This window comes from Lycorma delicatula, chromosome 1 (assembly GCF_047948215.1).
Source record: "Lycorma delicatula isolate Av1 chromosome 1, ASM4794821v1, whole genome shotgun sequence".
Classification (NCBI taxonomy): Eukaryota; Metazoa; Arthropoda; class Insecta; order Hemiptera; family Fulgoridae; genus Lycorma; species Lycorma delicatula.
In genome coordinates, this window is record NC_134455.1 from 386,831,370 (window position 1) to 386,958,838 (window position 127,469).

Here is a 127,469-nt window from a genome sequence, read left to right on the forward strand (position 1 = left end):
CCCAGTTTTTAACTATGATCAAATCAACGCTATCAAATTTAATCCAGGTGATAAGCTGGAATATGAAGAATGGTGTGTTCCTTTTCGGAGAAAAGTGTCATCAACTATACAGTGAATGTAGAGCTACTTCTTTCGTTAGATAATTTCAATTAATTAAATTTTGAGCAAATTTTGGCTTTGTACGGAATATTATGATTTTTCAACCTGCTGTGCATATTTTCATTTTTAGCAGATGATGTCGGGTCCTGCCTTCTTCAATATTGTAGTATGAGGGATTATCTACTAGAAAATCTTTTCTGAAAAATTCGGCACTAACTTCTCTCCGATCCATTTCGAATAATTCTGGAAATTTATTTCCTTATTGTAATCACCCATGTAAATTTCATTTCGGTATAACAATGGCGATAGTATTATATCGGTGATAATGTTATTCTTATTACACGTTTTTGAAGAAGGTACAATATTGCTGGAATATTTATATTCCAGGCCATTTATCTCTCAAACTATGGGAAAGAGCATAAAAATGAATTTACACTATCGCTGATGGTTAGCCGTATGACTTTCAAAAAAGGTCCCAGGTCAAATGTGTGAACACATATTTCAATGCAAAAGTTTCTGCTCTTTTCATTGGTGGGGGTCAAAAATAAGTAATTTCAAAAATTTTTAAAACACGATTTTTTTTTAAAAAAATCGTGTTAACTTTGAAATAAGGTCAAGTTCAAATCCAAGGTTGACATGAGGTGTCCCTCTCCAATCTGAGTAACTTTTGATTAGGTAATTTTTTTTTATTGTGTGTAGTTTACAAGAAAATCGCCTGGGGTGATTAAAATTAAACACTATATTATATATCAGGTTTCTCGAACAGTAAATAACATTTCGATTTCATTTTTTTCCACTTATAACCAATTGATAGTAATACTTTTCGTAAACTAAACCTATTTCTATGAAATACCCCTCTTTTTTTAACTTTAAAATTTTCTTAAAAGTGGAAAATGCTATTCTGTTACATAAAAATTTAGCACTATCTGTCCAGTAGTGTGACCTTATCTAACCATCAAGGATGTTATATTTTTTGGCATTTTAAATTTTTTATGCGGTGTAGACTGGAATAAAATGTTCAGCATTTAAAAAAAAATAAGTTTCAAATACAGAGATAGAAGAACAATTGCAAACATGTACAGGAACCAAACAGCAACAGTAATAATTGAAGAACATAAGAAAGAAGCCGTAATAAGAAAGGGAGTCTGACAAGGATGTTCCTTATCCCCGTTACTTATTATTAATCTTTACATGGAACTAGCAGTTAATGATGTTAAAGAACAATTTAGATATGGAGTAACAGTACAAGGTGAAAAGATAAAGATACTACGATTTGCTGATTATATAGTAATTCTAGCCGAGAGTAAAAAGGATTTAGAAGAAACAATGAACGGCATAGATGAAGTCCTACGCAAGAACTATCGCATGAAAATAAACAAGTGCAAAACAAAAGTAATGAAATGTAGTAGAAATAACAAAGATGGACCACTGAATGTGAAATTAGGAGGAGAAATGATTATGGAGGTAGAAGAATTTTGTTATTTGGGAAGTAGAATTACTAAAGATGGACGAAGCAGGAGCGACATAAAATGCCAAATAGCACAAGCGAAACGAGTCTTCAGTCAGAAATATAATTTGTTTACATCAAAAATTAATTTAAATGTCAGAAAAAGATTTTTGAAAGTATATGTTTGGGGTGTCGCTTTATATGGAAGTGAAACTTGGACAATCGGAGTATCTGAGAAGAAAAGATTAGAAGCTTTTGAAATGCGGTGGTATATGAGAATGTTAAAAATCAGATGGATGGATAAAGTGACAAATGAACAGGTATTGCAGTAAATAGATGAAGAAAGAAGCATTTGGAAAAATATAGTTAAAAGAAGAGACAGACTTATAGGCCACATACTAAGGCATCCTGGAATAGTCGCTTTAATATTGGAAGGACAGGTAGAAGGAAAAAATTGTGTAGGCAGGCCACGTTTGGAATATGTAAAACAAATTGTTAGGGATGTAGGATGTAGGGGGTATACCGAAATAAAACGACTAGCACTAGATAGGGAATCTTGGAGAGCTGCATCAAACCAGTCAAATAACTGAAGACAAAAAAAAAAACGTGGTGTAGTAGAAGGTGTTCAGACTAAATTTTCTTCTTCCTATTTAACATGTTTTAATGAACTTATATATATCTTAGTAGTGTTGGATACACGTCCAAGAATTTTTTTGGGTTTATTCAGTAATGTCCAGAAACATGCTTCTGCGTATAATTGATAATAATTTTCTAATGATTTCTTTATTTTGCGAATTAAGTGGTTTATTTTTATCTGTTTAGATATTATATTTTGCTGTTTAATTATTTTATCTTATTGAAAAGGGAATTGTTAGTCAATTAAAGATTTTAAAGAATTTTCAACTTATACATAAATTAGTTTACCTGAAACACACCTAAATTTTAAATTGAATTGCATGATAAAATTACTAATACACTAAAAAAAAAATTAAATAAGAAAAAATAAAAAATTTGAAAACATTAGTGAAACTAAAATAATATGATAAAGTTTTAGAAGAAATACTTACCAACAATAGTAGCCTCAAACAAACGAAAAACATGAATTAATCTAAAACTGAAAATAGACTTATTGGCAATCTTTCAACATGACTTGTAATATCATTTATATTCCTTCTTGTAGACCTAAATAATCATTCATTGTATTACGTGACTGAATTTGTGCTATTGTAAGTAAAGATTATGATATATTAATAATTGACCCTTCCTGTAAGTTATACACTCACTATCAGATGGATAAAAGTTATTATTTCAATGTTTACTAAGTTATGTGGTTTTTTTTGCACTTTAAAATCATTGATGTTAAACTGTGTCTTGTTGTGTTTCTGAAAGTACAAAATAATTAGATAAAATAAACAAATAATAACATAGAATAATGCTCTTCAACAATGAAATTAAACTATGTTTCATAACTGGATGGTGTAAGAAAATTTCTAACATTTAGTTGGATCCTATTCTGTGAATCAAAGTAAATTGACTATACAGAATGGGTGAGGGACTATGAGCAAAGTTTTTCCTCTTCAGTTTTGCAGGGGTCACCAGCCAGTAGACAAACTCTATTTTTGAAACAAAATATAAGGTTTTATTCTTCAATGGGGTTGGTGACCCAGATGAAAACATCACTAAACATTATTAAACTGTAAAGAGTGTAAATATTACAATTTTAGATTCTTACAGTAAAGATGTAGATTTATTATTTTTTTAAATTTATCATATTACATACATTTAAATATCTTTAAACATCTGGCAAATTAAGACACAATAAAATGTAGATGCTTTTAGATATTTAACTGACAATAACAAAAAATAAAATGATAAAAAAGCAATACTACATGCAATACAAAAAAAGTGTATTGTTATACTACAATAAATAAATTTTGAACACTTTAGACAGAGTAAACGCCTAGCTGGATCTATGGTGTCTGGATGGAGAGTAGCCTAATTCCTGGATATCATGAGAAACTGGAGGAAAATTCAAATCTGAGAAATACAGAAGTTCTGTTTAAATGGTTACGAAATAATCTATCATAAGGTGCTTTAGGTCTTTCCATCATTAGAAAAATCATTGAATTTTGAATTACACCTGGTTTCGTATATGTGGATGAACTTGTAGCCTCTTCTTAATTCATGATAGTTCAACATTAATGTTTATTGATAAATAATGTTTATTATATATGAGCTAGCATTTTTGTTGCCAATGATGTAGTGTTTGTGAATCCTGATAGTATATGTGCATCAAGATGCAAAGTATTAAATACTCTTATAACTGTTTGCGGAACTATTATTTTATTTGTTTGAAAAAATTAGTTATTACGTCTTGTTAAACATGTGAAAAAATTATTTGTGGAACTCAGTGGAACATAATTTGTTAGTCACAGTTTATAAGTTTCATGAAAAATTTTATTCACTCTGGGCAAATTTCAGTCAGAAGATATTAATTATCTACATCAAGAAAGCGAGATATAGGACTATGAAAGCTGTGTTAATGAAGGAAGGAATAGAGTTTTACTAAAAAATGTGCAGTTGAAGGTTCAATAATTCTTAAAGATATAGTTGTACTATTAACGAGATTAGTAAACGAAACAGAAAGATGGAAAGAAACTTATCGAAATCATAAAAGCTCACCTTGTTAAACTGGGCTGTTAAATAGGGAACTGGATGATCAAGAAGTTAAGTTACAGAATTCCTTAAGTAAAATAGAAATTCTAAAAAGTGAAGAATATATGTAAAAGTGAAAAATTTAAACCTGAAACATACAAAAGTGACCAAATTTAAACCTAAAACACACAAAAGTGAATAAAGTAAAACATACAAAATCACAGAGTGATTTTGGAGGTTAAAGAGAAAAAAGAGAGCCATTTAACTTGTAATGTTGTAAATTATTAGTGTTATTATTTTGAAGGCCGTTATTATTATCGTTTAGGCCATTTATTCCAACATCAACTACTTAAAGTTTATTATTGGAGGTAATTCTGAAAATAATACGAAATAAAAAAGTTACTACTGGGTATTTTACCTTGTTTTATTACCCAGCGATTTTTCATTTTTTACAAACTTGAATGCAAAACATTTATCGAGAAAGTTTTTTCCATCGTTTTTCATGTAAAATGTTACATTAAAAATATGTATCACATGTCCAGCTATCAGTTTAAAAAAAGTTTGTTTCAATTTGGTGATTCAAGACAAATACTTCAAAAACTGTAAAAAAATAATTGTAACTCTGCTGGTCTACACTTACTTCTACCTTCTAGTACCCCTCAGTTTTGAAAAATGAAGCCGTTTCCATATTTATTTTCATTTCGTATGTGATTCCTAATATACCAACCACCTTCCAGTATGTTCATTATAGCAAAGTATATATACTAATATTAGGTACAGCTATTAACTTAATTTTTCTAGTTTTTTAAGTGTTCATTAGGACTGTTACAGATAAATCAAAATTTAAGTAGATATTACCTCTTTCAGACATATTAATTCTGCGGCAGTCTTATTTTTAGAACTGCAATAAGTCTACTTTTAACTTTTTTGTGAGAAAAAATGTTAAACATTCAACAATTTGAGAAAATCATTAAATTAAAATGGATTAAATTGTTGAAAATTGGCCAGAGGCATCAAAACCCCAGATCATCATTTATGATAAATAAATAATTAAATGATGTTAATGTAGAGTGTACATAAGTCATTCTTAACTAGTACTCCAACTTTGCCTGCAATCTATATGGTAAGAAAAAACTAATAAAAAGGGTGTTGAATTAAAAAAAAAGCATATATAAAATTTAAAAAAATTAATTTGTTTTCATGTACATTTAAAACCAGCAAGAAGCATGAATCTTAAGATATGATTATTTAACATGTAATGAATAATACATGTGTTATTGAAAACTAACAATGACTAGTGAAAGATCTGAAGAGATGATCTATATTAATTGATTTATGGAGTTTTTGCCTCATTTTCATGGCTATTTCATCAATCAGAATAAATATCAAGTTTAATTCCATTACATATATAACTTCAACATAAAATACTATATAAATGTAAATGTAATCTCTACAGATAAACAACTATTATGAAGACAAAATATAATTAAATTATTAAAACAAATACTTCATATTAAAAAGAAAAACACAATAAATATCAAACTTTTTGGTGAAGTGCTACTTAATCTAAATTTAACATGGTGGGATGGGTGCAAAAAAGAAATAATAAAAAAGAATATAATTATATTTTACAAAAATAACATACAATATGAAAAAAAATTAGTAATAGAATCTGTCATCTTTTCTGCAATCGTACTCTTCACTACCGTTTATTAATTTTCTTATGAAGAATGGTTTTCACATTCTTTATTAGAATAATGCCATTATATTAATCTTCACCATCACATTCTTCATCATCAGTGCAGTCATATTCTTCACTGCCATTATATTCATCTTCATCATCATATTCTTCATCATCTTTGCAATTGTATTCTTCATTGTTGTTATATTCATCTTCACCATCACATTCTTCATCATTATCGTATGAATTCATCCATATCTGCATAAAAAAGTTAAATAATCAGAAGGCAAAATTAAAATATACAGTAGATCTAGCAGATGTGAGGTTTTTGCATTTACAAACACGCATCAATCTACAAACATGCATTTACTTGTCAAGTTATGTTTATATTCAATATTTTATAATATGTCACAAGTAATGCTTAATAAAAACATTGATTTAATTGTAGCTTTGGTGAGAATTAATTAATTAGTACTGGATATGAAAAATAATCACTACTGAATTACTGATTATTGTTTGTCAGAGCAAACAGTTTAACTGGTATGTTTTGGCAGAAACAATTAAAACTTAATCAAGTCATACTGATGAATACTAAAGCACACAAACATGTCCACCATATCAAATTTTTCAGGAAATGTGAAAAACTAATTTTCTATAAACAGTGGTCATATTAATACTAGCAATTTTTTTTAATGAAAAATAAATAAATAAAGCATCTCATATATATATATATTTCAAATCATAAATTATTTATTAATTATACATTTTACTATAAAATACGGAAATGTTTGGTTTTGCTCAATAAGAATGGGCATATCAATTTTGGCTTGGGTGGTTTTGGGATTTGTTTGACATCGATTGAACATGTAAGATAATACTGAAACTTGTTTTATTTTATTTAATCAAATGTTTTTAAGTATGATTATAAGATAAACAAAGTAGTATTAATGATTAACTGATACGTTTATACATTTCATTAAAAATTATATCCAGTCATCTTTCAAACAGTCACAAAGCTGCTGTTCTTAGTTGTTGTCATCAGATTTTGTTCTTCCATCAATTATATTACCATACCACAACCGCTGATCTTCATTTCTCCAACACTCACCAAACAAATCTGTCAGAAGAATATTAGCATCCTTCTTTGCTACTTTTATGCCATGATGCTATGTTGATGCCTATACAATAAATTGTATATGTTGTAAATAAAAAATGGAACATTTTGCTGGAGTCCAACCACACTTCAATCAATTCATTTAGATCATTTCAGTCAACTGCTCATTTACATCTTGAAATTTGAAACACAGAAATGATTGAACCACAACTGAAGCTTTATTTCCAGTTTTAACTTTCTTAATGTGAATCTTTTTAAGGTACTAATATTATTAAGATTTTTGAAAATACTAGATAATAATTTTGTATTTAATAAATCCCAATCAATCCATTCCCAAATTTTGTTATATTTCCAAATACACTGTAAAAGTTGAGTTGGAGTATTCATAGGGTGTAGACCTACTGTTATTTTGCATTGTGATTTTTGCTACTTAGTTCGGTTATTTGGTGTTTTTTGTTTGGTTTATTGGTTGGTGAATTGTGAACATGCCTGTAAACTTTTGTGAATTTTGAACATGGATTAATACTGCTTTTTTTATTTTTTCTACGGGTCTATATTTCCCATAAGAAATACATTGAAGTTGGTTCTACATAACCTGTTACTTGGTGAATATTATTCTTAATCGATTGGCAAGTTGCTGCAGGAAGAATAAGTCATCATTCTTCTGGTAAACAAGGACTTTGAAAATTTTCCTGAGCTGCTACGTACAGAATTTTTTCGAAGTCCCAAAGTGTTACTAATTTGGGCGGGGAACTTCTTTTACTTATCTACTTATGTAGGTAAGTAGGTAAGTTGGGGGTATGGGTAACTCCTTACCCATATCCCCAATCACAAATCCCTCTTGGATTTACGCGACCCACACCCGACCGCATATTTTACCCCTCACAAATTTTGACCCCGAGGTCGGATTTGTAGGAATACATTCTACCTCCGCCAAACCCCCCCCCTTACACCGTTACACCCGGACCCACCAAAAAATATCGAGTGGGGACTCAAATTCTCAAGAATTTCGCCTTCTTTATCTGGTGAACTCCACTTCCTAGGACGGCTGAGCCTCTTTAGGAAATGGAATTTGAGGCTTCCTTTAGAAGATCTAAGAAGACTGCAAGATCACCCGTCATTACCCCGTCAACTATTGCCGCTGATCTGTCTAAGACTGGTGTGCTAGATTAGGGGCTCTAGGAGAAACGTAAAAAACGAAAAGAGTGCCTAGTAATGATTCGGGCGAAGAGATTGCATCGGAGATTGAAACATTAATTGAGTAGATAAAGGGACTTCAATATCTGTGAAAAAGTCATCCCACGACTAAGAAGACTATTACTCTGTCGGTGAACAAAATCCTTAACCTTGCTGGGATGTTAAGGAAGTTATTCAGGATTTGGAGGTCAAGAAAAATACGTCTGACAAATATACGCAAACAGTGAGAACTGATCTGGATACATTGCAGAGCATGTTAACATCTGGGATCACTGAGGAGTTTAAACAAGTGCTAACTGGGAGATAAAGCCTATGAAAGGGCGTCGGAGGAGAAGTGGCTACCTGGCGAGGAGGATCCTTAACCCAAGATATATATCTTGGGCCTTACTGGAGATAAACGGACCCCCTTTGCAACTCATGTTTGTGGGGTCTGCCCTGGGGCGAGGCTGAAGCTCAACAGGAGTACTTTAGCCCCTGGTTCTGTCATTCGCAGCGTGGGTTTTGTAGAGATACTAGGTGAATAACTCACAGTGGCTGGCGATACTTTTGTTTTGGCAGTGATCGATGAAGGAGAAGACGTTGACAGTCTTCTACTGGGTCTTAATAAGAAGTTAGTTAGTTTGAGGGAATCATGCTAGGTTAGATGTGAAGATGTCCGTTTGAGGCCTACATGAAGGCGAAATATGATGTGCATTTTACTGATACAAATGCCTGCCGAGACATTTACATCGGTGGCATCCCGACCGAAGCCTGGCTGATGACTGTGAGATGTAATCAGTTAGAGGGTCTAAAGACGACCTTCGGTAAAACCCATCAGGGCTCGGAATGGAGGGGGTGGTGTGGCGACCGGTAACGTCACAAAGTGGGCGTCTTCTCCCTACGGGGTTGGGATAAGGAGAATCGTTCGTTGGTTTTCTCTACAACTAAAGGGAAACTAGGGGCAATCGTTAAGAAGACATTGGAGTAATAGGCCAGACGACGGTTGATTGATTGCACGCTGTACCTCACCGGAGAACCGGATGAGTCTGATAGACGTCATCAACCTAGAGCTACCACTGAGGTTGTACGACGGAAAGGAACGACTTATTATATTACGCATGGTTAAAACTTCTGTTGGGGATGCTATGTTTAAGAGTATATTCTCAGTACGCCAAGGATAGGGTAAATATATTGAAGTCCGGCGGGTTGAAGGACACAAGGCGACTGCCAGCCTTAAGGAAAAGATTGCTGCTCAGACTCCTTATGTCAAGTTCATTGATAAAGGACTCTCAACCGGGAAGGCGATAGTACATGTAAAAGATTTGGACGCTGAGGCCACCGAAGAGGAAGTACTGCTGGCCGTGAATAAGAAATTGGGTGGTGACTACTGCGTGGGTTGCTTTACTGAGACTGCATTTGGCAGGACGCAGCATGCGACAGTGATATTGTCGCCTGCTGGCAGCCAAATTGACTGCCGGTTGCTGTATCTTGGTGGGCTGGCAGTTCTGCCGAGTTGATTTGTGGAAGCCTGCTACCCATTGCTAAGTTCCTGACAGTAGTAATAAATGCAATAATTGCGGTGGACAGGGTCCTCAAAGAGCGAACTGATCTGTGCCATCCAGATGTGTTGTATGTGGTGTGGTCGGTCATTGGATTGGGATTAATACAAATGAAAATAATGCTAATTAATGCCAACAGGAGTACCATAGTTCACGATCTTATTTGGAGGTCATCGCTAGACCAAGATGTTAATTTCCTTACCGTGGCTAAACCCGATCTGAGAAGAGTGGTTGCGTTACAGTGGATAGTGGGCATAGATGCGGATGCAGCGATTCTCAATGTGTCGTGCAGATATGCGATATCCCGTATTATTTAGACGTAATGGTAGAACTGGCTGACTTTAGCGTAGTCTCAGGCTACATCTCCCCGAATTCTGAAAATGAGAGGTTTCAGCAATTTATTGATGACTTGGAGGTATGTATACGCAGTTCTAGAAAGCCTGTGGTACTTACTGGAGATTTAAACTCCGAATGTCGAGAGTTAGGCGGTATGAGATCTACTCCGCGAGGCTACATACTTGCTGCTATGTTTAATGCTGCCAGCCTTGAGACGCATAATACTGGATCCTCGCCCACCTTCATTGGCAGGGGGCGAGGTCTCGTCCCCTGCCAATGAATTCGGTTGTCCTCTGATAGGATTGCCCTTTGGATCAAGGACTGGTGGATTTGTGAGGAAGAGTGGGCGAGTGACCATTTGGTTATTATGTCCACGGTGGAGTGTGGAAGGTCGGGAATCCCTGTTCGTAGACAAAGGTAGCGGCCAACAGAACTTCGGGCCAAACGTATTGTGGACAGGGTGGCTTATCGATGGGACTCTGCTCGGGCGATCACAACTGAAGGGCTTATGGAGGTGTTGTGTGATAAGCGCAGTCGAGGCGGACGACCGGAGGGGCCAGCAAAGAGGAGTCCACTGGTGGACTGATGTGATTGCTACGAGGAGAGCAGCTGCAATTGCTGCAAGAAGGAAACTCCAGAGAGCAACGAGGAGAGCTTCTAATGATGTAGACGAGTTACTTGTTACGTACCGACAGGCAAGAAAGTCCCTTTGTGCGGCTATTAAGGAGGCCAAGGCGAAAGCCTGGGCGGTAGCAGATCTGGACGTTAATCCTTGGGGGGTGCATATAAAATTGAACAAGTTTGGTCACCCATCTCCCTCCTATCACGAGAGACAACATTTCGGGTGGTCAAGGAGCTATTCCCTGTAACTGAAGCTCCGTGGAATGATAGCCCCGGAGCACGAGCAAAGATTCTCCATTGAGGAGCTGAGACTGGCGGCCAAGTGAGTTAGTGCAGATAAGAGTCCGGGGATGGACGAGGTCCCTGGATCTCTCGTTAAATTAGTGGTGACAAGACATCTTTGGGTCGTACTGGACGCCTATAATACAGCTTTGGAGAGCTGTCTCTTTCCTTCCTGTTGGAGGGAAGCGCGGTTGATCCTGGTGCCATAGAAGGGTGACAACATGCTTTGGAGAGTTATCTAATATCGTCCGATATGCTTGCTCAGCACCCTGGGAAAGCTGTTGGAGAGACTTATCACTGACAGGCTCTGGTGAGAGATGGAAGCAAAGGGTGGGCTTTCCCCTGATCTGTATGACTTTGTTGGGGGAAGTCCGCAATTGAAGCGTTGAAACGCATAACTGGATCAACTAGAGATCGTAGTAGTGGCACCGGGCGTCGACGGAGGATCCCGTTAGTGGTCTTAGACGTCAGCAACGCCTTTGGTAGTATCCAATGGCCGACGATTATTGATGTACTGAGAGAGAGGAATGTAAGTGGGCATCTTCTTGGCATAATTAACAGCTACCTACATTGAAGGCTTAAAACCTCCACAGAAGATGGTGAGTTGGTTTTTGACGTGTTTAGGAGGGGTTCCGCAGGGTTCGGTTCTCGGCCCACTTCTGTACGACCTCGCTTTTGAGATCTAAGTTTGATGGGGACGTTGAACTTGTTGCATATGCAGATGATTTGGCCCTCCTCGTGGCTGGAAATACTGAAGCAGAAGTTAAGGAAGTAGCCAATAATGCGGTTCGACAAATAAGATGTTGGCTTGAGGCGAGAGGTCTATAGTTGGCGCCTAATAGAAGCTCCGTAGTAGCGCTGGTGGAAGAAGAAGACTGCGAGAAATGCAAATTAATGTTGCTCGGACCAGTATTCCCACGTCGGGATGTGTTAAGCACCTCGTCGTGTGGTTGGAGAGGAGCTGAAGCTAAATCGTCCACCTTCAGCAGACCTTGGCACGTGCTGAGATAGTTGTTGATAATCTCAGTAAGATTATGCGTAACCACAGAGGTCCTCGTGCTTCTAGACGAAGTATAATACTGACGATGGCTTCTTCAATCATATTATATGCCGTCTCTGCGTGGGTAGAGGATCTTGAAAAGAGAAGGAATGTAGATAAAATATCCTCTCTTCAGAGATGTGCTGCGTTGAACATTGCGGCCGCATACCGCACGGTTTCGCGAAATGCTATTGAGGTCATCTCCGGGATTCCACCAGTACAGCTGCGTGCATTGATGCTCCGGCGGATTTATCTTGGTATGACTAAGACCGAAGCTAAGGACTTACTTCTGGCCGAGTGGCAAGAGGCCTGGAACACCTCACCTACTGGTGGATGGACACGTAAATTAATTCCGAGAATAGATGTATGGGTGCAGAGAGGACTGGTTGAGGTAGATTTCTATATCACGCAGCTCCTTTCTGGACACGGTGAGTTTGAAGCCTACCTGCATCGATTTGGCAGGAGAGCGTCTCCTCTGGCAGGTACTGTGATGTTGAAGATACCGTTGAGCACATCATCTACCAATGCCAGCAGTGGGATGTGGTCAGACAAGATGTCAGGTTAAGTTGGGTTTCTCCGGAAGAAACAGTTCCATACACGTTTATAGGAATAACGGAATGGGACAAGGTAGTACACGTAGCAATAAGTATCCTGAAAACTAAAGCGAGAGAAGCTAGAGAATTGGATAGAGCCTTATTTAGAACCCAGATCAGTAAGAGGACTGAATATCACCCAGCAAGGAATCAGAGTTACGTATAAAGGACTTGAGACTCAGGCGAAGAAAATGACCTGAATGTAAAGGGGCGAAGAACAGCCCCCTGTGGAGTCGACGTACATCTGCACTTGTGCCGATGGGCGACGGTGATAAAGCACGGGGACTCTGGACCCCTAGACCTAAAGGCATCTCCTGGGGCCCCGCAATGCTTAACTGCAGGACCGGCCCCGGAAGGGGAGAAACGGTGAGATAGGAGTTTTAGTCGGTAGGATGCTTGTACACATAGGCTCTTAATAACATCTAGCCGAACCCGTGCGAGTCCGACATTCATGTGGGGGTGCGTAATGGCATTTCTCGGACTCATCTATAAAAAAAAGACTGTAAAAGCTGTAGCACTCCCCTGGTGTAATGATTGTCGGTTTGTTTCTTAATCTTTTTTTCAACCCTCCCAAATGCTTTACCACCCAGTTCCTCTGTCCATACATAAAAGAAAGGTTCTCCTTTTAAGTCTGCTTTACATCAATTTTAAAATCCAGTCTGTCTCGCATAATATGCTTGTAGAATAGGAGATTTGGGCAAAGGCTGCAATTACTGCATATCAAAACGAAGCAACTGCAACATGAGATAAGTTTTGCTTCTTCATTTCCAATTTTTACTTGCTGAATAAATCATGTGCACAAATTGCATATGTCAGATGCGGATTTCTACACCCTACCTTGAATTCATTACAGAAATGTTTTTGAAAGACAGACCTAGAAGACTTTAATTGAATGTCAACTGTATCATTATGTACTTTCCATAATTTAGTAATTGTCATTTCACTATTTAAATACACGCAAATAATTAATTTTCTTCTGTTATACTGTTTTTCAGAGCCTTTACAGTTACCAATGAATTTTCTCATCAATTCCATTTCTTTGACCTGACCGATTTGGACTCTGTCCCCTCCTCTACGTTCCTTCCTTATTCCTTTTCTATATTTTACTAACATCTATTATTAAAATGGCATGTTTTAATCAAAGTTAAATGCAGAAAATATATTTTACATACAGTAATGAATTCACCAGATTTTGATGGAAATGAATGAATAACATGGAAAGCCTATAGTTTTTACGTAATCATTTGTACATGGTCTATGCCACTTGATATTTATTATCAATATCCAGCTTGCAATTTTGTTATCTTGAAGAATTTTATTTGGATACTTATATATTTCTTACAAATAATACATAAATAGGTCTTAATTTAAAACAAGAAAACTGTTAGTTTTATGTTTACTTGAATTGAAGAGTTTAAAACCAATAAATGCATTATACCTTTTTCATATATATTTTTTTTCGTTTATAGATTTACTTTTGTTTCATGTCTTTTGAGTGCCTCTTAAAATATGTTTAACAAAATCACTTTCTTCCATCATAGAGACAATTTTTTTTTTTTTGTCTTCAGTCATTTGACTGGTTTGATGCAGCTCTCCAAGAATCCCTATCTAGTGCTAGTCGTTTTATTTCGGTATACCCCCTACATCCTACATCCCTAACAATTTGTTTTACATATTCCAAACGTGGCCTGCCTACACAATTTTTTCCTTCTACCTGTCCTTCCAATATTAAAGCGACTATTCCAGGATGCCTTAGTATGTGGCCTATAAATCTGTCTCTTCTATTAACTATATTTTTCCAAATGCTTCTTTCTTCATCTATTTACCGCAGTACCTGTTCATTTGTCACTTTATCCATCCATCTGATTTTTAACATTCTCCTATAGCACCGCATTTCAAAAGCTTCTAATCTTTTCTTCTCAGATACTCCGATTGTCCAAGTTTCACTTCTATATAAAGCGACACCCCAAATATATACTTTCAAAAATCTTTTTCTGACATTTAAATTAATTTTTGATGTAAACAAATTATATTTCTGATTGAAGACTCGTTTCACTTGTGGTATTCGGCATTTAATATCGCTCCTGCTTCATCCATCTTTAGTAATTCTACTTCCCAAATTACAAAATTCTTCTACCTCCATAATCATTTCTCCTCCTAATTTCACATTCAGTGGTCCATCTTTGTTATTTCTACTACATTTCATTACTTTTGTTTGTACTTGTTTATTTTCATGCAATAGTTCTTGCGTAGGACTTCATCTATGCCGGTCATTGTTTCTTCTAAATCCTTTTTACTCTCGACTAGAATTACTATATCATCAGCAAATCGTAGCATCTTTATCTTTTCACCTTGTACTGTTACTCCGAATCTAAATTGTTCTTTAACATCATTAACTGCTAGTTCCATGTAAAGATTAAAAATTAACGGAGATAGGGAACATCCTTGTCAGACTCCCTTTCTTATTACGGCTTCTTTCTTATGTTCGTCAATTATTACTGTTGCTGTTTGGTTCCTGTACATGTTAGCAATTGTTCTTCTATCTCTGTATTTGAACCCTCATTTTTTTAAAATGCTGAACATTTTATTCCAGTCTACGTTATCGAATGCCTTTCTAGGTCTATAAACGCCAAGTATGTCGGTTTGTTTTTCTTTAATCTTCCTTCTACTATTAATCTGAGGCCTAAAATTGCTTCCCTTGTCCCTATACTTTTCCTGAAACCAAATTGGTCTTCTCCTAACACTTCTTCCACTCTCCTCTCAATTCTTCTGTATAGAATTCTAGTTAAGATTTTAATGCACGACTAGTTAAACTAATTGTTCTGTATTCTTCACATTTATCTGCCCCTGCTTTCTTTGGTATCATGACTATAACACTTTTTTTGAAGTCTGACGGAAATTCCCCTTTTTCATAAATATTACACACCAGACAAATTTAAAAACTTAAAACAATGCCACAAACAGTTTAATAATTAAAGAGAATGATTACCAGACACGTTTTGGTTCGGTCAGGTGACCTCATATTTGCTTCCTATTGGTTGTTTGGAGATGCTAGCTTTTTGCTTGGACTTACGTGATGGACAGGTTGGAGTTTAATTGAACAATCAAATTTCTTATTACAATATACAAGGAATTATTGAGGGATGCATTGTAAGGGAAATAATATTAAACTAAATAATATTAAAATTAAGTCTCTTTCACAAAATAGTATTAAAGTATCATAATTTACTTAAGTATTCGTAAAATAGTATTAAAGTATAAAATATTAAAATTTAATTTCCTTTATATTGGTTTTTCTTTGTAGTTTGCCATTTATTACGTTATTTTTAAATGATCTAAGTAATCCTTAGAACAAATATTACATATAATTGCATAAATTATTAAATTTATTGCTAACAGCCTAAGCGATTAACAGAAGTTTCTGCAACATTAGGATTAGAAATTGTAGTCATTGCAGCTCCAATAACGTAGTATCCGGAGACTGTAGTTGTAGATCTCTCGAATCAGAAAATAAAGTATATAGCAAGTGTGAATATAAAATAGCTTCAATTTGTGTGAATATGGTAGATAATTCCTCAAAATTAAAAACAGTTTGTCCTACAACACGATGGTGATATTTAACACTCTACTTAGTTTTCACATTAACCAGTGACGTGTGGGGATAAAGGAGGGAAAAATGACCAATCTATTCCTTGCGAAGTAGTGAAGGTCTGAATATTGTGTTGTAATTTCCTTGAATTAAATTTAAAAATAATTCATGTAAAATATTATTGGTCGCCTTAAAATTTGTTCCAAATAATCGGAAAACATTTGTTTTGCAATACTCGTAGGTGAAATAAATCGGGTCAGTGCGGCGATGAAAGTGTCCGCAGTTAAATCCAAAACTAATTCTAAATGTATATCCTTAGTTGAAAGGCATATAAATAAACATATACAAGACTTTTATGTTGTTATTGATCTCTGCCCGCCTTGACAAATCACCAATGGGCCAACATAGTCGACAGCGCATAAACAGAATGGTTTAGAAACAGTTCGAACAGCTGGTAATTTACCAAGTTGTTGGTTTAACCTTTTGGCACTAAAAAGAAAACATTTTAAACACCGCTAAGTAATGGATCGTACAATATTCTCCAATATCTTTCACGCTAAGAATTTGTGAACTAATTGAATACCTACATGTAGGTGACGTGAATGTTCGCTTCCGGTTATTAATTTCGTTAGGTTTACGCTTGGATGTAGGAGATAACTTAATGTTTGTTGTTTATGATATCTAGGAGTTTTAAAGGCGACCAGATACACGAAGCATGTCAGAAGAGTCTATAAATGGATTGAAAGAGAATAATTTACTTTTTTTATTTCTTTTGATGATCATTTTGTATGTCATTGATTTCTAACCTAAAATATTTCAATTGTGAAAGTCGTATGAAAACATTAAATGTAACATTTATCTTTTTAGAAGTTAGTGCCAATTATTCTTTCACAGGAGAGTTAGTTTTAACATTATGAATAAATCTTAATTCAATAACTAAAGGTACGGTTTAATTTAGAGGGTGACGAAAAGTTTCCGTTAATGCCTTTAGACAACGAACTATTAAACAAGAATTGATAATTTTTTTTTGTTTTTCAAAATCCTAATTATTTAGTAGAATAAATTTCATTATTCAAGAAGTTATTGTTAGTACAGTATTGTTTGTTAAAGTATTGCATGTTGACATACAGGTCCGTGCCAGGTTCGAATTAATTTAGAGAATGACGAAAAATGTTTCTCCTTTTCCAGGGTGTAGTTGAACTCATCTAAGACCTTGAACTGGTCCGCGTCAACCATAATTCGGACCACCTCAATCGCAAGACCGTCAGGCCCAGGAATTTTCCCGGTCTTCATCTTCTGGGTAGCGGCAAGCAGTTCCTACAAGGAGAACTGAGGGTTGTTGTCAGCGATAACTCCTCTCTTCTAGTGACTGAGGCTGCGAAATAGGATGGAGGCCAGTCTGCAAGGATGGGAGCTCTCCATCTGCTTTAGTTTGATTAGTTTAGGCCAGATGACGTTAGAAGAACCCACTGGGTTAGTCTAAAGGTTAACTGGTCATCGCAAATCAACTGATTTTGAAGTCGAGAGTTCTAAGGTTCAAATCGTAGTAAAGGCAGTTAAATAGTAAGATGATCCATAAATAGTAATAATGTTAACAGACTTGAACTTAAAAAAGTATATAGATCTCTCCGTTATGATAACTGTAACGGATTTGAATACTAGATCGTAGATACCGATGTTATTTGGTGGGTGGGTTTCAATTAACCACACCTTTCAGGAACGGTTGACCTGAGACTGTACAAGACTACACTTTATTTACATTCATAAATATCACCCTCCTTCATCCTCTGTACGGTGGTTCAGGAGGATAAACCGAAAAAGAAAAGAAAGATGTGGTTAGATTAGACCACTCTGAGTTAGCCCCAGACGCGGATGTATGTGTTCGTCGGTACTTATGGGCTTGTCTGTGTTGCCGAACCCTTTCTGACAGGCGATCCTGCGATTCCCACCGAAGACTGTGTTGTGCTTATGGAGGGTCCTTGCTTCGCTTGTTGTTGAGGGGAAGGGGTTTTAGTCGGTGAGAGCCCGACATTACCATCTGTTACGGTGGATGGTGTCTGTTAGAGATTTTCTCTCCACCGACGTAAAAAATATCTTTAGATAATGTAAAAATATTCAACTCTACTTTACTAGTAATGTAATTTTTACAGTTTTCAAAATTACAGTCTAATGGTAGAATAAATTCATTACACAAGAAGTTATTGTTATTACTACAAAGTGTTGTTTGTTGACATAACCAAGCAGGTCCGTGCTACTGTAAATTAAGTTTTTGCAGCCTTTCACGAAAACAACCTCGAGAGAGAATATCAGCAGGATTGCGTCAAAGAATTAATGTGATGCCATCTGACATTACAATTAAACGGTTTTATTTCTGAAAATCGATTGGCAATATATACTTTCCAACTTTAGGATACATCCTGAATCCAATGAAAAGCTATCATAGAATCTATGTAAAAATGGATTTCATATTTGAGTATTTAAGGATGTAATTACTTGATTAGAAAAACGGGTTATTAACAAACAAACGCATAATTCGAATCTTGAGAGTGAATTTTGTTCGGGTAGTGATACAATTTATTTTGAATATAGAAGGTTGGATGAAATTTCTTCTATAGAATAAGTAATTTTGACATAACCCTTTAGTGATGCGTCAGCAAAGTCATCTATTTGAAAAGAAGTGATAATTTTCTTAATTGCTCTATAAATAGTAATGATGTTAACAGAACTGAACGTAAGAGAGTATATAGATCTCTCTGCTATGATAATAAACTATCAGATAAGATGCCATCGCAGTGATATTTAACTGGCTGATTGTGAATTTGAAAAACGTAAAGATATTCAACTCTCGTTTACTACTACATTATCTAAAGACATTGCTGAAGACTATTCGTCATTCTCTAAATTAATTAGAAACTTTACTTATTGTTTTAAGATTTATTCTTAATGTTAAAAGCTCCTCTCTAAAAAGAAAGTTGGCACATTAACTACTAAGTTATTAAATGAGCAACTTAATATTTTCCAGAACAGAGCCTTAATTGTATGCACTGGTGTTTTTAAAACAACCTCCTACGAGGCTACTATCGTATTGGGAAAGGCTCTCCCCATCGATTAAGTGGTGAAATTTCGGACAGCCATGTGGAAATTGCGAAGAGGTTGGGATGCGGTTTCGAGCCGGGCCAGTACCGGAGCGGAAGATTGATCACAATGCACCGGATCTAAATTTCATTAGTTGCCCATCTCCCGCCTGCGGAAGAGGCTATGGAGCCTCGCGATGTATGCATGGCAGCTGGAATGGCACACCACGACTAAGGGAAGATCCTTGTATAAATCTATTCAGGATCTGGGGAAATAGTATGTCTTGAGCTCGTTTTTAAGGGCAAAGGGTGCCCAGGCGTTCACCAATCATGTTAATTTGAACCAATATCTGTTTCGGTTCCGCCTGGTAGCTGATGAGCTGTGTGTCTGCGGGGAGATCCAGTCAAATGTACACCTGATATTTCACTGCCCTGCTCATTGGGGACCAGAGACCGTACCATTCTGGAACTTAGAGGTCAAGGGGAAAATTGGCTACTCACAAGTGGCGAGTCAATGCGGCGTTAGTCGCATTGTCGGACCGTGCGGGAGTCCTTAATGTGGTTGCTTTTTTTCAATCGACATCAGTAGTTTACCTAAGGGAAAAGACTCCTACCGCACTGCTGTGGAATGATAATCTAAAGATATATATGGCTGACCACCAGCCAATTAAGGTTCCAAGCGCTTTAGTATTGTGGATAGGTACTTGCTGGCATTCAGCGACCTATCCGTGGTAGCGAATTGCTGTCTCAACGAAATAAATTTTAATTTATGGATGTCATATATATTTTTATTAGTTGACAGGGTGCTCCTACCCATTTTAGAAAAATATATGAAAAGGGAGCGGTTGAGACACGTAAGCCGGTGGTGTATGGCACTGCGCTTAGTCCGCTCACGCTATTAGGTAAGCTCTAGAAGTTTTTAAGGATACTGGTTGCTAACCTGTTCGAGGCTCAGTAGCCGTTTCTGGCACTGATATTTGGTCGTATGCTTTAGGACGACCGAATGACGTGGTGGCAGGGGAACTGCCAAAAAACTATCCAAGCTGGAAGTATCCCGACACCAGTAAAACATGGAGCGTACTCTTCGTGCCTTACACGACGGTGAATTGCTCGTCAGAAAACTGAGGAATCCAGAAAACACCCAAAGAAACCGAGCCAACTACGATCACAGTTATTCATTCCCTACGAGAATGAATAACATCAACCCCATGGAAGCCGATCACCCTATCCCTGACCGTGTACGGCTCCTGGACCAAGAGGACCTAGAGGTTATACTCCTCAAGACCCTCATGGCTTCATTGGTGGCCGCCCGGGAATGATGCAGATTTAACTGCCCCAGGCGCAAGCGTTCAACAAGGTGATGACCGTCCTCGAAAGCTTCCCTCAATTCAGGCGTCGCCATACGCCGTATTATTTACGATCTTCGCCAGGGCTATGTCATGCAACCTGGATTGCTTGCCCCCGACCCAGTGTCCGACATCAAAACCTTTCATCGAAGCACAAGGAGTGCACTGCAGGCGCGGTCTTACTTGGGAAATTAACTGCTTTGTGCCCAGCAAGGGCGCAATCACCACACATCTCTGAGTGCGCTCTGTAGTGGAGAGAGGTGAGACCAAAGCCTTGACACTTAAAGCACCGGGGTACTTCTGAATGGTCAATCACCTTACATCCTCCTCAGGAACAACCGATCATCGGCCACAAAGACCTACCGGATGTTGGGCAAGGTCACCTTGTGGCTCTTTGAGGCCTCTTTCCGCCTCAACCGCCGGACCATCCTGGTCCTCTCGAGGAATTCTTTAATAGTCATATCCAACGCTGGATTTTGACTGTGTACAGCCTTGAGGATTTTGGACTTCTCTGCCCTCTTGCCTTTGGCAAATTGTACACCAGTACTTGTGGTCTCCGCTCGGCCAGCAACTAAGCCTTCAGCCCGTTATTTTTCAGAACATCGGCCTCCAGCAGCCACTTCGCCTGCTGTTCATTAACGACCTCCAGGTCCATTCCATGGTTCCTTGTTTTCGTAACCCGGAAGATTTGGAATATTTCTCTTCGCGGGTCCAGGAGCTCTTTCAGGGGTCAGCTCCATCATCCCAGACCAAGCCCCCGGACTATGCGTTACTGGAACCACGTTAACTGTGGCCCGCTTAATTTTGGTAGCCTGCGCCTGGACTGGCGGCGGGGAACTAACCCGCTTAGGACCAGGTGCGGCTGTTATCGCAGCGAAGGAGTTAGGCTTTTTTTTACCTTCTCACTACACTAATGAAGTGCCCTCCCCGTTCCCGGTTTGAAGTCCTTGATTCCTTCCACCACCTTGTCCACCTTGCCCGGCAGCCAATCAACGACTGAGTCTAAGGCACGGTTAGCGCCTTACCCTCACAGACCCTCACAGTTTAATGTCAGCTCAGCAACCATCGAGCTACACAGACAGATACGAGTAGACAAGCTGTTAAAACTCGACCGAAATAGAGATTTTTTTTGAGGAGATTTTGCCTCTAAACTGTTGGATCCGGAGTTCACCTTCACAGACTTCCCCCCGGAGACCTCCCGCTCAGGGCAGATCACCTCACCGCTGTCATCAGCCACCCTCGACTTCGCAAGGGTACGTTCTTCCGACTTCCTCGCCACCGTGTTCTCCTCACGCAGTTCCAGCTACCGCCTTCACTGCACAACTCGAAACAGAGGCTACCGCAGGTTTTACGTGCCACCTGATCGCGAGGGGGTAGGGGTTCCCCTCGCGCAGTACACCCAGCCGGAGACCACGGCCTCGGCGGCGACCTGCCGATCGACCTTCGCGGTGCGAAGTAGTTAACATCCACCCCGAGACCTTCCAAATCATCCAGGCTATACCCCCTCGGATTGCTGCTCCATGCCGCTAAAAGAAGAAAAACTACACCAGTTGCAACTCCAAGCGCAACCTTTGCAGCTTGTAAGATCCTACCACCTAACACAAGACCAGGCGAGCGTCCGCAAATGTAATCTGAGCAAGTATCTCTGTTCTTACACAACCCCCCTCAAACTGTAAAAGCTAAAACGCTCCTAATATATGACCACCGGCGAGGTCGGAGCGAAATCACTTCCCGAACCTGCCAGAGGACCTGAAATTTCCTTGTCTTCACGAACACGAAGATAAGGACACCGACACACAAAGGAAACGTCCTTATTTAGCTGACGGTTTCCTGCAACACACTACGCTGCTGTTTCGTGTACACTCCGCAGCAACGCAGGTTTACTAACTGCCACCGATCGTTGTACAGCTCCGACAACGTGTATGTAGACCACTGTTCTTGCAGAAATCGCATCGGTTTTGCAAAGCAAGTTTACAATACGGGGCCAGTGACCGAATCGATTCTCATAGGGAGGGAGAAGAGATTCTCATAGGGAGCGATTCTAAGGGTGTCTGTAACAACCAGGCATCTGTTAGGCATGAGTCACAATTCATTTGCGGGTTCTCCAATCTTAGAATCATCTGACAACAAGTCGTCAAGCAGTCTACGTAAGATTTCAGTTATATCTGATACCACACCATGCCAGGTTGAGAGAGCATTCAGTAGAATGGCCTTTTTCCGTTTGTGTTCCAAAATCCTATACACTACATCCCATGGATCTTTGTTCCTTTGCTTCGATACAAAAGAACATCAAGAGTACCTCTTAGCCATCCTAACCAAGTGAAAGTAGTAAACCCTACGCTCGCTATAACTAATCATCAGTACTGCCCATCATTCGGAATCCCCCTCTCCTCTCTGAGTGGCCCTTTGCAAACGACAGACAGCCTGCTTCAATATTGAAATTTCTCTGTTATACCGTGTTGTAACGTTTTCTGACCAAGATACTGGGAAATCAAACTCTCAGAGGCTTCAATAAAGGTCGCAGACAACCTCTCCCCGAGGGCCTCCAACTGTACAACATCCAGATTCCTTTCCAAGGTGCAGAGCCTGGCCAAAAGCGAATCCACAAACTTTTTCCAGTTTGTATGCCTGTGCAGTAAATAACCCTGTTGAACTGGATGATTACATCGGTAAAATCACTCAAGCTTCAAAGAACCTCAAAAACAATTAATCAATGATCACTTGAGAAATCGTCAACCACCTCCCAGCCACAATCATTGGCAGGAAGAAACCTGCTAATGGTGACTCGATGTTAGTTCTGCCAAAGAACTGACAACCATTCACCATACCAGCATTTGTGAACAGCCCTCCTGACAAAATGCAAAATATACTGGGCAATGAAGTCTTCAATCAACTCACCACCATCATCAGTGAGACTGCTATGCCCCAAACAGGACTTAGTATTCATATCTGCACCAATAATGATCAGACTTGAACCAGAGAATCTCAGGACTTGTCCCAGAGCTCAAGATGACGATTAGCAGGGTCTCTATACTGAAAATATGAACTTGCAACATACAAATGCAAGGCCTGAACATCCATCAGAACAACCACATGATGATTATCTGACTGCTGTTTCATAAAGGCACAATCAAGCTCTCGTCTACACAGAACAGTGGACATGCTATCAGAACTAAAAACCTATGTGGCTATCAGAGATAAAACCTCTTCCTCTTCTTTTGTTAGTGCTACGAGACTTGGTTACAATAAAAAGGAAATGTGTGAGGCCATAGTGATGTCTGATTTTTTTGCTGTTTTGTATAATTACTCTATAATCTTTAAAATAAAATCTTGCACTTCATTCAATTTACCGCTGATTTCTACTTTTATTTACCCTGTTCCTCATTAAACAGTTTCTTCCATGTTACTCATATTCCGACTTATATAAAATAAATGGTATAATAATGTAATAAGATTTATAATATAATACGTTCTTTGTGTTCACACACACACACACACACACACACACACACACACACACACACACACACACACACACACACACACACACACACACACACAGACAGACAGACACACACACACACACACACACACAGAGAGAGAGAGAGAGAGAGAGAGAGAGAGAGAGAGAGAGAGAGAGAGAGAGCAATTATATACAGTTCATAACCATTCACACTGTTATAAAATACAGTAATGAAATCTACATACCTCAATTCTAGGGAGATACTTATCCTTCAGATAACTAATATTATCTTGACTTAATAGTTCTTTCCTTGCTATTTTAAATATTTTACAATAACCTATAGGAGGGAACTCAACTCCACATTCTGGAAAGCAAATAAAAGAATTAGAAAAAAGTAGCACTAAAGTAATATCAGGGTATTAAGATATACAGAATTTTCAAAATATAATATGACTGAATCATTGAAAACACTTAAAACTTATTATATGTTATCCAATATGTTTAATATCATGTTTAACAAGTTTACCTAGAAAAGAAGGAATTTTGTCTCTGGAAAAGAATTCAAACAGGTAGATCATTCCATATATCTTGGTAAATTGATGAAGGTGATACAATCAAAGAAGCTAAATTACAGGTTAATCTTGGTGGCAGGTATTCAGAAGAGTTAACATCAATTTCAAGAACAAACTACCCATTTGCCTTAAAAAGAAAGTTTTCGATCAATACATCCTGCCAGTTCTTATCTATTGAACTGAAACTTAGACATTAACCAAACTGTCATTGCAGAAGCTTCAGATAGCACAAAGAAATATGGAATGACGGATGCTTTGAATTACCAGGTAGGATAGACAAACCTGTGAATGGATCAGAGAAGAGAGGAAAGTGCATGATATCATCACGAGAGTCAAAGAATTAAAATGGTGGTGCACAGGCCATGTAGGAAGAGGACTGTCATCTCTCATGTATGAGAGATGGACTAAATTGGCACTTCAGTGGATACTACAGGATGTTAAACACTCACAAAAATGACCAAAGGCTCATTGGATTTATATTATAAAGTAGATTGCACGATCACACAAGACCAAATCAGTAGGAAACTTGCAGAAGGGGTCTTCATCCTGCACTGGATCAACAAAGACTGAAATGATGTAATATCCATCATATTAAACATTTTTCAAATTGTAAATGTAATGTAATTGCAAATGTGATGTAAATAATTTTACATCTGATTAAACATTCATTTACATGTGGTAAAACGTACACTTTGTTATATAATCACCAGTATTTTGACTTTGGCTGACATCAGAAAGGGCAAGTGCTATAGAGTAATAGAGTACAGTTACATTAGATTAATAAATAACCTTAATTCCACTCTCAATTGATTGCAATGTAAATATTTTTTTTTAGGTTTTACAACAGAATAAAACCACTAAGAAGTTGATTTCACTTTTCTTCATTACTGTTTCATTCTCAGTGGCATTATTTAAATCAAAATATTAAATTTTCTGAAATTAAAATCTCATAGTATTGATTTTTTTTACATTTAAATAATTTTCATTAAAGATTAGATTATTTCACTATGAATAACACAATGACTTATAATATCAACTTAGCTAACTAAAGTTATTACAAACTAAGAATATTTGAACTACATGAGGCACCACACTGCTTCATCTCCTTTTTGTAAAGTTAATATAATTTATTTATAAATAATAATAGACTAAGCATTGATATTTGAGGTAACCAAAATTTAAATCTGGTAACAATTGATTTAAATTAGCTATGTTTTAGCAAGTTAGTGTAGCAAGGTCACAAGGTCAACTGAAATAATTTTAAGTAATTTATTGAAAATGTTTTATATGTAAAATAATTTGCTTTAGTTTGTCATTTTGGAAATCTTTGATTTAAATTTAAATGTTTAATTTAACATTTAGATTTAAATTAGGTTCACCAGGTTTTAGAATTCCTTCTTTATAGAAATAAAATTTTATTAAATTCTATTCATTTTCGTTAATACTGTAATTCAAAATTTTATTTCAAAGATATATATCCAAATTTATACAGTCAAACACTTTATCTAACCCTAAAAGCATATTAACCAGAATCTTGATTTTTCCAGTCCATTTATTCGTTGATTTATTATACTGTTGATGAACTTTGCTGCTGCTGATAATATTAACCTTTTTTTATTGGCTATAACAAATTAACAATTTGATTTTGAATAATTCTTCAGAAGTTTTGAAATGATCGATAGCAAGAATAGATGAAGGCCTATGATTATGAATACCAGGTTTATATTTTACTTATTAAGCAATTTTCAGCTGGGGAAAATAGTTTGAAATTTAGTCTGACTCTGAACAAAAGTTTAAAATGGAATGTACACATTATCTTTTACTAAAATGAATTTTATGCCAACAAAACATATTGCATTTAAGAACTTTAGCACTTGAACAATAGATATTATTTCCTATTACCACACAAGAGAATATGTAAAGTATCTAGGTATTATGCATAAATTGAAGAACAGTTTATTGTAATTAATACACTTTCATATTCAGTATTCAGTATTTATTTTAGAATATCACCAAACCAAAATGTTAGATTACAGAAGAAATTCATTAAAAACATAAGAATATAAAAACAGGACACTTTATATAAAATGGCTAATAAGTAGTTTGTACCTTGAACAAGAAATGAAAGTTTGAGTAGGAAATGGCTTAACAGAGAAAGGCAACATTGGAAGAGGTGTTAGACAGGGATGCTGTCTTTTCAGGATGCCCTCTTAAAACATTTACCTTGAGGAGATCATAGAAAATTGTATGATAGAAAAGGGAGGTGTATTATTTGTTGGAAAGAGAGTAGAGTGCATCAGATTTACTGTTGACAAGGTATTCCTAACAGAAAATATCAAGTCACTTACAGAAATGCTGATGAACTTTGATAGAGTATGTAAGGACTTTGGCAGAAAAATCAATAATAAGAAAACTAATGTATGATGGTTGACAAGGATATGAAAAATGGTATAATTAACCTATAAAGGAAAATAAATTGAAGATGTGGAGTCCTTTAAATATCTTGCAAGCATTATCTGTGATGGTATGAAATGCACAAATGAAATAAAAGCTACAACTGCAATGGCAAAAGAAGGTTTTATAGAAAGAGAAGCTTGTTATATAGTAAGCTTGAAATGACTTGCCAAATGTTTTGTATGGATTATAGTATTATATGAGGCGAAGACATGGACTTTACACAAGAACAATGAGAAAAGATTGGAAGCTTTTGAAATGTGGAGGAGGATGGAAATTGAATAGACAGAATTAGTAATAATGAGGTGTTACTAATAAACAACACAAAAAAACACTTAAAAGAGAGAGTGGAAGAGAGAGAGAGAGAGATAGAGTGGGGGAGAATAGATTACTACTGCAGACTTTGAGGGATAGAAAAAAAAACAGGGTTGAACATGTGTTACCAAAGGACTTTTTGTTAAAAGTTGCCTTAGAAGATACAGTGAATGGTAAGCGAGGGAGAGAAAGGTGAAGATGGAAAGTGCTTGATAATATTAAGGTAGAAAGAAGTTATGTTCATATAAAAAGGTTAGCTGGAAATAGAAAGGAATGGAAGCCAATGATATGCTAGGACCTGCTAAATACCATAGCACTGATACTAGTACTGTACATACACTTTTAAAGAACTATTAACAATTGTAACTTCATTATTTTGAAGCAATAAAACTACTATTAAACTATTAAAATATCTAAATATAGTTAACAGGAAATTTAATTAATAATAGGAGACCTTGTAACTGGCGCTTTAATGTCCTGAATAAAAATTTTCTCTTGCGTTTCCTTTTCAGATTTTCCCCTGAACTTTCATTGACATACAACAAGAGATTTTATCTCTAAATAAGTTTTTACAACGAATACACATTCTTCAACAGTTTACTGCATTTTAACAAACAACAACACATGATTATGCAAATTTGTTCAAAAGCCAATGGTCAATAGAGACTGGTAATACTCAAATGTGCAGGCAGCAAACAGTCCTCACCACTTCACCTTCAATCATACCAATATCTTCCACATTATTTTACGTATCTGACACCAAGATATGCATTTTAACAAAAATATGCATTTAGTGTAAACTACTGAGTAGGCCTCTTTTAAGTTGAACACTCTGTATAACAGGATAGGATATACTCTATGGACAGGATATACCACTCTGTATAACAGTATATGAATAGTCAGTCATAGCCTCCATATTTATAGTCACGGAGCTTGCATGTCTGTTGATCCTGAAAGCTATGCTAGTAGTGGTGTCATTCATGACGTGGTTTCCCAATCAGACCGGTTCTAAGGTTCAGAGGCAGATTAAGAGGAAGTTTTACTAAAACATTATACAAATACTACAAGATACAAGTATACGAGAACAAGTACTAAAACATTATTTTTAATGTTAAAGCTTCAGAGTAGTGTATGTGGCCATTTTAAGGTTGACTGATGTGTACGTGAAAAAGAATACCACCACCGTATGTATTTTCAAGATTTAGAATTGTGGTGCAGTCTTCTGTTAAATGTTCCAGAGATGAAGTTGTTTTCAATTAAATTTTTGGAGGAACCGGTGTGAGAAGTTCTGGTAAATACCTGTTAAAAAGGAGTCATCAAAAAATTAAAAGAAAGCATGAAGAGGTTCATGAAATGTAAGGACACATATGTAAGCAGGCTAGTTTGAAGTTTAAAAAGAGGATGAAAATAAACAGAATGAATGTAATTAAAGTAACTGAAATCAGATGGGAGGAAATAATTGAATATAATAGTAATGATTTACAATTACTATTCAAGAAACACATTAACATTCATTATGATTAATATGAAAGAAATTGAAAAATATGTATTAACAATGATTTTTTAAAGAAGGATAATTAATGTCAGGGTAGAAATATTCCAAAGGATCTTTTTTAGTGTATGTGTACATGCTGACTAACGAGTATTATGATAATGTAGTTGTAGTATGAACAAATAGAGAAGTTTATGGAGGAGAAAATTAGGAATAACTACTTTATAGTTATGTATTAAGACGTAATGCTGTGGTAACAGCATTACGGGGAATAAAGAAAGATCAAGAAGTGGGAATGATAGTAAATGAAAGGCAATAAAATAAAAGTTATTCAGTTTTATGAGAAGAGTAATGTGTTCATTACAAATACTTCATTAAAATAACCATAAGAGAAAACTTTGCACATGAAAATCACCAGGAAACGAAAACATATTGAATTGACTTTTTACTTGTAATTACTGAACAATAATTCAGAAATACAAAAAAAAAAAAATTAATTGCATCTGTAAGCAAAAACATTGAAAAAATGGGAAAAGATAGATCAACATAAAGATAGATGGGGATAATTATATAAGGCAGCATGCAAATGAATTTTGGGTGATTTCTGGATGATGCTATAAAAACAGCAAAAGAGCTGTAGAATAAATAATTGGGTCCGTTAAGAAAAGAAGAGTAATAAAGTCATAGGTTATTAGAGATCAGGGAAATTGAAGTCAGAATGTAATATAAGAATAGAAAAGAAAATATAAAATATAAGATTAAAAAAAAAAAACTTAAAGATTGTAAGTAAGAGGCTACAAGAAAATTGACTCATGAATTCAGAAGAATAAAAAAAAAACAAAGGTGAACTGGCTTGCCGACAAATGTTCAAATATAGAAGATATCAACAGGAAAAAATTATATACTGTATAAAGAAATGAAACAGTTGTTCACTGCAACTACCATTACCCATGTAAAGGTAAATGGTAATAGAGTACAAGCGCCAAAGAAATTACCAGTAGAGAGAGCAAAGTATTATATGAGGTGAAAGAGTTTAAAAATAAATTGAAGTGTGTGTAGGAAATAAAACAATCCAACATACAGTCCAATGATGTTTCCATAGATGTAAAAATAAAATGGATGAGAATAAAGTAGAAAGTAGACAAAAAACCAATGTTATATAATCAATAAAGTATATGAAAAAGAGCAGGAAACAGAAGAAATAAATCTCATAATATTAAAAAAGATTATAAAAGATGGTAAAATTGTGTAATGTGATTTAGAGCAGCAGTGTATGGCCATAAGACATTTACAGAACAATCATATTCCATTCTCCAACAAGCATGAATAACTACTACACAACATAAAGAACAATTAGGATTATACATTTAGCAAAAATTCTTTTGATATTTCTGAACAGTAAACTGCGAAAAATGGAGGAAATTGTTACACATAAATAATATGGATTTAGAATTGTGTAGTATGTAGAAATAAATAAATGAAAAAAGAGTTAAAATAAAAAGTAACTGTATGTTTTATAAATATGGAAGAAGTATCCTCTTGTCAAAAAAATAAATAAATGGAAATATTAAAAACCAAAAGTTAAATTTGAAAGACAGAAGATAAATTTAAGAACTGTATCTGTATTAGGAAACAGTTTAGAAAAGAGAATTATGAAAACAAAGTTAGGAAACAAAATGGGAAGTCAACTTGAAAAAAAAAATATATTTTATGGTGTGTTTGGAATATCTTTCTTATGTATGTGGACATGGGCTCAGAAAAAAAGAAGACTAGAGGGAATTTGAAATGTAGCATTGAGGAAATAGGAGAAAATTAATTGTAAAAATAAAATGAAAGTTAAAAAGTAATGAGAAATGTGAACTAGAATAGAAGCCTAATCTGGGAAACTAGAATTATAATCATAATCATAATTTGGAAACTAGAATTAATAGAATATATAACAATAATAAAGGCCAGAAAACAATAAAATGATAGAAAACTCTAAAAAGAAATGAGAGCTGTCAAGATGTCAAAAGCTTAGCTGGCAAAAGAAAAGATTGGAGAAAGATATGATGCAAGGGATGTGTTTCTTATAGTGCTAAGATAAAGTATTTTTTAACTGTTTAACTGAGAACTGTTTGTAATTCCTCAAATAACTTTTGCTTCAGTTTAATATCTACCAGTAAGTTTAGGATTAGATTTAAACTTTTGAATCACACCCTACACTCAATATTAAATCATCAGAGGATGATATTAAAATATTATGAAGCTTACTAGTAATGTATATTTTTTATAAGTTGTTCTAGGATTATACAGCTAGGAGTAAACACACATTCAAATCATTATCAGCCCAAATGTATAATTTATAATATGGTATCTGAGAAACATTTAGATAGCTTAGCTAGAAACTTTTACAAAACCACAAGTACTCATCCAACATGACTGCTGGAAGTAAGTCTTTAAAGTTAATTTTTAAATCTACAAAAAAAAATTATACAGTTTTTTTATCTTAAATAAAAGTAATTTATAATTTTTTCTCTCAAATGTAGCTATCTTAATTAATGATTAATAAAATTCTAAGTGCTATTGTTTTCTGTGTTCCTTCTTTTTTCTTGAGTTCTGTTAATTATGGTGATATTCAGTGTTTAAAAGGGATCATAAAAAGCTGTAAAAATATGAAAAAAAATAGTATAATATACTTACTTATTTAGCTGCTACAGCTAGTCTGCAAAATTAATTGGCATATACTGCAACTTCATCTGCAAGAGTTTTGTATGTTCTGCACCAAGAATAAATAAAGGTTTTAGTTTTAATGGAAAAAGCTTTGATTAATACTGAATAGTGATGTTTAGTATAGACTTATGTTTAGACTTATAGCAAATAAATGTGTGCCCCATTCATCTATTTTTTGATAATATTTCTTAATTATTTGAAATTGTCTCTTGGTTTAGTACGAACGTACATACGATACCCAAATATTCAATGTACTTTAAAGGTAATGTATTTTATCAGCCAGTACAAGAATTAGTGCACTAACATTAGTTAAGGCCACTGGCATAACATAGTAATAAATATTGAATATACAGTTTTACAGTGTAGACAAAAACTTCTATTTATATAATACTGTTCTTCGTTAAATTTCATAACTTACCTTTTAAATTGAGATTTTTATCCTGTTGTAAAAAAGATTTTATTTTTAAAAGAAAGTCAACCTTACATATGGTGCCACCCAGTTTCTGAAACAGTATTTGAAATTTTTACAATTAATTCTTCATTCATTTGTTATCAATAAATAATAAATGTTTACTGATGGCCAATGTTAAGGTCTATAGATGCAATTAATTTATATAATCATAAATAAACAGAAAAGAGAAAGGAAAATTAAAAACAATTAAAAAATAGTAAGAGGTAAGGAAAGGAAAAGAGGAAGAGGATTATCTTGTTTTTGAAACTAAATTATAAGTTTCTGAGCGATTCCTAACATGATTTTACAGAAAGATGTAAAACATATGTTTATGCATCAACTATTTGATTCAAAATACTAAGTAGGCACAGTCACTTATCAGTAATTTAAATAAAATGATTAATGATAAATACACTAGAATTTATGTGGAGGTCGAATGGACAAGATGTTTTAAATCTTGTATAAAAACATAATACACCTGTTTTTACTAATTTTTATATACTTAACAGGTTTCAGATGATATGACTGATTATCGTGCTATACTCTATTTTGTTCTCAACTGGAGAACAATAAACTTACCATCAAATCCAGGTTGTTAAAAACTGACAGCCTCTAATAACAAAATGAAGAGATTTGTTGGCTGAATTCAGCATTCCATTTGTGTCCATTACACCTAAGGATTCAACTGAAATACTACAATTTTGGTTTCATGCACTTTTTCAATAATTGGTTTATAGAAGGATCATTTTTTTTTCAAAGTCAACTTTCTGACAGAAATAGTAAATTTAAATTTCTTCATATTTAAGTTTATTGAGATTAATCCAGACAAAAGTTATCAAGAATTGGTTTCATAATAGAATTAGATTACATCAGAGCTTCTAAGGTTGTTGATATGCAGAAGGAAAAAGAAGGGACCTGAATTACTGTTATAGAACTCCTCGCTACTTAGAAACAATCTTTATTATTATTTATATGCAATGTACTCTTAAAAGATCAAGCAAGTTCTAAAAAAGTCAATAGTGTAAATTATTTAACAATATTTTGAAATTCTTATCAAACACTTTTTTACTTCCTTGTGCAAAGTAAAGGCAGAATTGTTATTGTGAAAATTTTCGGTTTTCAGATTGTAACAAAAATATTCATTTTGACCATCCCTGAATCCATTTTGACTATTTTGGCATGATGTCTGTATGTACGTATGTATGTATCTTGCATAATTCAAAAACGATTAGCCATTGGATGTTGAAATTTTGGATTTAAAACTATTCTAACATCTAGTTGTGCACCTCCCCTTTTGATTGCAATCGACTGAACCAAAAGTGTCCAAAATCCCTGAAAAATTGGATTTTTTCTTAACTGCAGTAATAAGCCCTCATTGAGAGCTTTTCAACAATATGTCATATGTTGTACTTATTTTCATTTGTTTCAGAGTTATAGCCAAATGAAATTTTAATTAATGAAATATTTGGATCATACAAGGGAAGGCACATCGGTTCGAATCAGACTTCACTTCCGTTTCGTTTTTATTTAACTGCTTCTATTTAATTAATTTTTTTAACTTTGTTTTTAATTTAAATATATTGATTTATTAATAATTATTAACCCGTAATTGTAAAAAAATTTAAAAAATAAAATTTAAAAATATATGAAAAAATCAGGAGTTATTAGTAAAATAAAATTTTATGTACTTTTAAAAATGTGTATGTGTAATTTAATAGGCATTATTACATATGTGTATATGTAATAGATTTGGTGAAACATCTGATTATTTAATTGAAAATTATACTTTAGAATTGTATTATTTTTGGATTTTCTAGTTTAATTTCTGCTTAATTTTATTTTATTATTCTGGAATTTCTGTTTAATTTTATCTACATTAAAGTTAATTACAGAGTGACTGAAAAATAGACCATCACAAGAACAACATATACAGTGAGCCATACATGACTGATCTTAAATAAATTGCATAGAATTCTTATCTTTTAGTTCATTACTCCTCTGATATTGCCAGACAGTATTCTCCCTAAGTCGGAGTTGATCATCATTTCATTTATTTGTTTTTTGTTACGAATCATTTAATCGCTGTTTGGTTTGATATAATTCTTCTGATCTTCATTTGTGTACACGTTCTCTAGTTTTCAAAATTTCTCTCTCTTTATAGTCATCTTCTTCTCTTAATTTTTTTATTCTTTCTTTGGTGTTCACATTTTCTTCTTCGTTATATCTATCATCTTTTCTTAATCTTTTTATTCCCTTCCCTTGTTCTTAACATTTTCTTTCTCTTCATATTCATCTTCTTGTTGTTTTTTTGAGATATATTTCTTCATGTTATTTTTTTTTTCCTGTATGATTGTTTTTTTTTCACTTTTGATTATTTACCAAATAATCCAATTATAAAAACTGAATATTTTACGCTGTAAGATCAAAATTAATATTTGTAACCAGTATATAGGAGTTCACTAAATGGAATAGTTTAATTATTTATTAACTTTTATTTATACAATATTCCAGAAACCTGAAACTTTTGTTAGTCATTAACTCATGAAGATACGAATAATACTGATCTGGTATTACGAGTAATAAAGGGACTTTTACTCTGTCCTAATATTTCATGTAAGATTGTTGAATTAATAATTGTTTAATTATTTGATGTTAAAAACCAATATTTTAGCGATTGTGTAACTGTAAACTTTAAAGAATTGGATGGTCGTATCTCACTTTCAAATGAAATAAGTTTAAATGAAGTGCAGCAAAAAATGCGTATGTGTAATTTAATAGGAGTACAATGACGTCATGTGGTGTCCACATCAGATTTTTAAAATAAAGAAAAATAGTATCCATTAGGAAAGAGATTAATCTAAAAGAATTAGTAATGTACTAGATGGAATCAGTAGAAGGGAGTGAAGCCAGATTTGAAATATAAAATGTTATCAGAGAAAAACCTATGCCAGTCATCAGGTACATAAGGCTGTAAAGCATAAATATTTGTTATGTTGTAGGTTCAAAGACATGCCACAAATTTGACAAGAGCCCTATAATATACTTATTGTAGGAATATTATTCATGCCTATTATATATAATTATAATGTACCAAAATTAGTGGTCTATTACATAATTTAAAACAAGACTTGAAATATGATATAAGTACAACTTTTCCTTCTTTTCACTTTATTAGCAAACAATTTACCTTGAGAGACTGAAAATGTATTAGAGTGATCTACAGAGAATTTCTGAACATATTTTCAAAGTGTATTCAGGGATAAAATCCAGTTCATAAGAACTTGTAGGTTCTTACAGCCTGCTAATAGTACTTCACGCCTCATTAACATTAATATACTATAAATATTAAATACATCAATCTCTTTAATAAATTTTGCTCATCATTAATTTTTGAGTTACTGGTATCTACAACTGGTTAGAGATAAGTCAACACGCAAATGTAGGGAAAATACTCTGCAAATGTCTGTGACACATTATTTAAAATACTTAATTTCATCTGATTCATAGTCAACATGCACATATCTTCTCATACTATTACTAATTTTTATAATTCCAAAAGTTGTTTATATTAATCCTAACATTTTTAAACCATTCATAAAACCTTTGTATACATTATTGATATCACAGCTTACCTTTGCCCATATTCTCTGAGTTTGTTAATATTTAATATTGAACATTTTCTTTTATGAGCAAGCTTATTTGTTAGTGTTATGTTTTGTTCAATGATTCTATTAAACAAATTTAAAAAATAGACTTAAAATAGAAAATAAGATTACGTTCAAAACCCGTTCATAAAAATCCTTTTGCTTAAAATGTAAACATAGATGACCAACGTTTTTCTGTTAGATAGTTTTTCTGATGACCATTCTAATTTTTTCAATCGGAATTGAAAATTATTATTATTTAATAATCAGATTATCATCAGAACATTTTTAATTTCTTCATACGTTGGGAATGAGCGCAAAATAATCTTTTATATGAGCAATAACAAATGGCATTTGATAGTTAAAAAAAAGCTAAAAACAGCAACTTTTCCATCTTAGTGAGAATAATATTTAAAATATAGAGGGATTTATATATTCTTATCCTCTTATCCTATTTTACCCTCTTATCCATTTTAGTAGAAATATTTTACTAAACGGTGTAAAGTTAATTTACCTTAAAGTTCATAGAAAAAAAGATACGAATAATGAAATCGGTCTAATATACAAAATGATTCACGAAGAATGTAACAAACTTTCATGAATGTTCTTTGATGAATATAAAGAATACGAGGGTTATTTTTTTTCAAGGTCCGATCGGTCGCGAAATAAAAAACCGCGCAAAAATCGGATGAACCCGTAAAAGTGTTGGGGAAAGCAGGCAACACAGCTGCTGGTTCGTATGAAATCCATTATAACTTGATCAAGCACAGCTGAACACCACTGCAAAACGCAGATTACTAGAACTGTATAATCAAATATGGCGCGATGGAATGTACCCGTAGCAGCGGAAAAAAGCCCATTTTCCAGTACCGAAGAAAAATAAAAATTTAACAGATCCCAATAGCTACCCTCCTATTTCTTTGACGTGCGCTATGGGAAAAATACTTGAAAAAATGATTAATAATCGACTCGTTTGGCTTTTAGAAAAAGAAAACTTGATATCACCATATCAAGTAGATTTTCGATAATACCATTCCACCACTGAACAAATGATCAACTTAGAGAACATTATATACAACAGCTTTATTAAAAGGAAACATTAAGCTGAAGGCTTTCGATATGAGCTGGCGACATGGAATAATGCTCCAGATACATGAACGGGGCATTCGTGGCAATCTGCCAATTTTATTCAGCAACTATGTGAATGACCATACTTTCCAAGTACACGTCAACAATGAATATTCTTCTGAAAGAATCTTGGAAACTGGCATACCACAAGGTTCGCCGTTGAACGTTACGATCGCCATTAATAAATTGATATAGCCATTCCAGTAGAAATCAGCAAAAGGGTCTATGTTGATGCTTTGGCAATTGTCTATACCAGCAACAAGACTGCTATGGAGAAATACAAATTACAACGAGCTATTAGCGCTCTAAATGAAGTTGCAATGAAGTTGGAATAATGGATTCCAATTTTTACCAGAAAAAACGTGCTGTGTACACTTCTGTAGGAAGAGAATTCCTTATCAAAGTCCTACATTGACAATTGGCGATAATTTAATACAATATAAGGATAACGTGAGATTTTTAGGACTAGTATTGGATAAATCCCTTACGTGGGGATTACACATACAGGACTTGAGTGTTAGATGCAAAAAAGCCCTAAACATTATAAAATGTTTATCGAAGATTAATTGGGGCTCAGAAAAAGAGATGTTATTGAGACTGCATAAGGCATTGGTTCGATCAAAACTAGACTACCGATGTATTGTATATTCATCCGCTAGGAAGTCGCATTTAAGAAAGTTAGACGTAATACATAATAGCGGAATAAGATATGCGACAGGCGCTTTCCGCACAAGTCCGGCGACTAGTCTATGTCTGAAGCCGAAATACTGCCACTACATTATAGAAGAGAGATCCTTTTGTTAAGATATGCAGCAAACGTATGGGCTTTTCCTGCCCATATAAATCACAAACACTTTACGAATCATTCTATGGCTGCATTATACGAACTTCGTGCTACCTATTCCAGACCAGCCGGAATTAGGTACCACGAATTAAGAAGAAAATACGAAATTGGTATTCCTGAGACACTAGCAATTTCCACAAGAGAAATACTGCCAAGGCTTTTGCCAGCGGTAAATACAAGACTGGATCTCTCTCAGGAAGAAATAAAAAAGAAGCCGGCAGTGATCATCCAACAAGAATTTTTAGCCACTGATATGAAGAACATATCAGAATTTATACTGATGGTTATAAAACCGAACATGGTGTTGGATGCTCCATATATGTAAATGGAGAGGCCCACTATTGGAAACTACCAGATATGGCCAGTGTTTATACGGCAGAACTTACTGCCATTCAGCAAGCTCTTCGCTACACAGAACACTATTGCGAAGAGAGAGTGCTAATATGTTCCGATTCTCTAAGTGCACTTGTTGCAATTCGGAACAAGAACATTAAGGATGTCCTAATTGCAAACATCCTGTCCATTTTGTACGTTCTAAATCAATGAGAACAGCAATGTGTATTTGTATGGACTCCAGGACATGCTGGTATTGCAGGTAATGAAAAAGCAGACGAAGCTGTCAGAAAGGCAACAGTCTGCGATGTTTTGGATGCAATTCCTGTAAGGGTGGCAGATGTTAAAAATTGTCTAACTAACATAATAAGAAACAAGTGGAATACTGATTGGAGGAATTTAAATACAAAATTAAACTCGACCAAAACTTCTCCGTATAAATGGAAAAGCGACGTGAAGTTGACTCGCCGAGATCAAGTGGCTGTGACTAGACTTAGAATCGGTCACACGCGAATAACAAATTCATATTTGTTAACCGGCGAAGAGAGACCAATGTGCGGTGTTTGTAATAAAACCCTTACAATTAAGCATCTAATGGAAGAGTATACCATATGTGAGTATCTCAGAAAGAAGTTCCGGCTAAGAAATGATATTGCTGCTGATCTGGATAATGGAAATGAAGAAAAGATAGTTGCTTATTTACACGCCAGTGGACTTCTTAGAAGTCTGTAAAACTGAAAAATTTAAAGCTGTGTCAAACAAACACTAAGAGGTAGTTTTATATATATAAGGGAGTCTCGAAGCGTGGCACGTATAGTGACGGGAGGTAGCCATCTTGTCTAGGCCACCCTGGCTCGCCTGCATGCAAGAGCAGTGAGTCGGGGTGTGTCCAATGATGGCATGGGGGACCCTCAGGACTGAGGGCGCAAGGCTATGGATAAGCGCAATGCATGCCTGTAGCCAAGTAGGTCAGGACCGGGAAGGGTAGCCTCCCCACCGAGGGGCTTTTTGCCCATCCTGAACAGGTGGTCAGATTGCTCTTATGACGCTGGGAGGACCCCGATGGGTTACGTTTTACGGGACTGTTTATAGGGGGGAGTCAACTGCCACGGCAACCTGAGGCGACTGATATGCTGTTTAAAGACGGCGCCCGGAGGGTGCTTAAATAAATAAATAAACGAGCAGGTAGAAGGAGATAATGGTATTTTAAAGACTTTTATTTTCTATTTATGTTATTTTTGATTTTTCTCAAATTTTTAGATTGGGGCCACTATAAGTGTTGTTCTGTTTATTGTTGTTAGATTAATGTTTTTTTTGTGTACTTTGTCCTTTTAAATAAAAATGTAAGGGCCCTTTACACCCTTACATATGATGACCGTGATGGTGATACTAACCTCTTTTTAAGAATGTGACGTGGACTAATGAAATTAGCAGTCGATGCCCGTAAAAACAAGGAAAAAAATAATACCCTTTTTTTTATTTTTTTTTGTTTCTTTTTTTTTCTTCCCTACTCTCCCCGACCGTATATCCAATTAAGTATACTCAGTCGGGGAGAGTGGTCCTTTTACTCTCAAAGGAGGCGTTCCCCACCCGCCGGCTATACGTCCGGCACGGCAGGTTGGCCTCCCCGGTCTCGGATCTTTTGTTTTACATTGCCTGCCTCTAATCCCCCGCTTTAGAGCCAAGGTCCGGCTATGCCGTCCCCCAGCGCCTCAGCAGGGAACCGAGACTCGGTCTTTACGCCTTTGGCCTCTAATCGACAGCGCCGACCCCACAAAGAGCCTAGGCTCCCGCAGGGACGACCCCGCCGACCGGGACTTGGTCTTTTATTTTAACCCAAACTCAAACTCCCCTGGAGTTCACCCCCTTCTCAGGTACCCGCACACCAAGGCGTACAGGCCCTCCATGGAGTGACTGTCCGCCCTACCCTACTGTTTATACTCCCATTCTTCTGTCTTCATCCTCTTTGGCCCGCAGGACCTCCCCGGCGAACCTGCGGAACCATTCCCAGTTCTCATTGTTGTACCCCAACCGGTTTATGAGATTTTCTGGTGTAAGACCATTAATTACTATTTGACCTCTGTTAACGGCCCATCTTGGACATATGAACAACGTATGTTCGGCATCGTCGTTCTCTGGACAATAGATGCACTGCGGGGTGGCTCTCTTCCCGATCCTATACAGATACTGACCGAAAGAGCCGTGCCCCGTCAGTAATTGTGTCACGTAAAAATTGACATCTCCGAGTCTATTGTTATTCCAGGTTTTAATATTAGGGATTAGGCATCTGGTCCATTCTCCCACTCTGGACCCTGTCCACTCTTCTTGCCATTCTTGTTCTATAATCCCTTCCATCTCTTCTTTCGACATACCGCTGTGTCTGAGGGTTCTGGCTTTTATCTGAAGGTCTATGGGTAGGACCCCGGTCAGTACGCACAGCGCGTAATACGATACCGTACAGTAACTAGCAGCTACACGCAGCAATGCCAGTCTATGGACACTTCTCAACTTCTTTTTATTTCGCTGTATGTTCATTGCCGCCCCCCATATGGGAGCCGCATACAGTACCGTCGAAGTGATAGCCGCGGTTATCAATCTTCGAATAACCATTTTAGGTGTGCCGTGGTTTTGAAATAATCCTCTTAATCCCTTTACAGTAGGAGTAACTCTCCCACAAATCATATCAATATGCTTGCTGAACCTTAAACTTTTGTCCAAAAGTACCCCCAAGTATTTTGTTCCTTTTACTTCATCGATTCTCTGTCCTCTGATATTTAGATTCACACTGGTGAGCCAGCTTCCCCAAATCCGAAACGTTTACGTTGCTCGGATGAAGTCGATCCCCTACGAGATCGGCAGGATAATACACCAAATACTTACAACCTGTCAGTCGCTCAGACCTGTGCCCCCTGGCACAATGTTATTGAGCGACTTGCCGGCGGAGTTCCCCGACCATTTCTTATCTCAGAAGTCGTACCCATACAAGGAGATGTTGCTTGTGAACGAGTTCTTTCTGGCCATTAATGGTCTTCTACCCGAGAGGACCAGGCAACAGGATTTATTAGGAGCTATTTCTAATTTGTTATCCTCCATCCATTCATCTATTTTTCTAAGCGCTTGGTTTGCCTTGTTCTCCAGTTCATTAATATCTCGGTCTTCTACTAATATTGCGATATCATCCGCGTATCCTACTATCGATACCCCTTCGGGGTAGTTCAGCCTGAAGATTTTATCATAGAAAACATTCCATAAGGTTGGGCCAAGGACAGATCCTGCGGCACCCCTCCGAATACCTGAAATATGGCTTTCCTTTCTAGGGTTTTGACCTCTATGAACCTATTTTGCAGATATTGATCTATCTGATTTACTAAGTATTTACTTATTTGCATGGCTTGAACCGCCTCAATGATGGCTGTCCAGGGGACCGTACCAAATGCGTTTCTAACATCAAGCATTATGATCATGGGGATATTTTTAGTCCTCCATGTACCGCTTCTGCAATTTAATGCCCAGTTTTTTACCTTCTCGACTCCGGTCACCGTGGACCGTCCCTTTCTAAATCCGTATTGTTCCGGATGTAGACATTGTTTTTCCTCTATTTCCTCTCTAAGTCTATTTTCTAACAACCTTTCAACTACTTTTCCCATATTATTTATGAGCGTAATCGGTCCATATGCTGTGTTCTCTTGAATTTGTCCTGCCTTTGGGAGGAAGACTGTTCTTGCTTCCTTCCAGCATTCAGGGAAGCTTCTATTTTGTAGGCCGTAGCTGGCTACATCGACTATTTCCCAAGGTACGATCCTAGCTATTATCTTAATGATGGCCGCTGGGATGCCATCTGGGCCGGGGCTTTTCTTATTTTTTAATTTATTTATAGCTTCCATGACCTCTTTTTGTGTAAATCTTCCTCCCTGGCATTCTATCCCTCTCTATTATATTGCTCCTCCGTTCTGGGGAATAACTTTCTGATCTGCAACGCAGCCGTTTCTTCATTCAGTGTCGGAGCTTGTCTCCCAAGCCGCTTGGTTACTATTTTGAAAGCCCTTCCCCAAGCGGCTACGGCTACGGCTAAGGAAAAAAATAATACCCTGGATAAATATAACCCCACGTCCGTGCAAGAACATCTACGCACACGTCCGGGGCGTGCAACGATATGGTACTTCAGTACTTTCACTTACGTCGGCCAACGGGGCAATGGTTTGCTCAGGAGCTCCCTGTGGAGTACGGGATTGGCGGTCCCGAGCTATCTGAGTTGGTTGAGGTTTTGCTTCTCGGATTCGCTCTTACTAGCGGGGGCGGCAGGCATGATCCTAATCTGATTTGCCAACGCTGGGTACAGTGCAGACGGGGAGTGCACATCCATGTTCTCGGTTATGATACAGTGCTGAGGGTGAGCTGCTGCGAGCTTGCTTTGCTGAAGTCTTGCGCTGTTCGGTATGAATCAGTCGCTTCGGCCCTTGGCAGGGATTGTTCCATGAGTAAGGGTATCGGACCCCTTACTGCTACGTGCTAGCCCTAGGATGTCGGTATCGTGGGTCAGGCAGTACCTGACCCACGCAGCAGACTGGGGGAACCCAGGCCAGGATCTATGATCCGGAGCAAGCCCAACCACCTCTCTGCTCGCACCTTGTGAAATGTCGACTGGCGAAAATATAGACTATGAATTTTTCAACATCCGTGGCAGAGGGTCCATGCAAAAACTCTCGTCCTGGAGAGCGTCTTGTCTTCGCAGGCGAGGAGAAAGAAGAGTGAAGAATTTAGTGATAAAGAAGAGGTTATAAATCTGGAAACGAAGAAGGAACTCGTAAGATTAGACCGAAGAGTAGTGGTTCACTACCAAAGTATTTATTTATAAAGAAGAAAGACGGCGATTTTTCGAAAACTAGTCCTTTCGTGATAGCTCGTGCCATCACGGAAGCTGCTGGAAGACCGGTTAAAGAGACAACGAAAACTGCAGTGGGACTTTTTGTGGAAACTGTCAATGACGTTTAATCGTTGCGATTATTGAAAGCCAAGAAGATCGGAATCATGGACATTGAGCTATCTCTCCATAATACTTTGAACACCTCAAAGAGACATTATCGTGTGAAGGGATTTTTTAAATTACAGAGAAGAGGAGATTGTAGATGATCTTCAGGAACAAGGTGTTGCGTGCCGTCGCTTAAACATGCGTCGCAACGGAGAACTTCAACCCTTTGCGTCACACGCGTTAACTTTCAGTAAACCGTAGTGTCCGGAAAAGAAAAGCTAGGTTTCACAGGTTGGATGTGCGTCCGTTTATCCCAACACCTTTGCGATTCACTGGTTATCAGAGATTCGGACACACGGCAGCTCGTTGCACCAGTAAGAAGATATGTGTATGTGGTAAACCATTACATCCAAATGATCCGTACAGGGATCCTCCTGTCTCTGTCAACTGTCACGGACACCATTCTGCAAGGTCTAGGAATTGTCCTATTTATAAACAGCAAGTAGCTGTCCTAAAGATCAAGACAACACAGAAAGTCAGCTACTTTGACACAAGGAAAATTGTGCTTGGCAGAACGCCAAAGATAGCTTCATAAGCATAAGTTGCTGCCGCTCCTGTAGCTCCTACATTTTCTTTAAAATCACAAGATGTGTTCTCAGAATTGGCACCAGCTTTGGCTAAGATGGTCGAATGTATCATCGAGGATAGAATGAAGAGTCGACCGTCAAGAGGGAATAGTCCAAAGTCGTCGCAGAAGAGAGCAAGTTTCCGTTGAAAAGAGCTCCGTAAAGCCTAAATTTGGGCCTACAATTTGCACATATGTTAAACCAAAAGAAGCAGCAACTGAGAGAAAAACTGAGCCAACTACATCTAAAATAAAAGTGCAGAAAGAAGAAATCCCCATCGGGGGATTTGCGAAACCAAAAGTATTGATATTGGGAAAGGAAGATTTTAAACAACCAACAACGGAGCCTCCGAAAGCACGGAGGCCTTTAGCAAAGAGTGCGAGAACTTCGGACGCCCCATATGATCTAGTGGTGAATACATCCAGTCTCGACTGTGAGTATTTCTGACCGCGCCAACGGAGCCGGTGTCATCCGATGCCGGCAACAGAAGATCCTCCGTGACTTACGGCGGAGGATCTGAAGACTCTATCTCCAAGGCCTCAGATACCTTGGATTTCAACATCTTGGCATTTAGGAAGATGGAAAATAGAACCAAAAGGAGGGTGGCCGAAAGGGAAACCAAGGTGATAGATTTGAAGAAGAGATAGATCGTACGTTTCCGTGAAGAATTTTATAATAAAAATTATTTTTTTAAATTTTTTTCATTAACATGATAATTCTGATATGCGTTTTTGATGTTTTATTATAAGTTTTCTGTGTTAAATGGCAAGAGCCCTTTACACCCTTGTCATTTAATGTTTCAGATATTTTTCAATGTATATTTTAATTTTATCAAAGTGAAGTTTTGTTTGATAGTTTTAACCAAATTTCGTAAGAAATGGCTAGAAAGATTTTACAATAACAAGGGCCTTTTGTTATTTTGTGTGTTTGGGAATTTCAATAACTATTGACAAGTCTATCTTTAAATGCTCTTTTTGAGAAGACTAGACTTTGAATATGTCACTTGTGTTCTTTTTAGGGAGGGAAAAGATTTTTTTTTTTTTTTTTTGTTTGTTTTAGACGTGGAAGGTGATAATGACCATAGCAGTCAATGGCTCTAAAACATAAAAAAAATCAATGAAATATGAACTACTATGTATAATTTAAATATAAATGCATACCGGTTAACAATATAATACTAGTAATAGTTGCTATAGTAAATATAAAACATACATTTTTACGAATTAGTAAATTTAACATAAAATAAGTGAACTAAAATTTAGAAGCATGAAAAAATAATTATGATTGATGAAAAGTAATTTAATGGATTTCAACATCATTTAGAACTCTAAAATGTAAACTTATGATACACTATGCCGCAGTTGTTACTTCAGGATAAAGTAATTAATAATAATAATAATAATAATAATACAAAAGTGCGCACGTGCGGGGGTGTGTGTGTTGAATTGTGAATACTAACCGAAAGCCATAATGAAAAGGCATTTCCAGTTCGTGAAAAAGAAATGTTCCATTTCTGGTTAGCAAAATTAAATTCTGGGGAATCAATTCGATTACAGGTTTCCATTGTTAAAATATTTGGTATAATCCATACAAAAATAACTGCAAAAGAAAAGAACACATGGAATACATTATTTTAAGTCGAGTTTTATATTTATAAATTAAAATTAAATCCTACGTATAATGAAGTAGAAATAAGTCCACTAAATTAAATAAAAATTATTTAACTGTTACAGAAATATCGCATGAAAACACATCGGCAGAGTTATACCTCCAGTCTAAATTAAAACCAGTTTTACACTTAATCTGAAGTACCTATAAAAATTTTTTTTTTTTACCTAAATAAATAAATATGTTGTATATACTAAATGTGCTGTTATTTTTAAAGCAGCCGAAGAAAATATACTTATTACAAAATCATATCAATTACATAACACACAACACACCCACAGCAGGCACAAAATATCAGTTATCGATATTTACAATTCAGAGAAGTTTTATAGCGGATTTTATTGAATGCCGCTATACGACTACATTTTTTTTTAAATATGAAAACGATGATGTTATGTGCTTTCAGTATTTTTTATTTTTGAAAAAATATGTTTGCATTGTAGAAAATAGATAAAGACTTTCAAAAGTTTTTTATTTTAAAGAATGAAATCTTAAAATTAAGACGGTTTATAGAAAACCCATTTTGCATGGTAATTACTAGATAAGAAATTCTTGATATATTTAATTTGCAAATTAAATTTAAAGAAATACATACAAATTTGATGCCAAATGATCAATTTTTTTATAACATCAAATGAGGATGCAGATCTAAAATAGTTTTTTTTTTTTTTTGTCTTCAGTCATTTGACTGGTTTGATGCAGCTCTCCAAGATTCCCTTTCTAGTGCTGGTCGTTTTATTTCAGTATACCCTCTACATCCTACATCCCTAACAATTTGTTTTACATATTCCAAACGTGGACTGCCTACACAATTTTTTCATAGTATTTTATTAAAATAATAACTTACAGGTAAATAGAAAGAAAGAAAGGATAGATAGGAGAGGCACAAAAAACATAACAAACATGAAAAATGGTAAAATATAAAATAATAGGAAAATCCCACTAAATGAGACGCGAAATTATTGTAAATTTAAATAAAATAATAATAATATTTTTTTTTGCGGAGGGAGGTGGAAATGCATTTACGCACGGAGTGTCGGGCTCCCGCTGATGGTATTATCCAATCACTATCAGCGGACTACCGACTAAACCCCCCCCCCCCCCTTTCACCAGGACTCGACCCGGAACCGTTAACACATTACTTCCGGTCGAGTCCTCCTATACTAGTCTGATTAGGTGCTACCTAATTTTCAGGACTATCCAGGTCAACATTTTGGCCCTGAGAATGTTGCCGACGAATCGGGCTACACTTTCCCAGCCGCTCAGGTCACGGAACATCATCGCAACCACGTTGTTGGGACTCAGTGCTCCGAGATCCGCTTCTAGTGTCCCTCGATCTGCCGCCCACTGAGCACATTTGAAAAAAGTGAGCTCAGCGTCGTCCCGTACACCGGGGCAATACACGCAGTCGGAGGACGGCGCTTTCCCTATGACATGGAGGTAAGCGCGGAAGTACCCGTGACCCGTTAAAAATTCTCCATGCCGTCGCTCCGTCCACGGTCTGACCAGAGTGATAAGCCTTACGGTCCATCGTTCTCTGGTCTCGTGGTCCCAGGTCTCTTACCATGCGAGGAACGTGCGAGTGCGTTCCTCGCTGGCAATGGTCACCCGGTCTTCGCCTGCCCGTCGCCTGCTGTAGATCACCTGGCGCTCCCTTGCTAAAGTAGCAATGGGTATGACCCCGGCGACCACAAGTACTGCAGGCTCGGAAACCGTCCGATACGCGGAAGCGACTCGCAAGGCTGCGGTACGTTGCACCTGCGCGAGCCGCTTCCGGTTTCTTGCAACTCTTAATGCGTGAGCTCACACTTCCGAACGGTAAAACAGGCTGGAATGCACCGTGGACATCAGTAATCGCCATCTGCTGACCTTCGGTCCGCCGAAATTCGCCCTAAGCCTGCAGAGAGCAGTTACGGCTCTCGCAGCTTTGTCGGCGGCTCTACGAAGCTGCTTAGCAATGCTGAGTTTCCAGTCGATCATCATACCGAGGTACTTTGCGGCCGACTTGGTCTCGACAACCTCTACGCCGACCCGCAGGGAGAGAAGGGTGTTGATACGCTTCTTCGTGAGAACTACGATCTCCGTTTTGCTGAGGGCTAGAGACAATCCATAGTCGTCCAGCCAGGCACCGACTCTGTGCATGGCTCGACTGAGCCTCGGTTGGGCGCGTTCCACGTTGCGATCTGCGACAAGTAGCGCAACTTCGTCAGCGTACCCGACCAAGACAGATTCTTCAGACATCTCCAGCCTAAGCAAGCCATCGTAGATGGCGTTCCAAAGGTCGAGGCCAAACATCGACCCCTGCGTCGCCTCTGACGTGATCGTTGTCCTACGCCAGCCTGAAGCGGTCTCGTAAATTAGACCGCGGTTCCTCAGGTATGCGTACACCATTCTGAGGAGGTATTGAGGCACATGAAACTAATGCTACAGGGCCCGAATCATATCGCTCCACCGTGCGGAGTTGGAAGCATTTTTAACGTCCAACGTAACGAGAAGGACCACACGTCGCGAAAAATGATTGTGGTCCTCTGCTCGCTGCACTGCCTCAAAAACGTCCTAGACCTAGACGCAAACTGAATTGCGTCTAGGGTCGACCGAACCTGCCGGAAACCGTACTGGTTAGGTGACAGGGCACCTGCCTGATTCATCGCCGCAGCCAGTCTTTTCTTTAATAGCTTCTCCAATACCTTTCCAGCTGTGTCAAGCATACACAATGGGCGGTAGGATGACGGCAACTCTGGGTTTTCTTTTCCCTTGGGAATTAGTGCAAGTTGCGCGGTCTTCCCCCTGGCGCTAAAAGACCCAGCCTTCAGATATGCATTATACATGTCCAGTAGAAGACGGGGCCTGAATAATAATAATAAAAATAATGTGTGTCTGCAAGAAACACATTTCTGCCAAAATGAAAATTTTTAAGAGGATATTTTTAAGAGGTTATGATGGATTTCGGCGAGATCAACCACTAAATATGAGTTAGAGGTGGAGTAGCCATATTAACGACTAGAGCTACCGCCGAAGCTGTTGATCTAAATACAAACCTACAAGCTACAAGAATCAAACCTACAAAATACAAGAATGAAGCGTCCACTTCAAGTCACTGTCTGCAGCATATACTTGCCGAATTTTTATTGGAATGAGGATGACATATCACGATTAATTTCTAAGCTACCCCCACCTGTTTTACTGGTGGGTGATTTTAATACTCATAATACTCTTTGGGGATCGGATAGAGTAGATCCCCGTGGAAGGGAAATGGAAAGGTTCCTGATGAATTCTGAACTTATTCTTTTAAACGTTGGGTCAGGAACTTTTTTCGATGCCAGAGGTGGATCGACATCCTTTATAGATCTTACACTCATAAGCGGATCGATAGCACCGAGGTACACCTTCCATATTTTAGACGATTTACGTGGAAGCGATCATTTCCCGGTGCAAATTGTAACTGATGTTACAAGAAAAACATAGCCCATCTCTAAAATATGGTTGTTTGATAAGGCAGATTGGACGAGTTTCACAGCTAGGACGATACGATACTCCCCGAAACAACTGGAGTTATCAGAGACGATGTCGACGCTATAACAAATGCGATACTTGACTCGGCATCGAGATATATTCCCAAAATTTCTGGGAAACTTACTAAGCGACCCGTTCCATGGTGGAACGATGAAATAAGTGAAGCTATAAAAAGAAATAAAAGAGCGTATAACGCATTTAAAAAACGTCCTACGATAGATAATCTTATTGCCTTTAAAAAATACAGGGCGTATGCAAAAAGACTTGATAGATTCAAAAAAACGATCCTGTGTCATTCATTGACAGAACTACTACTACATCAGATGTTTGGAGGAAAGTGAAGGCGATTTGTGGGTGTAACAACTTAGCTCCCATAACTAGCCTTCAAGATGAAGATGAAATTAAGGACACTCCAAACGAAATCGCAGATTTATTATCCAATCACTTCGAGAAGGCCAGCAAAACGGCTAACTACGATGAAGATTTTCGGACGAAAAAAGGAGAACTTAAAGGTCTACTAAATTTCAGAACTTAGTATAATTACTCATATAATGTACCCTTTAAAATGGAAGAATTCGTGAAAGCGTTGGAGAAAACAGGCAACACAGCTGCTGGTTCGTATGAAATCCATTATAACATGATCAAGCAGCTGAACACCACTGCAAAACACAGATTACTAGAACTGTATAATCAAATATGGTGGGATGGAATGTACCCGTAGCAGCGGAAAAAAGCCCATTTTCTAGTACCGAATAAAAATAAAAATTTAACAGATCCCAATAGCTACCGTCCTCTTTCTTTGACGTGCGCTATGGGAAAAATACTTGAAAAAATGATTAATAATCGACTAGTTTGGCTTTTAGAAAAAGAAAACTTGATATCACCATATCAAGCAGATTTTCGACAATACCATTCCACCACTGATCAAATGATCCAAACTATATGCCATTAAATCCAGCCAACAGGACTAACAACGCAGAACACAAGAAAGAGAGCGATGCAGATAAAATTCTAGATTGGGGAAGGAAAGAGCTGCATGGGAGATATATGCATCGTCTAGACCAGGAAGGAGTCGACAAAGCAACATCAAATAATTGGTTTCTGCAAGGAAAGTTACATTCCGAGACGGAAGGGTTTATATGTAGCATACAGGATGAAGTAGTAGCAACAAGAAATTTTAAGAAATTTATTCTTAAAGAAAATATCAACAACAAATGTAGGCTATGTATGCAATACAATGAAACAATACGCCATATAATCACTGGCTGTCCGAATCTAGCTCCGACGAAGTACAGCAGGAGGCACAACAACGTGGCGAAAATTGTACACATAGAACTCTGCAACAGATACAAGTTAGAGTTTCAAAATAAGCCTTACTATACTTATGAGGCAGCCTCCTTTTTGGATAACAACAAGGCAACAATTTTCTGGAACCAAGGAATTGTAACAGAAAAACCTATCAACTGTGATAAGCCAGATATAGTAGTAGTTAACTCACCGGCTTGGTCTATTGGTAAACGCGTCTTCCCAAATCAGCTGATTTGAAAGTCGAGAGTTCCAGCGTTCAAGTCCTAGTAAAGTCAGTCATTTTTACATGGATTTGAGTACTAGATGGTGGACACCGGTGTTCTTTGGTGGTTGGGTTTCAATTGACCACACATCTCAGGAATGATCGAACTGAGACTGTACACTCATACATATCATCCTCATTCATCCTCTAAAGTATTATCTGAAAGGTAATTACCGGAGGCTAAACAGGATAAAGAAAGATATAGTAGTAGTTGACGAAATGGAAAAAGTAACTTACATAATAGACGTAGTCATCCCATCAAATAACAACATCAACATTAAACACAATGAGAAGCTGCAGAAATATACAGATCTTGCTCTTAAAATTAAAGAAATTTGGAATCAAAAAGAAGTCTGTATAATCCCAATAATTATATCTGCGGAGGGAATAATATCATCTACTTTGCACTACAGTCTTGAAAAACTGGATCCAGTGGAAGACCCATGCGTTAACGCAAAGGAGCGTGATAATTGACACCTGCCATGTTGCCTGGAAGGCACTTAATCAACAATAGCAAGCCTTATCTCGTTGTTATAAATTACGGTGTTTAGGGAATGTCACTGGCAAAAGGCTGTGAAAGTGTGGAATAATAATAATAATAATCTTTTGTGATGATAGTATTTTAAAAGTATTGAAATCTTTAATGAATTTCAAAATGGCCTAATTAAATGAATGATATCAATCACAAATTAAAATTATCATATTCATCTACTTGTATAAAATAAGATGTACTCATTTTCTTACGGTGTAAACCATCCATGTCTTCACTGCTTCCGGAGATTGTGCTTTGTAAAGATTGCATCTTCTTGGATTCTGTTTGAGATTTACTGTTACGAGATTCTGTTGAAGAGCAGAATCCTTCAGGAAGTGGCTTAGAACCAGGACGTATAATGTTTAACAGAATATTTAATTGTTCTTCTGAAGAGAGTAATAAAGAGTGTGCTGGCCCACTTTCGAACTCACTGACTGTCATCGAAAGAAATCTAATATTATTTTTTATGCTCTTCAGTTTCTTAGCGTACGTTAAAACTGAAATACCTTAAAAAAAGAGAGACAAAAAATTATAAAAAATATTGCAATCCTGACCTTTTCATTTTTTTAAAGTTATTGTCAGTAAATTCTAAATTCACTTGTAATTAGACGATTAATTTATTATTAAAATATATTTTCAAATTTACTTACTATATTTTCCACCGGGTCCATCTCCACACCTTTAATTATTCATGGTAAGGCTACTAAAGCAACGTCGGTTTAGATTAAATTTTAATTCCAGCCATTATTAAAAAAAAAATCTTTCCACTGATACAGTTTAACCAGACAAGTTTTATACTAACCAGTAGTATGTAGTATATCCCACTAACATGAAATGGTTAACCTTATCTGTTCAGTTAAAAATGGTATCTCAGACTTACTTTAAACTCGTCATTAGCTAAGCTGTATTTACATTTAACACATTTTGTTGAAATTTCACTTTTTCTTTAGGAATAATATTGTTTATGAAGTTTACTTAATATTAAATTATGAAATTTGTTAATGTTGTAAAAACTGGGATAGATAGCGATATAATTTTTGCTCTTAAATTTTTCAGTACTTGGTCATCTAAAAGAATTGTTTAAGATTATACCATGTTTTAGGTTAATGTTTTTCAGTCCATAATTCTGTTTGATACAAAACGCTATTTAAAGTTCTTTTTCGATTGTAGTTCTCTAGAAAATACCGGGTTCATTGATTCATATTTCCGACAAAGGTTGACAGTCATTGTTTTATATGTTTAGCCGGTTAGAGGAACGTATGAATGAATATGTGTAACTTACATTTTTATTAATAACTATGTAAAAGTTTATATAACTTCCTACTCTGAGAAGCAAATACATAATTTAAGATTTAATAACCGATACTTATCGTTAGACGAATTACTTATTTTATTTAAATTTGAAACGTTTATGAAATAGTTAGTTGAAAATAAAATGACTACTTTTAGGAACTTTTGTCAGATTATAATTCTACTGATAATGTTTTTATAAACTACTTGTTACAAATATTTTACGTTGTATGAAAATTATAATATCATAGAATAATGACAACAGAGAAACAGCATATCGGTGGACTGCCGGGAATGGTCAACCGCGACAGATGAGAAAGGTTAGCGTAAACCATAATATCATGGCTCTGAAAAGAACTTTTGTCTGTGACCTCCCAAAAAGGTTAACTGGTTGAGCGAAGAGACTAAAACTCGGGAGTCATTTTTAAAATATTTTACTGTTGCGGTCAGAATCAGGAACTGAAAGGGGTTCAATCCTTATGTGCATCCAGAAAGAAATATTTTGGTCGGCCGCGGATCGATAGAGTCGGAAACCTGACCAGGACGGTCTGCTATGGTGAAGGGGCAGAGTTCCTCTGGGTTGAGCGTCTTGTCTTTCTTATTTTTCTTGCTATGTCATGTGGCTCGTCGATGGTGCTCTGGAAGGCCGTTCAAGCTCACTGTTCCAAATCTTCTGGATTACATGTTACGAAACTCCTGATCGTCTGAGTAGGTACTGCGGTATTAGTCATAATAACGACCATTTTGACAGGTTATCTTGGCTCACAATACAGGATTTAGCTCACATCATTGGTCAAAATAAAAGAAACTTGTTATTTTTGTTTAGTCAAGGTGGTAGTGCCGAGATTTCATTGAGTTAGCAGTCATAAGAAGATTTTAATTCTTATTGTAACAACAAAACACCAACGATAATAATAGATACACGTTTTTTACGATGTGAATAAACTACCAAACTTCCGTAAGTAAAAGACCCTTACTAAATATTAATGTGATTCCTCTATCCGAACTTGAGATAAATTTTTATAAAAAAATAACAAAATGGCAGAGAGTGGGAGAACGAAGGAGAAATTGCCATTTTTCATAAGGATATTTTTTGTTTAGTTTTACAAGTAAAATCCGAAAAAGAATCGCCAGCCCACCATTTTAGACTTTGTATATAGTTTGTGATAAAACGATTTTAAGTAGTTTTTTTTTTTGCAAAATGGATTATATTCATAATGTTTAATCATTATATTGGTCATGATCCTTTAACTATTTTTTTAAATTTTCAATTACATCATTGAGCGGCTTACTTCGTAATTTTGATTGTAATTAAATAAACTATGAAACCTATATTATCTTATTTTGTATCTTTCTGTTCGTCGCATAGAAAATCTCTACGGAAAGAAAATAATTTTTATTTAAATTTCTTCTGAATAGCTAAAATTCTCAAGGTTTCCAGGATTCTTGATTGGCCAAGTAGCTAGGTTTAAAAATGGTAACTGAAAATTACCTACGTAGTAAATTTTATCTTGTGAAATATTTTTAAAACAAAATTATATAAATGATTTCAATAATACTTTGTTTGGAATAACTACTTAATCCGACCTTTATTCTACGCCAATCAGAGCTCTATGACTATGACTCTCTCACCACAAATTTTAATTATAATCTTTAATTTTCCAGCACAATATATATCATTAAGCATGTAAACTTTGTTAAGAAATGTAATTGCTGAAGTCAGTCAACTGTCTAGAGAAATTAATGTATTCTGCACTACAAAACAAACTGCAGTACCTAAAACTCCATAAATAATTCTAAAACTTCAGTTACTACAGAGTGATCGTGACACAAACAAAACACTTAAATTTTTCTTACTAGCTCCCCGTCACAGCTTCGTCTGTGCTATATGGTTACTTGCGTTTCCCAAAGCGGTCAATTCTTTCATTTTATCCTCTTTAGTCAAGTAAGTGGAGATAGGTGCAGCCCGTCACACATACAGTTACGGTGGCAGTGGCTATGTTGGTTTTGCCGTAGCGTCGTTTATCTTCGCACCCCTAGAAAAAAATCGGAAATAAAAAAAGAACCAAAAACGGTTCTTCAATATTTATCTGAAGAGTATTTGCAAGCTCAGATCTACTGAATATCTAGTTTACTGTAGCCGGGATTGGGAAAATTTACAATCTTTGTTCAAAATTTTTTTTACCTTTCTTCCTCCTTTTCAAGGTCGAATTTCAAAAATCTAGAATTTGGTTTATTGACATGAAGATTACACTCTCACCAAAATTCAGGTTGATTTCTTCATTTGTTATCGAGAAATTAAAAAAAATAACATGGTTTAAAAAAAAACAAAAATCTATTTTAACACTTTTAATCTATGAATTTCAAAAAATGTAGAAATCAATTTTTAGATATTCATATTAAGATTACAGATGCCAAAAAATAAGGCTCATATCTACGTCTGTTACCGAGAAATTAAAAAAAAAATTTCATTGTTACTCCATTTTAACACATAAAACTCGGAATTTCAAAGTGGATTTTGTTAGTATGCACTTTCACCATAAGAAAGTGTACACAAATTTTCATAATTTATTTTCAGTAGTTTTTGATGGGCGATGATTACTCCCGACATCTTATTTTATATATGTATATATATATATATATATATATATATATATAGCATCCCCGTCCCGGCTTCGCCCGAGATTATAATGTAATCAACCCATTTTCTAACAGTGATAGAACTTCCAGGTATATGATATTTTTTGCGGCGTTTTGATTTTCTGGTAGCAGAATATATTGACTTTCTGAATTACCAGTTCTGGAAGGTCTAACATATAATTATCCATGAGAAAAACAGTCTGATCGTAAAACAGTACCAATGTGTTTCAATGTCTGGCCTTGCACTTTATTAATTGTTATAGCAAACGAAAGTTTTATAAGAAATTGCAGCCTCTTAAATTGAAATATTAAGCCTATTGGGATCATTGGGATGCGAGGTATAAGAGCAAGCTCCCCTGCAGCTGGACCTGTCAAAATTGTAACCTCAATGGTGTGATTTTGCACAGTTTTAATTTGCAAACTCGTGCTGTTACATAACCTAGGAGGATTAAAGCCTCATAGTAAAATAATCGGTACTTATTTTATGATTGAGACTATGAGCTGGAAAATCTGCAGGATTAAAAGAATTCAGAAATTCCTAAGGATAGGTGGACTGCATCTTCAGTATTGATTGCAGAATCTACAGATTGAGATTCCTTGTTTTGCTTCCTTGCTTTTTAAAAAATCACATTATTAATTTGAAATAAGAAGTATTTTAAGAACATATGATAGAACTTTCGCAAAGCCAATAGTACGGTTTTTTGTAAAAGCTTACTAATTTCTGCATAAATATCGGAAATGAGGTCATCCATTGTATGCACAACGGTACTAATGTTTTTATCTACAGAAATGTAACCATCATTGCGAGGAAGAGCCCCATTTGCAATGTTTATTAGTTGGAAGGGAAAGTTACCATCATCACCCCTAAGATGAACTCTCATACTAGTTCTTAAGTTAATAGTTAAGACAAATTTTAATAAGGGTGATGATTTAAGGCATGCCTGAACAACATCGGCCCTAATTCCTCTCGGGAAGACAGACAATTTTTGCAGAAAGTCTTTAGAAAACACGAAAGTTATACCACCCATTAATTTACCGCGTGATCTAATACCTCGAAGGGTTGGATCAATGCCTTCAACATGATCTCGATGATTCATTGTGCATTCATTCCACACTATAAGTTTAGCATTTTGCAAAATTTATCCACGTGGACCATTTTTACGACAAGAACAACTAGATTCTTTACCGCATGCAACGTTTAACGGTAACTTAAAAGTGGAATGTGCATTTCTCCCAACTTTTATAAGTGCAGCAGCTATTCCTGATGATGCTACATCGATTGCAACCTTTTTAGTTAAGCGAACTTGAGCAAGTAGCAAATTGATTAAGGATTTTCCCAGTGCCTCCAGGAGCATCTAAGAAAAAAAATCTTTGGGTTGTTGCAGTCATTTATGAATAAAACGGCTGAAGTTGATCTAGAACTAATTTAGGAAGATTAATACTTACAAATACTTTCTGTTCATCAACGTCGAAATATAGTCTTAACATTGTATCATAAGCATTAATAGCTTATTGATTATCACGTGTAGGTGTTGGTTAAACCGAAATCGCATAAGTGCTTCTCACTTAATGTAACGATTATATCTTCAATCTCAATGAGACCTCTATTGAATATTTCATCTGAAATTGTAATTTTCACAAAAATATTTTTGGAACATTCCCCACAATACATTCGGTTGGACAGGATGACAAAAAACTAATATTTAAAATAATTCTCTCAATTTAGGAGACGATTGACAGGTAGAAACATCAGCAATCGTTTCATTCCAGTGATTATCATTTTCTACTAAGCCATGTGCAGCGCAAGCGGCTTTATATGTTTGCTGTAGCACACAATCAACAGTTTTTAAATAATCAAAAGATGTAGGTCTTTTAACATTATGCAATAACATACGCAGATGTTGTTGCAGGTAACATTCATTTTGGTTTGAATGGATTGTACATATTCTACCCAGAGCAGCATCCATTTTGATTCCAGGAAATCCTTCGATATCAGTTCCGTGCTTTCTTCTGCTAAACTTGTTATTATAGTAAAACTTGTTAACTGTAGTAAAAATTGTATTGTGTTAAATTTATTATACGTATAATATCTAGGAACTTCAGGATGTAACAGCGTCTCAGCGAAGTCATCGGACTGATAAAGCTCAAATATAAGCAATAAGAGTGGTCTTCTGTGGATTTTCAAGGACTCGTTTGAGATTTTGCTCCGTGAAATAAGTACTTAATAGTTTTCTAAGTGAACCGCCAAGAGAACAATAGTGGGATAACGAAGATGTATTGGAAGTCAAAAAATCGCCAATCTGCCTCAGATGTGCATATATATTTTCCATTAATGTACTGTGTCCATTCATCTCTTCGATTTTCAACCGAAAAAGTTGCTTGATCTGAACCTTTGGTAGTATATTTTCAGATATATCGAATCGCTTTTACAGAGTTGCATAATGCAACATTTATGTGGGCGTTAAAGCAACATGACAATACTGAACAATGTAGGACGACTTATTATCAATATCAATTATGTTAGCTTGCATGTTTAAAGTTGTCGTATTAATGTAGTAGTTGGAGCATTATAGCGACCCCTATGCTGATTAACACGTCGCTGATCTGCATGAATTATTAATTCAAAATCTTCCGTGTTATCCAGAGGTGTGTTGTCCATATTACATTTAATCATTCTGATCAGATTATTAAATTGCAGAAAAACTTGCTGGAGTGCTGTTATTAGTTTCTTCTTCTAGTTTGGAACAATATTAGTACGAAGAGAAGTTTGATCAGAATCAAAAAGGAAGTAAATTACAAAAATCGGTGTTCGACACCAGCTGGTGGCAATAAAATTCCTATACTATGGTAAACTTTATCCTGAATTTTAAATGTAGGCATAAAATTCCCGTTTATAATTAGGTTAGCACCGAAAGAAGTCATCGTAAATAAATTGTCGCATTTTCCAACATTATAAAGAAAATATTTTGACAAAGGATGAGATCCTAAAACTAAACTATTGATTGGTTCTAGCAACTCATTAAGGTAGGAAGTGAAACATTCCCACCAGAACAAATGCCATTTCATCTTTCCATTTTTTTTTGTAAATAATTATTGCATATATTAATCATTGCACCAATTTTTAAATCTTTTTCAAACGTAGATCTGAAGTTTAAAGTGGCTTTCCTATCTTGTGTAGCATTGTGTAAAATAGATCCTCAGGCTCTTCCATTGTCTCATATAAACGCGATGTAGACATTCGTCTCGAATCTGTAAATTTTCTACCAATATTACATCTCTCCTGCTTCGGCAAGATTTTAGAAAGAGAACTCAGCAAATAATGACAATTTGAATAATCAAATATTTATCGCAGAACAAAAACTGCCAAAATCATTCTCTATAAAAGTTGATGGTGCGTGGGTTTGTTTGTTTGTCGTATGCGTTCAAATTTTTATTTTAGATGCTTCTGGTGTAGAGCGGACCAATGGCGGTGCGGTTGCACACGGGTCCCTCCACGCTAAAAGTACAGAATTTAAGCTTTCTCCCGCTAGAAGCAGTCCGTTGTTAATTAATTTACAGAATATTTAATTTAATTTCTAAGCGTTGATTATTTTTATGTATTTCTGTATTTTTATTTACTTATTATTATTTATTAATTTTATTTTATTAATTATAGAAAGGGATTATTAAATAATGTTTAGCAGTAAAAAAAGGATTCTTTATTTAGCGTGAGAGAGCTGTTGCACTCTATTCCATCCACAACTCTCTCCCGCTAGAAGTAGTCCCTTGTCAATTAATTTACAGATTATTTAATTTAATTTCTAAGCGTAGGTTATTTTAATTTATATTTTATATTTGTATTTCATTTAAAATCGAATACAACTGCGTTAACCTAAATACTATACGTATATCAAAGAAACGAGTTAAAATTGTCTAATATTCAATAATTAATAATTATCGGTATCTTACGCTCCCGTGAATAAGTAGACTGCCGGCCTCCGTAGCGCGAGTGGTAGCGTCTCGACCTTTCATTCATCCTTAGGTTCCGGGTTCCAATCCCGGTCAGGCGTGGTATTTCACAAACGATACAAATCATTCATCTCATCCTCTGAAGCAGTGCCTAACGGTAGACCAGGAGGTTAAACAAAAAAAAAAGCAAAAAAGTAGATTGAATTTAGCGCAACATGTCCACCATCTATCTAGTGGTGATCCAATATACTCTATAAAAGATTTTTGCCCAAGCGCAACACATCCGCCAACTAGAAGAGAACCAGTATACTATATTACGTATTGAAGCAATGACGTATTGTCTTTTCAACGTGTTTTTTATTGTTGTTTTATGTTTTTTCGAGATGAAATTTTGTATAAACCTTCTCATTTTTGTCAAGAAACATGGGTAAAAATTTGTTTGAGATTTATTGGTAGTTTTATAATCCAAACAAAAAAATAACTAAAAAAAATAAATAATATATATATAATAGTATAGAATAGATTATCAATGTTTTTTTTTAATTTTGAAATTCTTTGCTGAATAACATCATCTTAAAATTTAAATACTAATAACAGACCTGCCCATGTCACAAGCTGTGTTTTCTTTATTCTTTAAGCCATTATACATATTTTTAATTTAATTAGATTTCATGTGAATACATTAATTATAATTACCATATTTGTTTGCATTGTGGATAGCCCATACATTAACTGCATCAAATAACTGAACTTCTTTAACATCCATCACATCGGTATTAACTATCATTTTGAGAATTCTTTCATCACAATCAATGAAACCTTTACTATCCAGTACAGCACTGGTTTTAGTTTTTATCAAGTTTATACAACTTTTTTTCAGTTCTGTTTCATCATATGAATCCAATACTTGAAGAATTGTACAGACATCATCAGGTGTTAAATTTAATGACATATAAATTTTACAAGCTGTCCTCAGATTTGGCAGATAATATTTATCGGCTACTTTGTAGACTAAAGCAGCATTTATGGTAGTTTCAAATGAAAAGTTACCTGTATAAATGTACCTGAACAAACAGAAGATAAAAGTATAAGCAGAACAATCAAATTAGTTACTGTAAAAGAAAACTGCTCTTCTGAAATTAACAGAAAGGATAAAAAATAGTAACCCATAAATGTTCTGTGGTCTTTTTAAAAAAACTAATCCCATGAACTAAATTATCATAACTTACTATTAAGAACAATTAGTGTCTAATGAGAGAGGACAACAAAGGATTTATTGGATTTGTGTCACTGATGTTTTTAAAATAATGGTGGTATCAATATATCCTCAGTTTTTAAAAATATTTTTTTCAAAAAAAATGTTTTTGCATTTACAAGAGTAAAAAATATTTTCCGTTTAAATGATATTATGTCTAATTCCAAGAAACAATTTTAGTTTATAATGTATTTGAAATTAAATCAATGAAACAAAAAAAGGGTTGTATTTCATCAGACTTTCAAATACTAATGTTATATTTCACATCAGACTAATACCAGCTACCATCAGACTTCAACACACCATCAGCCTCGAAAAATTCCTGTTGATACATTAGTCACAAAATCAGAATACTAAACACAATTCTACTAAAGATAATGTAACAGAATAAAAGACAAGACTGCTTATGATGTGAGGGTCCTATTTGAAATACACTTGTTTTTCTATTCACACTGGAATTCAATGGGCAGAACTGATACTGTAAATTTTTGGCTTCACATTAAGAAACTGATCACAGTTTCAAGCCTGAGTTCCTATATATATATATAGGTGTTTAAATTAAAAGAGGTCCCATCCCTTATATTAATCTATAAATAATAGTTTATTGGCAAACAGTAACATAATCATTTACAGAAGGGGGTGAAAATGATATCAATCCAATTCTATAAACTTGTTAACATGTTTGACCATGTTCCTGGCTACTGTTAGCTGTACACTTCTATTTCCTGGATGACGTTGATAATGTTCATCATAAATTATTGCAGGGTGTCTGGACTAGTCATATAAGTGGTTCTTGGTCGCTATATTCCTTTAGAAATGATTCTTTCATTGAAAAACTTGTGTAGCATCTCCATAGTAGAGAATTATATGGTTAACTGTGCTGTCCTGTTTCAATCAGCAGTCACGGTCATACCCTTGCAGTAAAGCTATATGACTGTTGGATAATTTCTTAATAGATGGCAGCATCTGCAGTCTTTTCAAAAAACAAGGGTCCTATTATTTATCACTTTGAAACTGCACACCATACCCCTATTTTTGGTGGGTGAAAGGGACATTCAAAGAAAATATGTGGGTTTCAGTACTTCACGTATGGAAGTTCGGTATACCCACCAAGCTGAAACCATGCTTCATATGTGAAAAACATTTGATATAAAATGTCAGTGTTGCCTCTAATGAAGTTCTTGAACCACTGACAGTAGTAGTTAACCTTTTTTCAGTAATCAGTGTCATTTACCTCAAGGAAAACCTGCATTCGATAGGGGTAACATTTCAGCATTCTCCTCACGGCAGTATGGGCTGAACCAAGTGAAATGTTCTTTTCCCGGCTTAGTTTACAAAAATTTATGAGGAGATCTTTTAACTGCTGCTCTAATGTCCTGTACGACCTGCACCGTTAAAACTGAACTGTTTTGAGCACATTTCTGTACTAACATTGAACCTGTTAGACAAAATTTTTTAATTAACTTCTGAATAACACTTTTTCAAACGTTCCCATTTCAAATTTCTTCATGAACTTTCACCGACACGCAACATGAAATGTCATCTCTAAATAAGTTTTCCATCATGAATACACATTCTTCAACAGTGAAACCACATTTTAGCAAATAACAACACACAGTTAAGCAATCTTATTCAAACGGCAATACTTGACACAGACTGACAATAGTCAAATATGCAAACAATATACCATATTCCCCACTCTAGGTTAAGTTGTACCATCGTCTTATACTTTATTTTACCCATCTCAACCGTAATGCAAATATATATTTATTTATTTATATATAAGGGCGTAATTAATGTTCCTTGAAATATGAAGCTAACAGAATATGCAGCCAGAATGTAACTTTCAGTTTGTAAGGTATAACAGTAATTGGGGCGTATGCAAAGTATATTTCTGTGTTACATATACCATAAATATTTCATATTCTTTGAACTGTGGTCTTATTTCCTAGGTTTTGGAAACCTAAGGGTTTTCATCCTTAAAAGCTAGCATGATGTGGATCCATTTACTTTATTAAAAATTATAATCTGATTCCCCTTATCTCTTCAGTATTAAACATTTATTTTCTTGTATTAAATAAATAAATAAATAAATATATATATATATATATATATAATTATTCCTTTTATTACTACTGAGTCCATTGCAAAACTGATTAATCAGTATTGTCTTATTCAACTACAAGTGCACAGGTAACTTCGTGCACAAAGTTTTAGTGTTTCATAAAAATAATATATTAAAGAATGTTAAATAATATATAATAACGCAATTACTATAAAACATGAGTTTCATTTATTTGATTTTATTTTTATTAATATTTTTTATTTATCTGTAAATTCTAAAATAATGATTTTGTAACATTTTAGTGTGAAACAGTTTGAAGTCTTAAACAAAGCATAAGTACAACTAAATTTGTCGCATGTGTGAGTTTCATGAGGTCAAAGATCATTGAGTATTTCAGTGCTGTGATAGAAGAAATATAAATATTAATTTTATATGCGTACATTATTGCACATAAACAGACATACAAACAAAAGTAAAAATTTTAACAGTTATTTAGAATTTAAAAAGGTAATAAGTCATTATTTGTGTTATATATTATAATAAAATTCTTAAATAATATTAAAATAAAATAAAAATAACTTGTCACATTATATAATAGTCCTGATTTTTTTGTTTTTTTAATGCAGCTTTTATTTAAACCTCATTCAAGTGTTTCAATTTTGGTCTTACGCTTCAGTATATAAACATATAGTCAAGATATTTAGCTATAAGGAGCATTTATTTTAATTGATAAATGATTGCTGATTAACTACTTTGTAAAATAAATTTTATGAATATATATTCAAAAATAGTTTGGCTAGTTACATTACATACATTTTTAAATATATATGTCAAATTTAATAACTGTATGTAGGATTACAGAACTTAGAGGACGTATGAAATTTTAAATTACCTAAGTTTGTAATAAAACAAAAATCTTATTTTGGGATTTTAACAGGACAATAATGAACTACTACAAAAAAATTAAAGAACAATTTTAATCATATAATTTTTAAAATTTAGTATATTTACCTCATCATAGCCTGGAATATTGCAGGGTCAATATCGTCAATTTCAACTTCAGTCTTTTTACCACAAGCTCCAAAAAACAATGACTTAAATACAGGACTTGCAATCTTAAATAACAGTTTGTGACCTCTAATCTAAATTTTTAAAAAATTATAAAAATACAACATTGTATTTCAAAGTAAAAATTATTGTAAAGTTAATAACAGTAAAAAAAGAAAAAAATTATTTATCGAACAGTATAATTTTATTTATTTTTCTAGCAAACTGTAAATTTTTACTCCAAAGTTAAACAGTTCATCAGAAAATAGTTGTTAATCTCAATAAATATTAAACACGTAAGACACATATTGCAAGTTATTAACTAGTTCGATTAAATAGATGATACTGTTCTATTCTACTGATGGAAAAAAATCTTTTTACTACAAACAAGACAACAGACATGTAATTCTATGTAATTCAGAAGAATAATTTAACGTGCAAGTTATACTAGTGCCTTATTATACTATCACTGCAATTTAAAATTTCCTAATTTACCTAATTTAAAATAATAGACCCATTTAAATGAGCTCTCAGATCTATTTAAAAAAAATTTAAAGATTTGTTTTTGTTACACAAAAAACATATCTTTAAATACTTTTGATGAGCTTTCTGAAACCTTGTTAACAAATGCAGTATACAAATGTCTTTTAAGCTGTTACCTTTTTTATGTTACATTTTTCTACTTTTTTTATATATCTTTTTATTCTACACATACTTATTATATTTTATACACATGTATTTATAAGAACTTACTTGTATCAGTGTATTGTATGATAAGATATATATTATACAGTATATATGATAAAGTTTGTATTTTGTAAGACAATTTGAGTAAGTTTTACTCAAATTTTAACGCAATTTTCCTTCAATGTCTGGTGAAATGATGGGGACAGTTATTTTTTTTTGTTTATGGAGTAGCTAACAACCTGGCCTTGAAATGATTTCTGTTGTGTATTTCATTTCAGTTTTCATTTAATTTTCTTTTGAATGAATTGGAATTTTCTTTAAATTAATTGATCCAATGTAGGTACAGATACATTTAGGTTAATATAATAACTAATTTATATCAAATTAAAAATTTATTCATAAACTGATTTTTCAAAGCAGTTTTGTATTTTTACTTTTATCTCTGTTTTCCTCTTTTTTAATGTTTTTCGTTATCACTTTCATTATCATTTATCTTTTTCTTTCTATTTCAACATTAATGTTGTAATTATTTCAATAATTTATTTCCTTATATAACATTGCATTAGCTGTAGAATAAGTTTTGAAAAACAATACTTGATGTTGTTTTTGTCAATACTTTATTATTATAAAGTATTATGCTGTAATTTAGTAAAATTTTTTATACAATGTTTAGTAATCGAAATAGTAATTTGGCTTTAGATTTTAAACAACTACTTTATGGTTTTTGAGGATTTTTTTTTTTAATTTTAAGAACCACTCTTTTGAATTTACATTAATTTGTTTATTCTTTTTCATTTAAAATTCTGATAAGCCTGCAAAAAGAGCTATCTGAATAAAACAAAATATTTGTAAAAAGTGCGATAGACAAAAAACCCGCATAAAATAGGAAGAAAAGGTGCACAGAGAAATGAGGTTGACTTTATTACCAAGTATGAACTAAGGCTCTTTGATATGAAGGTATATCTATTATTTTTTGAGTATAAGTCTTTCAATTAATTCTCTTAAATTTTAATGCATATTTGGTTTGAATAAAAAAAAATATAATTAATAAAATCATCTAAAGACAATACAATTTTTTGTTTAAAAATTCTCCAGATAGAATTAACACTAGATCATGACAACTGGAAGACTTTCCTGTATATAATAAAAAGTCAATTAATTCAGCCTTGTTTAGTATTCCGTTATTTATATTATATTATGTCGCAGTTTTGAACATACTAATATTTCTTCACATTATTATTAATATGTTTTGTTAGAATAGTGTATTTTAAAATGAGTTTAGAATAATGAATGTTGTTGAGCTATTATGTGTATAATATAATCAATTTATTTTTTTGGAGAAGTATTACAGGTTTTTAATCGACTTTGTAAATTACCGTGTGAATAAAATTACATCCATGATACAAGGAAGACTGCAATTTTGTCCCGGGCATATAAAAAAAATATTTTTTTCAAAAGGGTGTATAGTTACACACTATATAAAATACATTACGAATGTGAAAGTGTACTAATCAATAATCAAGATTTCTAGGGTAACCGTTGTAATATCTTAATAGAAAGAGCATTACCAAATACCATTTAATTATTAACAAATAGAGCATAATATTAGTATATAAAAATAATAATTATGTTAAACATAATGGAAAAATTTATAAACGTAATAGATAGAGAAACTCTGAAAAATTTATAAATTTAAAATAATTTAATGAAAATTACTTAACTTCATCCTATTTGTTAATTTTTTAAAAAAGGGCAGAAAATTCAGTTTTTTACAAATTAGAACGCACTATATACACACATACAGTATATAAACACACACTATATTTTGTGTGTGTGCTTGTGTGTATTTGCATTTTTTGGATAGATCAGTAATTAGTTTACTGGAATAAAAATAATAAAATTCAATAAAATATATCTTTAAATCTTGTTAAATATTTCTAGATAGTTATCTCATTTTGTTAAAAATATTTAATATCTGTCATAATTACTGACTAAACTTCATAGTGCTTTGAAAAAAAAAATACTGTCTTCTAGGAAATTTTATCATATTTTAGCGGCGTAGTTGCTTCACCTGGGTTTACTTAATTTAATCTTTTAAGAGATTGCAGGTGATACAACTTGTACAGTGAATGGAATTAAAACACATAAAGCCAATAATTTAAAGTTATATAACATAACAAGTATGTTGATATTATTAGGTTAGTGGAGAAAAGATATGACACACAGCAAATCACAAATACTAAATTCATTCCTATACATTTGTTCTTAAATGACAAAAAGGATTCGTAAAGGACACAAAACCTTACAAAGATAAAGCATATTTTATTAAGAATAAATTCTCCATGTACATTATGTTAAAATCTGCATACAACCGAACAGCATATGACATAAAAAATGTACACTAAAATGAAAAAAAAATACTGGTTGTAATATAGAAAAAAATCTGTCTATTCGATAAACTTGCTCTACAGTATTGGTGTTACAAGTAGTGCTCTGATGTTACAGGATCCTTTTTTCCATGAGCTTAACAAACTATATCCTGAACGATAACACTAATTACACTGATATACATAATTTTTGTTTCCTAACATGCGATACATGATTTTAAACTGTTTTTGATCCTGAAAATGAATATGAATTCAGAATCTTTCTATCTGGACAAGATTAATCGTCTGTGCAGATCAAAACATGTAGCTGAAAACACAGTGTGATGTTTTCATTAAGCAATGGATGTGCGAATGAGTTAATTTCGTTCAGTCTTACTGATGTCTTAAGTTTGTTGACAGTGCAGTGTCATAATGCCTCAAAATTATGTAAATCATGTGGATGCCTTTTGTTATGTATGTGGTGAGTTTACCATAAAATCAAATAGAAAAAACATTACACCGTTAAATAAAAGAGCATATCATTTGTACTTTCAGTGTAAAATTGGTAATCAGGTTAAGACATGAGCTCCGCATATAGTATGTACTGATTGTTCTGTATATTTAAGAGGATGGCTAAACGGTCCACGGAAGGCTTTGTGATTTGGTGAACTATGGTTTGGTGTGAACCAAAGGATCATGTAACTGATTGTTACTTTTGTTTAACAAGTGTGCCTGGAATTCCTAAAAAATCTAAACTTACTGTAAAATATCCTTCATTGCAATTCGGCCTATACCTCATAGTGAAATTTTCCAGTCCTGAGTCACCCGTGAATGTTTGTTTCGAAAGCAGCGATAAAGAATCAGGCAGTACTGAAGAAGACAACAATGATTTTGATTTTGAATTATCTTCAAATAAGCCACATGTTATATCGGTTACGGATTTGAATTTATTAAGAAATCAAGCTGAACTGTTAGGATCAAGACTGCATGGTTGGAATTTACTTTTAAAAAAATACAAAAATTTTGGGCTTTCGAACCCGACAAGAAGAACTTTGTCAGTACTTTATTGATAAAAATAATTTTGTTTATTGCACAAATGTTGATGAGCTTATGTTGCACTTAGGACAAGTTCATAAACCTGAGGACTGGTGCCTTTTCATAGATTCGTCCAAGTATATTTAAAAGTGGTTTTACTACACAATAACAAATTTCCTTCGATACCAATCACTTATGGCATTAATTTGAAAGAGCCATACGATGTGTCGAAAGACGTTCTTGAAAAAATATATGATAAAAAACATAGCTGGATCATACGTGTTGATTTGAAAGTTATAGCTGTTGTCTTAGGCATGCAGTTAGGCTGCATTAAGTACATGTGTTTTGTTTGCGAATAGGAGAACCGAGCGAGGGTTATAAACACTATATATAAACATTATGTTACCAAAGAGTGGAAGAAACGAGACAACTTAACTCCAAATGGGAAAAATATTATTCATGAACCCTTAGTTGAACCCAAAAAAATATTTTTACCCTCTCTCCATATCAAGCTAGACTAATAAAACATTTTGTAAAAGCAATGAAGAAAGATAGTTCCGGATATTTGTACATCAGGCCAAAATTTCCGAATGTAAGTGAAGGAAAAATTAAAGAAGGAATATCTGTTGATCCTCAAATAAGAGAGTTGGTCAAAGATGATGTATTTGACTTGATGTTAAATAATGTAGAAAGTGCAGCTTGGGCTTCATTTAAAGGCATTTGCAAATATTTTCTCGGCAAACAAAAATCCAACAATTACCAAGATATTGAAAGTTAACTTCATACAGAGCCGTTGATTTATAACATTTCTTTGAAAATACATTTTTCCACTCGCATCTGGATTTTTCCCGGTTAACCTCGGAGACGTAAGTGACGAACACGATGAATGTTTCCACCAAGATATTTCGGTGAAGGAAAGCCGCTCTAAAGGGGAATGGAATACTAACATGCTAGCCGATTACTGTTGAACATTAATTCGGGATGTGCTCGAGGCTATTTATAAAAGAAAAGCATCAGCGAAATCATTCCTACACAGGTATGGCCATGCAAAATTATAAATTTTACAGATTTTAACTATATTTTCCCTTAATTCTTTTAGAAGCGTAATTTATTTAAAACTAAGGGTGATAGAAAAAATGTATTTACTGATCTGTAATGTACGCAAAAAGCAATTCAAGAAATGTTGTCACACTTATAGAAACATTAAAAAAATCTTTTTTGTCTATCAGTGTTGTAAAATAACATATTTTTAACTCTCTGCAATACCTTTTTTTGTTGTTTTCCCTTTCCTACAATGAATTCAATATCACTTTCTTCTCCAGTTTCCATAATTTCAGCCAAATTCTCTAATACGTTGTAAACTGACATGTTCTGTTTCTAATAAATAATTAAATAAGACTTTTTTATAAATAATTTAACACAAAAGCCCGCTAAAATAATTAAAATCACAAAATATATATATATATAATTCGCATTAGGCGTAATTAGAGGTTGAAAGCAAAGTAACTTAGCACAACAATATTTTAGAACTTTTTAATTAGAGGAGCACTTTTAGAAATATTTGAGTGTTCTTATCGGCTATTCAAGTTGATTTTCATATCAAGTGGTATAATATGTACACGTGATACTTAGTATTAACAAAGGAAATGAAGCAATATTATTTGATAATAATTCAATATTTCATGTTTATTTTTATTTATATTTTATAAGTTTATGTAATGAAATCAATCTTGTCAAAGTAGTCGAATCGGTGATGTTGATACTGCAGTTAAAGAACTAAAGCTCTCATAATCAAAAAAATAAATAAATATTCGTGCTTAGTATCTAGTATTTTCTCTGTGTAATTTTTTCATATAGTCGAACCTTGTGCTAAAACCTGGAAGTATGAAGTACCTCGCATTAATATTATACATGGTTTATAGTAATTACAGGTTTTCCGTAATAATTTGAAGATTGGCTCTTTGACAGAATGAGGATTACGCAACGGTAAAAGATCTACTATATTTGACTTAAAAAAAAATTGTTTCATAAACGATATGTAAAGTAACTACACATTGATACGAAGTAACTGTTACATTGATGCCATCAGTGTCGTATTTAAATTTAAATATTTAATATTATTTTTATATTATTTACACGCCTTGGATAATAAACGCTTACAAACATTCCGGAACGGGGCTATATGAATATGAGTAACTGATTTAACGTATTACCTTTTATTATGAATTACGTATGAGTTTAATAGCACTAATTAAATTAATTCATAGTATTCTTCCATTAGGGCAGGTGCTATCACGGCTCTTGTTCTCCATCTTGTTCTATTCTTTGCTAACCTATTTGTTTCATCATATTCCCATAATCCCTTTTCCATAATCCATCCTTCATTTGTAATCTCTTCCTTTCTTTTCATTCACCAAGCTTCTATCACATCCTGCAATAAACATCTCGTACAATGTTCTAGGCATTTCTTTTTCATATATTCAATCACATTTGGGATTTTCCTATTCGCTCCAATTTTCATTAATTCTTCTTCATTAACAAACATGGCCTTGCCATCTCACATTTATAATTCTGTGTCTCATCTTAAAAGCCTCAATTCGTTTTCTGTCTGCCTTTCTCATCGTCCACGTTTCAACTCCATAGAGCATCAGTTCCAAATAAAATATTTTATTGGTATTTTTAATCCTTTGAATACGCCAGTAATGATGTCACAAGGTGCGGGCGGAGCGACGGTTGGGCCTGCTCCGGATCATTGATCCTGACTGGGGTCCGCCAGTCAACCGCCTCCCACAAATTTAACCTGAGCTGAGGAGTAAGGTACTGCCTGACCCACGATACTGACATCCCAGAATTCGCACGTAGCAGTAAGAGCTCCGATACACTTACTCATGAGAATCGCTGCCAAGGGCCGAAGTGACTGACACACTGAACGGCGCAAGACTCAACACAGCAAACTCACAGCAGCCCACCCTCAACCCGGCTTTACAACCGAGAAGAGGGATGGGCACTTCTCGTCCGCAAACACGGTCATTCCTCCGACCCACGCTGCAAGCAGCGAAACCGAAAACTATAACCGCAACCAGCTCGGAAAGAACGGGACCGCCAATCCCGTACTCCATAGTGAGCTCCTGAGGAAGAACATTTCCACGTTGGCCAATATAAGTGCAGGTACCGAAGTACCATGTCTTTGACCGCCCCAGATGTGTGCGTAGATGTTGTTGCACGGACGTGGGGTTGAATTTATCCGCTACATTATTGTTATTATTATTATTCCAGACTACTCAGCCAATCCTTATCTTGGATTGGCTGGTTGTACTGTAAAATCAGACCCAGGGCACAGGTCCCACGGTGTTCCAGGTGCCATGGGTATGGGCATCTGGCTCGTGGATGTAAGGGCCCTGACAGAAGCCGGCTCTGCCATAAGTGCGGGTTAGGGGAGCACAAGGCTAAGGAGTGTTCCGCCCCCCTCGGTGCATGCTCTGCCAAGAAAAAGGGGTGAACGCTTCGCAGCTAGCTCACGCACCTGGAACAAGGGAGTGTCAGGTCTTCCGGACAGCCCTGGAGCAGGCGAAGAGAAGGCTCCGTTAAAATGTTGAACATAATACAGGCCGGCTAGCTTAACAGGAGCCGGCTAGCTGATGACCTGCTGCTGCAGCTAGCCAGTGACACTTCATCTGCTGCGATGAAGTGACGATTTTTAGCTGTTACCTCACCCCAAATGATTCGATAGCGGACTTTCGCCGGAAAGTTGACGCGCTGGAGGATGTTATCCTCGCTGCTACTGGTTAGTTGGTGGTAGCTGAGAACTTCAACTCCAGGGCGCTAGAATGGTGAGTGGCGCATACCAACTACAGAGGGAAATACATTCTGGACATGGCGGCACGTACTGGATTCGTGATTCTCAATACAGGGAACACGACCACGTTCCGCCGCCCAGGATATTTGGAAACCATTCCTGATATTTCCCTCGCCTCCGAAGAGCTGGTCACGCTCGTTCAGGACTGGAGAGTTCTCGAGGATTATACCGGTAGCGACCACCACAAGAGCACCCGGGGCCCCCACGGCTGGTGAAAAGATATAAGGTCAACAAAATCGACGAGAATAAATTCAACAGAAAGATCTCCTCAGGGGTGGTAGCCCCTGTAAACTTCACCAACGGGGGGGACGATGGCGCTGAAGCCGTAGTTGCTGCAACCATGCGGCTGATCACTTGTGCATGCGACGCTTCCATGCCTCACGGGAGCCGAGGGACCAGAAGCGACCCGTGTACTGTTGGACACCGAAGATTGCGGGGTTGCGCCGAGAGTGTCTTCGACTAAGACGGGTGGCCCAACGTGCGAATCGCATAGACGCGAACGCCAGGTCAGCCGAGTATAAGACGGCAAAGAAGCGGCTCCGTCGAGCCATCAACGTGAGCAAGGCACGTTGCTGGAGAGAACTGACGGAGACCGTGGATGCAGACCCTTGGGGGCTAGGTTACAAGATAGTAACTCGGCGATTGGGGGTCTCGCGGTCACCAGCTTCATTAGACAAGGCTAAAGCGGAACACGATGTTCCCGGCGCACTCGGTCCATGCCGAGCGGGAGACAACGGGAGCGACGTGGGCGACTTCCCGCTCTTCTCGATGGAGGAACTGGAAGTAGTCCTACGGTCGCTGAAAGCTTCCAGAAGTTCTTGTCGGAGGGTAGAATCCACAAAGATTCTACCCTCCGACAAGAACTTCTGGAAGAGACCATACCAACTCCGTAGGGGAAGACCCCCCCTTGTGACGCTTCCGGTCGCCATACCGCCTCCGTTCCTAGCCCTGATTGGGTTTATCGGGAAGAGACCAGCACCTAATTCAAATACCTCGTGATACCGAGTGGCATCACGCTTCCCTGTCTTGAAGACAAACGAACACTCCTTTCTGAACGCGGAGCTCGTCCAAGTCGCTGTTCTGTTCCCTCATCAGGGTCAGAATCTCCGTGTTGGAGAGACTACGGTCGATGTCTTAAATTGTGACACAGGGCTTATGATCTAGCTTGGGGTCTACCAAGCTTCTGCACAGCATGAGAGATCTTTATGATTTAGTCTGTCTCCTTAGTCTGTCTGGCCGCGAACGACCTCTGCATAGCGCCCGGGCTGTGATGGAGCAGGAGCCGGTATCAGAACCACTTTAACCTCCTCGGTCTTGGAGGCCAAATTCTCATAGCCTTCCGCCACAGCGGAAAAGGCCTCTTAGATTTCCAACAAGCGAGGAAGAATTGTCTTCCTCGCACCTGAGCCGACGCTGCCGGGGAGAACCAAAAACCCAATTAGATAGTAGAGTTCGCTCTGGACTGCCGTCGCCAGTGGGGCAAAACTGCCAGGTCTGCCCATCTCTTTGCAAAACGTCTCTATTGCAGGGTTAGGTTCACCTCGGGCGGGTGTCCCTGTATCCATCTCCGAAGTCTCATCCTCCAACGAGGTCGTAGGAACAGGCTTCCACTTCCTCTTCCGCCTGGACTTCTTAACCTCGGTGAACTGTTTCATGGCCGGAGATTCCCTTGCCTGACTAGCTATATCTAAATTCTCGCTGTCTACCTACAATTAGTTGGGCGAATCCGCAAACGCAACGACTGGCCGCAGCGAGTACGAGCAGCTGGAGAGCTGAATATTCTTCTGTCGCTCTTTATACCTTTTAGCCGCTTCTGGATTAGTTATTAAATAACCACAGATTACGGCCCTCGTTCTGAAAAGAACGAAAGTAGGATTAGGGAATGACCCCTTACTTGTCACTGATAGCCAAATCACCGAAAAGCAAACCAAAATGACCACAGAACCTTGGTAACGCACATGAGAAAACACCAAAGTAGTCTCTAGCCCTTAGCAAAATGGAGATCATGGTTCTAACGAAGAAGCGTATCTTCACCCTGAGGTTCGGGGTCGAGGTTGTTGAGACCAAGCTGGCCACAATTATCTCGATATGATGATTGATCGGAAACTCAGCTTCGGAGACCCGGATGGTGATTGCTGATGTTCACAGTGCATTAAATCCTGTTATACGGGGCGGAAGTGTGGGCTCAAACATAAAGAGTCGAAAGAAACCGGAAGCGGCTCGCGCAGGTGCAACGAACCGCGACCTTGCGAGTCCCTTCCAGATATCGGACGGTTTCCGAGCCTGCAGTAGTGGTCACCGGCGTCATACTCATGGCTTTTTTGGCAAGGTAGCGCCAGCCGCGCTACAGGAGGCGACAAGCAGGCGAAAACCGGGAGACCATCACCAACGAGGAACGGACTCGCACGTGTCTCGCATGGCAAGAGACCTGGGACCACGACAACAGAGGACGATAAACCTCAACGCCTCTGGTCAGACCGTTGACGGGGCCGTGGCATGGGAGGTGGAGTATTAAATGACCCAGTTTTTAACGGATCACGGGTACTTCCGCGCTTACCTCCATATGATAGGGAAAGCACCGTCCCCCGACAGCTTCTATTGCCCCGGTGTACGGGACGACACTGAGTACACCTCAGTGTACTCAGTGTTGGCGGTGGGCAACAGATCGATGGATACTAGAAGCCGAGGGACACTGAGTTCCAACAAGTGGTTACTATGATGCTCCGTAAACTGAGCAGCTGGAAGAGTGTGGTCCGATTCGTCGGCAGCATTCTCAGGACCAAGAAGGGTGAGCTGATAGTTCTTAAAATTAGGTAGCGACCTTCTCAGGCTGATATAGGAGGACTCCATCGGAAGAAATGTGTTGAACGGTTCTGGGTCGAGTCCTGGTAGAAGGTTGGAGAGGGGGGGGTTTAGTCGGTAGTCTGCTGATGGTGATTGGATAATATCCAATCACCATCAGTGATCCAATCACCATCAGTGGGAGCCCGACACCCCGTGAGTAAATGCATTTCCACCTCCCTCCACAAAAAAAATATAAATATTATTATTATTATTGTTATTATTATTACTTTCTAAATTTATACGTAAACAAATTTTCGAATTCGTTTGGTGTTTTCACTTTTATCTTTGTTTTTCTCTTTTTTATGGTTTTCCGTTATAATTTTCATTATCATTTATCATTATCGTTCTATTTCTACAATAAAATTGGAATAACTCAGTAATTTATTTCCTTTTATAAAACAGTGTTACTCTTTTACTAAGTTTCCAAAACAAAAACTCTTCATATTTTTGTCAATGATTTATTATAATATGCCGTAGTTTTGTAAAATATTATATTTCTTATATTACTAAACATCCAATTATTTATAACATATTTTTTTAGAATAGTGTATTTTGAAATGAGGTCACAATAATAAATATTGTTGAGTTATTATGTGTGTAATATAATCAATTTATTTTTTGTAGAAGTATTACATCTTTCTAATCGATTTAAAATTTTCACCTCCAGTTTTATGGAAGATCTTGACAGTCCATTTCTAAAAATTAAAATACAATTTTAGAACCATTATTTATTTCAATTTAGGAGTAGGCTTTGTAAAAAATCAAAAGCAGTCTTCTAGGAAATTTTATCAGCGTAGTAGCTATAAGTAACCCGTGGTTACTTATTTCATCTTATAAGAGATTGCAGACGATACAATTTGTAGGATGAAGGGAATTGAAAAACATAAAGCTAATAATTAAAAGTTATAGAATCTAATAAGTATGTTGATATTATAAGGTTATCGCAGAGAAGTTATGATGTTTGCAGCAAACTAAAAATATTGAATTCAATCTTATACATTTTTTTTATTTGTGCCGGGCCACAAAATGTAAAAAATGTATTTTTCTTTAAAATGGTCAAAAAACCTTACCGTGTTAAAACAGCGTAGATTTTATTTAGAATAAATTCGCAGTGTACGTTTTGTTGAAATTTATTCAACCGGACAGCATATTTCACAAGAAACAAATATTGAAATAAATAAAAACAACAATTATTGATTATAATATAGAAAAAATTATTCTATTCTATATACATGCTCCACACGATAATTGGTGTTACAATTTGTTCTGTGATATTGTAGGGCCCTTTTGCTGGTGAGATTAACATACTGCATCTTGAAAGGTAATACTAATTATAAAGTAACATATTTACATCTTTCTACAATACCTTCTTTTGTTGTTCACCCTTTCCTACGATGAATTCAACATCACTTTCCTCTCCAGTTTTCATAATTTCAGCCAACCGCTTTAATACAGTATCGTTGCAATCTGACATGTTCTCTTTAAACCGTCGGCTTATAATGAATAGTTTAAAACAAAACAAACCTTAAATAATTAAAATCACACATAAAATACGCGTTAGGGAATTAGAAGTAACAAAGTTACTTGTACAATATTTTCGAACGATTTAGAGTACTTTTAGACTACTTTTAAATATTTTTGCGATTGTCCTTATCAGCTATTCAAGTGGATTGCCATGTCAAGTGTTGTAATACGTACACGTGATACGAAGTAGTTCGTAATGGAATTGCAGTATAACAAGAGTATAAATTCAAAATTTCATATTATTTTTAAATATATTTTATACATTTATGTAATGAAATTAATCTTGTGAAGGATATTAAATCGATGATATCGATACTACAGTTAAAGGAAAAAGGTTGTGGTAACCAATAAAAAAAAAAGAATATTTGTGCTTAGTATCTATTTTCGTTGAGTAATTTTTTTATGTAGTCGAACATTGTACTAATATCTGAAACTACGAAGCACCTTGCATTAATATTATACTTGATTTGTAGTAATTACAGGTTTCCCATTATAAGTTGAAGATTAGCACCGTGATAGAACGAGGACTGTACACGGGTAGAAGACTTGCTATGTTTGATTTTCAAAAAAATCGTTTCATATACATACAAAGTAACTGTTAGTACGATGACATTGCCATTGTATTTAGACACGGTATTGTATATATATATATATAGGTATTTATATACATTTCACTTTCTTGTGGACACAATAACTGCCTAATTTTGCGCCAATCACTTTCAAATTATTTCCTAAAAATACCTCGACCCAAAATCTCGGTTGAGTTCGTTAACGGCCAAAATCGGACCATTGGTGTGGAAATGGGGTGGCTTTTTCGAAAAAAATATATCGCTATACCTTTCTTATTAAGTAGAATATCGAATTCGTTTAAAGTTCTTATTATTCTTTGGATAAGGGCCTAAAATTTATCTAAGTAAATTGATATAACCAACTATTGGCCTAGGGGGTGGAAAAAATGGGGTTTCGAAGACAAAAAAAATCATACCTCTCTCAATAGGCACAGTATCGAATCGGTTTAAGGTGCTCGTTAGTCCTCTAAACATACCTAAAACTTTTGTCTGATTCAATTTTTGACATGACCAACCCTTACGGCAAGGGATGAACCAAAATATTGCTGGTTCTTGTCATATGCTAAACATGTGAAACTTTTTTCACATACAACTGTTGTGGTATTGAGTAAATTTGAAGTTTTTCTTAACTTTAAGATGGAGTTTTTTTTATCCCCGACTTAGCACCCGTGAAATCTACCTCTGTCTTCCGGCATGCTGAAAAGAATTTTTTTATACTTGCATAGTGTGACTCAAAGCATGAACTGCAAGTAATTCAGAATAAGTTCTCAAATCTTTCGGTGCAAGTCGTTCTTGCATTGCTTTATATTAACAGATAAAAGAGACCAGACTGGTGGTCTCCTTGGTAACACAGGAATAGTACCTAGTGCCACAGAGGACTGATGTGGCACAAAAGCATCACAGATGAATCAAATTTGGTGTATTTAATAAATGACTTGATGAGTTGAAGAATCATGTAACTGCAAGACTAAAAACTTTGGCATGGAAAGTAGAGAGAGATAATAATCAAATTTAACTCTACAAAGTGGAACATGAACATCAAAATAAAGAGAATAGATGTAAAAATTGACAAAATAACGTCACATTAGTTTTATGCTGACGAGTCAACAGAGAATACAAGGTTGAGTTTTGAAGGATCAAGAAAATGATGAAAACAATATTACAGCTTCTATATAACAATATATCATGCTTCTTGTATGTATCAGGGTTCGTTTTTAGCATTTAACGTTAGTATTAATTTTAATGATATACGAGTAGCATTTAATAATTAATGTGATCTGTTATTGCTCAGATCACATATGATATATATGTAATATGATCTGTTATATTTTCTATGTTTTTTGTGAGTACATTTACTAAGTAAGACTTACTGAATGGTACTTACTTACTTAATGGTTTAATAATATCATTACCATTTTTTTTTTTTTTTTTTTTTTTTTTTTAAGTAATGTTGAAGTTCGTAAGCTCAGATTAGCTACATTTTGCTTTTCTTTTTCACTTTACAAATTGTGTTTAGTTTTTATGATGTCTATCAAATCTAATTTTAAAGTTGTAATGTATTAACAGTTTGCGTGTGGGTGAATTGCATATGTTTCACTTGCGTATTGTAACCTCTAATGATGGTTAATGATCTGGACAGAAAGCTGAACATCTAGTGTCACATAATTCCAGAATGTTAAATTGCATAAGAAGGTACCAAACTATCAAAAGATAAGATCAAGATCATTAAAGACAATAAAATTTCACTAATCTTAAAACACTATCAAAAATATTAATAAATAATTAAAATTGGTTACAAAAGACAGTGCAACCTGTTATAATATTTTACCAGTCATCATTAAATCATTAACATTAAGAATTCATACATTTGAAAAATAATTATTTACAAACCATATGTAAAAGAAATATTGAAACAAGGGTTTTCTTTTTTATACATTACTGATAATAAATCACATAAGATTAAACATTACATAATGTGTAATCCTACGACAATAAAAGAAAATACATGTACCCAAATTTAGATGATTTTATATTAAGTAATACAAAATATCTATTAGTTATTCTATTATTTCACATTGTTAAAATGTTTACCTTTAATTAAAAATGAAAAGCGAATGAGAAAACTGCATTCAAATTATTCAAAACATATTGATATACTCATTGAAAACAAATGTAAATCTATTCAGTGTGCTACCTGTAATATCACAGATATCCTTAGAGAGTACAAAAGAAAAAAATTTAAGTATTAATTTATCAACTAAATAAATAACAATTTTATAATAGAGATAAATATTAATGTAAGTCTGTTTATAAAACAAGATTATAAAGATGAATCTTTATAATCTTTATGAATCTTTATACAAATATAATTTCCAATTATATATGTATAAAAACATATATATGACATTGATAGTGTATATATGTCCATTTTAGTTAATCCTTTTCACTCTACAGCGCAACTAAGTGAATTTAAGTAGAGCTAAATGTTTTTTTTAAGAAAATTAATTAAAAGAAAAATTGTATTTGTTAAAATGAAATAGTTTGCCACTAACATCAACTCTCAATTATAAAAAAAAAATTCATAGTATGTCTGTATTAATAGAGAGCTTTAAATAAAGAAAATTAAAAATAAATAACTGAATAAATTAAAAATCGCAAAAGACATGCCTTATTTATATCGATTTTATGAAAGGGAAATTAACAAGAAGCTTAAGTGAAAAATAAAAAGTAACTATAACCTTAGTCTAACAACTTCAAGAATGTTTTTTTTAAAAATTAGCAGATTATCCATGTTTCAGTATTTATTGAGACTATAGTAGTCAAATAATACTAGGTACATCTTCTCAACATTAAATAAACTTCATTTTATGTTAATAATCTAATGTTTAGGTGTATCTGTCAATAGCTTGGTATCTATCAAAAATTTACTTATTCCCTTGTTGGCTGATTCATCCATCAATAGTTTAGGAAGGGTTCAATTCAGAAAATATGATTATATTTTTGATGTCATATAAATACTTAGTATGACATAAGAAAAAGAGAAAGAATATGCTGTATGCAATACAAATAATAATTATAATCATATAAACATTGTACAATGTCAATAAAATGAAAAAGAAAAATGTAAAATTAATTACAATATAATGATAGCTAAATCATTCATTAATTAAAATTTAATTAGTAATTAAACCTAGCATATGAAAGTTGTACAACAGGAGAAAGGCTGCTGATAGAAGAGAAATAATTCAATACCTATTTTAACGTAAAACCAATTTTATAATACATTTTGGTAAAAATGTATTGTACCAAAACTTTATTCAGTAAATAATAATAATATTAATTAAAAATAGGAAAAAAGGTTCACTACTTTATATTTTACTACAGTTTTTCTATTTATAATTTTATCCAATAAAGTCTTCTCTCCATTAAAGTGGGGTTGAACAGATTTAATAGACTACATTTTTATAATTATAAGTTTGCATTCCTTGTTCCGGCTTCGCCTGTGGTCTTGGTTACTTGCATTTCATTTCGCAGTCAATTTTTTATTTATTTTATGTTTTTTAGTCAGCAAACCAGAGTCATGTGCAACCAGTTGCGTAGCACAGACAGTAGCAGTGGCAGTGGATGTGTTGGTTGAACCCCTGCACCGAACTCCATTGCACCCCTTAAAAAATAAAAATTCAATAATCTTTGAAAATCGTTTTTAAATATATATCTGAAGAATATTTCCAAACCCCCAAAAAATGTAGCATCTCCATTGTGGAGATGCTACGCTATGATGTCGCTGCGCTACATGGTTACTCGAGTTTTCTGTCGCAGTTAGGAGATATTAGGCTAGTCATGGCTCGTTTTGCTTGTTCTTTCCGTCTAGCCAGAAAGCTCTGCCCTTTGGACCCTGCTGTGATCATTTAACTCATGCTTGTGAGAATAATAATGATAAATAAAATGCATATACAGTAACAGTGGCAGTGTAGGTTGAGCTGCCGTGCTGAATACAGTCACAATCCTTAAAATATCAAAATTAAAAGACCTGAAAATGATTTTTATATATTTAAATGAAGAGTATTTGGAAGCTCCAATGCAGTGAATATCTCATTTGATATAGTCGAAATAGGGAAAATTTTCAATGGTTGTTAACATTTTTTTACCTGTCTTTATCCCTCTCAAGGTCGAATTTAAAAAAAATTACAAATGGTTTTTAGATATTTATATGGGTAAGTTACACACATCAAAATTCAAATTGATATCTTCATTTGTTAAAATGAAATTAAAAAAGATAGTCAATTTTATTGTCACTCCATCTTAACCTGTTAAACTCGGAATTTCAAAAAATCATATCTTAATGAACACTGAGAACATTTAGCATCAGTAGTTTTTGCTGCTTGTTGATGAATCGGTCAATCAGTTAGAACAAGTTATTTTAAAGGTACAATTTATATGTAAATCTATGTATTTATTACAGCAGCAATAATAATTTTTTTTTTTTTAGATAAATGATTACATATATTTGTAGATTAAAAATTAGTTTTAGTCATAAATTCTATTCACTTTTAATAGCAATATTGTGTTATGTACGTATCCATAATTATGTATTATATTACTAATGTGTACATTGTAATGTGTTTAACTAGTCAACAATAATAAGTAATCCATATAAAAATCAAATTGGTGTGAAAGGAACCAACTTTTAACAGGATTCAAACCTTGGAACCTTTGATTTGACTTCAAAAATTAGCTCTTAAACAACTGATTTGTGATGATCAGTTTACCATTAGACCAGCTTGTTAAACTAAAATCTAGTATATTTACTTAGAAAATTATATTCTGAACTTTGACTCCCGTTTCATGCAATTTTGAAATTGATATTCATATTAGCTGAAGCAGGTTTACTGCTGTTATTTTATTTATCAAGAAATAATATACAACAGATTTGAAATTTCCCTTCACTAGAGCTTGATACTACTACAATACACCAAAATTATATATGTTTAAGTTATATTAAAGATAAAAATACTTCTTTTAAAAAAACCTGTAGACTTCTTAAATATTTGTAACACTTTGGAGAGAAAAAATAAACATGTAACTACATAGAAAATACTAATATTAATATTGGGTACAGTCATTAGCTTGATTGTTCTAGTTTTTTAAATGCTTATTAGGTCTGTCAGAGATAAATCAACATTTAAGTAAATACTGCCTCTTCCAGAGACATAAGCGTATTCAACTCTTCAGCAGTTATATTTTTAGAACTGCAGTAGGTCTATTTTAACTGTTTTGTCAGAAAAAAGTTAAACATTCAAACTGACATTTTGAGAGAATTTATTAAATTAAAATGAATAAATAGCTAAGAACTGGCCAGGAACATCAAAATCCCAAATCATTATTTGACATAAATAAATTAATTAAATAGTTTTCAGTGTAGAGCGTACCTAAGCTATTCTTAATAACAACTCTAACTTTGCCTTCAACCTATATGGTAATAAATTAACTAATTATAACGTATAAGTGTGTTGAATTTAAAAAAGAAAAAGAAAATAAAAAGGAACAATTCATCTTGCTAATAAAAAATTCATAAAAGAAAAATTAATTTGTTCATGTACATTTACTACCAGCAGAAGCATGACTCATAAAGTATGATTACTTAATAAGAACTGAAGAGTATATGTGTTGCTGAAAGGCGAGAAGTGACTAGTAAAGATGTCTATGTAAAAATGATTTACATTTATGGAGTCACTGAGTTACTGCTTTATTTTTAGGGTTATTTTATCAGCCAGTATATGCATCATTATTAATTCCATTACATACACAAATTTGACATGAAATACCATATAAATATAATTTTGATAGAAAAAGAATTGTTGTGAAAACAAAATGTAATTAAATTATTAATAGAAGTTGTTTACATTAAAAAGATTTAATATTATACTTCTTGGTAAAGTGCTAATTAATCTTCTAAAAATGTAATTAATGGGACACGTACAAAAAAAAGTAATAAAATAAAGGTTATAATTTTATTTTAGAAAAAACAAATTTACATATGATGTGAAAAAGAATTAGTAATGGAATCTGTCATATTCATTGTAATCATATGTCGCTTCATACATCTTTATTACATTCTTAACTTTCATCACATTCTTCACCATCATTTAACTTCATCCACACCTGCAAAAAATGAATTAATGAAAATGCAAAATTAAAATATGCAATTAATCTAGCAGATAGAAGTTTTTGTATTCTATAAATATGCATTTACTTGTTAAGTTGTGTTTATATTCCATGTTTTATAATATGTCACAAATAATGTTTAATAAATAATTGATTTAAAAGTAGTTTTGGTGAGAATTAATTAACCACTACTGGTTAGATATAACAGAAACCTTTTATATTTTATATTATGTTTTATAAATGTAAAATATATAAAATTATAAGATAGGTAATACAATTATAAGAAAAAAGTATTAATAATAGTTAATTAATATGTTTATACTTTTCATTAAGAATTATACTCACGTCATCTGTGGATCTTATTACATTACACCTATTTTTTTATTCCTTCGATTATTTTAGCATACAATAACAGCTGTTCTTCATTTCTCCAAGACTCGCCAAATGTGTCTGTAAGAAGATTATTAACATCATTCTACTTTGCTGCTTTAATGCCATGATGCTGCATTGATACCTAAACAATCAATTGTAAAGGTTGTAAATAAAAAGTGGAACATTTTGCTGGAGTCCAACCATGCTTCTGTAGGGTCAGCTTAGTCATCTGTTCATTTACAACTTGAAATCTGAAACACAGAAATGATTGATTCACAACTGATGTTTATTCCCATTTTTAACTTTCTTAATATGAATCCTTTCTTAATGTTCGATAAGTAATCTTAATGTGAATCCAAAATTACTAATATTATTTAGATTTTTGAGAATGCTAGAAAATGATTTTGTATTTAATAAGTGCCAATCTATCCCCAGTTTTTTACTTGTCCAAAGTCACTGTAAAAGCTGTAACACTAACCTCATATAATGATTGTTGTTGTTTCTTTCTTAGTTTTTTATCAATACTCCCAAATACTCTATTTGTAGGTAGGAACTATGTTCCCCAATAGGGAAATATGTTATGATGTTATCAATGGAAAAATCAGATTCTGACAATATCAAGTATCAAAGAATGAGGAACAATATTATTCTTGTTCTGTGCATCACAACCATCACAATAAAGATGTAGATGGTTTTTGTTTGATACATAATTTTTCAAATAATATAATAAAGCAGATGAAACTTCAGTTAAAATTCTACCACCCAGTTTCTCAGTCCACACATAAAAGAAAGGTTCTTTTCCTTTTAAGTTAGACATATTGTAAAATCCAATTTGTCTCGCATAATATGGTTGTTTAATAGAAGATTTGGGAAAAGGCTACACTTGCTGCATGTCAAAACATAAAGCAAGTATTGCTTTATGTTTTGTTTATATTTGAATCATAATCTGGATGTAAAAGTTTATAGAATGCTGATGCACGCTTCTTATGAAATTTCTTCTGCAGCATGAAATTAAGGTGTATTATTATTATCAGAAAGGATATTATTGTACAAAACATTGTCAATAACTACTACAGACTCAGGAGGAAGGTTAGGTACAAATTTTTCTCAAATAATTTTAGTTTTAATTTTAATTTAAAATAATTTTTAGTATTCATGCTATCATAATAATCTCCACTTTTTGATTTGGCTGTCCAAGTTAACATTGGAGAGCATGAATTATAATTAAGCATTCATCTTTATTTATGGATAAATGAAGTCCTGCATTGCAGTTGTTAGTCCTTGATTTTGCCACTTAATGAGATGATAAAACGTAGGATTCATCTAAATATATGATTGCCTGGCTACATTTTCTAAAATCACAGATTGCCTGCATATATGAAATCCTTTCTGCCTAATATCATGTTTTTCAACTAAAATTTTTCTTTTGTTTTCTGTTTTGCGCCACTTAGAGCCCATTTAAGTTTCTTCTTAAACTAGTTTCACTGCAACTAACAAAGAAAGGAAAGAAAAAAAAACAATGAACAAGTTCTATCTACAAATTAATAAAAATTCAATCATAGACAATTTAGGTATTAAACAAATTGTGAGCAACTAATCAGAGTTGGGAATTAATGCTTATAGTATTACATATCTTGTTCAATATTGAATATGATTACATTTTTAAATGTGGTTAAATGTGAAATTTTTCCTTAAAAACCAGTGGCAATAATACAAATGGAACTAAAATTGTATGTGCAAAATAGAGATATAGTCTAAAGTTGCAAAAAATTATATAAACAACTCACTTTGAAATGGATGAAAATGATTCATCAAATGGACTTTTAGAATTAATTATAATAGTTTCTTAAATGTTTTACCAATAGCCTATTTGCTATATTACATGTCTCAAACGAAAGACGTTAACTGAATAATACATTCGATCAGTTTTGTATTTTTTTTTTTAATAAAGGGTTTAGTAAAATTTTGCGTGTTTTGAAAAACTGAATACTGTTACAAGTGTGTTGAAATCTTGGCTTTTATATATTTGTAAAATTTTCATAAAATGATTAATGTCTTTGTTCATCCTACTTTTAAAAACAATTTTCAACAGTTAAAATAATTCTATTAATTTCACCATAAATAGATTACAATTTTTTTATAATTTTGTTATAATGTTGTCTTGATAGATCATGTAATAAGAAAACATCAACTTATGTGATGTGAGATCAAAAGATAATGGGTTTTTTTTATTTAGCATTCTGTGTCTTTTTATTGAGTTCCTCTTTACACTATGCAATAGCAACACTGTTTATAATGTACTAGCGTACCCTGTCATTACTTCACCCACAATATAGATGTTGATTCACCCGCAATACTTTTTTAATAGCAAACTTATTTTTTATAAATAAAAAATATTTAATCAACAACATTATATTTAGATTTTCATTAAATCCTGATAAAATGGTAAATAACATTTTTTATGAAAATTACTGAAGGAATATACGATAAACAATGAATTGTTTCCCAAAACTTAAATAAAGAAAAACAAAAAAGTAGATAAGAAAACTGAACAATATTTGTTAGACCAATTCATTTTATGAATGAATTAAAGTAGTTCAATATAAAAGTCCAATAAGGTAAACAGAACATTTATTACAATCCCAAATTTAGCATCCCCACAGCGGCTTCGCCATATTCTATTGTTACTTGCACTTGCCATCACAATCAGAGGATCATGGCTCGCTTCGCTCTCTCTTCCCATTTTCTTCGATTTACCTTTCCCTTACTTTACTTTCCACTTCCTCTTCCCCCATTTCCCATTCCCCCTTCCTTTTTCCTCTTTTCTTTTTTCTCTTTTCCCTTTCCATTTCCTTTTCCCGTTTTTCCTTTTCCCTGTTTTCCACTTTTTTCTTTTTTCAGTTTTCCCCTTCTTCCCTTTTATCTTTTTTGATTTTTCCCTATTTTCCTTTTCCGATTTTTCCCTTTCTCCCTTCTTCCTTGCACTTAAATTGATCCAATAGTTTTTTAGTTTATAGCAAACACACATATTGGAAACATTGCAATGGAATCATAAAATTTTTAGTATAGTGTATGTTGCTTTTACGTCCAATAGATAGCGCTGTTAACACAAAATTTAGTTTTTTATCGATTTGAACCCCTTAAAATCAAAATTAGTGCACGCCTATTTAAAGATACGAAGGTACCCTGAAAATTCAGGGCATTTTCTTTTATGTAAGAGATATCAATATTTTCAGCCATATAGAATTCAAATTTGGTAACCGAGTAAGTAGGATGTATTTTACTTCCAAGTGAAGATTTTTTTTTTTAAATGACAGAACACAGGATAACCATTAAATTTTGCATTCAAAGTATAAAAAGTCCAGTGAAGGGATGAAGATTTTAGAGAAGGCTTTTACAAGGATGATGTGTCGGTACTGAGGGTTTATGAGAGGCACAAATGATCTCAACAGGTTGGTGAAGGTGACAAAGTGGTCGGAAGTCCTAACTATTCAGAACCTCTGAAAATATCAATAAAATAAAGGACATTGTGTTATATGATCATTTTTAACTGTTAGGGAAGTTATTGAAGAAGGGGAAATCTCTTATGGTTCATATGAAACAATTTTAACTGACATTTTGGATTTGAAATGAGTAGCAACAAAATTTGTTTCAAAATTGTTAAATTTTCATCAAAAGTGACATGAGAAAAACATTGTAAAGCAATTATTAGCTGATATTACTGATGACTCAGAATTATTCAAACGTGTTATAATAGTTGACAAAATGTGGATGTCCAGTTTTGATAGTGAAATGTAGGACTAATCAAACCAGTGAAAGCTTCCTGAAAAATGAAATCCAAAAAAAGCATGCCAAGTGCTATCAAATTGTAAGATTTTACTTACTGTGTTTTTTCTGCTTTAATAATGGCCTCATCCATTATGAATTCTTGCCATAACGTTGAACTATCGACAAAGAGTACCAAAAATAAAATGAAAATAAAATGAAAACATGGAAACAAAATACGAATATGTTTTTAAATTTCACAAAATTTATTGAAAAGTTGATTGATTTGTTGATTTTATGATACACAGCACCTTCCTCAGATGTTATTTGTAGAATACAAAGCTTAAAAGTATGATACAAAGAAAAAGGTAAATACACAAAACCAAAAGAAATTAAATATATAAAGATAAAAACCATCAATAGGGAATGTACACATGAATCGCTAACATATAAATTTAACAGTAAAAACTATCAAATGACATATTTAAACACCTTTTACCAAATGGAACATCAATCTTAACTGAAACAACAGCTAATATTATGACTCATAATTCCAGGTCACCTACTTATTATTTTATCAGGAAACACATTCTCAAACAAAATATCATAATAATCTTACTAATTTAAATTATTTTAATCATATTTTAGTCAGTAATTTCACTTATTCAAATTATTATTTTTTGGGGAATTTTACTTTTAAATTTATGCATATATATGTGAACACTCATATTGTTGCTCTTTATTTTTACACATTTTATTTCTTTTGGTTTTATATATTTACCTTTTCCTTTATACTGTACATTTAAGCTTTTGTATTCAGTATGTAACATCTGAGGAAGGCAATGTGTACCAAAACACTGTCATTTCTACCATTTAGATCCTGTTATTTCCTTTACTTCATACAAGGAAATCCTTGTATGAAGTAAAGGAAACAAGGATTAAGGTTATGCAAGGTTACAGGATTTCCTTGTATGAAGTAAAGGAAGTATTGTGATCATGAAAAATTTTGGTTCTCAGATTTCAATGAAAATATCTATTTTGACCATCCCTGAATCCATTTTGATTAGTTTTGGCATCTATATGTATGTATCTCACGTAACTCAAAAACAATTAGTTGTAAAATGTTGAAATTTTGGATCTAGGATTGTTGTAATATCTAGTTGTGCACTTCCCCTTTCTTTCCCCAGTCGATTGCAATCAACTGAACCAAAAGTGTCTAATAAAACCCAAAATCCAATTTTTTTGGATTTTGAACTTTTTCGTAACTGCAGTAATAAGTCCTCATTGAGAGCTTTTCAGTAATAAATAAAAGCCAGAGTTATAGCCAAATGAAATTTTAATTAATCAAATATTTGGATCTTACAAGGGGAGGCACATCGGTTCTAATCCAACTTCATATACATTTATTTTTTTAACTTTTTTTTTTAAATTTAAATATATTGATTTATTAATAATTATTAACCTCTGATTGTTAGAAAAATGGCAATAAATAACAATTCAATTAATGGCAATTAATAATTATTAATAAATCAATAATATTTAAATTAAAAAAAATATATGTATATGAAGTCGAAAATTATATGATTCGAATCGATGTGTCCATGGTTACAGATCCAACATTCTCATTACACCACCTAACTACTTGAGCGTCGTGAAACAAAATTATTATATAAACTAATATAAAATGCTGATATGGGCACCACAAAAAAGTGATGAATGTGGTGTCCACCACAATGTAACTGTGTAACTGTCCACTTTATTAAAGTATTGGGGGATTGTAACTCACTTTTCAATATGGTTTAAATAAAGAGTAGCAAAAAATGTGTGTATATAATTTAATAGTTGTACATGGAAGTCATGTGGTGTCTACATCAGATTTTTAAATAGATTTTGTGAAAATACAAAAACATATTTTGTTTTCATTTTCTTCTTCTATGATTGATTTTCATAGCAGAGCTGTTGTAGCAAGGCACGTTTTACTCTGTTTGCAACCATATATCTACTCCCCACTGCAAGCGCCTTGCAATAACTGCTAGGAAATAAATGTTTCATTATTACTTAACAGGTTTATGCTGTTTATGTCAGGCAATTCAAAGAGAATGACCACAAATAACGAGCACAAACAATTTTTGGATTTGCACCTTGATAAGTTTACCACTTCATCAGCTTACACTTCAATTCTTTTTTTAGGTTTGTGATTATTTAACAAAGTTAAATAAAGGTTGCCATGCTGCATCGGAAGAGGTTAAATAACTCAGTGATTTTTTCCTTGTTCCTACTTTTTTTAAGAGAACCTTAAAGGAAAATGATTTGTAATGATAGTAGTAATAAAGAAAAAATCGCTAGGTCAATTTAATGCTACACCAAGTAATGCTTTCCAGAAATGTTTTGAGGGTTTGAGGAAAGCTGGAATAAGTCTGTTGATCTCTTTGGGACTACTTTGATAAACAAAATATCAATAAGTAAACTCTTTTTGATAAAAATTAAAATATCATTATTTTTTTGATCACATGACATGTCATGATTTTAATATCATTAAAAGTACTATTACTAGATTCACTTAATAATCTGTAATTATTAAATTTCTCATTTTCACAAATAATATTCAGGTTCAGTCACTTTATAAGGTAAATCAAAACTGACATTTTTCAATGTTCTAGGAAAACCGATATTCCAATTAGTAAAATTTCATTCAGTTAAGCATATTAGTGTAATATATTTTAGAGAATAATTTAGGAAAACTTAATAACAATTTAAAAATATTACATTCTGATTCTTTAAATCCAAATGTCACATTTTCAACAGACACAATCAATATTCACAAAGATATTCAATTTGAATTATAAAAAAAAATTAACACTTGGTGGTCACATTCTAGACTTTAGAGATGAAAAGAATGGATGATACAATTTAATTAAAATATTCTTTTGTTTAAATAAGTAAGTTATCACTTATTTATAAAATCTAAATACCAGAAAAATTCATGAAAAGTAAGCACAAGTACTTTTATGTACTTTTTTTGTCTTCAGTCATTTGACAAGTTTGCAGCAGCTCTCCAAGGTTCCCTATCTAATGCCAGTCGTTTCATTTCAGTATACCCCTTACATCCAGCATCCCTAACAATTTGTTTTACATACTCTAAACTTTGCCTGCCTGCACAATTTTTCCCATCTACATGTTCCTCCAATAGTCAAAGTGACTATTCCAGGATGCCTTAAGATGTGGCTTGTAAGTCTGTCTCTTCTTTTAGCTATATTTTTCCAAACGCTTCTTTTTTCATCAATTTGCTGCAACACCTCTTCATTTATCACTTTATCCACCCATCTGATTTTTAACATTTTCCTATGGGTTTAACATTTAACATTTCAAAAGCTTCTAATCTTTTGTTCTCAGGTACTCCAATCGTCCAAGTTTCACGTTCATATAAAGCTACGTTCCATACATATACTTTCAAAAATGGTTTCATGATGTTTAAATTAATTTTTCATGTAAGCAAATAAATTACATTTCTGGCTGAAGCTCATTTTACCTGTACTATTCGGCATTTTATAATGCTCCTGTTTCATCCATCTTTAGTAATTCTACTTCCCAAATAACAAAATTCTTCTACTTCCATACACTTTTCTCATCCTATTTTTATGTTCAGTGATCTATCAACTTTATTTCTACTACATTTGATTACTTTTGTTTTTTCACATGGTAGGTCTTGCATAGGTCAACATCCATGCTATTCATTGTTTCTACTAAATCTTTTTTACTCTCAGCTAGAATTACTATATCATCAGCTAATTGTAGCATCTTCATCTTTTCACTTTGCACTGTTACTCTGGATCATAACTGTTCTTTAATAACATTAACTGCTACGTCTATGAAAAGATTAAAAAATAACAGGGAGAGGGAACATCCTTTTTTGGCTCCCTTTTTTATTACTACTTCTTTCTTATGTTCTTCAATTATTACTGTTGCAGTTTGGTTTCTGTAAATGTTAGCAATTGTTCTTCTGTCTTTATACTTGAACCCTATGTTTTTTTAAAATGCTGAGCTTTTATTCCAGCCTACATTATCAAATGCCTTTTCTAAGTCCATAAATGCTATGTATGTTGGTTTGTTTTTCTTTAATAATCCTACTACTATTGCTACAATTGCTCCCCTTCACCCTATACTTTTCCTGAAACCAAATTGGTCATCTCCTAACACTTCTTCCATTCTCCTCTCAATTCTTTTGAACAGAATTCTAGTTAAAATTTTTAATTCATGTGTAGTTATGCTAATTGTTCTGTATTATTCACATTTATCTGTTCCTGCTTTCTTTAATATCATGACAGTAAAAACTCTTTTTGAAGTCTGATGGAACTTCCCCTTTTCTGTAAATATTACATCCTAGTTTGTATAATCTATCTATCGCTTCCTCACCTGCACTGTGTAGTAACTCTGCAGGTATTCCATCTATCCCAGGAGCCTTTCTGTGATTGAAATCCTTTAATGTTCTACTAAATTCATATTCCAGTATATTGCATCTCCCTTTTCATTCTCTTTGAATTCCTCTTCTTCCTCTATAACACCAGTTTTTAATTAATTTCCTCCATATAACTCTTCAACATATTCACTCGCCTATCAAACTTTTCTTTCATATCATAAATTGGTATACCATCTTTATTTAATACATTATTAGATTTTCACTTATGTATTACAAAATTCTCCTTAACTTTCCTGTATGCTCCGTCTATTTTACCAATGATCATTTCCCTTTCCACTGTTCTTAAAAACACTGTTCTTTCTCTAATTTGCTCTTCCTGTTTATAGAATTTTTTAATTGTCAATAGGTCCTACCTTCTTTATTACTAGCATTCTTATACTTTCTATGTTCATCCATCAGCTGCAATATATCTTCTGATATTCAAGGTTTTCTGCCAATTCTCTTTGTTTTAAGAATTTTCTTTTTAACATTCTCCAATTCTTCTTCTATATTTTCTATCATTTTTTACTCAAACCTCTTGCGATGTCCTCTACAAAAATCTTCTTTACCTTCTTTTCTTCAAACTTCTTTAGATTCCACCAATTCACCTGGCACCTTTTTTTCAGGTTTTTAAGCTCCCATTATTCCCATTATCACTAAATTATGATTGTTATCAATGTCTGCTCTTGAATATGCTTTGGAGTTGGTGAGTTTATTTCTAAATCTTTGCTTAACCATTATATAATCTATCTGATACTTTGCAGTATCACCAGCCTTTTTCCACATGAATATTCTTCTATTATGGTTTTTAAACTGGGTGTTGGGAATTAGTAAATTATACTTCATACAAAACTCATTAATTCGTTCCCCTCTTTCATTTCTTTTGTCCAGCTCATATTCACCCACAATATGTACTTCCTTGCCTTTCCTGATACTTGCATTCCAATCTCTACTATTAAATTTTCATCCCCTTTTATATGTTTGTTTACTTAGTCAATTTCTTCATATACACACACTCTATCTTATCATCATTATGGGCACTTGTAGGCATATAGACATTGACAATTAACCCACTGGGATGGTCTAGTGGTGAACTCAAAATCACAAATTAGTTGATTTTGAATTCAAGAGTTCTAAAATTCAAATCCTAGTAAAGGTTTGAAGGTTTGGTTTATATGGATTTGAATATTAAATTGTCGATACCGATATTCTTCCGTGGTTGGGTTTCAATTAACCATACATCTCTGAAATGGTTGACCTAAGACAGTACAAGACTACACTTCACTTACATTCATAGATATAATTCTCATTCATCATCTGAAGTAATACTTTATGGTGGTTCTGGAGGTTAAACAGGAAAAAAGTTGATGTTGATAAATGTTTTCAAATTAGGTTTCAATTTTATCCTGATTACAATGATTCTATTGCTATTCTTTTTGAAATACTCTACTCTCTTCCCTATTTTCTTTTCATTGTAAAACATACTCCATCCTGCCCTTTATTTGAAGCTGAGTTAATTACTCTAAAATCACCTGACCAAAAGTCGTTTTCCTCTTCCCACTGAAATTTGCTAATTCCTACTACATCTACATTTAATTTACCCATTTCCCTCTTTAAATTTTCTAACCTTCCAATCATTTTTAGATTTCTAACATTCCACGCTCTGATTCATAGATTGTTATTTTTTAATCTTCTGGTGATTCCTTCCTTACCAGTCACCACCTGAAAATCTGAACACGGGACTGGATACCTCCAGAATATTTTACCAAGGAAGACGTGTCTATCTTTGATTCATAAAAATGCAGAGAGCTACATTTTCTTGGAAAAATAAAAACAGCTGTAGTTTTCAATTGCTCTCAGCTGTGCAGTACTCAGAAATTGAGTGATGTTGATATGGCTGTTTAAGTCTTCTATGCCGTTAACAACTTGTGAAAGAGCTGTAGCCCTCTTTCAGGAATCTCAACAGATACCAGTTCAATATGGTTCCAGATTTAGTTCCAAATTTACTTCAATATAGGGTGTGAATGAGATTGCTCCTTTATGAACCCTTTGTGTTTTTATATACGGCTCTTCAATTCCTAGAGGAAATTAAACATTTTTGCTCTGTATTAATAAAAAAAGAAGTAAATAAATCAATAATTTCATGAAGGGTTGTGGTTGGGATGGATTCTTGCTATTTGGAGACAGCCTTGAGCTTTCGTTTGGGTAATGTTGTGTTGTTTGTTTTTCACTGTGATTCTTCCAAAGGTCATTCATTCTTACCCCCACCCCTTTACATATCTTGTTATCTTCTTTCTCATTATCAGTTTAATGGGTGCAGATCTGACATACTCTTTTATCCACGTTGAATAATTTCTAATCTGAGGAGTGTTGGTTTTATTTGGGGATTCCTGAGGACTGACATCGGAATTCCATTTCCTGTTATTTTTCATTTTTGGTAGCTGCACAAGACCTCAGCTGAACCGTGTATGGCATGTAAACCCAGGTATCCAAATTCCTTTTAAAATATTGTATAACAAAAAAATAGACAGGTAAAATATTTTCTATTTGCATTTTGAAAGTGGTATATTTTATAATGTTTGGAAACAAATAGTATCATATGAAGGAAAAAAATTTAACGCTACATATAAACTTAACACATTTTGTTAACTAATAAAATTTCAAATTGACTTGAATACTCAAATACACATTGATTAGTAGTTTCAAAGTATTTTCTTAGCAGGATCTCAAGAAAATACCAACACATATGTGACAATAAGACATGTCGTGGGTATTTGGCTCGGTTAGTACCTTGATAGAGAAGATTATATTTCTTGATTCCGGCTTGTGTCCAGAGTGTAGGGTCGATGACACGGTGGACCATGTCCTATACATCTGTCCATGGTACGAAGCTGAGAGTACCAGAGTTGGTAGGGAACTTGAGAGAGTAAACTCCTTTTTGGATCTGTGAGTCAACTGGAGGACTCGCAGTGAGTGGACGATTGCGGCTGGCTTCCTAAAATTCCTTGCCCAATTCAGTACGGCCGAAGGGATTTAGTAGAGTAGGAACCTGGTTGGCTAGGGTCCACCTGGACAGTTCGATTGACCGAAGGTTAGTTGATGGAACATATGGTAAACCGTTGCCTAGTGTGGTACTTTGACAGAAACACCCTAATTTAATTGTCACTTAACAATGCGGTTTCCACCAAGGTAGATCGGCTATCGATCATATAGTTGCCCTGGAATCTGTTTTTCAAAACACCTTCCTACTTTGCCAACACCTGGTTGCGGTATTTTTTGATATGCAAAAGGTGTACGACACAGCTTAGAGGAGAGAAATCCTAAATAAACTGCATGAATAGGATACACAAGGAAATCTTTCATTTATCAGGGGTTTCCTCAGCAGTCAGTCCTTCAGAGTTTGAGTTCCAGTAGAAAATAGAATACCTATTCCAGTAGAAAATGAAATACCACAGGGAAGTAACCTAAGCGTTACCTTATTTACAATAGCCATAAATAGTATAAGAAATTATGTGCAAAAACTCGTTTTGTGTTCTATATTTGTTGATAATTTCTCAATTAACATAACATCTAGAACTTTAGCTACTAGCAAGAAGCTCTTCCAAAATAAAATCCCTCTCTGCTACATCTACCCATTCCTTTTATATTTTATATTTTCTTTTAAAATAATAAAACATTGATATTGATCCAGCTCAATATGTTACTTTCCTTTCTGTAGTTGAGATCTGTTGTAAAAGTTCTAGATCTTTATAACTTGTTAGCAGGAGAGCTCTCATGTTTTTGAGAAACATGATATGCCATGTGTATAAACATGGCATATCCTATTTCTGAGTTGAAACTTACATTTTAAATGAGAGCAATTAAAATGCATATTTAATCATATTTGGAAGATTTTAAAATTACTTTAAAAAAAGAAGATTTTGATCTAGCTTTAATGAAAATTGTGAGGTCTTTAATGTAGCGTTGCAGTTTTTGGATCTTGTTCATCTTGTGCCAAGATATTGAAATCTTTAATGATTGGGACTGTAATTTGATCTTGGGTTAAGCTATGAGTGGATGATGCATGTTACAGTCTCAATCTTTAAAGATTTCAATACCATGGCACAAAATGAATAAAAATCAAAAATTGCAATGCTACATTAAAGACCTCACAATTTGTCATAAAAGCTAAATCAAACCCCTTTAATTTCCTTATTTATTTATATTAAAGTGTTTCTTAGATCGGGAGATATGCAGCATTAAAGAAAAAGTGGCCTTTTCTCTTTAAAATGGAATATTTCAGTTCAGAAAAATCATAGAAACATACAAAAAAGAAATTAAAGATAAAGTCTTAAGCTTTTGAACGATTTCAATACAGTTTACTGAAAAAATTTTGTTTCCCCCTTGCACTCTATCAAACACAAAGAAAAACTTACAAAGTTTTTAAATATTTCTTCTCGCTGATTTTTTTTTTTTTTTAATTGATGATTTTGGAAATCTGAAGTATACTGTCAAAAAGTAGAGTATTCAAGCTTTCTTTTTTTTATTCATCTCTCTAAGCCTCTTGGTTGCGAAGTTAAAGTAGTTTGAGTACAATAATTTTTTATCATAAAATATAGGTATCCCTTTCATTTTTTGTACTAGTGTAGTAGGTATTTAATTTTAGTCTGAAATATCAGGAAAACATCATTTTTTTCCTTTTTTTTAATCAGTCATCACCTTCCTAGACCACCTGAACGCCCCCAATTTTCTGTAGTAGGCCTTCTACTGGCCCCCTGAAGACCAACGGTGCCCACAAGGGGGCGTTATCACCCACTTTCAGAACGAATGTTCTAGAAGTAAAAGATCTATAGGTGAAAGTTTAGATTAATATTAAAGTGAAGAATTAGCAGAATCAGTGATCAGAAATATTTTGTCATATTGCTAGATGATAAATCTCTATTCAGTAATCAAATCAGATAGTGTAGGGCAGACATGAAGCAAATGATGAGTAGATGACCTGAAATAAGGTTTTGGAGAAGCCAAGACAATCCTCTCAAGACTAATGGAATAGTTTTCAAGAGGAAAGTATTTGATGTTTAATACACAGCTGTAATATGGGTTTGTAAATTGAACCTGAATAAATATATACCATTTATTTTCTACTCCAATGACAAAAAACATCCAACTAGTCTTGTAGGTTTACACATAGATTTACCCTGGTTTATGTTTTACAGATATCCCAACCTCTATTAAATATTTTAATATATTTTTTATTTATCATTCTTTCATATTACAAAATGTCTGAATTGGGAATAAAAAAGGAGATTGGCTACTCCTTGTTAACAGATCTATCGCTACATATATCTGTCTTATTCTAAATTTACTAAGCACTGAGAACCCACCAATGCAGAACCACTGCATTAAAAAAGAACCTGAACTCGAAAAGATTCTTTTGTTGATGTAATTGTAAAGACATGTGCTGTTACATTTTTATAAAATTTTAAAATATATTTTACTGTTTTGATAAAAATATTAGCTGTAACAATTATTTTCTTAGTGCTTTAGAATTAATTCTGTGATAAGAGTTAAGTTGAAAACAATTTTTGCATAATTTCATTGTTTGTTGTAATGTTACTAAAAATAACATTTTTCATAAATTCTGATTAATTTCAAATCTGTAACCTCAATTTTAAAAAATTCACTTAAAATGACTGCAGAACCTTCAAAGTGCAAATATGATAAATTTTAATATAGTGTTCTAATTTCATTTGGAATTATCGAATAGTTATCAAACAAGTTATGTATATATGACTAACAAAGAACAGTATTGATATATGGATTGCCAGTGCAGTTAAGTGGTATAGTTAAAGAATAAACAGTTTTTGTGCTATTAATTAATACTTCATCACTATAAATATATGAGAAATGTATTACATTATTTCTTCTTTACAGATGTTTTAAGCATTGCTTTAACTTATATTTTGAATAATATTAACCATCAGAGACAGAATAAAGTTTTATTATAATTACTTCATTTAATACAGACACACTTGCCCTCATCATTAGTTACACATGTACATCAAATGTGCTAAAAAACATAAATGATAATAAATTAAGATTATAACATTGTGTGCAGTTAGGTGTATTGTCAAATTTTTAAGACCGCTTTAATCAGAACAGTGTATCTAGTTTTAAATATAATTTTTAATTATACAACTAAATTATACAAGACTACATTGGTTCAAGTTTAGTGACTCTAAATTGAAGTATTTTAAAAATAGTCTTGGAGGGTAATCCAATTAAATAACTTATTTATGGGCAGTTTTATCTTATTTTTTGTCAATTTAAAAGTTGTGTTTCATTACCAAAATAATGTACATGGTAATTTAGTAATACTAAGTCTGAATTGGGGTCAGTTGTGATTATCTAATATTGTCAGTTGGAGGGGCCATGTATTACTAAAAAATCTCTTTGCACTGTAAAGTGATAAAGCTAAGTGTTAATGAAAAAAAAAATGTATATATAGAGAGAGAGTTATAACGCCTTAATTTTGTATCAATTGACAAAAATCTTTTTGTTCTAAATATATGGGGTTAGGTTACATGCATTTTTTTCAGTTTATTCGCCCGAATTTCATTAGATTTTTTTCTTTATTGTTTGGTTGAATTATTTCTCCCAGATATAAAAAAAATTTTTTCTATATTTTTGTTTTAAAGATTTTTATGAAAATTTTTTGTAAGATAAAAATTCATTTTTTTGAATGAAATTTAAAACCTGTTTGCTCTGCATTTTACGTACATTTCATAAAAAAGCTACTTATTGTAATGGATACCATGATTCTACTTCCGGAAAATTTCGACATATCTTCGCGTTTCACATTCCCCCATATCCCAAAACTACTGTCAGCTTAAAAGTTTATATAAAAATTTATACATATATATATTTAACTTAATTGTGGACACGATAACTGCCGTAATTTTGCACCAATCACTTTCAAATTGTTCCTTAAAAATAACTCGTCCCAAATTCTCGGTCGAGTTCGTTTACTGCCGAAATCAGACCATGGAGATGGAAATGGGGAGTTTTTTTCGAAAAAGCAAAATATCGATATAACTTTCTTATTTAGTAAAATATCGAACTCGTTTAAAGTTCCTACTAATCTTCAGATAAGGGCCAAAAACAGATCTAAGTAAAGTCTTTTGATATTACCAACCATTGGCCCAAGGGATGGAAAAAGTGGAGTTTTGTAGTTAGAAAAAAATCATACCTCCCTTAATAGGCACAGCATCGAGTCTATTTAAATTGGTCGTTAGTCCTCAAAAGATTACCTAAAACTTTTGTCTGAAACAATTTTTAATATGACCAACTCTTACGGCAAGGGATGACCAAAATGTTGCTGGAATTATAAGAAGATACGGCTTGTCTGCTAAACATGTGAAAATTTCTTTCATATGCAACTATTGTTGTATTGAGTAAATTTGAAGTTTTTCTTAACTTTAAGGTGGAAATCTTTTTTATCCCCTACTTAGCACCGGTGAAATCTACCTCCGCCAACCGGCGTGCCGAAAGCAATTTTTAAATATTTATTTGAATTTCAGCCTCTTTTTCTTTGTCTGCTAAAATTGTAAGTTCATCCGCCAAATAATTAATATCAATTCTACTAGTGTCTTTTTCTCACTTCTATTTATAAATTTTATTTTATAAAAATTTGAGTTATTTATAGTTTATTAGAAGGATGTCTTTCAATTTTTTTTTTAATAATTTTTAGCATTTGTATATAAATTGTTCTATTTAAAATCGTATCACTTTTCCAACCAATTTGTGTGTTTTGTTTCTAATTAAAGTTAAACATCTCAAATTTTTTAATTTTAATAAATATTATTTACATCACTTTTCTCAGAATTAAATTCTCGACAAATTTAATTAGATATTTTTATTTGTTTATTAGTAAATTAACAAAGTTATTTTAGTACAAACATAAAAAAGTGTATTTTCTGACAAAACATTTTTTGTATTTTACACAGCTTTTCTTACAACCTAAGTGAGATGGAAGTTTGTGACCGCTTTTATTAAATTTCTTACATCAAAAACTATAAGGAATCACCAAATTTACCCTTCTATTTGAACTCCAAAAATTTTAATATGGTTTAATTTTATAGAGGGAGAAGAAAACTGGGCTAAATGTTTCGCCTGCAGTAACTCCCTAACGAACCGTATTTTAACCTACGTTTAAATGAACTTCTTAGTTTTGGTTAAGAATCATTTCCTGGAAATTGCAATGCAATTTGTAATAATTCGATAATATATATATTATTTTTTTTTAATTTACTATGTATATCGTACATGTTTTTAATTGTACATGTATTAATTTCATCATGTATTTTAATTAAAAATTAAGTACATTTATTTTAATTTCTTCGTACTGAAGTGTATGTAATGTACATGCACGATACACTTGTAAAATGTAATTAATTACATTTCAAGTGTTTTTTTTAGATTATTATAAATAAGTTACTTATTGAAAGAAAACTTTACTACAGCTACATATTAAGCAAATGTAATACACAAATATTATTTATAATAACTGTTCTGTTGCATGATTCTTTGCTTTATATCTTTACCTGATACCTTCATACGGATATGAAGGTTGATTGTGTGTGAGAGACTGTCAATAAAAAACAATTATTATTATTTCGGTAATAAAACTGTTAGGATGGTTAAACATCATTTCATATAAAAAAAGAAAATGAAAATACTGTTGTGTGTTAAGCGCCATTCATTATCGGGAAAACAATTACAAAAAATCTAAAAAATAAGTATTAATATTTTAATTAAACTTTTAAAATTTTTTTATAAGAATAATTTAAATTGAGCAAATTAAAATATATTTTTGTTCGATTAACTCTTTGACGTCGGATGTAAGGTTTAGTTCGTTGGTGTTTTGATTAATGTATTTCTGATTGGATAAAGCCTTATTACAATAGTCTGTTATAATTTGGAAACCCTTGCATTAAGTTATACGTAGCACAAGGTAGGCCTATTTAGATATTAATTTAGATTCTTGAAAAATTAAAATTCCGCTTTCTCATTTATCTCATTCACAATTTTTAATTATCAATTAGATAACTGTAAACTGTATAATTAAATAATTATATTATAGTATTACTACTGGTGATCATCGGTGACAGATGTGTTGAGGGGGTGTATTTGTTTCAATACATAATTGGTTAAATACTTTTGATAACATACGGTGATTGCAGATTAGTGAAATGAATATTAATGCACCTTCACTTCGTGGTATTAACTCGATCATTTTTATACTTGTAAAAGATAGATCTATTTTTGATATAACATATATAAGAATCAAATGAACAAGTTTAAGCAATCCAAGAATTAAGAACAGCTTGAAGTATATATAAAATCTGAAACACAAGAACATTGATATATTATTAATGATATTAATGAATTAAAATACGAGTACAATTACTTCATATGTGACATCTGCCTAGCCAATCGAATAAATTAAATATATAACAGAGTTTCTAGTGATTGTTTAATCGTTGGCTTTGATCTTAATCCTATAGACAAATAATAATCTTTCACTTATTGATAAAATTGAAGTAGTGGAGATAATTTTTCTCTGAAATCAAATTCACGATCAGGAATGTACAATATTGAATTTCAATCTCTTTATTTAAGAAAAAAGAGAAAAAGAGGTTTTACATAAATTTAATTGTAATAACCAAAATATTTTCAAATTTATTATATCGGTTTGTCGGTTTTTATATAAAACATGAGATAACATTCAGTATGGAATTATCGATCTATATCATTAATGCCGGATCTTAAAAATATGAAATAAAAATTTCCCAAATATAGAAACAAATATTATTCCGAATTAATACCGGTATTTATCAAAATCATAATGGGTTCCATATTTATGAATACATTTTTACCAAAATAAACCTCCGAAAATGGAATGTTTCTTACCTTTTTTGTGGGAGATTACTGAAACTGCTGTCTTCTGATTGCATTTTCCTTGCTTGCTTTTCATATTTATAAATTAGCCAGGTAATTAAAAAAAATCCAATAACATTTGACAGAATGAATGTTTTAAAAGCAAACACGTTTAATTTAAAAATAAAGATATTAAGATCATCATTTTCTTTTGGAAATAAATGTTCTTCTGAAACTGTAAAAAATTTTAAAAATGAGAAAGATATTTTTTTATTTTCTTTGTTAGAATATAATAATATATTGTCAAATAATATTTCTCTATGACCTATGAATTGAGAAGCTTCAACAGAGCGCTTCTTCTGGTCGCAGGTAAGGAAAGTACCGTTAGTGTGAAGAATAATTGTAAATGAGCAGAGATTAGAATAAGCAGCGGTGAACACTGGATGATAGTGACTGAGGTGAGGAACTGTGTCTAAAGGAGAGGAATAGTGCGACTAAAAAATATCTCAGATAAGGAAGAATACGAAATACTGTGTCAAGAAGGGTATCAGCCCCGTAAACTGTTTGCCAATAAGCCGGTATACGAGTTCGGGTACAGGAATTCGCATATTTTTAAAAAGGAAACACTATACGGTGATTCTTATATAACATGACGGTATCTGCGGAAATGCCAGAAAAAGGTGTTATTTGTAAAACTTAATAGCAGGACTTTCAATAGTTATTGAGAGGTGACCGCGGTGATTTCGATGATTGTTCCTCCTGTATGAATATTGTTCCTACATCACATTTGATTCTGTTTAGCATATGAGTAGGCATATTACACGCCTGTAATAAGGGAAAATTACGGTTGTATTTTCCGAGGAATCTCTTTTTCATTATCCTTTATCTTCTTATTCAATTTGATGATGTCCTAACCTGTAAAATATTCCGAAGTTAAAGTTGCCCTCTATCGGTTCCCCGGGTGAGGCTACACAAGACGTGGAAGCAAAAAATACGAGAATCATGATATTCTTTAAGTTGGAACACAGCACCTCAAAAGTTAAATGAGAGTGGTCGATAAGACAATTTGTAATGAAAAGTTTTTAAGTTAAAATTATGAACGGTGCATAGAAAAGCACTAATTTTTGGCAGGAAATCATAAAATAATTAATGGAGAATCAGAAAATAGTAGAAATGGCGGAATAGGTTTATTAACGATTAAGATATAGGAGTAACAATAATGTTAAGAGAAATTATATTACAACAGCCACAGTGAAAGAATTATCTAGTCGGGATAGAGTTAAGAGCGAGGATTGAGAGGCAAATCGGTTCGAACATTCTCTAGAAGGGCTATCGGGGGACAGGGAAATTCTTCTTAAGTGCAAGCAGTTTTTATATAAGAAAATTCAACATAACAGCTAGAATTGAGCTTGGTATTATTCTGGGAGTGAAAATTCCAGATCCAAATAATTTTAATATTTCTGTTTGACTATTTCTGCTTGTAATTTCTAAAAAGTTTTGAGCTGTTGTTGAGAAAAGTCTTTGTTATTTATTTCCCCTATAAGAAGATTGTTATTTGTTTCTATAGTCTTTTTTATGCATGTATGGTCTGTATTGTCATTGAAAAAAATAAGTTCGCGCTTATGTCTTTTTTGTACATTTTTTTAGAACGAATATTTTGTCACAAATCTGATTTTTTTTCTATTTCAATGCATGCATCTAAATTCTTTTGCATCCACTGATATATAAAATTGTCACATGACATCAACAAATGCTTACGATGCCACAATATTTACGATTGTGGATTCTTTGCTATGACCTTTATGACGTCTATATTTGTAAAATCCGGATGAGGAAAGTTAAATTATTATTATTTATTGTAAAAATATTTTTACAATCAAAGGTTAATAATTATTAATAAATCGATATATTTAAATTTAAAAAAAATATAAATGTATATGAAGTCGGATTCGAATCGACGTGCCTTCCTCTTGTAATATCCAAATATTTCATTAATTAATCTTCTATTTGGTTATAACTCTGGAACTAATGAAAATAAGTACCACTTGTGCTATATCGTTGAAAAGCTCTCAACGAGTGCTTTGCAGTTAAGAAAAAGTCCAAAATCCAAATTTATTTAGAGGTCTGACTGTATACACATTTTTGGCCCAGTCGATTTCATTTAAAAGGGGAGGTGCACAACTAGATGTTATAATAGTCCTAAATTCAAAATTTTAACATTCTACGCCCAATCGTTTTTGAGTTATGCAAAATACGTACGTACCTACAGACGTCACGCAGAAACTCGCCAAAATGGATTCAGGGATGGTCAAAATGGATATTTCCGTTGAAATCTGAAAACCAAAATTTTTCGCGAATACAATACTTCCTTTACTTCGTATAATGAACAAAAAACCGGATGTTCATTATATTATTACGGAACTTGGCCCCTCTAAGCCTCTTCAGTGGTTCTAAGCTTCAAGTCACATCTTTAAAAAAAGGTACGATAAGATTATTACAGGTGTTAGAGAAGTCGTAACAATAATTATTCCAAGAATTTCTCTCATTCCATGGAAAATTTCCAAGGAGATTTTGGAAAGGATTTGCTAAATTCCTTGTAATTTTGCAATTTCCACTAAATCAGCATTCGCTATAACAATAAATAAATCTCTGAGTAAATACTTAAATCTGTGGAGGTAAATTTGCTAAATGATGTTTTTTCTCTTGGGTATGTAGCGTTATTAAGAACAATAACCTATCAAGCCTTTATGTTCATCGCTTTAAACTTCAAACCAGGAATGTGGTTTACAGAGGGATTTTATGATGGCGTAAAAATCTAGTTATCGATTAATAAATTTGTTAGGGCCGACCAAATCAGTGTATCACTTAAGCTAATATAGGAAAATTCTATTTATGTAACAGTATTCTCTGACTAGTTGTCCAGAATGTTACAAGTTTATTTAAAACCATAAAAATGAAATTTGTTGAGTGATGGACCAGCAGATATGGTCCAAGTTTACATCTTCTTGCCTTTAATCCGACCCGGCTTAAAGGTAAGATTAAGATATTTTCAATCATTAAATTTTCTTCTTCCTGCCATATAAACATACACACGAAAGATTGTATACTTTTAATAAAATACCATTTAATAACATAAGCTTTATTTCATAAATGAAAAATATTATTTTTTATTTACCAGAAGGTTCTGTAAATAACTCGTTAAGTAATCTTCCGATTAGCTGTGTTGAACCGATGACTATAATTGGCATTCCCCATGCATAGAATTTGTACTTCTTGAATCTTTTCTCCTTTTCTAGTTCTGATGTATTTTCAGATTCCAGTAAAAATCTAAAAAACAAATATAAATAAAAAATCTGATGTGGACACCTTGTACGTCTATTAAATTATATACACATTTCTTTGAAAAGAAAAGTGCATACAATTTTATTTCATTAATAACTTCTGATATTTTTTCATACTTTTTTTTATTGTTATTATTAATTACTAATAAATAAGAAAACGGTGTTATAGAGAAAGAAGAGGAAGTTGAGGAGGATGAAATGGGAGAAACAATACTGAGATCTGAATTTAAGAGAGCATTAAAAGATTTAAATGGCAGAAAGGCTCCTGGAATAGACGGAATACCTGTAGAATTACTACGCAGTGCAGGTCAGGAAGCGATTGATAGATTATACAAACTAGTGTGTAATATTTATGAAAAAGGGGAATTTCCGTCAGACTTCAAAAAGAGTGTTATAGTCATGATACCAAAGAAAGCAGGGGCAGATAAATGTGAAGAATACAGAACAATTAGTTTAACTAGTCATGCATCAAAAATGTTAACTGGAATTCTATTCAGAAGAATTGAGAGGAGAGTGGAAGAAGTGTTAGGAGAAGACCAATTTGGTTTCAGGAAAAGTATAGGGACAAGGGAAGCAATTTTAGGCCTCAGATTAATATTAGAAGGAAGATTAAAGAAAAACAAACCAATATACTTGGCGTTTATAGACCTATAAAAGGCATTCGATAACGTAGACTGGAATAAAATGTTAAGCATTTTAAAAAAATTAGGGTTCAAATACAGAGATAGAAGAACAATTGCTAACATGTACAGGAACCAAACAGCAACAGTAACAATTGAAGAACATAAGAAAGAAGCCGTAATAAGAAAGGGAGTCTGACAAGGATGTTCCCTATCTCCATTACTTTTTAATCTTTACATGGAACTAGCAATTAATGATGTTAAAGAACAATTTAGATTCGGAGTAACAGTACAAGGTGAAAAGATAAAGATGCTACGATTTGCTGATGATATAGTAATTCTAGCCGAGAGTAAAAAGGATTTAGAAGAAACAATGAACGGCATAGATGAAGTCCTACGCAAGAACTATCGCATGAAAATAAACAAGAACAAAACAAAAGTAATGAAATGTAGTAGAAATAACAAAGATGGACCACTGAATGTGAAAATAGATGGAGAAAAGATTATGGAGGTAGAAGAATTTTGTTATTTGGGAAGTAGAATTACTAAAGATGGACGAAGCAGGAGCGATATAAAATGCCGAATAGCACAAGCTAAACGAGCCTTCAGTAAGAAATATATTTTGTTTACATCAAAAATTAATTTAAATGACAGGAAAAGATTTTTGAAAGTGTATGTTTGGAGTGTCGCTTTATATGGAAGTGAAACTTGGACGATCGGAGTATCTGAGAAAAAAAGATTAGAAGCTTTTGAAATGTGGTGCTATAGGAGAATGTTAAAAATCAGATGGGTAGATAAAGTGACAAATGAAGAGGTATTGCGGCAAACAGATGAAGAAAGAAACATTTGGAAAAATATAGTTAAAAGAAGAGACAGACTTATAGGCCACATACTAAGGCATCCTGGAATAGTCGCTTTAACATTGGAAGGACCGGTAGAAGGGAAAAATTGTGAGGCAGGCCACGTTTGGAATATGTAAAACAAATTGTTAGGGATGTAGGATGTAGAGGGTATACTGAAATGAAACGACTAGCACTAGATGGGGAATCTTGGAGAGCTGCATCAAACTAGTCAAATGATTGAAGACAAAAAAGAAATTAATAAAGCAATATATTTAAATTATAAAAAAGATAAAAATAGAAATAAATTTTCATTCGAACCGATGTGTCTTTCTGTTATAAGATCCAAATATTTTCTTAATTAAAATTTAATTTGGCTATAACTCTGTAACCGATGAAAATAAGTACCACTTATGAAATATCGTTGAAAAGCTCTCAATGAGGGCGTATTCCTGCAGTTAAGGAAAAGTTCAAACCAAATTTCTTTGGATTTTGGACTAGATGTTACAACAGTCCTAAATCCAAAATTTCAACATCCTACCGCTAATCGTTTTTGAGTTATGCAAGATACATACGTACGTACAGATGTCACGTCGGAACTAGTCAAAATGCATTCAGGGATGGTCAAAATGGATATTTCCGTTGAAATCTAAAAACCGAAATTTTTCACGATCGCTATACTTCCTTCCTTTACTTCGTACAAGGAAGTAATAATTTTATTTATCAGTTACTATATGAATAAATGGATTATAAATGAAATTATCCGTAGCATTTTCATACTCACGGCATTTGGAAGTAAAAATGCAAAAAACTGATTACGTTTTTGAAAAAAAAATCAAAACATCATGTTAACTTAATTCAAAATTTAAAAATAATAAATAAATAAAACATTCTGAAAGAGGTCCGGTCATTCAGCTGAAGGTAGAGCTGCTGTATTCAGTTATAAGCAAGAAAATATTAGTAACTTCTCCCGAGAGCAGTATATTAATATCGATTATTTCTCTTTGATAGAAACTTACTTTCAAATACCTAAACATTACATCAGTCAAATTTAACCGATTAGTTTCCTGCAAACAGACTGGATTAATTATCATCACGTTTACTAAGACCATGTGAAATCACACGTGAGTTTGATTTTTAAATTCATCTACCAAAAGGCCTGAAATATCTTCCGTACGGGGTTTTTTATTCGTCGATAAATAAAGTGATATAATCAAAGGTATATACAAAGATATACAATAGGTTTCAATAAACCCAACTTCAACGATAACAAGTGTTACATTTTTGACACCCTCATATGAATGAAACTTAACGGAATGATATAAACCTAATTCATTTTAAAACGCGAATTTGTACAATACGAACAAAAGGATATTCTCGAAGTCCAGGAAATCCTTTGTTCATTAAATAACAACCATCGTTCTATTTATAAATATTTATTTTTACAATAAAGGAATTAAAAAAAAAATGAAACATAAATTTATGACGTACTGGTTATTCGAAGATGAGACTTTGCAAAAGTTATTTGGTTCAGTAACTAAGACTAATTATCACTTACAGATAAAAACTTAATAGGTTACGATAACGTCGCAAACATGAGAGAAAAAAGGAATGGATTCCAAAAAAAATAAAAAATAAATTTAAATCGTATAGCTTTTTTTGTACCCTGCTCAGTTTACAGCCTTAATTTAATTGTAAATGATTCTGCAAACAATTTCTTTAGAAAACCGTAAATTTTTTTGATCTTGTTATATATGTTTTTCTCATCATCCAATTATAAATGGAACATTTTAAGAAAAAAAATTGTCAAAATTCATTTTAAAATCTTTATCAAAAACGCGTTGGAAAAGTCGGATAGAGGCCACAGTTCCTCTTAAAACCCAAATTGATGAAATATAAGATACGTTGATAGAAATAAATGAAGACGAAACGAGGGTCATGAATACCAGAACTGTGGCGAACGCACTTGGTACAAAAATAAAGTCATTTAAATTTATACGTTAAATAGTTTTAAGGCACAATATATTAAATCTAATCAGTGCAGTAAGTAAATTGTTACATAAACCTGAACCATCCAGTCTGCATTGGAAGCGGTAGAACAATTTCGAAAATTTATTTTATAGACTTAAGATCTGATGAAAATTTCACTAGTATTCTTCTGTCATTGATGAAGACACAGAATTACCTAAAACTGATGAATCTAGGATTTGAAAGACAAAACGTATGTTTGATTACATACATGTTGATTAAAGTATCCCAGACACTGAAAACAATTAAAGAAATTCCTTTTTCTTTTCCATAGATGATACATCAATAAACGCATTACAGGGTAGATTTGAGTTACTTAAAAGAACATACGGATACTTTTCAAATTTTATGCAATACTGGCAGCATAAAAAAAAAAAAAAACAACGAAGAATTACGAAAACATTGTACATATTTTCAATCAACGCTGATAAACAATTAGATATAAGTGTAAATGAGCTTTTTGAAGAATTAAGAACAAGAAATTTATTTAAAACCCGAGATGAGTCCCACTGAGGTGTTGGAATATATGTACGAAAATAATTTATTTTCAACTTGTTCGAATCTCATAATTGTTCTACGCATCTTTTTTTAACTATTTTTGTGTCAGTTGCTAACGGCGAATGTTCGTTTTTAAAATTTAAATAAATAAAATACTTTTAGGATCAGTTTTGTCACAAGAAAGACTATCTGCACTAGTGATGATCTCAATCGAACATCAGATAAGTGAATCACTTGATTTAGAGTGACTTATAATTTTGTTTCGCTTAAAGCAGAAAGAGAATGTATTAAACTAAGTTGTTTTAGGTAGATTTCATAAGAAAGCTACCTATTGTAATAGGTACCATGATTCGACTTCCGGAAAATTTCACATATCTTCGCGTTTCACAACCCCCAGACCCTAAAACCACCGTCAGCTCAAAAGTTTACATATATAAATATATATTTCAGTTTCTTGTGGACACGATAACTGCCGTAATTTTGTGCCAATCACTTTAAAATTGTTCTTTAAAAATAACTAGTCCCAAAATCTCGATTGAGTTCATTAACAGCCAAAATCGGACCATGGGGCTGGAAATGGAGGGGCTTTTTCGAAAAAAAAACAAAATATCGCTATAACTTTCTTAATAAGTAAAATATCGAATTCGTTTAAACTTCCTACTATTTTTTTATATAATGATCTAAAATTTATGTAAGTAAAAGTTTTTGATATCATCAACCATTGGTTCAGGTGATAGAAAAAATGGGGTTTGAAAGACTAAAAAAATCATACCTCCTTTAATAGGCACCGTATCGAATCGGTTTAAAGTGGTCGTTAGTCCTCTAAACATTACCTAAAACGTTTTTTTGAAACAATTTTTTATATGACCAACCCTTACGGCAAGGGATGAGCAAAATGTTGCTGGAATTATAAGAAGATAAGGCTTGTCGTATGCTAAACATGTGAAACATTTTTTTCACATGCAACCGTTGTCGTTTTGAGTAAATTTGAAGTTTTTCTTAGCTTTCAGATGGAAATCTTTTTTTATCCCCTACTTAGCATTGGTAAAATCTACCTTCGCCTTCCGGCGTGCCGAAAGGATTTTTTTTTATTAAATAAACGTATTTAATATTAAGTTAATTGTTTTCTTCTATTAATCCTTATAGTTAAAATATGTTTTATAAAATTTTTGTTTTCAGTATCTATAAATTTTCAAAAAAAAAAAATACAAGTATTTTTAAATATTTAGAATATTTATAAGTTATGAAAAATTGTGATAAACCGTAGCATCTATATACATATAAATATTATGTATGAGGAATATCGTAGTATTAGGTAAGCATAAATTTCAAAATTTTGTTACGAGATTAAATTTATATTTATTTTTGCTTAGTTGTTAGAAAAAAGTTTTCAATTTTTAAAAAACAATTTCTTTTTTAATAGGGGTGGGATTTTTTATTTTTGCACGCAGGCGGCCGCAATCCTCGCGGTGGCCCTGCGTAAAAGTGTAAATAAAAGTATAAACAAAGTGTAAATAATTCAAATTGATATCACAATTATTATAACGACTACCCTAACTTAAATCCGAATTCGGGTCGACTAAATTCTCTGTGTAAAAACGAATAAAAAAAAATAACTAAAATTTTAACTAAAAATTTTTTAGACTAAAAAAATAACAAACTTTCTTAATCGTTTGATAATATTATAAAACAGTTTCAATAATGACTTAGATATAAGTATGAACTTTTTAATTAATAGGTATAATGGAGGTGACAATTTAAAAAAATTTAAACAAACAAGGACATGAATTGTTTTATTCTGTAATCAACAAATCGGTGGATTTATTATCCTTTGAGGCACACATATCCGTATATGATTATTATGATCCTTTACAGAGTTGAAAAAAAAAATTTAAAACGCATAATATCTTAAATAAATTGGATAAGATATGTAAATTATACGCTGTCGCGTATTTGCAATAAAACCAGAGCTGCTGCAGATGAAGATTTTACGGAACTGATTTAGGAGCTTGTTATAGATCGTACATGTAATATTCGGCCTTCCCGGAAAAGCAACCGCTTAAGCTGTGGAAAAGTTATGAAGGTAAATATTTAGTTCGAAGAGAGATGAGACTTTTAAAACGGGACCATAACATCTTAAAAAAAATAGTGACAAAAAAGAAAAAGAAAAAAGAAGAAACGCATCGAAAAAATAGTCTTTAAGTCTGTATCGTCACATCCGCTATTCGACAATGAGTTGATTGAGCAAGGTAAACAATTTTTAATTCGCTAATTTATAATTGTTTATATGAGCAATGCATTTCCCGTTATACTGCGGAAAAATGAAAAAAAAAATGGTAAGATTTTTTTATACGCATTGAAAAGACTCTACACGTTCTAGGTGTATTATAACAAGATCGGTAAAAATATTATTACGATAGCATCAGTAACAAGCAATCATCCCACCGTTCAAGATGATGTAACAAAAAACATGGCATAAGAATTCCTACCGGTTGTTTTAACCCTGACGATAACTACATTAAATTAGAACCTCGAAAACAATACATATCAATTAAAGTTATAATAACATACTGCTGATCGGGTTGGGAAACCCTGTATGGATAGATTTTACAAAAGATATCGCTGTGTACGTCTTCTGCATTTTAATATAACATTTTATTATGATGTAACTTACTTCAAAATATATTGCAAATACTGACCGCTTAAACACAAAGTAAATTGGATTATCATAGAAGACAGTTATAGGAAATGTTAATCAGATAAAACAATATATTTGTTTCATTTGGTATGAACCTGATATTAGGTTTAAAGAATTGCCTGATAATCAAAAATCGATGAAATAGATATGACTGTTTGAAATAGATGTAGTAAAAAAGATAATTGTTGGATCTGAGAGGGAAATATGTCGATTTTGTGATAGATTTGAAGCGAATAAAGTTATTTCAGAAAATTATTACAATCCTTTCTTATGTTTTATACAGAGTGCTTAAAAAAACCGTTTCAAGAATTCAGGGGTGAGCCCCTAAATTGAAATAAAAAAAAATTTCCATCAACATATGTCCGGAAACACTGGGTTTACCGGCAATCCGCCATTTTGTATTTTTAACATAATAATGTATTATTCAGAAACGATTAATCGTATCGAGGTAAAATTTCGTATACAGTTAGGGTACCTAGAGGTTTATTTGTATAAAAATAATGAACCTGATCTCTCGATTCATTTCAAAATGGCAGGCATGTAAACTTTTTAATATCTTTGTCACCGCTGGTTTATTTAAATGTTATTGTTTAACTTCTTATGAAAAAGAAAATGACATCTTATTTATTCAAATCCGTTCGTAAATAATAAAGTTATGGTAAAATTCTTGAAGCGAGTCCCTTAGACGTGTCTCTTCCAATTAATGATTTAATAAAATTAACTGCAAAATAAAAGGTATATTCTATTGTAATTCAACTTTCACATTCTTTATCGCGTGGTGTGATAATGTATAACTTATTAATATATACTGTATTATTATGGGTAATTTAATCGATTGCATCAGACAGCATTTCTTAAATTTTTTTCTTTAAACTACAATAAAAGCCAAAGATAATTAACTGTAAAAAATCGATAAAATAATTTCATAATAGCTTTTGTTTATATTACGTAATTAATCTAAATTTACCTGAAATTCCACCAGATGTCATAGCAGAGCACATTATTCCAGAAAATATTAGACAAGGCACCATAATGAAATATTATTTTTATAACAGCCGGCCCTAAAAATGATTTCTGATGTTACTTTACAGTCAAAAATATATATATACATTTTATAAAACATTTCCACGTACGAAATAACACTTAAATTAATATTTAGCCTTATTTAGCGTGAATATGTGGCGTCCGTTAGCATCCACAGGAGCTCAAAAGTCTGAAAGCGGCTTTGACGTGGATGCGAAAAAAATTCTTGAAGTTTAACTGAAATTTCTTGATTAAATACAATCTTATCTAAAATAAATAGTAGTGCATTCTGTAAAATACGCTTATATTTCTTTTTAGGTCGTTTGAGGGTCAACTAATTCGAGCGTATGAAAGATTAGTTTAAAGTTAAATACTCATTTAACTTTGAATTTAAATGATCATTCGATTAGAACTAGGGATTTAACAAAGTACATCTTTTAAACAGTGGAGTTTATTGTAAAAGTACCAGAAGATCAATTTTATTTCCCTATCTTACGTGTTATGAAATTAATTTAACTAATATCAGAGAACGAATTACTAGCATATACAGATTTCTATCATTACAGTTGAACTTTTTCAACCGTAATTAACTTTACGTACAATAAATTTTAAAAATAGGTCCCACTGTTTCAACACATTTGGCTGGCTGCTTTAAGATTGCGTGTTTCTTTTCCAATCGAATCGACCGAATTCGACTATTTCAAATATGTATGTTGTATTTATTAAAAATATGCTCTTTTTGTTATTTACTTCTAGAATAATATCAAAACACTAAAGTACCGAAAAGTTTATTTGTTATAATACTAGTGAACTTATTCTCGAGAAATTAAAATCTAGTTCCACAATCGATGTATTGTCCATATCACTAATTGCTTGTAAGTAAAAAAATTAAAACTTAATGTGTATTTTTATAATTTTGTTTTTAAATAAAACTTGAATCTCTTAAAGTTGTATTCATTTAGATCGACAATATTTACATTAGTTTTTTCAAAGTTTAATTTTCTACTAATTTTTATCGGTTTATCGGCAATTTAAAACATCTAAACAATTGTGGTTTTTTTCAATTATTTGAAATTTATAACAATTTCTAAATAATCTCTGAAGACCGGAAATAAAATTGTTAGTTAATTTTTTAGTCCCACATTTTTAGTAATAAAAAATAATACAAAGCTACAAATTTTCCTCTATATTTTTCAAACCAGTGAAACAGAACAAAATTCTATTTCATTTTGATTAACCCTGCTCAAAAACTAAACATTTCCGTGACTTGTATTCACATGAACGTTTTGTTTAAATTTTTGACACTTGGTTACGAGCTCCAGTTTTCTATTAAAAAATCTAGAGTTATTGTGTTTGTATAAATATAAATAGATGTGGAATGAAATATATTGTATTTATTTATCGACTTAAAATGTCATTATACTTACGTACAGGTTATATTAAAGTCAGAAATATACTCAATATCAAGTAGAATGAAACACATATCCATTGAACAACCGCTAATGATATTTCTCTTTAAGCATTTTCCAGGTAAGTTATTTAAATCCGGTACTATACAATAAACAAATAAAGTGACTACACGAAATAGCAGAGAGTTAAACGAAATGATTATCGATAATAAACGGATCGGATCCATTTTCCTTATCAAAGAAACGCCTATTATAGAATGCTCGAAAAAAAAAGTGATATTAATCTATTAAATTCATACTGCTTCCGTATCATTTTGCATGAGTAGTTCTAATTTCCTGTTAAAAAGATAAACGTAATTAACGATATTTTTCTTCATATTTTCCTGGATATTGTGGTATTATTTAATAATGATGATATTTTTGATTTCAAAAATATTACGTGTTATTAGGATATCAGATTAATTATAATAATAAAATCATCCATCATTATTATTGTGTTATTGAACTGTTTTCCTAACCGCACAATTCTTTCCTATTTGATGGAATTAGTTTCTACAAATTTAAGTGTAATTATATCTATGTATAGCATTTTATTTCAAAATGAATTAAAAACTGACTTAAACTATTTTTTATTATTTTTCTTTTAATATGAAAAGAGGGTGCCACAGGGGTCGGTCCTTGGACCGATCCTTTGAAACGTGGCTTATAATGGAGTATTTCAAGTTGTTCTCTCACAAACGGTTACATTATTTGACTATGCAGCTGATATAGCGTTGCTAGTGGAGGCGGCAACAAGGCATGAGGCTGCAGGCAAAATAACTCAGTCGTATACAAGGATTAGTGAGTGGATGGCTGGGGTAGGACTGGAGTTGGCTCTTGAAATGACGGAGATCTCTGCGACCAGGAGGAGGCCAACTTTACGTCTGATCCTTTATAGGAGAGAAATTGTGTTTCAGGTGGCCATGAAATACTTGGAAATCTGGGTTGACTCCAAACTAAGATTTAGTACTCACGTACTCCGAGCTTGTGAGAAGACGGAGAAAACGAGGAGGCTTATTTCTAGCCTACTCCCGAATACAAGAGGGCCCTCCCAACGTAGGAGGCAATTGCTTACTGGTGTGGTCTATTCAGCCCTGCTATATGGCGCTGAGTTGTGGGCGAGCGTTGTTATATTTGCCAAGTACAGGGGTAAATTGGAATCCATCCATAGGAGGTGTTGCATCAGAGTAGCGGCCGTCTATAGGACGGTGTCAAGGGAGGCGGTTGAGGTGATTTTGGATTACCGCCTGTAGACTTGATGATAATACGGCATAGCAGAACTAGGGAACTGAGAACACTTCCATTAGAGGAAAGGAAGCGTTCTGCTGAAGAACTAGTAGAAGAGATCGCACAAACATGGCAGGAGCGGTGGGACCGAGCCACGAAGGGTAGGTGGACCCAACGCCTTATTGGTGACATCAGGGGGTGATGCCAAGGACCCATGACACGCTGGGTTTTGAGTTAACGCAATTCCTGGCGGGTCATGGGGGGGGTTCAGGTCTTATTTGTATAGATTTGGGTTCGATCGATCTGAAAATTATCCGGAGTGCGAGGTGGAAGAGACCCCCCATCATGTTTTCTTTTTGTGTCCGCGATTCGCCATAGAGCGTAGAGAGATGCTCGGCAACCTGAGACGTGAGCACATGTTATGCCCTGAACATACCCTACGAGTCCTATTACAAGGTGAGGCATAGTAGAAAGATTCGTCAGGACGGTCATGAGGAAGCTCCAAATATATTAGTAGTCCGGTAGAGGAGAATGACGCCGGAGGGCGCGGGGGCAGACAGGTCCTCGGGTGAGTGCCTAGGGATCCCCCCGTATGTGTGGGGATTGCCTGGGTGCGATGAGGCCAGGGACACTCTGCACGTGCGTCTGATGGTGGCTATACTGGTAAGCGGTGTGACTATTTAAGATTTCTATCTTCACCGCTGTGTGGGTGTTGTGAATGTTAGTAGCTTGTCCTGTTTTCTGCAGGTTCTTGTCGGTGTATGTATTTGGCGTGCTGTATGTGTTGCTTCCAGTAGTGTTGTGTGACATTCTTGAATTGTGTGTGTGGGCGATTCCCCCTTCTTCTGATGAAATGTTTTTATAAGCAGTCTCATTGAAGGGGGAAGTCGGGGTGGAGGTTTAGTCGATAGTGTGCAGGTATATATATACGCCCTTGGTTATAACTGGCGAAACCTGTTAGTGAGCCCGACACTGCTTAGGCGCTCAAAAAAACGGTTCACTGAATGTTGCTCTTCTTTGGTGCAAACAGAAAGCGGGCAGCCATGGAGCGATAATGGAACTAACCTTTTTTTTGTTTTTTTTTCCTTTCTTATTAAACACCCCAAGGCAACCAGCCTCCGCCCGTTAGGACATAGCATGGTCACCTTACACCGTCGTGGCAGCAGTCTCTGCCCACCCTATCTGCCTCCTACCGGAGGATCTCCCGCCGGGGTCCCCAAAGCCTCGTCAGAGCGAGCCAACCACCTCTTCCGGACGGCCAACCCACTCCGCTATGGGGCTACCCTCCCCGTCCCTATCGTACTTGCAGCCGGCACGCCTTCCGTGCACCGCTGACCTCTCGCGTTCCTCTCATACCTGAGGGTCCTTAATACCATCATCGGGGAGCCCCGACCCCAGTATCTGGAGCCAGAACACCCTAGGCAATAAGGCTACCTCCCTGGGCCCTAATCGTCGCCACGATTCAACCCCAGCCTCCAGAATTGTTTGAGGCTTTTTTTTTTTTTTTATTATCTGGACGTTTTAACGTCTCATCCCCTGGTCCGGCCATCCTTCTCTCACACCCGAACAACTATGCACACATAAATAGTCATGCAACATTAACAACAGTTACATGACAACAAAACTACTAGAACTAAACACCATATATTTTTAACAACAATTACATGATAATAAAATTACTAGAACTAAACACCACATATTTTTAGCAACCTTTCCTCGTAAATACATCCCTAGTGAAACCAGCAGTCCGGCCGAAATTTACAAAAATCCACAAAATACATTCCCATAGTGTATATAAATATACACACTTTCTAACTGTAAATTTTTTTTATTTTTTTATATTAACATAACTCACACTTTCACACTTCCTCAAGATTCTCCCCACGCCGCCCTGTGGTCCACAAGGGCGCACGTGGGTACTAAATTACAAATTACCCTTATGCTTCTCCCCTCCAGTCAAACAGCACCCAAACACGCAAGAACACATCAGCTACAATTTCCAAAATACAATCACGAAACGACCATAAAAATAATACATAATATAATAAACCTCACAATTTTGACACCGACTCAGTCATCCATCAGCAGCCACTCCTTAGAGGCGTGCACGCAGCCGAGGGGGTTCCTCTTTAGCCTTCGAGTCCAAGATGGTGTGAGCCAGGTCCGCCGACTCCTGCCATCCCTGCGAGGACCTGACCATCCGCCTGACCACATCGTCGGGTGAGAACGCCGCAACCCTTCTCCTCTCGACGTCCCACCGGACACAGTCGAACCAAGTGTGCTCGACCGTGTCCACTTCGTCACAGTACCTGCACGTCGCTGATCTCCTGCGTTTAAACCTGTGCAGGTAACTGCCGAAATCGCCGTGGCCTGTGAGCAGCTGGGTGAGGAAATAGTCCACCTATCCATGCCGTCGCCCCACCCAAGCTCTCACGTCCGGGATCAGGCGCCTGGTCCACTGGCCCGCCTGGCTCACTGCCCATCTCTCCTGCCATCGATCCAGGATCCGTGCCCTCGCCTCTTCCTTTGAGACCCCGCCAAACCGCATACACCTTTCGTCGACCAGTATGTCGATTGGTGGGGATCCCGCGACGACACAGATCGCGTCGTCGGAGACTGTTCGATACGCACAACATGTGCGCAGGAGCAACCTCCTATGGATCGACTCCAGCTTCCGACGGTATTTCTCAACGCCCACAGCCCTGCTACATGCTGGGGCCGCGTAGAACAATACGGAAGTCACCGTCGTCGCGATGACCTTCCTCTTCTTCTCCGTCTGCCCTGCCGTATTTGGCATGAGGCGGGAGATCGCCGCCAAGAGGCGTTCACCCTTCAAAACGGCCTCCTCGACGTGGGGCCCGAATGAACGATTTCTGTCCATCCAGACCCCGAGGTACTTCGCCTTCGATACTCTCCTGATCTCTTCGCCGCCGATAGCCAGACGAATGTCCTGCAGGGGCCGCCTCCCAGCAAAGATGACGGCCTCCGACTTTTCTGGGGCTATCGACAGCCCGTGCGTAGCCAACCAATGGTGAACCCTTCTTAGCGCCTCATCCCCCTTCGTCTCGATCTCCCATTCCGTCGCTCCTTGTATCAGCAGGACCAGGTCATCCGCGAAGCCGATGACCTCCACCCCCTCGGGATACTGCTGCCGCAGCACTCCATCGTATGCGATGTTCCACAGTAGCGGTACCAAAACAGAACCTTGCGGGACCCCCGCTCGCATGTGGAACATCCGCTGCCTGGCATCAGTATCAGCGTACACTCTCCGGTCGCTCAAGTACTCCTTCAAAATATGCTGGAGCTGACCGGAGATTCCCCTCTCCACCAAAGCCTGCCTAATGATCTCCCAAGGCAGGCTATTGAAGGCGTTGCGGACATCGAGCAACACCAGGGCCGGAATCCTCCTGGTTCCCCAAGTGCCTGCCGCGGCAGTGTCGACGAAACGCATCACCTCTCGTACTGCGTGGACCGTGGATCTTCCTCTCCTGAATCCGTATTGGCGAGGGGATAGACCTCCCCCCCGCCAATACTTCCGCCGTCAGCCTGCCCTCAACGATCCTTTCATAAACTTTTTCCAGTGTGCTGAGCAAGCACACTGGTCGGAATGCTCCAGGATCGCCCAGGGCTCGGCCCGGCTTCGGCAGCAAGACCAGTCGCGCGACCCTCCAGCAGGCCGGGAAGACGCCCCGCACGAAAGCACTGTTCATACAGTCCAGCACCAACCACGGGAACGCCTCCACGACCATCCGAGCCACTGCCCCCGGCACCCCATCTGGGCCCGGGCTCTTCTTGGTGTTGATCCTCGCAGCGGCTCCCTGAAGTTCTGGAAGGGAGATCCGTCTGGCGTCGTCCATCGGTCCCACTCGCCACTCCACCTCAGGTAAACTGGGAAAGAGCGAGTCAACTATACCGCCGATCATGTCCCCGGCGATGACCGGCAGTCTTCTCCCCAACCGCTTGGTGACAAGCTTGTAGGCTTGCCCCCAAGGATCATCCTGTAGCTGATCGAGGAGTCTCTTCCACGACTCGCTCTTCTCCTTCCGGATCTCCCTCTTCAAACGATTCCTATCCGCTCTCAGGTCGCGCGCTAGCTCCGCGACGTCGTCTCTCTCCCGTGCTTTACTCCTGTTAATGCGACGCCGCAGACGCTGCACATTCGCCCTGATCTCGCCAATCATCGCATTCCACCAGTACACTTTCCTCCTTGGGCTCCGAACAGCCGTCAATTCTTCTACGTAGGCCTGCTGAACCGCCTCCGCCAGTTCCTCCGGTTGTTGCGGGTATGCCTCAACGAAGCGGTCCGCAAGCCGCCTCCGGAGCCCCGGTAGATGCGTTTCCAGAACCACGTCACCTGCCTTTCTGCCGGTCGCGGGCCACCCAGCTCGATCCAGATTCCCCTGTGGTCGCTGCCTAGTTCTTCCTCCAGCACCTCGCATCTCTCCACTCGCCGTGCCAACGTGTCCGTGATGTACACGTGGTCAAGGACCGATCCCCTGATACTCCTCCAGAAGGTAGGGGTGCCGTCATTGAGGCTGACCAACCCGAGCGAGGCGGTCAGCTCCGCCAACTCCTCTCCTCGCTCGTCAGTTGTTTCACCTCCTACTTCAGCGTTCTTTGCATTGAAGTCCCCTACGACAAGGACAGGAACCCCAGCCCTTTGCAGATCATCTCCGAGTTCGTTAAGGAACTCCATGTAGTTCTCCCACGTGGAGTTGGGGGAGATGTAACAGCAATAGATGTAGATCTCCCCCACTTTTGCCCTAACGAACCCGTCCCCAGGATGTCGATTGGAGACTGCGTGTTTCCCCGTGAGGTCCCTCAATGCAACGTCCTCCCTTCGGTCAGTCAGCCAGCCCCCATCCCTGACCACTCGTCCATTAGGCTCTGACACCAACACGAAGTCGGCGCCATCTCGAGATGCAGCTTCCCACAGGAGGTCATGGACCAGCCCACTCCTATTTGCGTTGATATAGAGCAGCCTCATTTCTGGCCGGCCGCTCCCCTGCAACTACGATCTCCGAAGCTGTGGCCAGCCATCTTGCACTTGCTGCAGTTCGGCTGATCTTTGCAATCTCGTCTATAGTGGCCCGCCCCTCCGCAGTTGTAGCAGGCCTTAGACCTGTCCGGCCCCTTGCACTCCGCCGCCCTATGCCCCTGTTCCCAGCAGCGGTAACATCTGGGATCCTCCTCCCATCTGAGCACACGGCACGACTGCCACCCGATGCGCAACCTCTCCTTGGCTAAAAGTACTTCAGCCGCTCTCCTGGCGAGGACCACTGTCGCGTTTTGGGCCTGCGCATACGCCGATCTTAACGAAGTCACCTTCGTTAAGCCCCTCTCCACGTCCCTTCTTGGCAGAGACTACCGTCCCGCGAGTTCGTCACCGGTCCCCGCCTTTACCTCTCGGAGCAGCTGAGCGTACGATAGCCCCTCCTTCTGGATGACTACTGTCCTCGTCGGTGTCGTCTGCTTCATCGCCGTCCTCCTGCGGCCTGCTTCTTCTTTGGCTGCATAGATGACCCGATGCACGCCGTCCCTTCTCACCATGTACGTCTGAAGACGTCGTACACAGCCCAATCCTTTTCCGGCGACAATCCCCACCGGAATCGCTCCGCCCACGACATCCTCTATTTTCTTTAGACCCTCGACGACGTGTCGAGCATCTCCTTCTTCGGCGACTCCTAGTCCCCGCCAGGACGAACGTCTCACTCAGAGCTTCAGTTGCCTCCCCGAGCAAAACGTCCACCCCCGCAGAGTCCCAGAGCACGCTTCCTGGCGTGACTTTGCGGTCGTTGAGCATTTTACATATGCGCGTCGCCCTGTCACACACGCCTCGAGCAAAGTCACCCTTCTTGTTTCCATTCAGGTCTAGCACCACGGCGACCCGCTGACCGGCTTCCGCCTCCGGAAACCCCTCCTTGAATTCGGTGAACCGGAAGCATTTCCCAGGCCATTTCCTGGAGACAAGGCCCTGAAGTTGCTCCGGTGCGACTCCCATCTCCAGTTGCGCCTCGATCTCATCTCCAGAGGCCTCAGCGACGTCCATTACAGCATAATAAAATATTAACTTCTAATTTTTATAAAAAAAATTACTAAATTCCTAGGTGTATTCCTGCTTGAATATAATTCTACACTTCGGGTCTTCATAAAAAGTTTAGTGTGGGTTTTCAGGATCCAAAAATTAGATCATTGACATCTGTAAGCATGACTCTTGTAAACAGATATTTAATAAATTTAAAATGTTAACATCTCAATTCTTTTATAATTATAAATCTAGTACCTTAATGAACTCAACTAGTAATGGAATTGTCAACTTTCAAAACACCCACATAGAATTACAAAAAAATAATTTTTAGGATTTTATTTTATGTGTAGCATGATAGGAGGTGTGTGAGAAAAGTAATGAGACTGACTTTTTACTTACCATTGTTTTTATTTTTTTCAAACAACACTATTATCCCCTTCAAAGTAGTTCCCTTGGGCAGCTATACACAGGCGGAGTCGTTGTTTCCACTCCTAGTAGCAGCGCTGGAAGGCTTCAACTGGTAGGGCTTTTAACTGGTCGGTCACAGTCTTTTGAATGTTCTCCAGAGTTCCAAAATGACGTTTTTTAAGACATGTTTCAATTTCGGGAAAAGGAAAAGTCACAAGGACTCAAATCAGGTGAATAGGGGGGGGTTGAGGAACCGTGGAAATGCTTTTTGAGGTAAAACATTCCCTAATGGAAATGACCGTGTGACACGGGGCATTGTCATGATGAAGCATCCACTTGTCTGCAATGTCTGGTCTCACGCAAATCACTCTTTTCCTGAGCCTTTCAAGGACACCTATGTGAAACACTTGGTTGACAGTTTGTCCCGGAGGAACAAATTCTTTACGCATGATACCCATACTGTCAAAAAAGTAAATCAGCATGGTTTTGATCTTTGATATGCTCATTCGACATTTTTTCGGTCGAGGAGATGATGGAGTGTGCCACTCTTCGTTTTGCAGCTTTGTTTCAGGATTGTACTCAAATATCCAGGATTCATCACCTGTGATCACACGATTGAAGAATTCTTGGTCGTTGTCAATTCTCTCGAGAAGCATCAACGCACACGTTTCTTCGATTGTCCTTCTGTTCCGTTGTGAGGTTTTTCGGCACCGATTTTTCACAAACCTTTCGCATGTCCAAATCGTAGGTCAAAATTTGATGTACGGTGAAAGCGTTTAAATTTAACAGTTCACTCATCATCCTTATTGTTAAACGACGGTCTGATCTCACAAGAACCCTCACACGCTCAACGTTTTCGTCAGATTTTGAAGTTGAAGGTCTCCCTGAGTGAGGTTGATCTTAAACGTGTTCTCGGCCTTCCAAAAATGATTTTTTCCAGCGGAAAACTTGTGCTCTTGATAAGCAATGTTCCCTATAGGCTTTTTTTAACTTTTCAAAGGTCACACTCGCGGATTCCCCAAATTTAACACAAAACTTGATTGCACAACGTTGCTCTAAATTCCAACGATCCATTTTTGTAACACAACAAAAACACAACTTCACTGATGGCCCTGTCAAAAATAATGTGTTGGCTGAACGTAGTTGAAACTCGTACTGAGCATGTGGAAGGGATTAACAAACCGGTCTAGCACAGACCGGTAGACACAGCGTTGCCAGATCGCTTGCAGTGTTAGCAATCTCATTACTTTTTTCACACACCTCGTATTTCTGATGACAATATCATCGGTTCGTTTTTCTTACCACCAAGGCTTTCAAGAATAAAGTATTTACATTTCTTACAAGTGAATTCGACTGAACTCCTGGAAGATAAAATATATTACTATGAATACTGTTTATGCATAATTTTCCACCAACTCTCTTTTCTTTGAATGTTAGAGATTATTTAACTTATATACAAGATTGCTGATCAATTGGTTAAAACGGACCTGTAAAATAGCCACTACGATTTCCTCAACTCATGCTATCAGACTGCAGTTACCTTTCGGGTTGAATGAAGTGCCCGTAGTAATACATTCAACCGATATCTATTGTACCCGTATCTATTTTCTATTACATATATTTAACATGTATTTTTTAAAAATAAAATTGTAAATTAATAACAGATTTTGATAATATAAATGTAGTGTCTTACCTTTTTTGATATCAGTATCGTTTTGTTAAAAACAGTTTTATTAATATTACAGAAATTTTTGTTTTTTGAGCGGAAGAAATGATATCTGGCGAGACTCTTACCGTACGGTTTAAAATTTTATTGTAATTTTTTTTGGATATATTTCATAATTTACATTGTAATACATAAAAAATTACTTAAATTTTTCAGTTGATCGATAACAATACTCAGAAATTGATTTTTCTACTGATTACATAATGATGAGTCATATGAATTACACATGTAATTTATACAATTGGAAAACATAGCTTTAAAATGCGTAATAGTAATTTTACCAACGTAGTGAAGGTAAAATGTTTTTACCAAGATAGACATTCAATTTGTTATATTTGTTCTGCTTTCAATACAAAAACTTTACCAGAATAAAATATTTGATAAATTACGAATTAAAATAATTAGCTTCTATTTTAAAGTGGTTCTCTAGTTCAACCGCTACAGGATACTCCGTAACCGCGGCTATAATTAAATAGTGATGAGGAAAATAACTTATTACAATAGCTATATGTGCTTCCACAATGTACCAATTAAACAAATAATATATTTGCTATGATTAATTATTCCGTTTCATTTATAATTTCTGAAAATTATGTGTATAAGGAATTTTGCGATAAATGTGACAATAATTTATTTTGTGTCTACGAATAACTTGACTCTTCTGTTTCGAAACACATAACTCTTGCTAAAAAATGTCTTTATTATTTCATAGCTTATTTACAATCGGTTACGTTTACATAAAAATCAAGTAAATTGGATGACACCTCAATCATATGATAAGGCGTCCTCAGCGAAACTCCTTAAAACTACGACACTAGTATAGTAAAACATTTGTGCCAAGCACATACAATTAACAATAATGAATAACACTCAACACCAACAGAACAATAGAACACAAAATAAGATATCATAACAGACAGAAGAAAAAAAAACAATGAATCAATGTAAGGAAAAACAGTATATGTAACAAATTTGAAGTTAAGAGTAAAATAGACAATGCTCAATACTCACATCCGAGCTTACTACACGAGTAGAGACATTAAGATACTATACGGACTCTTAAATCTAGAACGTACAATCTGTTCAACCCTCTAATATCACCCCCATTGTTTAGGAGGTTCACTGCCAAGTGATTTGTATGGTAGTTAAGCGGACGTTCGTATTTTGAACTGAAACGTTGTACTTCATCCTGTTCGAACTGTAATCCTAAATAATTCTGGATCTCATTGTTCCTTGTAAACAAAGTTTTCTCTGTTATATACTTCGCTAGCTTATTCTTTTTTTTTTAAAGAGGTGGAGGAACCCCATTTACGAGCGCCTAGGCAGTGTCGGACTGCTAACAGGTTCCGCAAAATGTTATTAAATGTGTATGTGTTCCTGCGCACTACCGACTAAACCTCCACCCCTGGCTACCCACCCTTCCTGGTACAGCTGATTTCATTATTTCAGGAAAAGGGGAATACGCCCTTACACACATTCAAACACCACAGTCAACAGACACCGATCTCACACACCCACAAGGTACCTCACATCAGCCTAAAATCACACCACACACTCCACGACATTCAATCATCACTCCAGAATACATACCTCAAGCCGCACACTGCACACATCACATCACATCAATCAGTCACATCCAATCACATAAACAAACACCTCACAGGCAATAGAACACTACAGCATACTACCTCACGGGTCACCGTCGGATGCGAGAGCTGAGTTCCCACGGTTTCATTGCACCCAGGCAACCCCCCACACGTACGGGAAGCCCCCTAGGATATCAGCCGCGCGCCTGTCCGTCCCCGCATCCTCCGATGATCCCTTCTTGGCCTACGATTTTCCTCGATAATGCGTAATTTCGTCATTACCGCTCTTGCAAATCCGGAAACGACAGACCAACATTCTTCACCATAAAGCATAATTCCCATTAGTTCCTCTGGTTCAACCAATACGTCTCTTCCAATGGCATCATCAATCATCTCCTCTCTTTCTGTGTTGAAACGAGGACAACAAAAGAACACATGGAACGCCGACTCCTCAACCTCGCAGTCGGAGTAATCCAACTCAATACGGGATAGATATTTTCTAAATCCCCCATGATCCTCCAGCAATTGAGTAAAATTAAAATCCTGCTAGCCATGGGTTCTTCTGTTCATTTTATTCAAATGCTTCGTTTGCGAGTTACGGCTAGTGAAATATTTCGCTTGGATTTTAACTACCCCGGTGAAGTGACGTCGTACTGAAATTTTTAGGATGTTAATTAAGGTATTTCTAATCCCTTAATTAGGATAAAAATTGTGATTTATAATAATTTTTAACCTGAAAAATTCAATAAAGTAGGTTACAGAACGGTATCTGCAGTAGTTTTTGAGAAATCTGGGTTGAAAACCACTAAATCGGGGTCAGCATCCGTGTTTTTTTTATATTTGATGGACAATAACTTTGTTAAACGTGTGACAAATGTATAAAGGTTTTAAGCAACACTTATAGAGAATTTAATTCTGAACAAAATGGTAACGAGAAGTTGCATAAAACAACAAAAAGATAGAAAAATACGAATTTTATTTAGAAGCAGTACATTACTACATTTGTAAGAAAAGTACTTATTTAATGTAAGAAAATCATATTCTTTTTTGTTGAAAACAAAATTTACGGTTAAAAATTGCTGTTAAATTTTAAAAAAATGGAAATTACCCAACAATTATAAAATAAAGATTTTTTAGACAATAATTTTGTTATTAATGACAGAAATACAATAAATTTGAAAATGTTATGTTAATGACGGCAACAAAATAACAGAAGCTAATCTACAATGCGAAGTACTGTGTTAGTATTTCAATTATTCTGTAAGATACATTATGTAATCGGGTACTGCGAACTGTGCTGTCGATAGCGAAGTTTTGAGTGAATTTTAGTTTGAACTTGATCGATTTGCTATTGAAGTAATGCTGTACTTATTTACAACAGAGGAATACACTGATAGGTATTCATTTTGGGCGTGTGTAATGGTAATGCATCTAATATGAAATACGTTTTCCGAATCGCAGGATTCCAGATCCCGCAACAATTAGCTCAACCTTTTGCAATCTTCGAGAAACAAGGTTCACTGCTGGTATTTGTACCAGCTACAAACGGTCTGTTCAACAGAACGCTGTTATTAATGAAATTATTATCGATGTAGTTCAGCCTATTCCAGACGACAGTACACGACGTCTTTCTAAACGGATCACAGTTTTGCATTCGACAATTTGAAGGAAAACTTAAATAAAACAAGTTTTATCCTTATCATAAACAACCAGTTCAACATCTACACCCAGGAGACTGTCCGCTTCGCTTGGAGTTCTGCAACTGGTGAAATACAAGTCGACAACTCTACAAATATGTTTTGTTTTCTGACGAGGCAAATATCACTCGAGATGGCGGCAAAAATTTACACAATGAACATACATGGGCAGAAGTAAAATCCTAATGAACGGTGAAAGGCAATTTTCAACATTGATTTAGCGTCAGTGTGTGGTGCGGCCGCCTTCTTCACAATCCGCTGTTTGGAGCGTTAGTATTACACGGCCGCTTAAATGTTGAGGTCTACTTACACTTTCTTCAAGAACTGCTGTAGGAAGATGTTACTCTAGCGCTGAGACACGAAGTCTACTTCTAGCACGATGGCGTGTTTTCCCATTTCTCTTGTGCCGTTTTCGCTTGCTTAAATCATTTCCATGAGAAATGGTTCAGTCGTGTAAATCCATATTCCTGGCCAACAATAACGCCTCATCTAATACTTTTAGAATTTTGCGTCTGGAGATGGATGAAAAATATTGTATACTACAAAACAAAAATACATTCTCGCGAGGAATTATTTGAGCAACTTACGGACGCCCTAAAGAACTAAAAAGTGCAACAAAAGCGGTACAGAAGCATGCCAAGAAATGTGTTGAAAATGGCCGGCACATTTTTTCACATTTATTATTAACTGGTACGTATAATGAATGCACTTTGGTCTAGTGTATTATTTCTAAATAAAATTCGAATTTTTCTAACTCTTCTTTGTTTTATTCAATTTATCTTACTCCATTTTGTGCAGAACTAAATTCTCTACAAGTTTTGTTTAAAAGTTTTATGCGTTTAATTTCCATTTAGTAGAGCTATTGTACGTCAAACATAAAAAAACAGGGGGTTTTACTCCAATTTATTGGCTTTCACCCCACTACTGCAGATGCGGTTGTGGGGCCTGTTTTATTAGACTTTCAGGACAAAACCCATAAGAAATCACTAATTCTGCCACTTAATTAACGTCCTAAAAATTTCAGTGTGAAATTTCACCGGGGTAGCTGAAATTCGAGTGAAATCTTTCACTAGCCGTAACTCAGATGAACCTGTTCTATGGTATAAATTTTCAATGTAAAATAATTTAACACTGAATAAAATTAGATTTTATGAACAATAAGGATAATTTTTAGCAATTATATACATATATATTGTTTACAATTTAAAGCGTTTCTAACATAAAACGCTGTTGCGTTTTAAAAGTTGTTTTTAAAAGTTATCTTAAAGTGTTCTTTAAGATAACTTTTAAAAACAACTTGCTTTTAATAATGCCGAGTATTAAAAACTATTGATACTAATATATTAATTCATTAAAGAAGTTAAACTTTCGATTAGTTAGCAGATCTTATCGATATCGCAAGACCAATTTACGTTTTGAAATTCTGAGGTGGTGTTTCGATTGTCAGCCATATATCGATACTGCTGTAAAAACTATGTTTATCGGATTGAATTGTATTTGTTGTGGTTATGTTGTAAGTAATGTGTTGTGGCAGTGTGGTGTTTATTTATGAAGTAGTTTTAATTTAATTAAAATGTCTCAGGATGGAAAGACCCCTATCCGT

At 34.8% G+C, this 127,469-nt stretch overlaps 2 protein-coding genes across 7 annotated transcripts; both read right to left on the bottom strand.

Annotated features, from left to right (window-relative positions):
- Nucleotides 1-5,813: 5,813 nt before the first annotated feature.
- Nucleotides 5,814-75,546, bottom strand: LOC142317329 (BTB/POZ domain-containing protein 6-like). 4 transcript variants are annotated; one of them, XM_075353791.1, is made up of 9 exons: nucleotides 75,297-75,546; nucleotides 68,497-68,607; nucleotides 63,107-63,237; nucleotides 59,472-59,839; nucleotides 51,110-51,403; nucleotides 45,074-45,213; nucleotides 32,038-32,122; nucleotides 24,320-24,438; nucleotides 5,814-6,140 (listed from the first exon to the last, which is right to left on the bottom strand). In XM_075353791.1, exons 1-9 carry the CDS (start codon nucleotides 75,402-75,404, stop codon nucleotides 5,970-5,972), a joined length of 1,527 nt encoding a protein of 508 aa, XP_075209906.1. In that variant the 5' UTR covers nucleotides 75,405-75,546; the 3' UTR covers nucleotides 5,814-5,969. The 4 variants fall into 4 exon arrangements, with proteins under 4 accessions (XP_075209906.1, XP_075209907.1, XP_075209909.1 ...); XM_075353793.1 differs by lacking the exon at nucleotides 5,814-6,140 and adding an exon at nucleotides 31,590-31,665; XM_075353792.1 differs by lacking the exon at nucleotides 68,497-68,607.
- Nucleotides 75,547-98,643: 23,097 nt separating this feature from the next.
- LOC142318464 (G-protein coupled receptor Mth-like) lies at nucleotides 98,644-113,425 on the bottom strand. Of its 3 annotated transcripts, XM_075355053.1 has the most exons (5): nucleotides 113,178-113,425; nucleotides 111,691-111,784; nucleotides 103,875-104,026; nucleotides 100,733-100,934; nucleotides 98,644-100,164 (listed from the first exon to the last, which is right to left on the bottom strand). In XM_075355053.1, exons 1-5 carry the CDS (start codon nucleotides 113,380-113,382, stop codon nucleotides 99,918-99,920), a joined length of 900 nt encoding a protein of 299 aa, XP_075211168.1. In that variant the 5' UTR covers nucleotides 113,383-113,425; the 3' UTR covers nucleotides 98,644-99,917. The 3 variants fall into 3 exon arrangements, with proteins under 3 accessions (XP_075211168.1, XP_075211169.1, XP_075211170.1); XM_075355054.1 differs by lacking the exon at nucleotides 111,691-111,784 and having other exon boundaries at nucleotides 113,174-113,425; XM_075355055.1 differs by lacking the exon at nucleotides 100,733-100,934 and having other exon boundaries at nucleotides 100,027-100,164.
- Between the last annotated feature and the right edge of the window lie 14,044 nt (nucleotides 113,426-127,469).

Coding starts and splice junctions, on each gene's coding strand:
- LOC142317329 (XM_075353791.1), bottom strand. CDS start 75,404: ATGTCAGATTGCAACGATACTGTATTAAAGCGGTTGGCTGAAATTATG. Junction 45,214..51,109: donor AGACATGGATGGTTTACACC/GTAAGAAAATGA, acceptor TTTCTTTTGCAG/TTATTTTTGTATGGATTATA. Junction 32,123..45,073: donor CCTTTTCATTATGGCTTTCG/GTTAGTATTCAC, acceptor ATACTGTTTCAG/AAACTGGGTGGCACCATATG.
- LOC142318464 (XM_075355053.1), bottom strand. CDS start 113,382: ATGGATCCGATCCGTTTATTATCGATAATCATTTCGTTTAACTCTCTG. Junction 100,935..103,874: donor GTTATTTACAGAACCTTCTG/GTAAATAAAAAA, acceptor AATTTTTTACAG/TTTCAGAAGAACATTTATTT. Junction 100,165..100,732: donor AGTAATCTCCCACAAAAAAG/GTAAGAAACATT, acceptor CTTGTGTTTCAG/ATTTTATATATACTTCAAGC.